The following is a 144,179-nucleotide window of genomic DNA, read 5'->3' on the forward strand; positions in this document are numbered from 1 at the left end:
CCACAGCCGCTCAGTGACATCCTTGACCCTGGCACTAGGGCGGCATCATATCATTCTGGAATCACGTCTGTGGCCGCAGAAACACCTGTCTGCTCCCCTAACTATAGAATCCTCTATTGCTCTCCTGACCTTTCTCCTCCGCCCCCCCTTAGCCGTACAGCTGAGCTACCCATGGTGCTGTGGACTTGGCTCTGGCTGCACTCCCCAGAGGAACCCTCTCCCTCACCATTATTGAATACCGGTTAGAGAGCGAGATGCCCTCAGGGGACTCCTGCACTACCTGCCTGGTCCTCCTTGTCTGTCTGGCGGTCACCCAGGCCCTCTTTGCCGGCACTCTCTTAAGTTGTGGGGGGATCTCCTCCTGAAACGTGCTATCCACGTACCTCTCAGCCTCACGGTGATGCGCTGCAGTGACACCAGCTGCTAATCAAGTTCATTAACCCGGAGCTCAAGCTCCTCCAACCACACTTCCTGCACCTGTGGTTGTCTAGGACACGGGAAGTGTCTTGGAGTTCCCACATGGCTCAAGATGTGCTTTCCACGGCTCTGAGCTGCCCTGCCATGCCTCGATTTATTTTTTTATTAAATAAACTTAATAGAAATAAACTGAAAAAGACATAAAAAATCACTTACCAGCTACTCACCAATCAGCTCCTTCCCTTGTGCTGACGTCGCTTTGGGTTTTTTCTCTCTCCCTGATGCTTGGGTCTCTGACCCCCGCCTTTTTATGGGTCGCTCCCTCTCCTCCGCTCCGCCGCCTCAGCTGCTCTCGGGCCTCCGACCCCCGCCTTTTTATGGGCCGCTCCCTCTCCTCCGCTCCGCAGCCTCAGCTGCTCTCGGGCCTCCGACTCCCGCCTTTTAATGGCCACTCCTTCTCCTCCGCTACGCAGCCTCAGCTGCTCTCGGGCCTCCGACCCACCCTTTTTATGGGCCGCTCCCTCTCCTCCGCTCCGCCGCCTCAGCTGCTCTCGGGCCTCCGACCCCCACCTTTTAATGGCCACTCCTTCTCCTCCGCTACGCAGCCTCAGCTGCTCTCGGGCCTCCGACCCACCCTTTTTATGGGCCGCTCCCTCTCCTCCGCTCCGCAGCCTCAGCTGCTCTCGGGCCTCCGACCCCCACCTTTTTATGGGCCGCTCCCTCTCCTCCGCTCTGCCAACTCAGCTGCTCTCGGGCCTCCGACCCACCCTTTTTATGTGCTGCTCCTTCTCCTTTGCACTGCTGCCTCAGCAGAGGAGAGGGAGCTGTTGTGCACTTTCGTATTCGCTCAATGTAAAATACTCTTTAAATCACAATCATTTGGGTAAGTGGAAAATGGTCTTAGCTGAGTATATTAAAAAAAATCACTGATTATCAAAAATCAATTTCCTTTAATACATAATTCCTGAACTTTTTGTCTAATTTTAACATGGGAAAATGAAATGAGTTAGCTCCTGTCCTGTGGTGGAAGACCCCATCTAGTGGTAATATAAAACAAAATAGTACTGTACTATGACCATGGTTTATGAAGGTGAGTCCTCTATCCAAAAATGTGTTGCTTTAATATTTTCTAGTAGCAAAAACTCACTTTTTCTTTCTTTGTCTTTTTTATTCTTTCATCTCTTTAATTTAAATTTTCCTTTTCCTCATTTTTATGCATTAATTCCTTTCGCTCATTTCCTTTATTTCCCTTACATTTCTACTTACCTTCTCTTCTCCCATTGCTCTTTCTTTTCTACCTTCCCCCCCTTCTTTTCTTCTACTTTATAACTTGTTGCCCTCAAATGTCCACTGGGAGATTTCTGCGACTGAGGGTCACCACATGATATTGTTTGCTTGCTTGAAACTGACCTCTAATTCTTAATTAGTTCACCTTTATTATTTTTGTTTATTCTCTAAACATGAGATAGGAAGAGCCATCTCCTTCCCTTAAAATGTTTGTGAAAACTTTACTTTATATAAGAGGACTCACTTGTTGATTGTCCTGTTGTGATTCTATAAACCCCAATTCCACCAACCATTATGTTTGAAACAGAATGTGCTTCAAACATAACAAATCAAATACTGAGCAGGTTTCTTTATTATTTTAAGAGCACAGGTGCATTTGAAGAATGCAAACTTGACATACAAATGTCATTTAATATTAACCTCCTCAGACTTCCTATGACATTACTCACAGCGGGTTAGAGGATACGCAGATTTATAACAACAGGTGTTATCAACAATGTGTGACGGGAAAAGTGTTCAAGAAGTAAGTGTGACACTTACAGATAGTGTGTGCTATATTTTGAATATATTACTAGCAGTTCTTCCATGGCATTGCTCAGGGTGAGTCGGAGAATATGCTGTTCTCTAACAATAAGGGTGTTTATGCCTTGTAGGAGATAACACCAGGGCCACAGTAAATATTTTGTGTCCAGTTTGGATGCTTTACATTAGGAACAATGCCATGGCTATGGAGAGGGTGCAGAATATATTCACTAGGATGATAGCAGGTGTGTGAGACTTTAGTTATAAGATGGGACTAGAGAAATTCAGACTGTTTTCATTAGAATAGAGAAGGTTAAGAGAAGATCTGATAGAAGGGTTTGAAATTGAATTTGATAAGGTAAACTAGGAAAAACTACTTCCCCGGTCAGTGAGTTGGTAACTGTAGTGCATAAATTTAAGATAATCACCAAAAGAATGAAAGGAAAGGCTAGAAGAATTTTTTTATGCAGAGCGTGATTAGGATATGGAATTCCCTACCAGAAACAGAGGTGGAAGCAGAATTTATAATAGCTTTTAAAAGGAAAGTGGATAAATATTTGAAAAAGAAAAACTTAAAAGGGTGGAGGAATGGGACTAATGGTCTTTTATGAGAGCCAGCATTGACCAAATGGCCTCCTCCTTTACTATAAAATTCTACAATTCTATGAATTACAATCACTGAATCAGTCAGATTCCATTTGTATTAACTGATATTCTAGGATTTTTACTGATACTTTGGGGATCAAATTCCACAACTCTGTCCATTGCTCTGTGATAACTGTGAGTGAGTGGCCTTTATTATATAATTCTGTTACCTATGTATTTAATTTTTACCAATTTTAAAGCTGAAAACATACAAGATGATATGCAAAATGTATCAGCTGGAGTTAAATATCTGGTATTTAGCAGTACTATGTAGGGGAGTGGGGTTTAATTGCACTGAGGGATAGTCTGGGGCTTTGGTAGCACTGAGGGATGCTCCTGGGCTTTTACACAACTGGGGTGGGGGGTGGGGGGTGGGGGGTGGTGGTGGAGGCTGTCCTGGGGTTTGGCAGCATGAAGGTGGATCCTTTGATCTGACATCACTGTGGAGGGGGAATCTACGGTTTGGCAGAACTGGGGGTGGAAAATGGGGTTTAGCTCACTGATGGATTCCTGGGACTGCCAGCAGTAAGATGAGGAGGAGGGTATGTGGTGTCCCAGGTCTGGAAGCACTGTCTCGTAGCTTTCTACGCAATCTCTGCAAAAATTAAATTTGTTGCTGTGTGAGTGATTGCTGTATCTCTATTTCTGTCTCTCTGTCTGCCTTTCTCTTTATCTGTGACTCTCTGTCTCTCACACACATATAACACACACACCCTCTCTGCTCTAAAAATAAACTCAAAATAAATTTTACCTCAATAAAGAGGTGTTACCACTCTGGGCAAGAATCAAGTCCAAGCCCAGGCTTTTGGGAGGGGCTGAGGCCTTTAAGCAAAATCTTCAATGGAGTTATTAAAAGACATAAAAAATTCCATAAGTAAATTTAATCATATTATTCTGAACTATGTCATTTTTATTTTGTTTAAATCATCATTTTGGACATTGGGGCTTTTTTTCCTGTCTTTAGTCATGAAGATTACCATAGGCTGAAAATGCACCCACAGGAAGCAGGGGAATGAAAGAAACGTTCCAAGGAAGTGGGCTCATGCCGAAGTCTGCAAACTGTTGCTGGCTTCTGGAGGTCGTGCCTCATCTGGAAATAGCAGTATTAGTCTGGAATTTGCTGACCTACTGATGAAAGGGCATAATCTGGTCCATGTGAAGAAGCTGGCCTAATATGGTGTTCCCTTTTTCATGCCAGGCTCATGAGTCCACCTGAGGTGAGTCCTCTTGGGAGCTCCTCATTGCATTAGATTGGAGAAAGGGCTGACAGACCAACCCGGTGGGCTCTTCAGGGAGACAGGGTTGCAGTGACACTGGGATATAACTGGGCTCGGTCTCATCTGAGAGCATGGGAATGGTAAGCTGTGCAAGGAGATCGGGAGGGAGGCCATGGTTTCCATTCTGAGCCATAGGTTTTGCTGAGGGCCTAGGGACCAGGCTACAATCACCTGGGTCTGGACTGCTCTGCTGTAGTGTTTAAAATTTGGGAGGCTGAATTTGACACCCCCCCCCCCTCCTTTTGGTTGGGGGCTAGAGGTCTTTGAGGTGTATTCATGGATTCTTGCCTGCCCATTTTGATGAGCACAAAATTTGAAAAGGCTTTGAAATTACACTGTGAGATAATGGGCCATAATTTGCTGTGGCAGGGCATCTATCGGCATCTGCTGTTAGTTAGACTTGCCCTCGCACGTTTAGGTTTTTAACGTTTTTGTATGGCAAGTTGCTGAAAGTACGAACTGAAAACGTTGCACCGAGGGAAATGGGGCATCTGGGACCTGAGTGGACAGGGCAAGCAACTGTGTATCCCCTTAAGTTCTCAATCCTTCAATCTGATTGTTTAACGGTGCAAGGACTGAGAAGGAAGTGTAAATTAGAGTGGGTGAATTCAATGTCAGATTAGATATAGAAAGAGAAATAAAGAGAGGGAAAGAAAGATTGGATTAAAAGAGAGAAAAAAAGAGACAGAAAGGAAAAGTTATTTTTTTTTAAATTTGAGGTTTTACATAATTAAAACCTGAAATAATGGGGGAAAAAATTGGATGGGGCGGTTTTTGGGCATGGGTAGCGTGATGTGCTATTACCCCGCGCCCAATGGGGCAGGACGCAAGTTTCGACCCACCTGAGGACTTACCTGCAATCAGCGTTCCATTCCGGGCCTTGCACGTGGAATCAATGCAATTCACACTTTCCACCTCCAGGGGGAGCTCAGTCTCTTAAAGGGAGGATGTTTCTTAGAAATCTCTTAAAGGTAGCTTAAATTACAGTCTGCTGAAAATAACAGTCTACTGTCTGAACAGAGATCAGACATCACACATGTAAAACACAGATGCAGGTCCCATCCCTATGTTTACACACTGATGAGTTATGTTAAAACATTGAATAAAGGTTGCACCCTACTAAATCCCACATCCTCCAATCTGCACGCCAGACCTCACCAATCTGTCGATCTGAGTTGGTACCAGGCCTGCGAGAGTGCATGCACCAAGGTTCTCTGCTGATGCACTAGAGACCTTGTGCAAGAGGTGGAAAGAGGAGGGACATCCTATATCTGCAGTGTGGTGGGGGTGGTGGGGGTGGTGGTGGCAAGAGGCCCTCCAGACATATATCCAAGAGGCAGCGGGGGACGAAGTCAATGCCAGGCGCACAGCATCATGAACATGGATGCAATGCAGGAAGAAGTTCAATGTTTTGACATGAGTGGGCAAGGTGAATGAGGTCAACTGTCAAGTGGAGTCTCCTACCAACTGCACCACACACTACACCCCCCATAACCCACATACTAACAAATTCTTTCCATCAGTACTCAACTATTCCAACCAGATGCTTCCTCTCACCCTTACACATTACCACTGTTTCAAACCCCCCATCCACAACTCACAGGCCACACACACTAGCTATTCAACCATGACAGGCACATCACCCAGAAACCCTGGCATATATCAGGAGGTAGCAAGTGGCAGTAACATTTAGCCCCTTGGGCCTGTTCTGCCATTCAATGAGATCATGGTGGATCTGTGACCTAACTCCACATACCTACCTTAGCCCTATCTCCCTTGATATCCTTGGTTCACAGAAATCTATCAGTCTCAGATTTAACATTCACAAGTGGGCTAGCATCAACTGCCATCTGCAGAAGAGCGTTCCAAACGTCTCCCACCCTTTGCGTGTAGAAGCATTTCCTAACTTCACTCCTGCACGTCCTGCTTCTAAATGTTAGACTATGCCCCCGTGTCCCAGTATTCAAGTCTAGGAGACCTCCAAAAACAGTTACAAGTGTCTCGGCAGCCAGAAGCAATAATCCAGCCACTAACCTGTAAATCCTGCATGGTCCCTTTAAATAGCGCTGGTGGGGGATCCTCCAGGAACCATAAGACATGTTCAGATGGTTGGGGTTAAGACTGTGCGTTGAGTTGAGCGTTAAGTGCCAAAATGATGTCTATTACTTTAAATCAGCGTACCACACTGAAGCCATTTTCTCTCTATTTTACATGATTCCAGCGTTCGTTATCTGCGCCTGTGCTAACTCCTATACCAAGATGGCAACGGGCGCTACACGGCCCAATTTAGCGCCCAATGAGTCTCCAGACTTGTAATAGTTAATTTTCAGTGGCAGAGAGGTTGACTGGCAGTAATTAACACTTATCACGTCATTAAAAGGGTACTTAGACTGAAATAGACAAGACTTAACTTTCTGTGGTGAGTTTAGTTCGTATCAACTGCGCAAATACAGCAGCTTCACCCCATTCAATGCATTTCAATAGTGAGGCAGAAAGCGCGATGTTGTTTTCACAAAGCTAAGAGTGGAGCAGTGCAACTCGGACAGTAACTTTTGGACATCTGCATTTAACCGCTCATCTGCTCCTCGCCTGAAGTTGCTGTAGCATTTGCGCATAAATAATAGCAAGCGCCGTTAGCCTCATTGACAGCAAGTTCTGGCCCAGTAAGTATGAAAACTTAACGTGCTTGTCTGAAATTTGTCTCGCTTCTATTTTAGCGGCGGCATTAATGCATTTATTTTAAATAGGTTAACCTTCGCTAAAACAACAGAGAGGAATTTCAGACAAATCTATTAAGAGTTCATACCTATAATTCCACAGTGTAATTTCAAGATCCAGTTTCTTTTTAGACAACTAATGGGACGAAATGCCATAATACATTAACCCTTTGAAAAAGCTGTTACTTAGGGGATTAAGTGCTGTGGTGGGTTAAAACCTTGTCCTTTTACCTCTGAGGCTGTGGTTTCAAATCTAGCTCTGACTGATTGCATGAACATCTCCACACTCGCTGCAGTAGGGCTTCTATGTCTCTACCCACTTACTAATCTAAAGAACAAAACTGTATATAACTCATCACTAATATTTTTCAAAATTATGAGTGGTTTTCATAAGATAAATAGGGAAAAACTATTTCCACTGGTTGGTGAGTTGGTAACATGAGGTTATGAATTTAAGAACATCACCAAATGAATGAAGGCAGAGGTTAGGCAAATTTTTTTTATGCAGAGGGTTGTTAGGATATGGAATGCCCCACCAGAAACAGTGGTGAAACAGAATCCATAATAGCCTTTAAACTGGAAGTGGATAAATAATTGATAATCAAAAATTTAAAACGGGATGGGGTAAGGGCAGGAGAATGGGACTAAGTGGATAGTTCTTCCAGAGAGCCGGCATAGGTGCAATTGTCCAAATGGCCGACATCTGTTCAATTCTATGATTCTAACTGCATTGTTGGAGCAGTAGATATAAAATGTTCTCCTTTCTCTAATCTACACTATAACTAATCTGGGAGTAATCAATACTGACAACAGGCACAGAAAGTGGAAATATATTTCCACTACCCAGCACCAACATCATTCTAATAAACACAAAATTCATGCAAAAGAAAAATATGTTGAAGAGAAGTTAGCATCATTAACAGCAATATAAAGGGATATGATATACAATTTGATATAGTCAATGAGACTAGAGCTTCCCTTGCAACCCTGTAGCAAAACAAGGAAAATTCAGCATTTTGTTCAACAATCAAAGATAAGCTATCACTTCAGGTAATATCATGATGATTGAGAGACTCTTTCATGGTGTAGTGATTTACATCTTCAGCAAATGGACCACAAACTTCATTCATCAAAGACACAGATAATTACTTCAAAAAGCCTGAACATAACAGACAACATACCTTGAATTAAGAGACTTTTGAAAGCAACTTTTGGTGTTGACACTGAAGGAAAGATAAATAAGTGTAACAAATAGGAAAGTAAACAAACATCTACAAAGTCACCTAATGGAGTGAGCAAATCTGCAGAAGCTTTTAAATGTCAAGTGGATGGACTACGGATGCAGGAACAAAACTTAAGGGAAAATGATGATTGAAGACATTGTAGATTGAGGAATGGGGACCAGAAGACATTGAAGGTTGAATACTCAAACTTGGGCTGAGTAGTATCTAGTCCTTTGTAAGAGATTTATTCCTTTCATAAAAATTGTAGGTAAGTTTCAAATGCAGCAACTTTATTTTATTTTGCAAACATGCTTAGAGAAAAAAGGGATGTCTCCCTTATATTGCCAAGATGTTCACAGACAAATTAGCACAAGTCTGTACTAACTCACAATAAAAACATTGGTGTGGCACATTGATGAGATTTCTTTTATCTGGGGAAGAGGAAGTATTGAATTTACAGACTTCATCAACAGCATCTTTCCTACTCTCAAATTTATACAATCTAATATCAGATAAGGTTGATTGGTAGCACTCTTGCCTCTGATTCAGAAGCTTGTGGGTTCAGTTCCCACTCCAGAATTGTGAGCACGTAATCAAGGCTGAGGGAGTGCTGCACCGATGCGGAGGTGCTGTCTTTCGGATGAGACGTTAAACTGAGGCCTTGTCTACCCTCCCCAATGGACATAAATAATTCTATTGCACTATTTAAAAAAGAGCACAGGAGTTCTGGTGTCCTGGCCAATATCTATCCCTCAAACAACATCACTGAAAACATATTATCTGGTTATTATCTCATTGATGTTTATGGGACATTGTTGTGTGCAAATTGGTTACTGCATTTCCTACAACAGTGACTACACTTGAAAAATACTTTATTGGCTGTAAGATGCTTTGTGATGTTGTGAAAGACACTAGATATTGCTAGTTCTTTCTTTCTTAATACTCACTGGCCATAATAACAGCTTGGGTACAGCAATCTGACTGTTTGAGACCTCTGTCTGATCTTGCTGTTATCCCAGATCCACACGACAAAAAGATTATTTACAATGTTAAGATTAGACTGATCTGCAGCAATGATAAGACCTGCTATAAAAGACTTCCACAGCTGACAGCAGTTTCAATGCAGAGGCTATCCTTTATAAATTATTCAATGAAAGAATCTAAAATCAATTACATTCCCAGAAATAAAAGTCTCTTTGCTGAAATTAAGTCACTGAAAACACAACCAGAATCCTTTTGATGGTTTTCTCCCAGCTATTCCTAACCATTACAAGGAAATCAATCATTGAAAGCTTTCCTCAGTGGCTAAAATCAGTAGTTTTGAAAACATCGGCCTAGAAATTGGTGCAGGGAACGATCCCTGTGCTGGAACATGAACGCCCGAGGCAAACCTGATATTGGGTCTTGGGCCTCATTTACTTAAGACCGGCAAGCTGCTGACGGGTGTCTCCAGGACCTCAGGCAGGTCCAGGGATTGGTGGGAAGTGATTCGGGAATGAGGGGGCGCGATCGGGAGAGAGGAGAGAAGCATTTGAGAGGGAGGGGATGATCACCGAGAGGGGAAGGTGATTGGGAGAGAGGGAGGGAGGGAGGGGGGCTATTGGGAGGGAAGGGGGCGATTGGGAGGGAGGGATGTGACAGGAGGGAGGGGGAAGCGATGGCGTGGGAGGGGGCAATTGGGAGAGTGGTGCAATCAGGAGAGAGGGCGAAGTGATCGAGATGGAAGGGATGATTGGGAAAGGGCTCCACATTTAGGTAAGTATTTTTAAAAAAACTTACCTTTTTGGTGGTGGCCTACACGTTATCCAGAACACAGTCGGCCTAGCTCTAGCTGTGTTCAGGGCAGCCCAATTTTGCAACAGGGGCTTCAAACAGGCCTTAGGCTCCCTATTTGCAAATGCAAAGGCGTTAATGCCTGTTTCAGGCATGGACCCTGGATGCGTCTTTTTCTACCTTTACCAATATGGCAGACGATGCACCTCCGGCATGTAATGAGCGTGCGCATGCCCTGCCCACTATATTGGATGCTGAATAATGGGAATGGAGCCATCGAATTTCTAGGCCATCATCTTTATAACTGCAACAATTGCCTATTTCCTGCTCCTGCAATCTGTAGATTTTTAAAGTTAGAACAAAATTGAAATCACCAGTTACTGCTTCTGGCAATGATTGTGATTTTACTAAGTGGTAGTCAAAATGTTGCAGCACAGAAATAGACCATTTGGCCCAGCAGGTCTGTGATGGTGTTTTCATCCAATGTGCCACCTAGTCCAATCCCACTCTCCTGCTGGCTCTCCAGATCCTTTAATAAGACTCTTTTTCAAGCAATTGTCTAATTCCCTTTTAAAATACCTATGGGCTGTGCTTCAACAGTGATTTATGGCGGAGAATTCCACGTTCTTAACCACCGTCTGTGAAAAGATTTCTTTTCTAACCTTTCATTTAATGTTTTTCATGATTATCTTAAATTTGTGCCCTTTAATTATCATCTCGCTGCCCAATGGAAACAATTTATCACTATTTACCCTATCATAAGTCTTAATAACCTTGAAGATCACTAGCAGATCACCCGTCAACCTTCTCAGCTCCAGTGAGAAAAGCCATAACATCTCAAATCTGTCTTCATAACTGTAAGTCCTCATCTCTGGGAACATCCAATTGAAGCTACACTGCACCTTTTCCATTTATATTATTTCTGTAATGTACAATATACTTTGACTGTGACCAAATTAATGTCTTGTATGAGAAAAACTCCTTGGTTTTATATTCCATGCCCCTGGATACAAAACCAAGGAACCTGTTTGTGATTTTTAAGGCCATACCTGCTTCTGTTTAAAGAAATTCACTTAATGTTGGGATTCGTCTGATGCTTCCTTGCAGCACCGAAGGTATGTCAAATGAGGTATGTGAGAGAGAACAGTTGAGCATTCACTGCACTCATGCTGAGGGGACAGAGTGTAAGAATTATGTAAGGAATAAACAATAACTTACACTTTTTTCCTTGGCTTTGAAATTTTACTTCACTTCACTTTTCCCTGTTTAGTGAGCAGGCTTGGGCTGGCCACATCAAAGGAATGTAAATGTAATGAGATGTTCTTGATATTAAAGAATATTATTATTCTTATTTAAAAAAAAGGAAATCAGATTGCTTTCCATATAGCAGAAAACAAGTCTAGTGATTCAACCAGTCAGTGAGTAGAAAGTCCAATTGCCAAATGCATTTTTGTTTTGGTGCATTTCTAGGCATTTCTTGCGCAAGTTGGGGCAGGGGAGGAGTGGGGCAAGATCGTCTTCTACGACTGAGATGGTCATAACTGCCACCAGTGGATTGGTAGGGAGGTGAGGAAAGGAAAGAGGCAGGAGCAGAGAAGGATGGAGGGGAAAGGGAAGGGGGAAGAAAAAGGGGAGAACAGAGGAGTGAAGGGAGGAGAGGAGGGGAGGTGAGGGGAGGGAGAAGTGGAGGATACTGGAGGGGAGGGAGAGAGGTAAGAAGGGAGGGAGGAGAGGGGGCGACAGGAGAGTGAATAAGGGCGAGATGGGAAGGGAGGAGGAGAGAGGGGAGGGGAAATGGAGGAGATGAGATGGGATAAGGAAAGAGAGTTGTGGTCTCCGATACGTGCCTCAGCATGGGAAAGAGGGGATGCCGTCTCAATACTTTATCTCAGTAGGGTATGGGGGCAGATATTAGTTTGGGGGAGGGTGCAGATAATGATTTGTGCCTCTGTTGGAGTTTGCTGCCGGCACTAATTCTAATTGCAAGCTGGAGGGGGTGGTTTGTAGAGGATTCCAGCTTGTGTCTCGTGAACTACTAATATAATTATATGATGGTATAACTGTGGCTGAGCTTGTGTGAGATAGGGATTTAACGTCAGGTGTGAAATCGCCTCAATTTAAGAATAAATGAGTTAACAACTTTGTTAAATAGAAGAATTTGACATAAATTTGTTAAGTACACTAAAAATAGCACACAAAAGTGTTTTGATTTGATCCAGGCATTTGAAAATAAATGAGCACAGTTTGAATACTGAATATTCAAACCAGCACAAGCATCATGAAACCTGACTGTGGATACCTTTGTGAGATGTCTTAACACAGCACCATGTCAACCATTCATCTACTTATGTCAGTGGCAACAAATAGTTTTCCGCTCTCTGAGAAAAATCACTGCCTGATTCAAACTGTTCTTTTCTATTCTTCCTATCAAAGTGAATAACCTCCACATTATATCCCATCTGCCACATTCTTGCTCACTCACTTAACCTGTCCATATCCCTTTGCAAACCCTTTGAGTGCTCCTCACAGCTTACTTTCCCATCTAGCTTTGTATCATCAGCAAACTTGGATGCATTACACTCGGTCCCTTCATCTAAGTCATCAATATAAATTGTAAATAGCTGGTGGAACGGGCAGACACATGGCAGATGAAATTTAATGCAGAGAAGTGCGCAGTAATACATTTTGGCAGGAAGAACGAGGGGAGGCAATATAAACTAAATGGCACAATTCTAAAGGAGGTGTGGGAACCGAGAGATCTGGGGTATATGTGCACAAATCTTTGAAGGTGGTAGGACAGGTAGAGAAAGCGGTTTAAAAAGCATACAGGATCCTGGGCTTTATAAATAGAGGTGTAGTGTACAAATGCAAGGAAGTTATGTTGAACCTTTATAAAACATTGGTTCAGCCACAACTGGAGTATTATGTTCTATTCTGGGCACCACACGTTAGGAAGGATGTGAAGGCCTTAGAGAGGGTGCAGAAAAGATTTACTAGAATTGTTCCAGGGATGAGGGACTTCAGTTATGTGGATAGAATGGACAAGCTGGGGTTGTTCTCCTTAGATCAGATAAAGTTGAGAGGAGATTTGATAGAAGTGTTCAAAGTCATGAAGGGTTTAGATAAAGTAAATAAAAAGAAACTGTTCCCATTGGCGGAAGGGTCGAGAACCAGAGGACACAGATTTAAGGGGGTCGATTTTAGGATGGCCGTGCGGGTGCGTTCATGGTGGGGGTTGGGGGGGGCTCCAAAAATTCGGGATTCCCGGAGCGGGTCCGGAGCCTGGCTCCAACCTGCCCACTTCCGGGTTCCCCAATGATGCGCTTAGATGCATGCAGCCCCCGCATGCGGGACCCCCACCGGCAATTAAAGCCGGTGGGATCCCAATTAAACCAATTATTTTGATACTTCAGGTCATTAGCAGACCTAATTGGGACGATATTTTAGGAGGGGTGGGATTTTCATCCAAACTGAGCGTGGTTCCCGTACTGGGGGAAACACTCCCAGTTGAAATAGACGTGTTGCAGCCACCAGCCTGTGGGAACTGCAAAGATCCATTTGACAGATGGTGGGGAGACACTCACTCATTGCAAGAGGCCACTCTGTCACTTTGGACAAAGTTTGGCCTCCACCACCCTCCTCCTAACAATAAAATTCACAAACTTGGAACCTCAACCCCGGTGTGCGGACACATTTACCTACCTTGCTGACCCCCTCAAACTTACATCTTCCGGATGGGGGCTGCCGTAGCTGCAGTCATGACCTCCTCGGAGGACGAACACCATCACCAGCCTCGCCTGCCATGCCATCCACCTCTGACACGTGGAGCTCCACAACACAGTGCTGTGACAAATCCACCTGCACAGCAGGAGGGAGGGCAACCGCAGAGGGAGATGGGTCGCAGAGTGCACTACCCTCGCCACAGGGTCCACAGACCGAGGCTCAGCTTCCTGGACCTCTCTGAGGAGCAGTGCACACGGAGGCTCAGAGTCACTCAACATGTAGTCGTGGACATCTGCAGCCTCTTTCATGCCGAGCTGCTCCTGGCTGGCCCGAAAACCATCTTCTTACCTGTCGCTGTCAAAGTCACCACTGCCCTCAACAACTTCTCCTCCGCATCCTTCCAGGGTGCAACCGGGGACATCGCCGATGTCTCCCAGTCGTCTGCGCAGAAGAGCCTGCAAATACACCTACACCCACTCTGCAGTGACACAATGGGTGGCATCAGTTGTGGCTCGTCATAGTGATCCTCAGGAGCGGGCATTATTGCACAAACCAGACAGGATTCGCGAAGACATGGCAGTAGTGGTGCCAATATCATATGTAATGTGAGTTGTTCAGAAATTCAATATAAGTAACACCCATGACAAACCCTCAAACACCCTTGTGCATCCCCTTCATGCTCACGACACGTTTGCCTTAAGCTTCCTACTGCACATATGTGATGCATACCCTGTGGCTGCAGCACAGGTAGTGGCAGGTTGACTGAGGCTGACCGTGAAAGAGGTGCATGAGAGGGTGAGTATGAGATAGAGCCATGAGATTGTATGAGGATTGGATTGAGTGGTAGTGATGGGATGAGTACTGGCGAGGTGAGTAAGTGCAGGTAAGATCATAGAATCATAGAATCATAGAAGTTACAACATGGAAACAGGCCCTTCGGCCCAACATGTCCATGTCGCCCAGTTTATACCACTAAGCTAGTCCCAATTGCCTGCACTTGGCCCATATCTCTCTATACCCATCTTACCCATGTAACTGTCCAAATGCTTTTTAAAAGACAAAATTGTACCCGCCTCTACTACTGCCTCTGGCAGCTCGTTCCAGACACTCACCACCCTTTGAGTGAAAAAATTGCCCCTCTGGACCCTTTTGTATCTCTCCCCTCTCACCTTAAATCTATGCCCCCTCGTTATAGACTCCCCTACCTTTGGGAAAAGATTTTGACGATCGACCTTATCTATGCCCCTCATTATTTTATAGACTTCTATAAGATCACCCCTTAACCTCCTACTCTCCAGGGAAAAAAGTCCCAGTCTGTCTAACCTCTCCCTGTAAGTCAAACCATCAAGTCCCGGTAGCATCCTAGTAAATCTTTTCTGCACTCTTTCTAGTTTAATAATATCCTTTCTGTAATAGGGTGACCAGAACTGTACACAGTACTCCAAGTGTGGCCTCACCAATGCCCTGTACAACTTCAACAAGACATCCCAACTCCTGCATTCAATGTTCTGACCAATGAAACCAAGCATGCTGAATGCCTTCTTCACCACCCTATCCACCTGTGACTCAACTTTCAAGGAGCTATGAATCTGTACTCCCAGATCTCTTTGTTCTATATCTCTCCCCAACGCCCTACCATTAACGGAGTAGGTCCTGGCCCGATTCGATCTACCAAAATGCATCACCTCACATTTATCTAAATTAAACTCCATCTGCCATTCATCGGCCCACTGGCCCAATTTATCAAGATCCCGTTGCAATCCTAGATAACCTTCTTCACTGTCCACAATGCCACCAATCTTGGTGTCATCTGCAAACTTACTAACCATGCCTCCTAAATTCTCATCCAAATCATTAATATAAATAACAAATAACAGCGTACCCAGCACCGATCCCTGAGGCACACCGCTGGACACAGGCATCCAGTTTGAAAAACAACCCTCTACAACCACCCTCTGTCTTCTGTCGTCAAGCCAATTTTGTATCCAATTGGCTACCTCACCTTGGATCCTATGAGATTTAACCTTATGTAACAACCTACCATGCGGTACCTTGTCAAATGCTTTGCTGAAGTCCATGTAGACCACGTCTACTGCACAGCCCTCATCTATCTTCTTGGTTACCCCTTCAAAAAACTCAATCAAATTCGTGAGACATGATTTTCCTCTCACAAAACCATGCTGACTGTTCCTAATTAGTCCCTGCCTCTCCAAATGCCTGTAGATCCTGTCCCTCAGAATACCCTCTAACAACTTACCCACTACAGATGTCAGGCTCACTGGTCTGTAGTTCCCAGGCTTTTCCCTGCCGCCCTTCTTAAACAAAGGCACAACATTTGCTACCCTCCAATCTTCAGGCACCTCACCTGTAGCGGTGGATGATTCAAATATCTCTGCTAGGGGACCCGCAATTTCCTCCCTAACCTCCCATAACGTCCTGGGATACATTTCATCAGGTCCCGGAGATTTATCTACCTTGATGCGTGTTAAGACTTCCAGCACCTCCCTCTCTGTAATATGTACACTCCTCAAGACATCACTATTTATTTCCCCAAGTTCCCTAACATCCATGCCTTTCTCAACCGTAAATACCGATGTGAAATATTCAATCAGGATCTCACCCATCTCTTGTGGTTCCGCACATAGATGACCTTGTTGATCCTTAAGAGGCCCTACTCTCTCCCTAGTTACCCTTTTGCCCTTTATGTATTTATGTAAGATGAGGATGAGCTTTGAGTGTGTGTGAGGAGTGATGTGATAGAGTAGTGTTGGCAGTGCAGAAGGAGATGTATGATGGGGGCAGTGATGTGGCAGACAGAGTGTATGGGAATGAGTAAGAGTACTCACTTCGGCTGACCTACTGAGGTCATTGAAGCGCCTCCTGCACTATATGCAGGTGCGTGATATGTCGGTGGTGCTGGTGACCTCCTCTGCCATCTCGAGCCAGGCCTTTGTGGTGGCAGAGGCAGTCCACTTCCTCCCGTCCGTCGGGGAGAAGATCTCTGTGCTCCCCCTCCTCCTCCTCCTTCCCCCCCTCCTCCTCACCCCATCCAGTAGAACCTGGAATGAGGCAGCCTTCCCCCTGGGCTGCTCCATGCTGTAATTTTGGTTCCTTTCTGCAGCATCAGTCAGTGGAGGACTGCCCCTTTAAATAGGGCTCCTCCAGTTGATAGCCTATGATGCGGGTGCGCAGGCTGCCCGCTGCGCAGCTTTCCAGTGCAAAAGCCAGAAGTTAAGGTAAGTGGCTTCAATTAGGCTGTGATTGCGTGGGGAACCCACCGATTTTACTGGGCCGGTTACCCATGCGCCCAGTCAACCCCCTGCTGCAACCCGCCTCCCTCCTAATATCGGGCCCAAGGTAATTGGCAAAAGTTGACACGAGGAAAAACTTTTTTACGCAACGTGTGGTTATGATAGAAACATAGAAAATACGAGCAAGAGTAGGCCATTCGGCCCTTCGGGCCTGCTCTGCCATTCAAAATGATCATGGCTGATCGTCTAACTCAGTCGTACCCTGTTCCCGCTTTTTCCCCATATCCCTTGATCCCTTTAGCATTAAGAAATATATCTATCTCCTTCTTGAATACATCTAATGACTTGGCCTCCACTGCCTTCAGTGGTAGAGAATTCCACAGGTTCACCACCCTCTGAGTGAAGAAATTTCTCCTCATCTCGGTTCTAAATGGCATACCCTGTATCCTGAGACTGTGACCCCTGATTCTGGACTCCCCAGCCATCAGAAACATCCTCCCTGCATCTAGTCTGTCTAGTCCTGTTAGAATTTTATATGTTTCGATGAGATCACCTCTCATTCTTCTAAACTCTAGTGAATATAGGCCTGGTTGACCCAATCTCTCCTCATACGTCAGTCCTGCCATCCCAGGTAAACCTTTGTTGCATTCCCTCCATGGCAAGGACATCCTTCCTCAGATAAGGAGACCAAAACTGCACACAATACTCTAGATGTGGTCTCACCAACGCCCTGTATTACTGCAGTAAGACATCCCTGTTCCTGTACTCAAATCCTCTTGCAATGAAGGCCAACATACCATTCGCCTTCCTAACTGCTTGCTGCACATGAATGATCGCTTTCAGCGACTTGTGTACAAGCACACCCAGGTCTCGTTGCACCTCCCTTTTCCCTAATCTATCACCATTCAGATAATAATCTGCCTTTCAGTTTTTTGCAACCAAAGTGGATAACCTCACATTTCTCCACGTTATACTGCATCTGCCATGTTCTTGCCCACTCACCCAACTTGTCTAAATCACATTGGAGCCTTTTTGTATCCTCCTCACAGCTCACATTCCACCCCAGCTTTGTGGTCGTCTGCAAACTTGGAAATGTTACATTTAGTTCCCTCATCCAAATCATTGATATATATTGTGAATAGCTGGGGCCCAAGCACTGATCCCTGCGGTACACCACTAGTCACTGCCTGCCACCCAGACAAAGACCCGTTTATTCCTACTCTCTGTTTCCTGTCTGTCAACTAATTCTCAATCCATGCCAGTATATTCCCCCCAATCCCATGTGCTTTAATTTTGCATACTAACCTCTTGTGTGGGACCTTATCAAAAGCCTTCTGAAAATCCAAGAACACCACATCCACTGGTTCTCCCCTATCTATTCTACGAGTTACAGCCTCAAAAAACTCCAGTAGATTTGTCAAGCATGATTTCCCTTTCATAAACCCTTGCTGATTTTGTCCAATCCCGTTAATGCCTTCCAAGTGTTCTGTTATCACATCTTTTATAATAGACTCTAGCATTTTCCCCACTACTGATGTTAGGCTAACTGGTCTGTAATTCCCTGTTTTTTTTCTCTCCCTCCTTTTTTAAATAGTGGGGTTACATTTGCCACCCTCCAATCTGTAGGAACTGTTCCAGGGTCTATAGAATTTTGGAAGATGATCACCAATGCATCCACTATTTCCAGGGCGACTTCCTTTAGTACTTCCTTCGTAGATTTTCAGGCCCTGGGGATTTGTCAGCCTTTAGCCCCATTAATTTCCCTAGCACTATTTTTTTTTACTAATACTGGTTTCCTTCAGTTCCTCCCTCTCACTAGACCCTTGGTTCCCTAACATTTCTGGGAGGTTATGATCTGGAATGCGCTGCCTTAAAAGGGTGGTGGAAACAGATTCAATTGTGACTTTCAAAAAGGAATTGGATAAATACTTGAAGGGGAAAAATTTGCAAGGCTGCAGGGAAAGAGCAGGGGATTGGGACTAACTGGATTGCTCTTGCAAAGAGCCGACATGGGCTCAATGGGCCGAATGGCCTCCTTCTGTCCTGTAACCATTCTATGATAGTATGATTCTACACCAGGAAATTGAGCTGTATGTCCTTAATTCTCCAGTCTTTTACATTACCAAAAAAAAATTATAGCAGAAGTGCTAAGGTACAAATAGTCTAAAATAAATACCTTTTTTCAGTAGTCTACAGAAAGCTCATGCCATGCAGGCTTCAACTGATGTGCTCATATTTCTGTGTCTGGAATTTTCAGTTTCACACAGATTGACCCTGTGACCTCCGCAGCATGCACTCAGTGCTTAAGAGCTGTTTATTGCCTTGCTCACTCTGAGTTTATGGGGTAAGGCACTGTATTCATAGAAAAAGTTATTGGATTTTTTTTGTTTGATGCACACCTTCTGGACCTTCTTGGTCCCCATAGTGTGTACAAGTGACACACTTCAGTGTAATTTATTTCGTTTCAATCTGTATTCAGAAACAAAAAATGGTTTGCCAAACACTTTCTCATAAAGATAATGCCCCCTAAAAAAGAACATTATTATTAGGTGGTTAGTATTTTTGACTTCCAACGATAAAGGTTTTAAAGCATCTCTCATCTATCAAAAAATATTGCTTTTTTTAATCCACGCTTAGCACCTGCCTGATATGTGGGGCATGATTTTGATATGCAGCCGGGAAGGGAACAGGGGTGGTGGTGGGGTTAAAGATAATCGGACGTGAAACCCGGAAGTAAAGTTGGCGGGTCGCAATCTGCAATCGCTACCTAATTGAGGGCAATAAAACTTCCGGGTTTCGTGCTCGGCAGCCAGGCTGATTGATAGGCTGGCTGGCTGTTGGGCGGGATTCGGAGAGGAGAGAGGGAGAGACTGTGGGTCATGGAGGACATTTGTGGGGGGGGGGGGTGGGGGGTGTGGAGCAGATCGGGGCCGGGAGGCGATCGGGTCAGTAGAAGATCGGAGGTCGGGAGGATTTGGAGGTCGCCAGAAGATTGGAGGTTAGCAGGAGTTGGAGGTCGCCAGAAGATCAGAGGTCACCAGAAGATCGTAGGTCAGGAGGAGTTGGAGGTCGCAAGAAGATCGGAGGTCGCCAGAAGATTGGAGATAGGGAGGGGGCCTTGGCCCTTTATGAAGCCGCCCACCGGCATTAAGTGTGGATGGGACTTCCTGATTTCGGATGTGCGCACATTCAAACGCAACTGGGTTAAACCTGGAAGGGTGGGGGGGGGGTTGGAGCCGGGTTGCGGTCCCGCTTCAAAAAACTGTAATTTTTACCCCCCACTCACCCCTCTCTCATCTGTTCTTTGAGGTTAAAATTACCCCCATAAGGTCTGGTGTGGCTCTTAATTTTGGAATAAAATGGATGCCGATGTCTCTTGTTTCACTGACTGGGCCTGTGGTTGACGTCAAATGGCACAGCTCTGGTTACTATCTCAGATGAAATGTTGTGTTTCCGCAAATGGGGAAAGGGTTGGTCCCATCTTAGGTCAAAATGACAATTTTCAGGAGTGATTTTAAAAAATCTTTGTGAGAATTCTAAAAGGAGGGAGGAAGATACATCAAAAATCTTTAAAAAGAAAAAGAAAGACTTGCATTCATATAGCGCCTTTCACGACCTCAGGACGTCCCAAAGTGCTTTACAACTAATGAAGTACTTTTGAAGTGTAGTCACTGTTAGACGTGTTTTCTTTTTATTTGGAAATAGAAGTTGGCATTAGGACATTATCAAGTCAGCCAAGAAATGCTGAAGAAATCCATGAAATCCATGAAATGATGGAGAATAAAACCAATTAAGTAACTAAGGGGGACTTCATACTCAACAAGCTTAGATCTCATGCTAGAAATGAAACATCTTCCCTACTCTATCTGCACTGAGCACTCTCCTGCTCTGGAGTAAATGTTGTTACTCTGTCCCAGCAATTTGCCTTAATAACCTCCCATTTGCGTTAATTAAGTCCCCATTCCCCCAAAACTCAGCAGAGCACCCATTACTGTGGCAGAATTCCCACACCAGTTACCCTTGTGGCCTTTGTCAGTGAAACTGCCAATTAGAACATAATTAGCAGTAATTTATTTTCTATCAGCCTGTATCATTTTTCTTCGGAACTGTCAGAGAGAGGAAACTTTACATCCATCACTCAGGCTGGATTTGAAACTAGGTCCCACTGGTGTGCTGACCTGCTTAATAAAATAAGTAAAACTGTGTTTGATTCTGTGCACAATATGATTACAGATTTGTATTTGTGCTAATTACATATATTCAAATCAAGATAAAGGGATGTTGTTGGGACTTTCATTTTGAGGTCAAGACAAGGCTGAAATGGAATAGTTAAAGCTAGAACAACAAATAAGTGATTTGCTAAATGTTTTTGACCAATAAATTTGTCACTTTTTTGGAGGGGAGTGTTGAATTTTGTGCTTATTAAGGTAGAGGATGTCAATGCTGCGGTAAAACACTTTTCCCAGTTTTGTTAGCCAGAACCCAGTTATAGAACAGCCAGCTGCACAGTAAAGATCCCTCTATTCCTCCCGAAGAAAGTGCCATCATCCAACTTCAGAAGATCACCGCCTCTGCGCCAGTGTGAATTTTTCCACTTCCCATAGCACTAATTTCTAAATGATTCCGACAATTTAGTGTTAAAGAGGGAGCAATTTTATGCTGTGAGCCCATGCCCACTAGGAACTGTATTAAGACTACCCAATCTTGGTTCATGTAGGACCCTTACAGCCAGAAAGCAAGCAAAAGAGACATTTCATCCCAGCGGTCTGGGATGGATTCAAACCCATGTGTGAGGTGAAAGGTCAGCATCTAATCCATTGTGCTACCCAGTCTCCTCAATACTCTTCGGAGTGACTGCACTTATAGAACTTGCATTACACAGCAGTCCTTGGCGTATAGTTTTGAAGTAGAATCTGCATGCATCAATTCACTTAAGAGAGAAGTTACATTAGTCCTGAAATTGACACAGATCAAAAATGACCTGTAATATTTATTGCGCACACTGTGCTGACATTGGAAATACAGATATAAAAATGTGAATTTGTTTTTGGTACGAATAGTATCAGCGAAGAATTACATTTACTAATTTATGCAATGGTTAAGGCTGATCTTACTAAGTGAATCCATATAAAAAGGTGATTACAACAAGTGTGGATTTTACACATAAAAATAGTCTATGTGGGTCGTGAACAAGGACCTAAATCATGAGATGAGTTGAATATGCTGAAAGGATCAAGAAAAAGGCAATCTTTTACTCATTTTATTGCACTGACCAACTGATGGAAGTAACCAGTGATTGTTCTAAATAATTATTACTTTACCGTAAAAAAAAAGTAGTCGTTTTGAACTATAATTAACAACACATGGATTTGAATGACTCTGAGAAGGTAAATTAACCACGTTTTTTTGAGCAATGATTTTTCAATGGTAATGTAATTCTCACATCTCATTAATGAATGACTCTGGCAGAATAATAGCATATGATCACTGCCCAAATTGCTATAATGGTTGTAGTGATGGACATTGCAGTTCCTTACTGTACCATTATGGAAAACACTTCCCATAAATAAAATACTCTAGTTCAGCCACATTATAATTTTAAACCCTCCCACAACAAAAAAAACTGAGAGCACAACTTAAACTAATATCTGAGTATGACAATTATTCACTTATGATGTTTGACAAGTGGTTATGTTGTGAGGAGGCAGGGAGATATGCAGAGTCTTTTCGGGTTTAAATTGGCTCCAAGATGACACACCTGACAATGGAAGATTGGAAGCAAGTCAGCCTTCTGTGACAGACTCAGTAATCTTTGGGCTCCCAATCTGTGAAACTGTATTGCTTGCTCCTAGCCTTATCAATTGGGAGAGGGAGGGAGGCCACGAATGGAAGAGGGATTGGGGCAATTAGGAATGGGAGCAAGCAGTGGCTGGCAGTGGCCGTGCTTTTAATGTGGACTGCTCCTCCGAGCTCCACATTCAGGTAAGTATTTTTTACAAAACTTACCTTTTTGGTGGCGGCCTGCAACGGTCCCTTTAAAGACATTTGCAAGGGGTCTAATACCTGATTCAAGCATGAGCCCAGGCACCTCTTTTGATGCCAATACTAATATGGCGAGTAGTGTCTTTCTGGCTCAGATTGTGCACATGAACGCTGCCTGCGATATTGGATACGAATGCACCCGTTTTATGCCTGTCATCAAATTTCTAGACCACAGTTTCTTTGGGCTCAATTTTGAAATGGTAGCAGGTTGGCAGCAAGGGGGTGAAGGTGCGCGTGGCAAACCTGAATAAAAAAAACTTACCTTTTCCGACACGATCGAAATGTAATTCCCTGGTTGACAGGCTGGTTGCTGACAGGAGCTGCAACGCCGGGGTGGGGGGGATGAGGAAAGAGAGAGTGATTTATCATCCGGCTCTGGATCGGAAGATCGAGGGGGAGAGGGGAAGATTGGGGAGACATGGGGGGGGCGGTAGAGGGGGAGATCGGAGAGGGAGACATCGGGGGCTGAGAGGGACATCGGAGAGGGAGATATCGGACATCAGAGCAGAGTGGAAAGGTAGGTTGATTTTGTGTTTTAACTTTGTGCAGTGGTTTTTTATTTAATTTATTTAGTTTATTTTTGCCTGATCCGGCCCTTCACACCTGGGTTCACCAGGCGTGAATCGGAAGCCTTGGGAAAGCAGCCCAGGTAAGTTAAAATCATTCTAACTACCTAACATGTCAAAAGTAAAGTGCCATATGTACCTCAATGAGGTACATTTGGTTCTTTAACTATCATCCTGCTGGCTTTAATTGTCCCCCCACCCTCAACGCACCTGCAATTTAATTTTAAAATTGAGCCCTTTGTGTCACTCAGAAATCCAATAGCTACCACTTGTTACCTTGAGTGGCTTCATTCTTTGCCCATCTTCATCTACTGATATTGTTAGCCTCACTATTTCTTCTGACCTCAAATGGAACGCACATATTTCTTCTTCTGCTAAAGCTGATTTCAAAAAGCACAGTTTGCTGATGCCAAACACTATTTTTCCCTTCAACAATTATTTACTTCCTATATGCTTCAGCAGCTAGCCATTAAGCAAGTTTTCATCCTCACTGATATGGCTGCGTTTAGTTTTGCTATAGTATGTGCTAATTAATATAATTTGCTTTTTCCTAAGGGAGTTGTTGCTTTCAAAACTATTGGGGAGTGCGAGTGCCAAAAGGATTAGCAGAAAAAAATGTTGACCTTGTGGGGCAGCTGCTTGCCTTAATGGTTTACAAAAAATGAGTACAAATGAAAAAAGAACAATAGGTAGACCTACACAATTTGTGCATTAGATTATCAATAAATCCAAGTTTAATGGTTGACCTAGTACTAATTCCTGTTTTGTCACTTGGGTTATGACAATGGGCTTCTTCCTTGGACTGTCATTATAATAGAGTTAGATTGTTTGGTACTCATATTGGTCTCAATTGTGTGAAATCCAAATCTGCAATCACTTTAATATCTGGATGTGTCCTTTTATCTAAAGTGAACAATGTCGAAGCCAACCTATCTTGAGAAGCAATTAAAGCAGATAGTTCTGGCTGTCAGAGAGAAAGAAAGAACTGGCATTTATATAGCACCTTTCATGTCTTCGGGATTTCCCAAAGTGCTTCAGAGCCAATTAATTACTTTTGAAGTTCAGTCACTTTTGTTACATAGGCAACCACAGCTGTCAATTTGCACATAGATTAATGACTAATTAATCTGTTTTGGTAGATGTTGGTTGAGGGATAAATGTTGGCCAGGATAATGAGAGAATCTGCCTGCTCTTTGAATAGTGCCATGGAATCTTTCGCATCCACCTTTGCATGGAGACAGGGCATCGGCTTAGTGTTCCATCTGAAAGACAACACCTCTGACAGTAACTGCACTTAAGTGTAAGCTCAAGACATGGAATAAATCTTGAACCCACAACCTTCTAACTCTGAGTTGACACTTAGGGGCAATTTTAACCCCCAAGAATGGGTGGGCTGGGGGCAGGTGGGTAGTAAAAATAGTTGAATTCTTCAGTAGGACCGCATCCCGGCTCCAATGCGCCCACTTTCGGGTTTAACCCAGGTGCATTAGGATGCCCGTGTGCAACAGAAACCTGGAAGTCTCGTCTTCACTTAAAGCCGGCGGTCCAATAGTTAAAGGGGCAATGTAGGTAATTTAAACACTTGAGGTACTTAACTTTTTGTGGATTCTGCAACAGAATCAAATTTAATTTCTCCTGAATGTGTCTCCCATGGCTTCTGAAACAAGCCATTGAAACGGAGGCGAGATGCTGCCAAAGCTTATTTGGCCCTTTAAACCAGTGATTGACACATCTCAATAAAAGGTGAGGTATTGCAGCTGAGTGCTCAGATCTCTCAGGGAAATGTTTGGCTGGGAGTCCTTTTGTTTAGACAGAGTTCTTTGTTGAGACTGAGAGTTATTGTGTTCACACAAATTTACCAACATTTTGAAGCCCCTTAAACTGACAACATCAGGATGGTGGGTGGGGGGGGCGCGCAATGGATCTATTCCATAGTACATCTGAGGGTGAGGCATATCACCATCTGCGGCAGGCATGGTGTGCAGATCTGGGATCTGCAGGTGCACAAGACAGAGGTGCACCACAAGGACCTGGAGAAGAGCAGAGATGGGAACAACGGGAGGGCCGAGGTCGCAGGAGGCACTACCCACGTGAGAGGGTCTACAGGCAGAGGCTGAGCTTCCTGGGCCTCTCTGAGGAGCAGTGCCAACGCAGGCTCAGATTGAGTCGGCAGGTGGTCGCAGACAACTGCAGCCTCCTTCAGGAACAGCTGCTCCTGGTTGGACCTGGTGGCATTACCCATTGCAGTTAAAGTCACAACTGCCCTCAATTTCTTGGCTTCCGGATCCTCCCAGGGCGCCACTGGTTACATCTCCAGGGTCTCTCAGTCGCCTGCACATAAGTGTATAAGGCAGGTGACGGATGGCTTGTTTGCCAGGGCATCCGACTGCCTACTTCCCCTGTGACGACATCAGCCAGACTGAGTGGGCGGTGGGTTTCAACTCTCTGGCTGGCTTCCCACGGGTGTAGGGCGCAGTCGATTGCACACACCTAGCGATCCGAGGACCACCACATGAGCCAGGACTGTTGATAAACCGAAAGAGATATCTCACCATCAATGCACAGCTGGTGTGCGACCACTGGAAGAGATTTCTGCTGTTATGTGCCAGATTCCCTGGCAGCTGTCATGATTCATTCATTTTGCGTGAGTCCAACATTCTGGACCACTTCTGGACAGGGGATAGACTTAAGGCTGGCTCCTTGGAGACAAGGGATATCCCTTGCCGACATGGCTCATGACACCTGTGAGAAACCCCACTAACAAGGCACAGCAGTGGTACAACGACAGTCACATCTAACGGGACCCACCACGTGCCAGTATCTGTGCTGGTGCATTGCTCTGTGTGCTGTGATGGTGCACGCTTAGAAGGAATGAGCTCCTCTGAGGAATCACATCTTCCATTTCCTCTGATTGTTCTTAAAGTTATGAAGGCCCTGGAAGACAATAGAAAGTGATATGAATTATTCATTGGAAAAGTGACAATCTTTCCAGTGACCATACTGAGGTCTGTCACAGTTCACTCATTGATAAAATCAATTCATCATGCGTGTGAAAGATGTTAAAGTTCTGTCACCAGCCATCCAGTGGATTCCCAGGGCCCGATTTTACCAGGGGTGCGGGTTCTCGGCGGGTGGGCGAGCGGGCGCGTTGAAAACGCGCCCAGTGAAATTAGTGGGTTGCCCGCGCGATCGTAGCAGGCAACACACTAATTGGATCCACTTACCTGCTCCTCCGGGTTCCCCGCTGCTGATCTGCGCGTCGGGCGGGCTGCGCATGCGCAGTAAGATCTGTCAGCTGGAGGCGCTCTATTTAAAGGGGCAGCCCTCCACTGACAGATGCTGCCACAAACAGCAAAAATTACAGCATGGAGCAGCCCAGGGGGAAGGCTGCTCCCAGTTTAATGATGCCTCACCCCAGGTATCATTAGATGGGGTGAGGAGGAGGGGGAGGACAGAGATCTTCCACCCGGCGGGCGGGAGGAAGCGGCCTGCCTCTGCCACCAAGAAGGCCTGGCTCGAGGTGGCAGAGGAGGTCACCAGCGCCACCAACATATCGCCCACCTGCATACAGTGCTGGAGGCGCTCCAATGACCTCAGTAGGTCAGCCACAGTGAGAACACGTAGTCTTTCCCCTACACTCCGTCTGCCACAACACTGCCCCCACCCCACATCTCCTTCGGCACTGCCAACACTACTCTGTCACATCACCCCTCATACCCACTCAAACCTCATCCTCATCTTACCTGCACCTACTCACCTCGCGAGTACTCATCCCGCCACTACCACTCATCCCAATCCTCATACAATCTCATGGCTCTATCCCATACTCACCTTCTCATGCATCTCTCTCACGGCCAGCCTCACTCAACCTGCCACCACCTGTGCTGCAGCCACGGGGCATGCATCACATATGTGCAGTAGGCAGCATAAGGCAAACGTGTCGTGAGCATGAAGGGGATGCTCAAGGGTGTTTGAGGGTTTGTCATGGTTCTTACTTCTATTGAATTAAAGAACAACTCACATCACACATTATATTGGCACCACTACTGCCATGTCTTCACGATTCCTGTCCGGTTTGTGCAATAATGCCCGCTCCTCGGTATCCCTATGAGGACCCACCACTGATGCCACCCAGTGTGTCACTGCAGAGTGGGTGTAGGTGTATTTGCAGGGCTCTTCTGCGCAGACGACTGAGAGACATCGGGGATGTCCCCGGTTGCAGCCTGGAAGGCTGTGGAGCAGAAGTTCGGGAGGGCAGTGGTGACTTTGGCAGCGACAGGTAGGAAGATGGTGCACGGGCCAGCCAGGAGCAGCTCGGCATGAAAGAGGCTGCAGATGTCCACGGCTACATGTCGACTGACTCTGAGCCTCCGTGTGCACTGCTGCTCAGAGAGGTCCAGGAGGCTGAGCCTCGGTCTGTGGAACGTGTGGCGAGGGTAGTGCCCTCTGCGACGCATCTCTCTCTGCGGTAGCCCTCCCTCCTGCTGTACAGGTGGATGTGTCACAGCACTCTGTTGTGGAGCTCCACGTGTCAGAGGTGGACGGCGTGGATGGCGAGGCTGGTGAGGCTGGTGATGCTGTTCGCCCTCCGAGGAGGTCATGACTGCAGCTACGGCGGCCCCCATCCGCAAGATGTACATCTGAGGGGGTCCGCAAGGTAGGTACATGTCTCTGGACCCCGGGGTAAGTGTGCAGGTTGGTGACTTCAACCATCAGGAGGAAGGTGGTGGAGGCCAAACTTTGTCCCAAGTGACAGAGCGGCCTCCTGCAATGGCTGAGGGTCTTCCCACCCCCCCCGCCCCCCCACCTGTCAAATGGACCTTTGCAGCTGCCACAGGCTGACTGCTGCAACATGTCCATTTCAACTGGGAGTGTTTCCCCCAGTGTGTGAAACAGTCCCATGTTTATCCAAAATCGCACACAGTCCCTTAATCAGGTCAGTTAATGACCTGAACAAGCAAAGTAAATACTCTCAAGTGGCATCCCGCTGGCTTTAATTGCCTGCGGGATTCCCACCAGCGGGGGCTGTGCGCGCACGCCGGCGCGTCATCAGGGAACCCGGAAGTGGGCGGGATTGAGGCGCGATCCGGTCCCGCACCTGGATTTCGGGATTTTCGGGGCCCCCCCGCCGAGAACGCACCCGGTAGCTGGTGCTAAAATCGGGCCCCCAGTCTCTCTACCTCCAATGGATAGGAATGTAACGGTCTTACTTATTTCCATGGCCTCCTCTTCCACATCTGTCAGCTGGATTATCTGTGGTAATCCACCTCCAGTTCTGGTCTTCTCCCTTGCATTTTGTGCTCTCTTCTCCTACAAGAGGAGAAAGAACAGACCTGTGAGTGACTGAAGGTGACGTTTTCACCATATGAATGCATTGTTTTGAGTGAGGCTGACCGTGAAAGAGATGCATCAGAGGATGACTATCAAATAGATACATCACATTGCATCAGCAATGGTGGGTGAGTAAATGAGGAGTTGAGGAAATCACAGAAAGTGAAGGATGGTTGAAGCTGCAACTTAACTGGGTGTGAGGAGTTAAATGATGGAGTAGGCGTGCCAACACAGAGTGAGAGAGAGGGGTGTTGCACAACACAGGATGTGGGTGAATCATCAAATGTACTCATTTTTCCTGACCTGGCTAGGTCATTAAAACTTCCTGCACTGCAGCCAAGACTTGGGAACCGTGCTCCTGCTGCTGATCTGTTCTGGCACCTCCAGCCACATCTTCTTGGTGTGACTGAAGCAGGTTTCTTCCTCCTATCACCTGGATATAACACGTCCCTCCTGCTTCTCACAGCAGCCAGTAGTATCTCAAGGGAGGTGTGTGACAACCTGGGTGCTGACTTTCCTCTATGTCCTTTGATTTTGCTTTTTCCGCCTTCAAAATCTATTTTTGCACTGGTCCTTTAAATAGTGGGCTTTAAATTGCGTCATGCGGGTGCGCAGTAGGCCGCTGTGCAGCTTGGAGAAGTGAAACCCGGAAGTAAAATTAAGTGCCTTCGATTGAGTTGCGATCGCACAATCCAACGTGCTTAAATTACTTACGAGTTTCCCACGCGATTATTTACCTACCCGCTGACTTCCCGCCTTCATGCTAAAATCAAGCCCTTAAACTCAGGGGTACCTTCTAGCATGTTGTGTCTGGCTTACTGTGCTCAGGCTTTAAAACAATAATTGTGGGGTGTGTGTGTCAGTACATGAAGAGGTACACATTTAAGGTACTGTGGATACATTTATATTCCGCTTTCTTGGGTTTTAAGTTAGATTTAATAGAAATGAATGAACTAAATGGAAAGCATAAAAATGTAAATCCATTTTTAAAAAGAGCTCCCATTTTTACCATCACAGTGAATTTTCCAACTTTAAACCAGATGTTTAAAGTAGGTATTGTAAAGGATTAAGAGTCACTTTGAGTAATGGATGTTCATTCTGCATAGGGACCTCATTACTTTATCATGGAGGAACTAGAGTGTATGGAAAAGACCACATGTTCATGGGAGAGATTCCTGGATAATAGAACCAGATCAAAATCATCCTTGGGTGGGTCAATCTAGCTCCTCTGAGCAATCGACTGTTCTCCAACTATGTTCAGACACATTTGAGTATTCTGTAGAGTTAAAGCAGCAGAGATACACCCCTGTTCAAAAAAACGGGAGAGGGATAAACCCAACAATTACAGGCCAGTCAGCCTAATGTCAGTGGTGGGGAAACTTTTAGAGATAATAATCCGGGACAAAATGAATTGGCACTTGGAAAAGTATGGGCTAATAAATGAAAGCACGGATTTGTTAAAGGAAAATCGTGTTTGACTAACTTGCTTAAGTTCTTAGATTAAGTGTTGGAGAGGGTTGATGAGGGTAGTGTAGTTTATGTTGTGTATATGGACTTTCAAAAAGCATTTGATAAAGTACCACATAATAGACTTGTTAGCAAAATTAAAGCCCGTGGGATTAAAGGGACAGTGGCAGCATAGATACAAAATTAGCTAAGGGAAAGAAAGCAGAGAGTAGTGGTGAACGGTTATTTTTCAGACTGGAGGGAAGTATACAGTGGTGTTCCGCAGGGGTCAGTATTCGGACCACTGCTGTTTTTGATATATATTAATGACCTGAACTTGGGTATAGAGGGTATAATTTCAAAATTTGCAGACGACACAAAACTCGGAAATGTAGTAAATGTGGAGGATAGCGTCAGACTTCAGGAGGACATAGACTGGTGAAATGGGCAGACACATGGCAGATGAAATTTAACGCAGAGAACTGTGAAATGATGCATTTTGGTAGGAAAAATGAGGAGAGGCAACTTAAACTAAATGGCACAATTTTAAAGGGGGTGCAGGAACAGAGAGACCTGGGGCTGTATGTACACAAGTCTTTGAAGGTGGCAGGACAAGGTCAGAAGGCTGTTAAAAAAGCATATGGGATCCTGGGCTTTATTAATAGAGGCATAGAGTACAAAAGCAAGGAAGTTATGCTAAACCATTATAAAACACTGGTTAGGCGTCAGCTGGGGTATTGTGTTCAATTCTGGACACCACACTTTAGGAAGGATGTGAAGGCCTTACAGAGGATGCAGAGGAGATTTACTAGAATGGTACCAGGGATGAGGGACTTCAGTTATGTGGAGAGACTGGAGAAGGTGGGGTTGTTTGCCTTAGAACAGAGAAGGTTAAGGGGAGATTTGATAGAGGTGTTCAAAATCATGAATGGTTTTGACAGAGTAGATAGAGAAAGTGTTTCCAGTGGCAGAAGGGTCGATAACCAGAGGACACAGATTTAAGGTGATTGGCAAAAGAGCCAGAGGCGACATGAGGAAACATTTTTTTTATGCAGCGAGTTGAAATGATCTGGAATGTACTGCCTGAAAGGGTGTTGGAAACAGATTCAATGGTAACTTTCAAAATGGAATTGGATAAATAGTTCAAGGGAAAAAAATAACAGGGCTATGAGGAAAGAGCAGGGGAATGGGACTAAATGGATAGCTCTTTCAAAGAGCGGGTACAGGCACGATGGGCCGAATGGCCCCCTCCAGTGCTGTACCTACTATGATACTATGATGAAAGCAGTTTAATGTCACTTTTCAAAACATTGTCATGCATTTGATGACCTATATTTTCAGAAAATTAGATGAGATGTGCTTTGTTATTAATCTGGACATCTTGTTTTTTGATAAGAGAATTGTGTGTTTTCCGTATCCTTTGCGTACAGTACCAATTTGCATAATTATTCTAGCAATGACCTGTGCATCAAACAATCTTTGGAATCTCAAATGACATTTTGTATTTCTTTGGCATGTGGGTTATGTCATCAAGGTGCAAAATAAATCCTATTGAATTGCAAATAGACTCTAGACTTGCCTATTCCAATGCTGTCCTGGCCAGCCTCCCATCTTCCACCCTCCATACACTTGTGCTCATCCAAAACTCTGCTGCCCATGTCGTAACTCGCACCATGTCCAGTTCACCCATCACCCCTGTGCTTGCTGACCTATACTGGCTCCCAGTCTGGCAATGCCTCGATTTTAAAATTCTAATCCTTGTTTTCAAATCCCTCTATGGCCTCACCCCTCCCAATCTCTGTAACCTCCTCCAGCGCTACAACCCTCAGAGATCTCTGCGCTCCTTCAATTCTTGCTCTTGCGCATCCCTGATTTTAAATCACTCCACCATTGGCAGCCGTGCCTTCAGCTGCCTATGTTCTAAGCTTTGGAATTCCCTCCCCAAACCTCTCCGCCTCTCTACCTCTCTCTCCTCCTTTAAGACATTCCTTAAAACTTACTTATCTGACCAAGCTTTTGGTCATCTTTCCTAATATCTCCTTATGTGGCTTGGTATCAAATTTTGTTTGATAATCGCTCTTGTGAAGCGCCTTGGGACATTTTACTACGTTAAAGGCGCTATATAAATGCAAGTTGTTATTGCAAATAAAAAAGAATTCAAATGTTGTTTATATTTTTAGTGCAATGTTTCCAGCAAGCAACCATTCTTTTGCAGGATCTGGAGTATGCTAATACGCTGTTCATGTGACACTAGCTATCAGCTGTGCCCCAGAGTTTTTTGAAAAAGCTGCACCATCCCTTCTGGTGTTAGAACAAGTTTTCACAGGGAAAACTGGTTCAGTTTCCCAGCCTTGACATCCTTTACCTTGGTGATTACAAAAATTTAATATATATTTTATTTGAAAAAAGAAGGTAACTCTAGAGGTATGTACTTTTCCAACGTTTGTTCCATTTAGTTCCCCCAAACATTTTTAAGAATTCCTATTTACATGGGCTCTTCCGTGTAGCCCCATATTCATTTCCAGCACACCACTCATGCCATTGTTAGAAGATGGATGCAATCCAAAGGGTTCCTCCTGGTTTAGGTCACTCCACTGCATTGGGTGGTACAGATGACTCATGGCTGGAGCGTTGATGCCCCAACGTGGTAGGGCATGGGTGTGTAGTCATAATTCCTTGTGTATTTAGTTTGTGACCTCAGCCAAATCATCAATGGGAAGTCAGGGACTCACCACCAGGAAGAAGAATAATAAGAAGGTATGTTGTGCTAAGATGCTTTCCTGTGTCTTCTGGAGGCTAGTTAGAAAGCAGTGGGAGCCCACCCTGCATACTTAATAACCCGCAACCCAGGAAACTCGCCAACTGATGTTGATACTGACCACATCCAAAATCCGAGGGTCAGCAAAGTAATGTATTTTGAGTGGGTGCCCAGGCCATTTTGATGCAACTGGGGTTCCTGTCTCTGCGGGGCAGAGGGGTTGTGGAAGGTGGGATGAGGGAAGGACTGATGCTGTGGTGCCTTGCTGTATCCCTACTTCTTATCCCAAAGTACCGATCCTGGTTTTTTTCTCTTCCCTTTTCCTCAGTGCTTCATCTGCCCCCTTTCATCTTCTCTTCTGTCCCCCACTCTCCCTTATCCTCCTCCCTCACTTCTGTCCCTCTCTACCCTTCCCTTCCCTCTCCTCTTGTCCTTTCTCCTCTCCACTTTCCTCCTCATCCTTCCTTCTGTAATCCTAAACTGTCCTACTGCAGTTTGTTTTAAGTTGTGTCTGCTGGAAAACTGCTGAAAAGAGTCAGGAAGAAACAAAATGGAAGCATGTCCATATATGGGTTAAATGGGCTACAGTGTCACTGATTGGCTGACGGTAGTCATGTGGATGTCGAAAGGAGTTGGAGGTATATAAACAACTGCCTTAAAGGGGAAGGGTAGAACAGGAGCAAGAACAAAGGAACCGAGTTTCAACACATGATTGCCTATTCTCCAAAGGGATTGGGGTAAAATCCATCTTTTGTACTTACTGCCTCATTACTGCTTGTAGCTAGTTGTACTGTAATCATAGCAATTATTGATGCCACCATATTGGCTGTCTTGTTGAACTGATCTACACTTCATTTTCCCATCCCACTTCCCTCAGTGCAGCATCTTCCCAAATCTTGCTGCTACTTGAAGTAATTCCAGCTGCTGCATAATGTGGGTAGGAATTCCCATTAGCAGATAAATTTTGACCACAGTATGCAGCAGTCAGGATATCTTTAAGTCGCAGCAGGACTTGGGCAAGGAGCAACACTGAAGGGCCTGGTAGGTGCTAATTTTCATCTGTGGACATGTTCCCCCGGAAGACTGACTGCTTGTGTCAAACGCAGACAGTTGGCATGTATGCCTGCTGCACTGGGAGCTGGCACAGCTGGATAGATTGTTTGGCCTGTAAAGTATATGATCCACAGGCCATTTACAATCGACTCTATTGTGGTCTCTACTCTACCCATATATCTCTTCAGAGACTGTTTTGCATAAATTTGTCCTGATTCCCAAAATTAATCAAGCAAAACTGTGGAGCGTTCACCCATTCTCACATCTCCGTTATTCAACCGTGCCCTCTACCGTCCACAGACAACATTCTCCCAGCAGCACAGTTACTATTGTGCCCCAAGGAGTTATTTGATCATCTCTGTCTATAGCTGTAACCTTGAATCCTGTTTATTCAACTTGTTTAAGAAAGAGTTTATTTTCCATTAGAGTTAAGGCTTGGACAACAAACAAAATTAAGCAGTGTGGTGCTATTGTTATCAATCTCAGTCAAAGTTTCTATAATTAATATTTACTTATTAGCTGAAGAGCTGAGATATTTTGTCGCTATTAATGGGGAATAGATTTGTTGCTTTTGCAGCTGCTGGGAGCTGCCAGATGCTTGCCACTGTTTGGAACAATCGCTATTCATCCCAAGCTACTTACAGGAGAGGGTTGAAGCTTCGAGTTTATTAGTTTAGTGAGAAAGTAAATACCTCTAGAACTTAATAGATGCATGGGATTTTTTCAAAAGTTTTTTATTATAAAGTATCTCACTGATGAGATTAAGTTACTGTGAAGGTCAAATTTCTCTCACTAGGAATACCATTGTCTGTGCAATATTTATCACCCAATTAAATGTGAACCAAATATGTCCGTCAAAGAGAGATATGGCTCCAAATTTGCATTTATGCAGGAAATCAGTCTTGTACAAAAAAAGAGCCGAGGATGATAGAGTTTTTTGTGACTTTTCTTTGCACTATCTCTCTTGTTTTCATTCCCTCTCGCTGCGACATCAAACAAATGGCCATTTTCTTTGACAAGAATTTTCAATTTGTAATTGCATCATTTCAGAGTCCCTTCAGCAGGTTAATCATAATGAATGAGAAATTCAGAATTCTCAGTATTGGTGGTTAAAGACCTATGCTGTGAATCATGACTTCTTTACAAATCTTAAACATCTATCTATAGTAATAAAAAAAATGATGCATGCCCTTTTTAAGCAGTAGCAATGAGACCGTTCTAATTGTTAGTGTCATTTTCTAAGAATCTCATTGGCCAATTGTGACTTTTGCAATTTCATTGATCAGTAATCACGTGACTATTCTGTTCATGATGTTTTCTTGCAATGTTGTTGACTGCTGGTGACTGAACGGATTGGCAGGCCAGGTGAGGACGAGGCATGGTCTTTGGCAACTGTTGCAAGTTTAGGGTCTGCCGTAGATATTCTCTTCAGTACAGTGGTGTTCATAACTCGTAAGCGGTCTGAGCATCTTCCATTTAGAGGCGTGCCATACTGCCCAATATCTAACTACACAACAGTGTAACCCGCTTGTGATTGTAATTGGATATCGTGGGGGCAGTTTTAATCGTATGCCCAAAACGGGCGCAAAGTCGGCAGTACGTCTGCTGCGCCCACACGAACCCTTCAGCGAGAGGCTTGAAACACTTGTGGGTTCAGGCCTCATTATAATACAATCGGCGAGCTGCCCGGTGCTCAGTGAGCGCTGGTGGGCAGCTCGCTGAATCAGGATGCTGAAAATCTGATGACTCCATGAGTGAGCCAAGCTGGAAGTCAGCACTAAAAGGGGGAAGGAGGAGAGCTACCCAGAGGCTGGCAGTGGATCTTAGTATTTTTGTGGGCCTAGGAGGAGCTTTCCTCTTTTTCCCCGCTGCACAGAAATTCCCCCCAAAAATGTTCCATTTTTGGAGCAGCCGCCAGCAGTCTCCTTAAGGAACGCTGGTTAGGCCGCTCACTGCCTGGCACAAATGGGCACAGCATGCGTGGCACACACTAGGTGCCATTTATAGACCCACTTGAAAATCCATCAGGTGGGCCTTGGGCATTCAAGGGTTGGCCACTGCTTCCCTGCCATTTTTAATTACCAGACACCTCGGGGCAGGTGGCAATTGAAAATCATCCTCGGTGTCCCTTGCATCTGCACCTCTGCAATGTTTTTGAAGGTGGATTGAGAAACTCTTGGTAAGACAAGGTCAGATATAAATTATTAATCTGCTTTGTTTCAGAGACAGCAAGTGAACATACAGAGGAACAATCAAAGCAAATTCCAATTACTTAGCTCAATTTCACTTGTCTCCCTGAAAATATAGAAAGAAATAATACATCACGCACCATCCCTTTCATGGACTGACTTACTTGCTTTTAGCATTATCTTTTTATCAGACTACTTCTAACTGTAAAAAATGACCTCCTGTATTTTATAGTTTCCAGCTCTAGGCCAAGAGCTATGTCTTGCAGTCCTCTGTTGAAAACCTCACTCCCTATCTTGTCCTTTGTCCCTTTGTGTCCCCAGCCAAGGGAAGAGCGGAGATTCTGACTTCCTCCCTGTGGTGATTCACCAGTAGGCCTGTGAATAAAAAAAAACTATCTCGCCTGCCTCCTTGGTGTGAGAGTCTAAAGAGGAAATCTCTTGCTGTTTTCAAGATGAATGGAGGCATGCCGGCTAATGGGCCTGGGATGAAAAAATTGACTCTCATTGTATCAATTACGAATTCCACAAACTGGCCCATCTGGCTTCAATGTACATATTCAATGCCTGCAGCCTGTGGCTTTTCTTTTTAGGCCTGTGCAAATTTATTGGGAGTGGCAGTAGGCCCCTTTCAAAATGGTGTCAACTGCATCGCTGGTGTTAATGAAATAGTAAGGCCTCCGACCTCAGTTTGAGGCTGTTACCATCCCGTTAACACCAGGTGAAGGCAGTGACAATCGACTCCATTGTGTTGCAAAACACAGCCCTTAAGTATAACTCCATCCCCAAATCCTTTCCATGAAGAAAAAAGATGATCAAAAATCACAAAAGGTGACAGTAAACCATATGACTGTTTCCATGGTGGCAATTGCTCATTGGACTCAAATTATGTGATTAGTTCATGGGAGCAATGTGTCTGTAAAATCTCATGATTTCGTTGATCTGTAGTAACCACGTCATCATGGAATGACAGTGACATCAGAGAGCAATTTAAATTGATTTTTCTACGGAGAAAACATTCCCTTCAAAGTTTGTTACTAGATTCATAAATAGGACATTTCCCCCCATTTATCATAAAATCAAGTGCAGGTAGGTAAGCAATGGACATGCAGGCAATATATACATGTATAGTAAAATACATAGAAGTATGTCCTTTTGTCTTCATTTTTGTCCTTGCAAAATGTCACAGGAGACCAAATAGTTCCTTTATGGAATTAGATAGAGATTTCCATTATTCCTAAGGGAAAAGAATTAACAGTTCCACTTTTTATTACTGTAAAACTCTTTTAAAAATGATTGAAAACTTCAATAACGATTTGGGTTTAATGGAGACTTAGTCATTACTGTAATCAGATGATCCAGACTTGAAGCGCTGTTCTGTAGTTCCAAGAAAGAAATTAATAAGGTTAACTGAGGTAAAAAATTGAGTCACTCATTGTAGGTAGTCATTTCCCTATTGGTCTTATATTATATTTATCTCTATTTTACAGGACTACTAGGAATTGAAAGTTCAATGCTTCTCTACTTTGAGTCCTATAATTTCAGGAATATTTGACAAAAGAGAACAAGCACTTCTTTGCCACTGACAAAAACTCAGCTAGCTATCTTACTGTGCTCTAGGAACTTTACAGGTTATGTATATATAAGAGAGCCAATTATTTCCTATTCTGCACTTCAAAGGGAAAAGCTATGGATGAGCAAGAATTCACCATGAAAAATGAGTGTCCCAAAGAAAGCAAACAATTATTAAAAAGGATAATTTGTTGAAACATCACTCTTTGTTAATTTACAATAATGTTTTGATTAAAAGGTCTCAATTTCCCCTCTTTTGCATTTATCAGAATGTTAACAAACATCAGACCAGCCTCTTATTGGATCAGAAAATAAGACTCAAAAGCCTAAGCACCTGATTCCATCAATTTATTCAGACAGGAAAAATCCAGAAAAACACAGTGAAGATTTATTTTTACTAGCATGCAATGCTTAACATATTCTTCTGAAGTTCCTTTCCACTGTTCTAACAGAGGTGTTAATCCATTTATGTTGCATTATATGTCACAGGATCCTACTGACTTGTAACCTTCTTCATACAACAAATGATAGTCCTTGACCAATTCGAACTTCAAAACACTTTTCTTTTAATTCACTCCACACAAAGTCCCGCTCCACAGTACTTTCGGCAAAACCTAGTACACTTTCCCGTTCCCGGGCTCTTTCAGCAGCTTGTCCGCTTGTCTTGTCCGCAGCTGCCTTTCCCCTCATCCTCTGGTCGGGCTCGAGCTCGGGCTAGGGCCCTGTTCAGGAGTCTTTACTGCATTAGGACTAGGGCCAGAGCCCTGTTCAGGTGTCTTTACTTCTCTCAACCTTACCCTCTTACACTCAGCAGACTAGAGAAGGCCCCCACCCACTCCAGCCTCAATTATTTCTTAAAGGTGAGGTTTCTTAAAAGGACCATACTTGGGTCGGTGCAGTGGGCGGAAAAGAGGCAAATGGAGTTCAACCCGGAGAAGTGTGAGGTAATGCACTTAGGGAGGGCAAACAGTAAAAGGGAATACGCAGTAAACGGGAATATATTGAGAGGGGTAGAGGAAGTGAGAGACCTTGGAGTGCATGTGCACAGGTCCCTGAAGGTGGCAATACAGGTAGATTCGGGAATCAGGGCACTGACCTACCAGCCCTCAAGTTACCCTGCTATTTATGTAATGCAGGACAAGAAAAGGCCATCAGGCCCACATATATTTGTCCCATTTTCTAAACTGGGTAATGCCACTGCTTAAAAAAAATAGAAATTTCAGCTGAACTTGTTAACGTTTGCATACTATTCTATATAGCGTGATTTGTGATTATTGAAGATTTTCCAAATAATACAGAAATACAGAAGCAGTGCAGCTACTTCAAACTTTTAGTTAGTGTTTGGTGTACTTGGACACAAAGGTACTATTCATGGCCTTGATATTACATCTTGGAATACCACCCTCCTTTCAGCCTCTTCCGAGGCAAATACCTCGGTGGTGGGCAAAATATTAGAATCAATACTGAGAGATAGGATAAACTGTCACTTGGAAAGGCATGGTTTAATCAGGGATAGTCAGCATGGATTTGTTCAGGGAAGGTCATGCCTTACAAATCTGATTGAATTCTTTGAAGAAGTGACAAGGAGGATTGATGAGGGTAGTGCAGTGGATGTTGTCTACATGGATTTTAGTAAGGCATTTGACAAGGTCAGACTGGTCAGAAAGGTAAAAGCCCATGGGATACAGGGAAATGTGGCGAATTGGATCCAAAATTGGCTCAGTAACAGGAAATGAAGGGTAAAAGTCGATGGATGTCTTTGCGAATGGAAATCCATTTTCAGTGGTGTGCCACAGGGCTCAGTGTTGGGTCCCTTGCTGTTTGTGGTATATATTAATGATTTGGGCTTGAATGTAGGGGGCACGATTGGCAAATTTGCAGACGGCACAAAAATTGGCCATGTAGTTGATAGTGAAGAGGATAGCTGTAGACTCCAAGAAGACATCAATGGGTTGGTGGAGTGAGCGGAAAAGAGGCAAATGGAGTTCAACCCGGAGAAGTGTGAGGTAATGCACTTAGGGAGGGCAAACAGTAAAAGGGAATACACACTAAACGGGAATATATTGAGTGGGGTGGAGGAAGTGAGAGACCTTGGAGTGTGTGTGCACAGATCCCTGAAGGTGGCAATACAAGTAGATAAGGTTGTGAAGAAGGCATACGGAATGCTCTCCGTTATTAGCCGAGGTATAGAATACAAAAGCAGGGATGTAATGCTGGAACTGTATAAATGCTGGTAAGGCCACAGCTGGTTTATTGTGCACAGTTCTGGTCACCATGTTACAGGAAGGACGTAATTGCTCTGGAGAGAGTTCAGAGAAGATTTTCAAGAATGTTGCCAGGGCTTGAAAATTGCAGCTACGAGGAGAGATTGGATAGGCTGGGGTTGTTTTCCTTGGAGCAGAGGAGGCTGAGGGGTGACTTGATTGAGGTGTACAAAATTATGAGGGGCCCAGATAGAGCAGACAGGAAATACCTGTTTCCCCTAGCGGAGAGTTCAAGAACTAGAGGACATGGATTTAAGCTGATTGGCGGAAGGATTAGAGGGGACAAGAGGAAAAGCTTTTTTACCCAGAGGGTGGTGGGTGTAGGGAATTCGCTGCCCGAATTGGTGGTAGAGGCAGGGACCCTCAACACTTTTAAAAAGTACCTGGACCTGCACCTAGAGTGCTGTAAGCTGCAGGGCTACGGACCGGGTGCTGGAAGGTGGGATTAGAATGGGCACCTGGTTGTTCTTCGAGCCGGCGCGGACACGATGGGCCGAATGGCCCCCCTCTGTGCTTTATCTTTTCTATGGTTCTATCCATTCACTACTGTACTCACTACACAATTGTTTTCCTAATAGATGTTTATGCACATCTAACAAAGCATATATAAAAAAGGCTTGCAACTAGTTTGTCCGTCAAACTTGATAGTGTCATGCTTAAAGGTGTAACATCTTAGAAAAATGAAAAAAGAAAAGAAAGTTTGTCATTTCCTAGTGCTTTCTGCTGACCTTGATAACCTTTTTCTCCCAGAGGAGAAGCCACGGATTCATGAGTAGCTGCCAATTTAGAGATAAATTTCCCTCAGCAACAGCAACTGCTTTTGCACAGGATGTGACTCTTTAGAGCACATGCCCACAGTAATAGAATTTGTGTTCTTAAAAGGAGGAGTCATGCCAAACACAGTTCCACATGAGCAGCAAAGTTTTGCTCATGGCAGGCCCTTCATGCCTACTGGGAAAAGGCTATTAAGACATAAACTCCCCCCTCATTACTGCATAATAATACATTATGTGTTACACGGTCATTATAAAACAGCATATTGTCTGGTTTTACTGTGACCAACTCCATGGAGAATTTGCTAAGTATCTTGTATCACTTTAAAAAGAACAGCTCAGTTTGCTGTATTTTTAATGGTTTGTCAATTTCAAAATGCACCAGGCAAGTGTCTGATAAATTGGACTGCAGTACTATTAGTGCGAACCAGGCATCAACAGCTTTCCAGTTGATTTTCTTTTAGATTTTTTAAATGACTGCAATAAAAATGATGGAGATGGTGATGTTGACAGAATGGAGTTGATGAGCTGGAGGGGATCTACCATTTAATGCATTTTGAGCATATCTGCTCTACATGTTGCTGTTGTAAATGGAGGTTTACTGGACTTCGCAGCAAAACCCTTCAAGTAAGTTTTTTAAAATGAAGTCTTAAAATATCTTGTGCATCACTAAAGTTTCTTTTGGCTATAGACTAATCACACGTAGCTGCCAGTGATCTGTAAAGATGTACATTCTGACATAATGTTTTGCAGTAAAATTTATCTCGTAGGTAGTAACTTGTAATAATGTAACAGGTTAGCAACCAGAAATTAACTACTTCTACTTTAACAAGTGTCACTCATAGTACGCCATCATTAACTACAAAAAAACTATGTGCAAAATCAAAGTAATGTTGAAGCCACTTTTCAGAGATCAGCAATATCATACCACAAGGTCACAAGAAGAAGAACGCCTTTTGCCCATTGTTCCTGGCAACCTATTCCAGCTGTTGATTGCCCTCTGTGCAAATTAGTACTTCCTGAACTTTGTTGCAAACTTGGCCTTCACAACCTTGAACCTATGCCCTCCAGTCTGCTGCCCTGGTGCATCCAAAAGCACAGTCCCATGCTTACCTTTGCTATCCTGTTAACTATCTTATATATCGCTATAAAATGATCTTTGAGACATCCCTTTTTGTGGTTGAAGAGCCCCAGATTATCTCGTTGTTCCTCATAGCTCATCTCTCTAAAGCCAGTGATCAACCTTGCTACTCTCCTCTGCAGCGTCCATAGGATTTGGTTGGCCTCATTGCATGCCAGTGACTAGAACTGTATGCAGTGTTCCAGGTGCAAGCAGACCAGATCACTATGCAGTTTTATCATATTTTCTGGGGATTGGAAGTGATTTGGTAAACATAGCTCCACACCATTTGATTTGGTTCGCATTGTTTGAACCTGGTAACCAAGAAATCATCCAACGGCAGTGTTTTTTCAACCTCCCCTTGAGAAATTAGGCTAAAAATTCATTTTGGCCTCTTTTCGGGTGCAGAATGGTCGACGCTCTGGGAGCACACACCAGAAGTGCTGGTGTGCGCTATGGCCTCATCAGCATATTTTCGGCAAGCTGTGAACATAAGAAATAGGAGCAGGAGTATGCCATATAGCCCCTCGAGCCTGCTCTGCCATTCATTCAGATCATGGCTGATCTTTGACCTCAATTCCACTTTCCTGCCTGATCCCCATATCTGGACGCCAATTGGGCATCCAGAGGCATCTCACTGGTTTGAAGAGGACTTGGGCCACCAAAGTAGCCCTCAGGCAAGTCCTGGGACACCTGAATATCACCCAACACAATAAGGCGTCGGATGTATTTCAGGGGCCCTTGGTGCATGAGAGACAGCACAAGGTAATTGTTGCTTTTTGCCCAAAAACAGGCATAGTGGGGTCCAATTTCTCCCCCATTTTATCCCAACAGAAAAACCGCCAACATTTTTATGCTGTTCCTCTTGCACAGATGACATAGTGGCAGGAGAAGTAATCACTGTGTATGAGAGAAAACAGAAAGGCAGTTAAGGATTTGAGCTAAAAACACAGTTGAACAAAAGGTTTTTAAGAAGGCTTGTGCAAGCAGGGAGGGAGGTAGTTGGGCAGCAGGATTTAAGGAGGGGTCCCAGAGGGCAGGGGCATAATAGCTGAAAGGGTGGAGCAGAAGGAGTGGAGAACAATTAGTAGACTGATGTCAGAAAAGTGGAGGGTGTCCGTGGGGACAATTGGTAAGAGAAGATCACTGAGGGTGGAGCGATGCCATGGAAGGAATTGAAAACTAGGACACAAATCTTAAAAACAATGTGGGAGGATGGAGCTTTGTGCAAGTGAGACACCTTGGGGTGCATGTGCGCAGGTCCCTGAAGGTGGCAGTACAGGTAGATAAGGTTGTGAAGAAGGCATACGGAATGCTCTCCATTATTAGCCGAGGTATAGAATACAAAAGCAGGGCTATAATGATGGAACTGTATAAAATGCTGGTCAGGCCACAGCTGGTTTATTGTGCGCAGTTCTGGTCACCACATTACAGGAAGGACGTAATTGCTCTGGAGAGAGTTTGGAGAAGATTTACAAGAATGTTGCCATGGCTTGAAAATTGCAGCTACGAGAAGAGATTGGATAGGCTGGGGTTGTTTTCCTTGGAGGAGAGGAGGCTGAGGGGTGACTTGATTGAGGTGTACAAAATTATGAGGGGCTTAGATAGAGTAGACAGGAACTACCTGTTTCCCCTAGTGGAGAGTTCAAGAACTAGAGGACATAGATTTAAGCTGATTGGCGGAAGGATTAGAGGGGACATGAGGAAAAGCTTTTTTTACCCAGAGGGTGGTGGGTGTATGGAATTCGCTGCCCGAATTGGTGGTAGAGGCAGGGACTCTCAACTCTTTTAAAAAGTACCTGGACTTGCACCTAACGTGCTGTAAGCTGCAGGGCTACGGATCGGGTGCTGGAAGGTGGGATTAGAATGGGCACCCGGTTGTTCTTCGAGCCGTTGCGGACACAATGGGCCGAATGGCCCCCTTCTGTGCTGTATCTTTTCTATGGTTCTACATCCCATAAATTAATTGCAAAATTCAGAAAGAAAATGTATTTTGTGTTATCAAGTTTTAGACCTATGGCTTTAGTCTTGTAGTTTATAATGTCACCAAACCCCTCGAGTAAGCTACTTGCTTTATTTCTCTTCCCAACCACCCATAATTCCACATGCAATTCAATTGAGGGGTTGAGATGACATGATAAACCATGTGAGTGGTTTATGGACATCATCTGAACTTAAAGGTGATATCACAAATTGAAACTCTCTACAATTAATCATTTATTTTGACATATATTTGAAGGATTCACGAAATGAAAATGAAGCTGGTAACAGTTATTGATTAAAGATTGAGAGAGGCTATTGTCATTGGGACCCTTCAGTACTAAATTTCAAACATTGTCAATTTCAGAGCCTAGAATTTTATTTTGCTGAAACCCAGTGACGCACTTAAAAGAACTCTGATTAGTTACATGATCTGAAGTACATATTTACAAAGAAGCTTTACTATGCCTTATTGAATAAAATGCGACTATTGTGTTCAGAAACGTTTGCTTTCTCATAGAACATGGTTTCTGAATAGTAATTCCTCTACTTTAACATTGCTATCAACAGAAGTAAAAATGCCTAGTCTGGCACTAGTTTGTAATAACATACACATTGGGGGTAATTTTGACTTTGAGCGATAGCATAAAACGGGTGATATCGGATCAGGTGCCCATTATATATCTCTTCCGATTTTCATTTCCATTGTGGATTTTCAAATGTATAACAAGGGCTGATCTGATATTGCTTGTTTTACACTACTGTCCAAAGTCAAAATTACCCGGGTTGAATTTAAAGACAATGATATTCACTGTGTGATATCTCTGTCTTGCTGAGTATTTGTTAATGCCTGACTAGGTTGCTGTAGTTTTCTTTAAAGCACAGGATTTATCCTGTATACGCAGGTGAGAGATGTAATGTTTCTATTTATAAGGTGCAGCATCGTGTTCGGCACAACACATTACATTTTCTACACTGATAAACTAACAAGTGTTGCTGATAGAGAACAGAGCACACAATCTTATCATTTTGTTGTCATGTCCATCATGATACAGTACCTGAAACAATATTTTTTTTGTACTACTAAAGCAACAATTATGTCATAAAGCAATTTTAATGATTTTGATTGCATATCTCAATTTTGTTTTTTTAAATCACAATTTCAGTAAGTAGGGTGAAATGGCGATGCCTGAAATTGGGAGACCTTGGCCATCACTGCAGAATCATATTATCACTTGATTAACAGAGGGGATTTTTCTTTTGTTGTTGAAGCATTTTGTTTTGAAATTTCTGTGCAATAGAAGTGGAAACCTTTCAAGAATGCACAAGGCAGCACAATAAGAGGCACGTCAAAGAGAGAGAGAGAGAGAGAGAGAGAGATGAGGCTCTTGGTTTGATTATTTCAGTCAAAATATGTGACTGATCAGCTATATAAGAAAAGTCAAGTTAACTGTCTCCACCAGTGGCTCAGCAAGTTTATAAAGTGAAGCTGAGCCATACAGACTAGGAAGGTTCCAGGATTGATCCCTGTTCTGTACTGAGTTAGCTGATTTCCGCTGGGACGGCAGAGGAGCGTCTCTGCTCCTCTGGCATAGGGAAGCGATTCTTATCCTGATTTTGATCCTGTGGTCCCCGCTGGACATTCACATGAGAGGACAGGATCAGGCTCAGCTGTGATGCCGCTGTGGTCAAATAGCCTCACATATAAATAATGACTCTGTGGATAGGGTCATTGGAGGATGGATGAAGCCAATGGAGCTATACTTCAGCAAGAATCATGTCTGAAGAAGAGAAGAGTAGGCAAAGAAAATAGGGGAGGAAAAAAAATGGAAGTCATCTACCAGAGAAGAGAGCATAAGTTTATTTTCATTGTGAACCAGTTACGCAGTAGAATGAAAACGGAGACGGTGCTACTACAGAAGATAGTTCAGTGTGAAACAAATCATGTATTTTATTGAAACTGAATCTAGAGAAATTTCTAGTCACTATTCCTGGTAGCAGCAGCCACCCACAGCATTAACACTTTACATAGAAATACAAGTACTAAACCAGAAAGACATGAGGCAAGCAGCCAATCAAGGAAATCAACAAGGGGCTAACCAAACCTTACAGTAATGTTCTCCTTTGCAAACATAGCATATGCTGGCACAAATGACTCGAGTTGGCTATAGCCACCCATTATTGTGCACTGCCTATCAAACTTTTCTCATACATATATGATGCATTGAGGGGATAACACAACGGGGGCTGAGTTGGGCTGCGTAGCACCCGTTTTGTAGGCATTATGCAGATACCTAAGCCTCGAAAATGGTATTCGAGATGCATGTGCACTGTTCCAGCGTGATGTGTGCAGGACGCCATATTAGTAAAGGTGGTTGCACCTAACGAATGCCGGAAGCATGTGGAGTAGGGAGATTATGATGTAAATCAGTGTGCAGTGCTGATTTGAAGCAGCTGGTGGCACTTCCGAACTCCCCGCTCCAGCCTACGCACTGTCCTAACGTCACACAGCTGAACAGGAGCTAAAGGGCATGAAGGAACCTCCACCAGCGCTATTTAAAGGGAGCATGGAGGAGTTACAGGTTAGTTGCTGGATTAGTTATTCTGGCTGCTGGTACGTTGTGGGTGTTTTTGGAAATTTCCTATACTTGCAGAAAGTTGCAGTATTATATAGAGAGTGGTGTGGCTGGTCTTGCAGTACTGTTAGTGGCATTTAAAATAGTTTGCTGAACAAGGTTGCTTCCAGACATGGGTGGCCTGCTAGGGCTTCCTCTGGGAATTGAACATGACTGGGAGCATGCAGAGAGGCCATGCAGAGCAGGACAAGCTGCTAGAAGAGGGAGGAGGAGGCGAAGGGCACTCAGCAGGAGGCCATATCCAATGAGGGCCTTCAGGGACCAATTCTCTTACCTCAACTTCAGCGACGACCAGTGCATCCCATGGCTATGGTTCACTAAAGAGGTCGTGACTGAGATTTGTCAACTGCTGCAGCCACAACTGCAGCCTCAGATCAGGGCAAGGACAGCATTGCCTGTGGCTGTCAAGGTAACCGTGGCACTTAATTTTTATGGCTCTGGCTTCTTTCAGGCTGCTGTTGGGGATATAAGCAACACCTCACAGTTTGCAGTGCACTGGGAGGCCACTGAGGCTCTGTACGAATTCAGAAACAGATTCATCACTCCTTACCTTTCCTTCTTGACAGAGACAAGCAGCATGACCGAGCACGAGGGTTTGCGCACATTGCAGGCTTCCCCATGGTGCAGGGTGCCATTGTCTGCACGCATATTGCCATGCAGGCTCCTCATCTAAATTCAACCATATTCATGAACAGAAAGGAATTCTACTCCCTGAATGTGCAGTTGGTGTGCGACCATGTGGAGTGCGTCATGCAGGTCAATGCCCGCTATCCTGCCAGCAGTTATGACTCCTTCATTCTGTGGCAATCCAACGTGCCACCTATATTTCAACCAGCACAGCAAGTCAAAGGCTGACTACTGGGCGACAAGGGTTATCCCCTCACGAGATGGCTCATGACGCCGGTCTGGAACCCACGCACATGTGCACAACAGGCCTACAATGAGAGCCATGCTGCCACACGGAACATCATAGATTACACCATAGGTGTCCTCAAGCAATGCTTCTGCTGCCTGGACTGCTCTGGAGGAGCCTGGCAGTACACAGCTGAGCAGGTATCAAGAGTTGTCGTTGTGTGCTGCACAACTTCTCCATTATGAGGGACAGCCCTTGCCACTGCCTAGTTGGCGAGAACCTGAACCAGAGGAAGAGATGGAGGAGGAAGAGATGGAGGAGGAAGAGATGGAGGAGGAAGAGGCAGAGAGGGAAGTGGAGGAGGAGGAAGTGTGGCAGGGAGAGGAAGAAGATGCAGGGAGGCAACAAGGTAGACAGGCCCTGTCTGCCAGGGCTCTGCGTGATCAGCTGATTAATGAGCGATATCCGTAACCTCAAGGACACCTCCTCATTCACCAACAGTCCCACGGTCATTACCTTTCCGCTCTCACATGACCATCAAATCGTCCTCCTTGTGATTGCACATTGCTTCCTGCCCCAACTCATTGCAGAAATCACCACCAAATGCAAATCCAAATCCAAATTTATCAATTAACGTATGCAATAAAGCAAACAAAAGGAGACTGTTCACCCTTGTGCGTTCCTTTAGTGCCTATCGTGTGCCTTTACCTATCCTAGTGCTCCTACGAGGTACATCCCTAGTGGTTGGAGCATGGATGATGGAAGGCTGCTGAACTTCAATTGAGGAGTTAGCAGATGGCCTTAGAGGACGACCTCGAGCAGCTCTGGGCCGGGAGGGCCCTGCTTCAGACTGCACCATCTTGGCCTGGGCTGTAGCAGTCTCAGCTGACTGACAGGCAATGGCAATGGCAAGGGCACTGGTGGAGTGGCAGGGGTGGGAGCTTCATCCTGAGAGAGGACAGCAGGTTCGCCTTCCATGGCGCCACTGCCACTCTCCCGGGGCAGCACCTCAGCATTCCTGATGATCTGCTGGAGAACAGATTGCTGGAATGCTGTGATGCCTTGGAAGCCCTCTTCCACAGTGGTTCCCAGAGGCACAATAGCAGCAGTCTGAGCCTGTATCGCAAAAGTCTGTTCTTCCAAAGCAGCAGTCTGAGCTCCAAATGAAGCATGCAGACCTTGGATGGCAGCTGCTTGTGCTGTAATGGAAGCTGTGACATCAGTCATCAGATGCTGCATCATGGTGGGTTACACAGGTGTGCTGATGGAGGTGACCACCCGTTCCATGTGGGAATGGATAGGCTCCACGCCCTGCGCAAAGCCCTGTGCCAAGTTGGAGCTGGAATCCTCCATGCCCCTTGACATTGTGCACAGGCTTTCTGGCAGGCTTTCCAGTGCACCAAGCATTTGGTGATGTACGCCCATCAGCCTTCCTCTGTAGGCTGGCCCATCGAAGGCATCATGTGACTCCTCTGCAGCAGAACTAGTGAACGACCTTGCCCTCCGACGAGTTGGCAGCTGCGGTATCCGTTCCCCCCCGCCCTGGCTCCTGTGCACTTGTGCACGGTGTCATACCACATGCAGATCCCTCCTCCAACCTAGCCTCTAAAGGACGCACAGTGTCAGTCTCTGAGCTGGTGGCTGCGAGTGTCAGATCAAGTGATGGTGTGTCTGCATCACCACTGCCGTCTTCCTCGGCCTCCTCTGACTGGGCCGGTTCCAGTTCTTGGGTATCTGAAATGACAAAGGGACACTGGTTGAGTTGTGGTGAGGGGAGAGGAGAAAGTAAGAAGAGAGAGCTGACACCATCTGCAGCACGTGAGTCAGAAAAGATTGTGGGCTGAGGGAGAAGTGGGAAGAGAGAAGGAGGATTCGGTATGAAGAGAGCCTTATCGTTGATACCTCCAGTGCAGCCAGTGGCCATGGCCGCAGCAACGCCAGCCCAATGATCGTCAGCACTGTCTCCTCCATGGGGGTGAGGACGTGTAGACGTGCCTGTCCTCCCCCAGGTCTTTCCTGCTGCCTGTTATGTGCCACCTTCTCCTGCAAGAAAGAGGGAAGTGTATCAATGAGTGTCCTGCAAGATGTTTGGGTGATGTGGCTGTCATGGTTGAATAGCTGCCAGTGTGTGTGACCTGTGAGTTGTGGGTGTGCGGTTTGCAAGAGTGGTAATGTGTGAGGGTGAGGTGCAGCATCTGATTCATAGGGTTACATACTGATTGAAAGATTTTGTTGGTAGGTGGATGATGGAGGATGACGTGCGTGGAGCAGTGGATGAGGCTAGTGGTGCAGTTCGTAGGAGATGCCACTTGACAGTTGAACTCACTCACCTTGACCACTCATGTCAAATCATTGAACTTCTTCCTGCACTGCATCCATGGGTATGGTGTGATGCTCCTGGCATTGACCTCGTGCGCCACAGCCTCTGCGGATATAGAATTCCTCTGCTTCTGTACAACTGCTCCACCAAGGCCTCTAGTGCACCATCTGAGAATCATGGTTCCGCTCTCTCGCAGGCACAGCCATTCCTCACTATCCTGCAGCACAGAGTTAGTTGCCAAACGAATTCCAGCTCTTCCTACAGCCACAGCACACCTCCCCTTTAAGAAGTGCAGACTACCTTTAAGTAGAGCTACTCACTCCCGATATCGGGGCCCCTGCTGATGCGTGCAGCCAACCAACAGTGCGTATAGCGCTGGCTGCACACAGCAATCATCAAAACGACCAGGCAGCACGAATGTTACGTGCTGCCTGCATCGCAACCAACGGGCACGGGTTTAATCGCGCACTGCGATCCCAGAGCCCATTTTCGGGGGTTAACCAAATTAACCCCCAACATGTTTGTACAATAAAGCAAGATACACTGTGGAGATAAATCACCTGGAAAGCAGAAAATGCCGTGCCTTTTTTGAAAGTAAAAGTTGTTTGGCAAATTTCTTTCCTTGGGGAGGGAGAAGAACTGTAACGTGGATCATTTATTTCACTGTGGTGCGGTGCTCTTAATTGTTGCCTGTGCTGGTTAATCTTCAACAGTTCTGTAAAAGCCATGCGTGGGAAAGGTAGCTGAAAAAGAAAATCTATAATTACTTACAAATTAGACTGGGAAACCTCTGGGTAGAGTCAAATTCAGATCTAATTGTCACTTTTTGCTGAGGGGGGAGGAATGGGGGTGTTCTAGGATAAAAGGCAGCTAATCGATCTGCTGTGTGGTTCCAGACTTTTCTGTTTCATTTGAGATTTCCATCATCTGTGATTCTCTTTCTATCTCCACTATTTGTATCATCTCAGGTTTCATATATTTCTTTAGGTAATTTTTCCTCTGTTGCCCACTTGCAGGGTGCTCCCTGCATCCACATTATCCTTGTTGGGATGGTCAAACCACCAACGATCTCTGTGGATTCTTTTAATGCCGCTCTGTGCTAGATACATCAGAAAATGTATCTAGCACAGAGGAAGGAATTTGCACCTCACGGCTCCTCCAACCAGACACAGGTAATAACTGGTCATCAGGCACCGTGAAAGTACATTGACAGAAAACGGGGGCCAAAAGGGCCAATTTTGAGGCGCAACGTCCTGCACCCGATCTGCGTTAGAGGAGCCGCCATATCGGTAAAGGCAGCTTTCCAGGTGTCTCTGCCGCCTCCCTGAATCAGGCATTAAGCCTCGTGCACATGCAAATTAGGGGCCTAACGACTGTTTAAGGACCCCTGCTGGAAATTCGTCTGCCCCGAACGGAGCAGGCACAACATATCCAAAGGAAAAGAATAACGTGAGAAGTTTAATGAACCGGTCCCACTGTGAAGAAGTTTAATTAACTTTACTACAGTGAAACCTGTAAAAACGGACACCCCCAAAAAACGGAGACAGGCAAGAAACAGACACTTATTGACAGTCCCAAATAACTTACATTGTAACAGATACAAACTGCACCTTGAAACCACAGACACTCACTAATTATGAACTATGGACAGCCTTCAATCGCCAAGTCCATTTACAACTTAAAACACGGGACACGCAGGTCAGCTGGCGAAAGAAACCGCTTTTGTGGAATGGGGAGCTCTTTACCCAGCATCTACAGCGGCAGAGAAACTACTCTATCTCTGGGATTGAATGCTTGTACGGATCTATCCCAGTGATAGTGCGGCTTCTCTGCTGCTATGGATGCTGGGTAAAGAACTCCAAAAAAGCCGGGAACTGCACGGGGCAACATCACATCTCACTCCACCAGTATGTCAGGTACTGATGAGCTGCTAACAGCCCCCGACCAACCCCCGAACACTTCAAACATTAGCAACTGCAGCACACGGAGGGAGGGTGTCCCAGACAGGGGTCTGCAGGACATTAATTCCCCCCCCCCCCAATTTGGCTGGGATCTCACAGGCACTCTGCCCTACAGTAGCCACCTCGCCCTGTGCAGGCTGCCAAAGTAGCAGATCCCAGGATCAGGCTACCAAAGTAGCAGATCCCCTCAATGGAAAAGGACCCCAGGATGGCAATGAACTGGGAAACCCAACAAACAGAAAATGAACTGAAATCACATCCTGCTGGCAGGGCTCCAGAATTAGGCACAATCCCAGGTGAGGGCAAGAAAAAGAAGGAACGTTGCAGAAGATACAGCCAATCCTGGGATATTTGGATCATCTGGTTTACTGTAAAACAATTACTATTTTGAAAATAAAGACACCTGCAAATAAAGGACACTTGATGTAAGTCCCTTAGGTGTTCGTAATTTCAAGTTACACTGTAGTTTAAAGTTTCCCATGATTACATTGGGGAATATAGCAGTGTGAGAAAGTTTAATTATTAGTGCTTGTTTAAAGTATTCCGAGATTATACCTGGAATGAATATAGCAGTTTGAGAAAGTTCAATTAACTGCACCCATTTAAAGTGTTCAATGATTATATTCAGGACGGATATAACAGGATAAGAAAATATAATTAAATGCAAGAAAGAAACAATTTGCATTTATATAGCGCCTTTCATGATCTCAGGATGTCCCAAAGCACTTTACAGACAATGAAGTACTTTTGAAATGTAGTCACGGAAGCCAGCTTTAACAGCAAGGTCCCACAAACAGCAATGTGATAATGACCAGGTCATCTGTTGGTTGAGGGATGAATATTGGCCAGGACACTGGGGAACTTCACTGCTCTTCTTCACTAAGTACCAGGGGATCTTTTACCTCCACTTGGAAGGGCAGACATTGCCTCGGTTTAACCACTCTGCTTCCTTGCCACTGACTCCATCCCCCTCTACGGACATTCTTGGGCTGAACTAGACTGTTCATTATTTTGGCATAATATTCCATCCTGAATTAAGCTTTAAGCTTCACGCCTTATCCATCACCAAAATTGCTTATTTCCATCTTTTAACATTGCCCCCATCTGCCCCTACCTCAGCCCTCTGCTGCTGAAATCCCTATTCCAGATCTTTGCCACCGCTAGACTTGACTACTCCAATGCCCTCCTCGCTGGCCTCTGGACCTCCTCCCATCATAAGGTTTGACTTGCTCAAAGCTCCACTGCTTGTGTCCTATCTCACACTATTGGGGCAATTTTAACCTAACCCGCCTGGCGGAAAATTGACTGCATTGGATTGGCCGCCGTTTTACACCCTGGCTAATTTTACTTTGATTTTAAATCAATGGAATGTAAAACACTGGTGAAAAACAGGCGACTGATCCGATCCCGTCAGTTTCTGCCGGGCGGGTTCGGTTAAAATTTCCCCTAACTCCATTGGGAGTTTTACAGTTTAGTAAATATTCTGTTCTTTTTCCTAAAATGTATTACTCCACATTAATCTACATTGAGCTGATTTGCCACAATGCCGCCGACTCCCTTAACTTGTCAATGCCCTGCAGTCTCTTGCATTAATCATCACAGTTTTTCATGCCTCCTAATTTGGTGATTGATAACAGTCTCTCTATGCCCATGCTCAAATCATTTATGTATATAAAAATAAGATAGAAAATAATATCCTAACACAGAACCTTGGGGCACTAGTAGCAACATCCAGCTAATCTGAGAAACACCTATTTAATCCCACTGTCTGCTTTCTACCCTTCGGTCATTCCTCTATTCCTGCCATCACTTTATCCTTAACACCATGGGTCTTAATCGATGTTTTATGTGGCACTCTATCAAATGCTATCTGTCAAGCAATTCTACAGGTCAAGGAATAAAGAATGGAGACTATCAAGAATGTCTTCTCTGATTATAATGGCCTTTTTGACACCAGAATGGCAGCAATGCAATGCACTAAATATAAATAATTTAACCATCTTAATGGCTGATGTTAAACCAGCAATGATCAAATGGTCAGTCCTGACCGCTGATTCTAGACAAGGATTGTAATCATTTATCAGGGAGGGTTTGTCAGAGAGAAGGATTTCATCATGACTGGGTTTCGCCAGTTGACCATCTGCAATTGCAAACCATGTTGTTGGAAACCTTGAGACATCTAATGTTAGGCAGTGGTGCGAATGTATCGATCTGCCTTTGGCCATGTCTCACTCAAATGTTATATCAACAGAAACATACTCAGTCGACATTTTTTTTTCATGTATACTGGGCGGATCAAACAATCCTTTGCTCTGATGCAGACATCAGCCAGTGCTGCTGCTGCATCTGTAATCCACACTTGACAAATTGAATATCTGCCCAATGATGCAACTCCTTTTGTCAATTGATACTAATGATACCAGGTTGTTTATCAGGAACATAAGTCTCTACAAGTGTGCATCTATTGAGTTAATAGTAAGGGTTACTAGCAGTAAAGCATGAAAGTACAAACCGTACGCAGACATCCTGTGTACATTTTTAATAAAAAATTAACTACCTTTTTAGTGCTTGTGGAAGTGATTCAGCGAAGGGCTAAAAACTACAAATGATATATAGACTGGGTACAGTAGTGTACTGGTTATGTGATTGGACTAGTAATCCAGAGGACTGGACGAATAATCCAGAGAACGTAAATTCAAATGTAACCATAACAGTTTGAGAATTTTAATTTAATTTTAAAAAAAATCTGGAAATAAAAAAACTGGTAGCAGTATAAGTGACCATGAAGCTGTCAGATTGTTGTAAAAACCTAACTGATTCACTTTAGGGAAGGTAACCTGCTGTCCTTGCCCAGTCTGGCGTATTTGTGACTCCAGTCCCACACCAATGTGGTTGACTCTTAACTGCCCTCTGAAATAGTCTAGCAAGCCACTCATTTTCAAGAAGAAGGCCCATCAGCACCTTCTCAGGGCAGCCAGGATTGGGCAATAAATGCTGGACTTGCCAGCGATGCCCATATCATGAGAATGAATAAAAATAAAAGAACAAATCTTCAAAAATATTCTTTTCTATCGTACAGGTTATGTGGACATTGTGTTAACATTTCTTTGAAGCTGAAACTATGGTGGTTATTTCGTACAAGTCAACACAAATGTGTTATAAAATATAGAAAAATATCATGGCAGTAATGTGACACAGGAACAGTAATTGTTTTCTGCATATCAACTGAAAATTCTTCAAGTGAAATGATTTCAGCGAGTTTAATTTTGACATTTCTGGGCAATTCCAGGACATGACCTGATGTGGTGCCACTTGTAGCTCCAACTCTTCAGGCTGCATTGCAGACAATCATCCTGTGTGGGAAATGTCTATGTCTTGAGTCACTCCAGCTCAGAGTCGTTGAGCTGGAGCGTGCGTTAGAGGCACGCCAACACATAGGGAGGTGAAGGACTATCTGGATGGCTTATTCCAGAACACAGCCTCATCACATGAAGGGATACAAGCACACTTCAAGAGGACTGTGTGACTGAATGTCAGCAGGCTAGGGAAAACATAGCTGAGGCAGAGAAGGAGGCAGTGTAAAAAAAAATTCTCCTCATGTCGCCTCTGGTTCTTTTGCCAATTACCTTAATTCTGTGTCCTCTGGTTACTGACCCTCCTGTCAGTGGAAATAATTGCTCCTTATTTACTCTATCAAAACCCTTCATGATTTTGAACACCTCCTAGTAAATCTCCTCTGCTCTAAGGAGAACAATCCCAACCCCTCACTTTTAAGCGATGACTTCCGACTAGGCTCCGTGGAGCAGCCTCTGGATTACCTGTTCCCCGACTTTCCTCCCCCACCGCCCCCCCCGCCTTTCGATTTGGCGAACTGCCTGTCAACACTCGTTGAGTGCTGGCAGTTCGCTGATCATATTCAAATGGAGCGCAACCATGAAAATGATTCGGGCCTCTCGCTAGTGCCATCGGGCAAAGTGGTGATTGCTCTGCCCACCGCCTGCCTGACGTGCGCTATATCTGAAAAACAGCTCCAAAACCTCTGGAAAGGGCTGGATACTCTTTCATGCAAAAGCAACACTGTTCAAAGTCTTGTAAATCACTTTCTAAAAAGACAAAGCTCTGGAAATATAAATAAGATAAATTACATTTTAATAGAGCTGTCTGTTTAAGAAACTGGACTGATTGGTCTGTAATGGCTTGATGAATTATGTTGAGAAGGCAAAGTGTATGTAAAATATTCTATCATATCCACAGCAGCAGGTGCTGAAGTGACCCTGGCAACATATCAATAAAGCCAAAGGCAGTCCCAGTGTTCTATTGTTGTTTGAAATATTTAGATGAATAGAGAGAGACCTGCTCGAATGTAATGGAAAAGAATGAGTGGAGCTTTTCTGTTCAAGTATTGGGTGTCCTATGAATTTCACCGTGATAACCCACAGAGATTTCCAACATAAATCCTTTTCAAACCAGCCAGCTTTTTCTATTTTAAATGATTCAGGGACTGGAGGTATACCTCTAGAAAAAAGGAAGTTTTTCAGTTATCTTCTTAATTCAGAGAGCTCTGAGAATCAATAAATAGTCTTTAGTTTTATGTTGAAAATGAAAATAAAATGTCTCTGGTTTTGTATTCTCGTGCATAATATTTGTACAATGAGATTTTTTTGTTTGTAGTTGTTATGCAATGAGATAACATGCAGATTTTATAAGTAACAAAGAGACTTGGTATTTAAGAGGTAATTCCATGATCCTACAATCCCAACAAGGAGTTTTGGTTGGAGAATCAGGGGTACAATGTTATGCATTCTGGGGCTCCTACAGCTTCAATGCATTGTTTTAGGAAAACTGATTTTTAAAATACGAGAACCTGGAAATGCTTGAGATTTCCCCTTCTTCCTCTACCATTTTCTCCCCTCCTGTAGGTATTGATTTCTTGCTGGGTTGCTATTCCAGAGGCACCTGCCTTCCTGAAGGAAGCCAATGCAGGGTCAGTGAGGACAGGGGTGATGGCGAGCCGGTATGATGTGGGTAGCAGAGTTTTGGATGAGCTGAAGTTTACGAAAGGTGGAGGTTGGGACGCCGTCCAGGAGTGTATTGGAATAGTCAAGCATGGAAGGACAAAGACCTGGATGAGGCTTTCAGCGGCTGATGGACTGAGGTGAAGGGTGAAAACAGGTGATGTTATGGAGGTGGAAGCAGGTGGTCTTTGTGATAGAGAGAATATGGGATCAGGCTCAAAGCGGTTCAAGAAGGCGGCTCACCACCACCTTCTCAAGGGCAATTAGGGATGGGCAATAAATGCTGACCTTGCCAGCGACGCCCACATCCCATGAACGAATTTAAAAAAAGAGGTCCCTCTAAGCTAAGTTTTTAATTTTTTTTTACAGGGGGCCAGCAGGAGTTCTTCTCTGGGCAGCACAATGAACCCTTAAGCCTTCCCTGACCCTGGGCTTCCCTCCTTCCCCGACTGGATTCCACTCCCAGTCACTCACTGTTCCCCTGGGACCCCGGCAGCGGCCTCCTGCCACCTGATTTTAATGGCCGGGCAGGTGCTTCCCACCGACTTCCCAGGCATTTTGGTCAGGAAGTTGGCAAATGGCATGTTAATGAGGTCCAGCCTTTAAAATGGGCTGAGCCTCCCTGCTACCATTCCCGGATGGGTTGTATAAGAATATGGTTTAAAACGAGCATAGAAAATGGGACTGCAAAGGTCCGCATCTGTGAGGAAAATAACTTACAGAAACCCAAGAGGTCATTGAAAGAGTGCTGAGGCATTAGAATAGTGGAAAACTGTAAGATTCACGAGACCGGGTGTCCTAAGTGTCATATGAGGAGAGATTGTGTCGACTCGGCCTGTATTCACTCGAGTTTAGAAGAATGAGAGATCGCATTGAAACATATAAAATTCTGACAGGGCTAGACAGACTGGATGCAGGGAGAATGTTTCCCCTGGCTGGGGGGTGGGGGAGGGCGTCCAGAACGAGGGGTCACAGTCTCAGGATATGGGGTAGGACATTTAGGACTGAGATGAGGAAAAATTTCTTCACTCAGAGGGTGGTGAACCTGTGGAATTCTCTACCACAGAAGGCTGTGGAGGCCAAGTCACTAAATATATTTAAGAAGGAGCTAGATAGATTTCTAGACACAAAAGGCATCAAGGGGTATGGGGAGAGAGCGGGAATATGGTATTGAGATAGAGGATCAGCCATGATCATATTGAATGGTGGAGCAGGCTCAAAGGGCCGAATGGCCTACTCCTGCTCCTGTTTTCTATGTTTCGATAAACATACTAAGACCTGATAATGGTAAAAAGCTATGTAAGCACTAAGACATTAAACAATAAATCAAAAGCAAAATACTGCGGATGCTGGAAATCTGAAATAAAAACAGAAAATGCTGGAGAAGCTCAGCAAGTCAGGCAGCATCTGTGGAGAAAGAAACAGAGTTAACATTTCAGGTCGAAGACCTTTCATCAGAACTGGAAGATGTTAAAAGAGTTAAAGTTTTTCAGCAAGTACAGAGCCAGGTGAAGGGGTGGAGGGAGGGGAGGGGAGAAAAGAACAAAAGGGAAGGTCTGTGATAGGGTAGAGGGCATGAGTGATTAAATGACAAAAGGGACGATGGTGCAAGGCAAGGAGGGTTGTAATGGGACAGGTTACGAAACAAAAGGTTGATCAGGAGTAGCTGTAAATGGCAGCAGCAGAACCATTACCAGCACTAACTGACCGAAAAAATGGGAGCAGTGGTTATGATCTGAAGTTATTGAAATCAATGTTGAGTCTGGAAGGTTGTAAAGTGACATTAAACAATCTTTGGTGGTTTTTGGAGAGTCAGCACAGTGGGTGGTTTACAAACAGGAGATAAAAACAGCAGTGCTTACGTACAGAACAATGCAGTCGAATAGTATAAAGATAGAGCATGCTCCCTCCCAAAAGTTAAGAGTTTTCAAGAAGGGACGGTTGGAAGTCCATGGCCACAGGTAGTCTGCAGAGGTCAGTTCAGATCTACCTGGATACGCGGACAGATCAGGTTGTATTGATTGCTTATCATTAATGTCATCTGTAGACAGTTGTATTAACTGTTGAATGTAATGTTGAAGAGAGCTGTAGTGCAGCTTTGTTGTATGTCAGTCTATTAAATTTGCTATTTTATAACCACTCAGGATAGAATCAACCAGAGGTTGTTGATGATGGATTTATAACCCATAGTTGTGACAGTAACGGGAGAAAATTCGTTACCGTAATGGTGCCCTTGGGTGGGCCTGAGTTTTAAATTTGCTTTCATCCTACGGGAACAACAGTATACCTGGACCTGTTTACCACAGGGATTTCACAACTCCCCCGCCATCGGTAGAACAGATGTTCACCACATGTGAGAAACGTCTTTCAACTGTCTGCTGGGCCATTAACAAATTTTCCTTTATCACTAATGACCACCCACACCCCACCAAGTTGTTACCGTCAGGTGCATTAAAAGATTTAACACAGCAAGCTGAATTAGCCACTGTGGCCTATGTCCTCCAGATGGAAGTAGGGTAACGAGCCCTGACCATTTTCTCTGACAGTCATTTTACTTGTTTGTCACTGATTGATTATTTACCTATCTGGGAAAAACGAGGGTTCACCTCAACGGATGGAAAGTCATTACCCACCTCTGGCCTCTTTAAAAAAAAACTTTGGAACTGTCCCAAAATTGAACAGATTTGGTAGCTATTGTAAAAGTAAAGGTACGTTATCAGAACCAAATGATCATCCCCACAGAACTCAGAAAAGAGATTGTCCAATGAACGTATACATCCAGCGGACATCAGATGGGAGTGAGCTTGGTCCAACAACTGCTTGAATAAGTATTATTTTAAATAAATGTTGGAATTGCTTTAACAACAATTGGAATTTGATCTGCAATGTTTGTAGATAAAAAGGTTTGAAAATATTTTGCAAAAAGTAATTTTGTATGGACTAAGTTAAAATTAATCTTCTGTCTCTATGACAACAATCTGGAGATGTTAGGCCAAATAAAAACTAAGATGAATGAACTGAAATGTTATCTCCCAACACGAAAGGTTTTTTAAAAACATTACGTAAAAGCGATGTTGAGGTACGCTGAGAACGCTGCGTACGTCTGATGATATTGTTGTTTTGTTTCTGCAAAGAAGTTAACCCCTTCCAAGGACACTGACATCTGTTTTCATTCACCATGCCACAACCGAAAACTCATGGTCACCTGTTTAAAAGAAACACAGAAAATCCACTGTGGCTCTTCTTAATTTGTCAATTCATGATTTTATGACTTCATTCTGTCATCGTGGGGAAATATCCAATTAAATTATGCCAACTATTTTAAATAATTTGCAACCTTTTTATCTACAAACATTGCAGATCAAATTCCAATTGTTGTTAAAGCAATTCCAACATTTATTTAAAATAATAATATTTACAGTTTGGTCCAATATCTTAAGATATTGGACCAAACTGTAAATATTATATTGGACAGTAAAGTTCTTCCAGGGCTGATGAATGAGATGAAATGGTAATGTAATGGGATGTGTAAAATTGGATGAGAGGAAGTGATTGAGAATTAAAGTATAGAAACAGGGAAATTCTCTAAAGTCATCGGCCTGGGTGATAATGGGTAAATAAATCACCGGGGCATGATTTACCAAAAGATATCAGTCTGGTATAAATGTACAATCTAGTGAAGTCAGGAAAGTGTAGTTGAGAATAGTAAGTTGATAGCTTTCTCTTGGAGATGTTTGTGTCCTCGCCTATACCGAACAATGAGAAAACTGCATTTGATAGCCTGGCCATTACCTGAGACCTCAGGACCAAGCAGAGGGAGATAAGAAAAGACCTCCAGATACCCCCAATCTTTTAATAAGATAACCTGAAAGCCCAAGAATGGCTACAGCGGACATGAAAGAGACAAATGTATGTTGCCATCAATTGGAAATGGAAACCAGGATGAAGGACATGATTACAAAGGCCTACGGCCTGGTGAGCTATTGGAACCACTCTTCAAACAGAGCAGTTGCTCTTACAGGATTGAATTTTACTGGGCATATGATGTGTGCCATGGAAAGCACATTTGGAAATACCATGAGGAAAAAGAAACTGGCCAGGAGAAAGTTAATAGCCTATGATATGTTGCATGTGAGGCAACTAGAATGTGGAAATGCGTGATGAAGAATGCACTGAAGAACGAGTCTCAGACATGCTTAGTTACTTGACAACAGCACGACATGAAATGGTTAATGTGGTTCAGGAGAGTGAGAAAACCTTTTCAACAAGGCACTGACACATACTCCATAGAGAAATTGTTTCATTAATTAGACAATCAGGAAACACTGGTACCTATCAAAGGGACTGAAATTAAAGTAAAGAGGGGCATAGTAATTTGGATTTCCACAATTCAGGGTTAGGTTCCTTTCAGTTCACAATGAAACTGGGCTAGGGAGAATCAGTACTTATCAAAAATATCCACAAGATGGATCTTAGTAAAAGGAGAGCCAGAGAATCTTTTAAGTCCATAATTTCTTGATATTAAGATACATTGTAGGTTTCAGTATTAACCGAATGAAACTTAGAAGCAATATGTATATGTTATGTAAAGTCAAGATAGTCTTAAGCAAAACCAAAGAGATAGTTGAGGCATAAAGTGAAAATTGAACCTGGATGGAACCAGGAACCAAACATGGTCAATATCCCATCTTGCATAGCTTGCATAAAGCTCCCTAACATTTAGCAAGAGGGCAGTGTTAATAGGAGGTGAAGTCATGGCCTCCATTTTAGCACCCGCTATCGGGTGCGTTCCTGGCGGGGGGGCTCCGAAAATCAGGGAATCCCGGAACGGGTTGGGAGCCCGGCTCCAACCCGCCCACTTCCGGGTTCCCCACAGACGCGCCGACGTGCGTGCGCAGCCCCCGCAGGTGGGACTCCCGCAGGCAATTAAAGCCAGCGGGGTGCCACTTGAGACTATTTACCTAGGTATTTCAGGTCATTAACAGACCTGATTAAGGGAATATGTCAGGAAGGGTTGGGATTTTAGAAACAACTGGGACTGTTTCCCATACTGGGGGAAACACTCCCAGTTGAAATGGACGTGTTACAGCCATCAGCCTGTGGCAGCTGCAAAGGTCCATTTGACAGGTGTGGGGGGGGGGGGGTGGGGGGGTGGGGGGGTGGGGGAGACCCTCACTCATTGCAGGAGGCCACTCTGTCACTTGGGACAAAGTTTGGCCTCCACCACCCTCCTCCTGACAAGAAAATTCACCAACTTGCACACTTCCCCCGGGGTCCAGAGACATGTACCTACCTTGCGGACCCCCTCAGATGTACATCTTCCGGATGGGGGCCGCCGTAGCTGCAGTCATGACCTCCTCGGAGGGCGAACAGCATCACCAGCCTCGCCGGCCACGCCGTCCACCTCTAACACGTGGAGCTCCACAACACAGTGCTGTGACACATCCACCTGCACAGCAGGAGGGAGGGCAACCGCAGAGAGAGATGCGTCGCAGGGGGCACTACCCTTGCCACAGGGTCCACAGACCGAGGCTCTGCTTCCTGGACCTCTCTGAGCAGCAGTGCACACGGAGGCTCAGAGTCACTCGACATGTAGTCGTGGACATCTGCAGCCTCCTTCATGCCGAGCTGCTCCCGGTTGGCCCGAGCACCATCTTCTTACCTGTCGCTGTCAACGTCACCACTGCCCTCAACAACTTCTCCTCCGCATCCTTCCAGGGTGCCACCGGGGACATCGCCGACGTCTCTCAGTCGTCTGCACAAAAGAGCCCTGCAAATACACCTACACCCACTCTGCAGTGACACAATGGGTGGCATCAGGTGTGGATCTTCAATGTGATCCTCAGGAAAGGGCATTATTGCACAAACCAGACAAGATTTGCAAAGACGTGGCAGTAGTGGTGCCAATATAATATGTAATGTGAGTTGGTCAGAAATTAAATATAAGTAAAAACCATGACAAACCCTCAAACACCCTTGTGCATCCCCTTCATGCTCACAACACGTTTGCCTTAAGCTTCCTACTGCACATATGTGATGCATGCCCTGTGGCTGCAGCACGGGTAGTGGCAGGTTGAGTGAGGCTGACCATGAAAGAGATGCATGAGAGGGTGAGTATGAGATAGAACCATGAGATTGTATGAGGATTGGGTTGAGTGGTAGTGGTGGGATGAGTACTGGCGAGGTGAGTAAGTGCAGGTAAGATGAGGATGAGCTTTGAGTGGGTGTGAGGGGTGATGTGACAGAGTAGTGTTGGCAGTGCAGAAGGAGATGTGGGGTGGGGGTAGTGATATGGGAGACGGAGTGTAGGGGAATGAGTAAGTGTACTCACTTTGGCTGACCTACTTAGGACATTGCAGCGCCTCCTGCACTGTATGCAGGTGGGCGATTTGTTGGTGATGCAGGTGACCTCCTCTTCCACCTTGAGCCAGGCCTTCTTGGTGGCAGAGGCAGGCCACTTCCTCCCGCCCGCCGGGGGGAAGATCTCTGTCCTCCCCCTCCTCCTCACTCCATCTAATGATACCTGGAGTGAGGCATCATTAAACTGGGAGCAGCCTTCCCCCTGGGCTGCTCCATGCTGTAATTTTTCCTATTTCTTGCAGCATCTGTCCGTGGAGGACTGCCCCTTTAAATAGAGCGCCTCCAACTGACAGACCTTACTGCGCATGCGCAGTCCACCCGACGCGCAGATCAGCAGTGGGGAACCCGGAAGACCAGGTAAGTGGATCCAATTAGGCTGCGATCGCGAGCGGGGCAGACTGATTTCACCGGGCGCGTTACCCACGCACCCAATAGCCCCCACTCACTGCCGCGAACCCGCAGCCCTGGTAACATCGAGCCCCATGTCTTAGTTTGTCAGAGACAGAGCATGCTGACACTTCAGAACTATAACCACCCGAAGGTCAAGAGATGGTCTGTTTCTAGACGGTATAATTGAACCATAGTGGTTCCACTCCGGTTCAAGAGGAGGGAGATGTAAGAATATGGTTTAAAACAGGCATAGAAAATAGGCCGGCAAAAGTCCACGTTTCTGAGGAAAATAACTTTCAGAAACCTAAGAGGTCATTGAAACAGTGCTGAGGCATTAGAATAGTGAAAAACAGTAAGATTCACAAGCCCAGATGTCCTAAGCTGGTCTAAACATACTAAGACCTGTAAAAGGTAAAAGGCTACATAAACACTAAGACATTAAACAATCCTTGGTGGTTTTTGGAGAGTCAGCACAGTAGGATGGTTTACAAACAGGACATAAGACCAGCAGTGCTTACATACAGAACAACGCAGCCGAATAATATAAAGATAAGGCATGCTCCCTCCCAAAAGTTGGAGCTCTCAAGATGGGACAGTTGGAAGTTCATGGCCACAGGCAGTCCGCGGAGGTCAGTTCAGATCTATCTGGATATGTGGACAGATCAGGTTGTATTGATTGCTTATCATTAATGTCATCTGTAGACAGTTGTATTATAACTATAATAACTGTTGAATGTAATGTTGAAGACAGCTGTAGTGCCACTCTGTGTATGTCAGTCTATTAAGCTTGCTATTTTATAACCGCTTGGACTAGAATCAAGCAAAGGTTATTGTTGATGGATTAACAACCTGTAGTTGCGACAGTAACCGGAGAAAATCTGCTCACAGGTTGGCTGCTCGCTTTGCCGCGTCCAGAGGATTGAGTTATCAGATAAGGTTCGAAAAGCTCATTCTTCAACCTTGAGGACTGACATTAGGAAGCACTTCATGAAAAGACTGATTAATACTGGAATAGTCTTCTAGGGTAGTGGAAGCAAAAACTCTGGAATCATTCAAAAGGCAGTTAGATACTGTGATGGGGGTAGCTTTCTTCAGGAGGGTGAGTACATGTGCTGAATGGCCTCTTTCATCTGTACTCATTTTTGCAAACTGTGTTCTGATTCATGGGCTTGATGCTGTCTCTTTACAAGGGCAAAATTACAAACGTGAGTACAGTAGCAAAACAACAAAAGCAATAAGTGGACAGAATGCTTGAATTTATTCATGGCCGATGGGAGATGTGAACTCATCTGCTCTGATTAGAACAATGCTACTGGTATTTGACAAGCAGCTTTTGTATTCTATCCTTTACAGTGTGTCAGCTACTGCATGTTAAGATGTGGAGGTGCCGGTGATGGACTGGGGTTGACAAATGTAAAGAATCTTACAACACCAGGTTATAGTCCAACAATTTTATTTGAAAATCACAAGCTTTCGGAGGCTTTCTCCTTCGTCAGGTGAACTGCATGTTAAGTAGTTGTCCTGGAGTGTGGGTGGGGGATGCAGTCCTCCAGGTTTTCATGACTTTGTCAAAAGGAGTGAGATTCGAAATAACTTGCTGCCTGGCTGCATAGTCCTGAATCACAGCAGAACACTTATGATCAGTGGCCCTGGGCAATTTGATGGACAATTAATTAAAATTTGTTTAGGATAAACAGAGAACATCTTTCAAAGTTTGTCTTTAATAGAAAATTCCAACAGCATTTAAAATGTTGAACTTGCCAACATGTTTTGTAAGTACTTTATAAGTATACAATTGCAGGTATCGCAGAGTACCTGAGGGCCCTGATCCCCGAGTAAGGGTGTGACCCTTTTAAGAAACCTCCCCTTTAAGAGAAGGGGTATGGCCCTTCAAAGAGACCTCACCTTTAAGAAGTACAAATGTAAGGAATCTTGCAACACCAGGTTATAGTCCAACAGTTTTATTTATAAAACTGTTGGACTATAACTTGGTGTTGTAAGATTCCTTACATTTGTACACCCCAGTCCATCACCGGCATCTCCACATCATGGCTTTAAGAAGTAGTTAAGGCTGAGTGGGTGGAGACCTTCCCCAGTCAGGTGAGAGTTAAAAGGGTGAGGCGCAAGAGAAACAGGGCTGCTGCTGAGACAAAGCCCCCCTGAGTACAACCTAAGGAGGAAGCTGGAAAGCAGCTGGGGCTGGCATAGGTGCTGAGACCTGTAAAGAAGCTGATGAGCTGAAAGGCAGTTGAGAGCAGTTGAAAGGCAGCTGAAAGAGTCTAGGACTGGGAATGTGTACTAGGTGTTGCCAAAGTTTCAGTAGTGTAACTGTGTGAAGTGAATTAAAAGAAATGTGGTATGAATTGGCCAAGGACTATTGTTTGTTGTATGAAGAAGGTTATGAGATGGTAGGACTCTGTAACATGGGGTTATGAGGAAAGAGCAGGGGAGTGGGACTAATTGGATAGCTCAAAGAGCTGGTATAGGCACAATGGGCTGAATTGCCTCCTTCTGTGCTGTGATTCTATGATACAACCATTCCATATTGTCTATCTGGCGTTAAGGAGCACCATGTAAAAGGTTGGTGTTGTAGAGGAAATCATATTTAAACCATAAATAGGCCCTGTGCCATTATATGTTTATTCTAAACTTTATAAGAAGTTGGAACTATAGAACAATTAAATAAATGGGGGAGCCAAACTGGTCCTCATGGTGTGCAGACAATTCTGAGGCTGTAGGTTTTTATTTCCTAGATTTACACATCATATTTCCATACTTAACTTTGTTAAAGTTGTTATAGGATGATTTATGCTGAGGAATTGAAAGTGTTTTGCCCTCTCTTTCTGCACCCCCAAGGTTTTTGTACACTAGCACAAATTGTTTATCACCAGTTGAAATGATAATTGTGTAATGACTGCTATTGTGAAGGTGGCAAAGAGGAATGATAGAAGGTGTAGATTAAGAAGATGGCAGTGGGGAGGAAGTTCAGTTAAAAGGAAATCTCTGAAGCTTGCTTACACTATATTCCTTGTATATGACAGGAAACTTTCACTTGTAACTACATGATCTCAGTTCATTTTCATTATTGTCATTGAGGTGTTGACTGAGTCATAGCTTGTGGCATTCTTGACACATCATGTGGTGCTGCCTAGCTTACCAATTAACCTGTGCTCTAAAGATATAGCTAACATTGAAGATGTAAGTTATGGTCCACTACAAAGCTTTTAAGCTATTTAGCTAAGATTGAGAATCTTCCTCCATATTCTTTCCCCCCCCTCTTTCCTGAAGGCAATGATTTGTTCCTGGGTCCAGTTCCATAGGTGCCAGCCACCCACTGATGCATCACCTAATTGGCAATGTTTTATATTGAGCCTAGGTACTGGCTATGTAATTTTAGGGGGGGGGGGCATCGCAATCATTTCTGATTCTGTCCTTACCTGATGTGTACCCACTTTCGAACAGGGATCCCTGGATACCAGTTATGAGCAGAAGGCCTAGCTAATATTTTCCCCTTTTCTAGTTGTGTGGGAAATTCTAGCCCCTCAATTGCCACCTCAGCTGAGGTCAAATAACCTAGCAAAAAGTAGGGATTGAACATGTAGAGCTAATCTCCTTACTGGGCAGAACACTTACCAACTGAGCCATTGGGACAGCATTTATTGGAATTGACTGTGGCCTTCAGAGTAGTTCCAACACCCACATTTGGTCCTATTTTTAACCATCATGAGTTTAACCACCGGTTGCCCATGATTCACACTGTTCACTCTCCTCTTCCCATTCTTTTATTCTATTGGTCAAAGACTCCATCACATGTATCCATCTCTCAGACACATGTACAAAAACACTTACTTCCACAGCAGATGGTACTGCTGCACCAAGCATAGGTCTCCTGAGACAGTCACTTATATTAATGGTGTTTAACCACTGATGTTAGGCATAACATACCAATAAAACAAGATGGTTGTACAAATTCAGCTTACAATCATGTACACAAGATTTAAAATAGTAGATGTTTATTTTCAGTTTAGCCAATGAAAGAACAAAACACACGAGTTTATTTTTGTCTAAAGTTTCAGATTTCAACTGTGACTCTGGACAGTGATCTATATTATAATTCATGCTGTCTGTCAAATGCTGCACACAAGAGTCTGGAAATCCTAAATAGGCTTATTTCTTGATGTACTGTCCCTACAGAGCGTAAGAGAATCTGATTAAAAGTGAGTATCTGTGTGTGGGATGGAATACACTGCTTGTTGGTAATTTGTACTGAAATTTGCCATTGTGTGGAAAAAGAAGTTTAAGCATAAAGGCCTCCTTGGGTAATAGCAGCAAGAAGTCTTTTATGCTGGTGGACTAAGACACTAACTGGGGAAGGGGGAGAGAAAATACAATTAATTTAAATGATTCTGCAAATTCCAAATCATTACATGGCTGCTCAATTTTCAGGGTATTTTTCCTTAAAATGCTTGTCACTCTGCTAAGTTGGGTGGCTCAATGGTTTGCCATGATGTGTTTTATACAGAAGCTAGCAGATATCAATGGCAAAAATAAAACAGGAAAGGTGGCTCAACCGTGGCTTACAAAAGAAATTAGGGATAGTATTAGATCCAAAGAGGAGACATATAAAATTGCCAGAAAAAGCGGCAAGCCTGAGGATTGGGAGCAGTTAAGAATTCAGCAAAGGAGAACGAAGTGATTATTTTTCCCCTCTTAATCAGAGTATGAGAGTAAACTAGCAAGGAACGTAAAAACTGACTGTAAAAGCTTCTATAAATATGTCAAGAGAAAAAGATTAGTGATGACAAATGTAGGTCCCTTAGTCAGAAATGGGGGCAATTATAATGGGGAACAAAGAAATGGCAGAACAATTAAACACATACTTTGGTTCCCTTCACAAAGGAGGACATAAATAACCTGCCAGAAATGTTAGGGAACCAAGGGTCTAGTGAGAGGGAGGAACTGAAGGAAACCAGTATTAGTAAAAAAAATAGTGCTAGGGAAATTAAGGGGTTAAAGGCTGACAAATCCCCAGGGCCTGATAATCTACGAAAGGAAGTACTAAAGGAAGTGGCCCTGGAAATAGTGGATGCATTGGTGATCATCTTCCAAAATTCTATAGACCCTGGAACAGTTCCTACAGATTGGAGGGTGGCAAATATAACCCCACTGTTTAAAAAAGGAGGGAGAGAAAAAAACAGGGAATTACAGACCAGTTAACCTAACATCAGTAGTGAGGAAAATGCTAGAGTCTATTATAAAAGATGTGATAACAGAACACTTGGAGGGCATTAACGGGATTGGACAAAATCAGCAAGGGTTTATGAAAGGGAAATCATGCTTGACAAATCTACTGGAGTTTTTTGAGGATGAAACTCGTAGAATAGATAGGGGAGAACCAGTGGATGTGGTGATTTTCAGAAGGCTTTTGATAAGGTCCCACACAAGAGGTTAGTGTGCAAAATTTAAAGTGCATGGGATTGGGGGGAATAAACTGGTAATAGATTGAGAATTGGTTGATAGACAGGAAACAGAGTAGTGGCAGGCAGTGACTAGTGGGGTACCACAGGGATCAGTGCTTGGGCCCCAGCTATTCACAATATATATCAATGATTTGGATAAGGGAACTAAATGTATCATTACCAAGTTTGCAGACGACACAAAGCTGGGGTGGAATGTGGGCTGTGAGGAGGATGCAAAGAGGCTCTAATGTGATTTAGACAAGTTGGGTGAGTGGGCAAGAACATGGAAGATGCAGTCTAACATGGCAAAATGTGGGATTATCTAAATGGTGATAGATTGGGAAAAGGGGAGATGCAACGAGACCTGGGTGTCCTTGTACAACAGTCGCTGAAAGCGAGCATTCAGGTGCAGCAAACAGTTAGGAAGGCGCAGTGTTCAGTTGCATTCATAACTCCTCAGATAAAGAAGCAATTCGTGCTCAAAGGATCAAGGGATGTGGGGAAAAAGCGGGAACAGGGTACTGAGTTGGACGATTAGCCATGATCATTTTGAATGGCGGAGCAGGCCCAAAGGCCGAATGACCTACTCTTGCTCCTATTTTCTATGTTTCTATGTTAATGCATATCATTGGGTCCTTTCGATTTTGCAGAGCTTGAGGGACTTTCTAGAAAACTGCACTGGGAAATATCCTTAGCAATGAGTTGCACCCTCATCAGTGAGCACTGCTACATGGATCCAATGAAACCTCTTTGAATTGCATTATATTAGCGTATGGGTCCAAATTGACACATTGAGGGAACAATTTCTCTGCTACAATTGGCACAAGTCAAGCCACCCAATCAGGTTAACTTCTTCCTGTATTCAAGTGTATGTCTGTGGAACCAGATTTGCCAAGATCTCTACACCTTCAGTCACATGGCTATTCTAAATCTCTGATGAAGTCTTTCATTTCATCGAATGATGAAACATTTGATAAATTGTCATGACTTCATGGCATCCATTTTTACCTTGGAATATCTGAATATTCATTTTGATGCCCTGTGATCTATAATGATGAATCATAGAATCATAGAATGGTTACAGCACGGAAGGAGGCCGTTGGGCCCATCGAGTTCGTGCCGGCACTATGCAAGACCAATCCAGCTAGTCCCACTCCCCCGCCCTTTCCCCATAGCCCTGCAAATGTTTTCCTTTCAAGTACTTAGCCTTCAAAAGGGAACTGAATATGATTGAATCTGCCTCCACCACCCCCTCGGGCAGTGCATTCCAGATCCCAACCACTTACTGTGTTTTTTTAAAAAAAGTTTTTCCTCTTGTCATCTTTGTTTGTTTTACCAATTCTTTTACCAACCTTTTGAGAATGCACTACTTTTGGGGAATCATTCTCAAAAGCCATGCAATGTTCTGAAGGAGTGAGTGACCTACCTGCATAAGATCTCCCATAAGGTGGTACAGGACATTGTCTAGTCTTTTGTGAGTGGTAGAATCTACATAACAAAAGAAATACTGCAGTTTGAATGAGAGGTATCACATAGAATTGAGTCTCTTCATTGTAGTGAAAGCTCTTTTTCAGTCTGGGGAACATTTCAACATGACATTCATTGTTTCCGATCGTTTGGTAATTACTTAATAGAAATAGGAAACTTTCAAAACAATGTATTGAATAAAATTCATCTTTAATACAGGATCCTAAATATAGATCCTGTCTCAAGTCAGAGTTAGAGCCAAACCTTTACCATATTGTACAGAAAGATATTCCAACACTCTGAGAGGCTAAATTGTTTTTAAAAAGATAAATACATTTTTAAACTAGTTATTGGCTTAAAAATGTATTGCCCCTCTTTAAAACAAAAATTAAGTGACCAGGGAACTTAAACTAACTAGAAATCACTTAATTAGCCAATATATCTGATTTTAGGAAAATTGATGAAAATGAGAAAAAATGTTAATTTTTGCAGTCAACTATGGCTCTTAAAATTCACTCTGTGATGCTAATATATGAATACTTAATGTGCTTGTCTAAAATTCCCCTCCATCTTTTTAGCAGAGAAGCTAACCACTTTAAAATAAATGGGTCAATGGCTCCAATAAAATAGCAGAGATAAATTTCAGATGAACACATTTGTACACCAATATCTCACAGCTTAATTTCAGTACGTATGTTATTCCCACTGAGTCTGCAGCAGTGCTCCCTTGGCAATAAATCAATCAGAAATTAGATTGGATCACTGGTCAAGATGTTTTTAGGGGAGGGAGGGAGTTCAAGGAAGCAAACAAACCTAGACATAGAATGAAATCGTCATGGTGAAATAAAACAACTGACGTGCTCAATTTGCATGATTTTTTGGCACAATTCATAACATTTCAAATTCTTGGCAACATCCATCGAACTAAAACTACTCCAAGTTGGCTGAAAACTGAAGCTAAAACCCATTCCTATTATGTGCTCAAAGGCATGGATAAGGGTTTCAGTGGCAGATGGACTGAAGTAAGGATGGAGGCGGGTGATATTAGAGATGCTGACACCTCGTCCATGCTTTTGTCACCTCCAGGCACAACTATTCCAATGCTTTCCTGGCCGGCTTCCCATTGCCACCCTCCATAAACGTCAACTCATCCAAAACTCTGCTCCCTTTATCCTACCCCATACTAACTTTCACTCACCCGTCATCTCTGCCCTTGCTGACTTACACTGGCTCCCAGCCGTTCAACATCAATTCACATCCATGTGCTAAAATCTCTTCATTGCCTTACCCTCCCTATCTCTGTAACCTCCTGCAACCCTACAACACCCGCCCTCTGGAACTCTGTTCCTTTGACTCAGGCCTCTTATGTATCTCATCTCCCCTTCGCTCTACTTTTGGCAGCCATGCCTTCAGCTGCCTAGGAACAATGCTCTGAAATTCCTTCCTTAAACCCCTCTTCCTTTCTACCTTCCTCTCCTCCTTTAAAACCTCCTTAAAATCCACCTCCGACCAAGCTTTTGGTCATCCCTCCTAATATCTTCAGGAACTGTCCCTCTAGATTGGAAAATTGCACATGTCACTCCACTTTTTAAGAAAGGAGAGAGGGGGAAACCAGGGAATTATAGACCAGTTAGCCTAACATCTGTGGTGGGGAAAATGCTGGAGTCCATAATTAAGGATAGGGTGACGGAACACCTCGAGAATTTTCAGTTAATCAGATAGAACCAGTATGGATTTATGAAAGGGAGGTCGTGCCTGACAAACCTGATTGAATTTTTTGAAGAGGTGACTAAAATAGTGGACAGGGGAATGTCAATGGATGTTATTTATATGGACTTCCAGAAGGCATTTGATAAGGTCCCACATAAGAGACTGTTAGCTAAGATAGAAGCCCATGGAATCGAGGGAAAAGTACGGACTAGGTTAGGAAGTTGGCTGAGCGAAAGGCGACAGAGAGTAGGGATAATGGGTAGGTACTCACATTGGCAGGATGTGACTAGTGGAGTCCCGCAGGGATCTGTCTTGGGGCCTCAATTGTTCACAATATTTATTAACGACTGAGATGAAGGCATAGAAAGTTTCATATCTAAGTTTGCCGATGACACAAAGATTGGTGGCATTGTAAGCAGTGTAGATGAAAACATAAAATTACAAAGCGATATTGATAGATTAGATGAATGGGCAAAACTGTGGCAAATGGAATTCAATGTAGACAAATGTGAGGTCATCCACTTTGGATCAAAAAAGGATAGAACAGGGTACTTTCTAAATGGTAAAAAGTTAAAAACAGTGGATGTCCAAAGGGACTTAGGGGTTCAGGTACATAGATCATTGAAGTGTCATGAACAGGTGCAGAAAATAATCAATAAGGCTAATGGAATGCTTGCCTTTATATCTAGAGGACTGGAGTACAAGGGGGCAGAAGTTATGCTGCAGCTATACAAAACCCTGGTTAGACCGCACCTGGAGTACTGTGAGCAGTTCTTGGCACCGCACCTTCGGAAGGACATATTGGCCTTGGAGGGAGTGCAGCGTAGGTTTACTAGAATGATACCTGGACTTCAAGGATTAAGTTACGAGGAGAGATTACACAAATTGGGGTTGTATTCTCTAGAGTTTCGAAGGTTAAGGTGATCTGATCGAAGTTTATAAGATATTAAGGGGAACGGATAGGGTGGATAGAGAGAAACTATTTCCGCTGGTTGGGGATTCTAGGAGTAGGGGGCACAGTCTAAAAATTAGAGCCAGACCTTTCAGGAGTGAGATTAGAAAACATTTCTACACACAAAGGGTGGTGGAAGTTTGGAACTCACTTCTGCAAACGGCAATTGATACTAGCTCAATTGCTAAATTTAAATCTGAGATCGATAGCTTTTTCGCAACCAAAGGTATTATGGGATATGGGCCAAAGGCAGGTATATGGAGTTAGATCACAGATCAGCCATGATCTTATCAAATGGCGGAGCAGGCACGAGGGGCTGAATGGCCTACTCCTGTTTCTATGTTCCTATCTCCTTCATTAGTTCAATGTCCATTTCTTCCTTGTGCCTCTGTATGAATTGCTTTGGGGTGTTTTTTTCTATATTAAAGTCCCTATTTAAATGCAAGATGTTGTTGAAGATGAGGGTCTAAAAACATGCCAAGGTTGAAGGAAAGGGTTAACTTTGACCCTTTGGACTTTACATTTGAACATTATGGACTCTTAATTGGGCCTCGTAGCGCCCGTTGTGTAGGCGCTGCGTGGATTCCTAAGGAACCAAAATGGCGTCCGGAATGCGCGCGCACACTTCTAGTGTGCCGGATGCCATATTGGTAAAGGCGTTCATGGACGTGCAGATAACGAGTGCCGGCACCATGTAAAGTAGGGAGAATATGCAGTAGATTAGTGTGCAATGCTGATTAAAGGGACAGATGCGATTTTGGAATTCAATGCTCCAGCCCACACAATGTCTTAACCTCGCACAGCTGAGCAGGTCTTAAACAGCGTGGAAGACCCCTACCCCCACCAGTGCTATTTAAAGGGATCATGCAGGAGTTACAGGTCAGTTGCTGGATTATTACTTTTGGCTGCTGATTCATTTGTACATGTTTTTGGAGGTCTCCTATACTTGAATACGAGGACTACGGGGACATAGCTTAAAAAGTAGAGTCAGAAGTGAAGTTAGGAATCGCTTCCACACGCAAAGGGTGGTAGAAGTTTGGAACTCTCTTCCACAAACGACAGTTGATGCTACCTCAGTTGTTAATTTTAAATCTGTGAGTGATAGATTTTGTGAACCAAGGGTATTAAGGGATATGGGGCTAAGGCAGATATATGGAGTTAGGTCACAGATCAACCAAGATCTCATTGAATGGCGGAACAGGCTCGAGGGGCTAAATGACCTACTTCTGTTCCTATCTTCCTATATCCCTATAATAAAGATTCAATACACTACAGGGAGTGGGCTGGTTAGTTGACAGGTAGTGGTAGTGGTAGAACAGGAATACTGTCATCCTGAGAGGGGACAGCAGGTTCATGTTCCACGGAGCCACTGCCACTTGCTGCCTCCTGTTATGCGCCACCTTCTCCTGCAAGAAAGTGGAACTGTGTCGGTGAGTGTCCTGTAAGATGTTTGGGTGATGTGCCTGTCATGGTTGAATAGCTGCCCGTGTGTGTGACCTGAGTAGTGAGTGTGCAGCTTGCAACAGTGGTAATATGTGAGGGTGATTGTTTGATGGTATGTGGGGGATGGGGGTGTAGTGTGTGGTGTCGTTGGTAGGAGACGCCACTTGACAGTTGACCTCACTCATCTTGACCACTCGTGTCAAAGCACTGAACTTCTTCCTGCACTGCATCCATGTTCATGATGCTGTGCGCCTGACATTGACTTCGTCCCCCGCTGCCTCCCACTGCCTTTTGGGTATACGCCCTCCCCCACCCCCCCACCGCTGATAAAGGATGTCTGTCCTTCTGTCCATCTCTTGCACCAAGGCCTCTAGTGCATCAGCAGAGAACCTTGGTGTAAGCTCTCTCGCAGGCCTGGTACAAACTTGGATCGGCAGATTGGTGGGGTCTGGTGTGCAGATTGGAGGATGTGGGATTTAGTAGTGCGCAACCTTTATTCAATGTTTTAAAATAACTCAACAGTTTGTAAACACAGGGACAGGACCGGCACCTGTTTTTCAAGTGTGTGATGCCTGATCTCCGTTCAGACTCCGTGCGGGACCCGTATCTTATATTTAGCAAATACCAGAGTCCCGCAAATGTTGAGCGGCCCAGTTGTTGCTCATTAAAAATTGCAGAGGTCCCATCATCACCATGCTGCACTATATTGCAGCACAGATTCACTTCCCTATTGACTTCCAACACTCCCTGCAACTACAATGCACTTTCCCTTTAAGAGGTGCAGGTTGTCTTTAAGTGGCGCTAACCTCTTTCTATATCTGGGCTCCCTGCTGGTGCACCTGGAATTGACTTCGTCCCCCGCTGCCTCCCACTGCCTTTTGAGTATATGTCTGGAGGGCCTGTTGCCCCTTCCCCCCACCCCTGTGGATATAGGATGTCCCTCACTCTGTCCACCTCTTGCATCAAGGCCTCTAATGCATCAGCTGAGAACCTTGGTGCACGCACTCTTGCAGGCCTGGTACAAACTCAGATCGGCAGACTAGTGAGGTGTGGCATGCAGATTGGAGGATGTGGGATTTAGTAGTGTGTAACCTTTATTTGATGTTTTAACATAACTCATCACTTTGTAAACATAGGGACGGGATCTGCATCTGTGTTTTACGTGTGTGATGTCTGATCTCCGTGCAGACAGTAGACTGTTATTTTCAGCAAATAACAATAGGTTCCAGCTACCTTTTTTAAGAGATTTTTAAGAGACAGCTGCCTTTAAGAGATTGGGACTCCCCCTGCTGGTGGAAAGTGTGAATTGCATTGAATCCTCATGTCAACGCTGATTTGGAACATGGCTTGCAGCTAAGTCCTCAGGCCTGACTAAAGTCTCGTCCTGCCTACACAGGCCATTGGGTGCGGGGTAGTAGCGGATCGCGCTACCCCAGCCCAATAATAGGCCCTATCCAATTTTTTCCCCCACTGTTTTTAAAGATGTAAACAATTTTACAACACCAAGTTATAGTCCAACGATTTTATTATGCACCCAATGGCCCGTGTAGGCAGGACGAGACTTTAGTCAGGCCTGAGGACTTAGCTGCAAGCCATGTTCCAAATCAGCGTTGACACGAGGATTCAATGCAATTCACACTTTCCACCAGCAGGGGGAGTCCCAATCTCTTAAAGGCAGCTGTCTCTTAAAAATAAAATCGTTGGACTATAACTTGGTGTTGTAAAATTGTTTACAATTGTTAACCCCAGTCCATCACCGGCATCTCCACATCATCGTTTTTAAAGATGGTATGTATTGCTTGATTTGCTTGCTGCTTGTGCGAACTGTTTAAATCATTAAGTAATCACTTTGATTAATGAACCTACCATGTACATGTGACTTTCTTTGACTATTGTTCAGGTTCATGAATCACTGGAAAATCTGTTTCCCTACAAGTTTAAGTAGAATTCTCCTACTCCTTAGTCTGTACGGTATTCACAAATGAAGTCTATACTCTGTGATTCTACAATGAAGAAGCATCTCCGTCATCTCATCCACATTTGACCTTTTTTAAATAGAGGAGTTCCAGATGAATTATCACAAAGTGTGTGAAATACATACATTCGTCATTAATAGTTATACCTGTCAAGTTGAAAATATTATTCGAATAAGAATAAAAGATTTTAACATTGATACGACATTGATAGATAGTCTACTATTTATGGAAATGTGAGGCTTCCGTCTGTAAATTCTTACTTGAATCTTATGCAGTTAAAATTATTGGATCATTATTATCTGGCACCTTCATAAACTACATAGAATTGGATTAATAATCAGTTTCATTTTCCTAATTCTGTGGGAGGAATGCTCAATGCTTGTGGAAGTATAGAAAGAAGAATGAACTTGTGTTCATTGTAATAAAATTCCTTATCACATCCTCAGAACACCCCAAAACATTTCAGATCTAATAATTTATTTTTAAAGTGTAATCACTGTTATTATGTAAGTAAGCATGGCAGCCAATTTATACACAGCAAGATCCCACAAACAGCAAATGAGATGAATGACCACATAATCTAATTTTGCTGGTGTTGATTTGAGGGAGGAATGGTTATTTTCAAAGTGTACTAAGGACCTTTACATCCATCTGAATAGGCTCATAGGGCCGCAGTTTAAGATAGCACCTCTAATAATGCAGCACTCCCTTAGTACCGAAATGTTAATCTAGATTATGTGTTCAAATCTTGGAGTGGGATGGGGGCTTGAACTCAGCACTTTTGCTTCTGAATCAGAAGGTTATGAACCAAGCCAAGCTCACACTCTTTATGCAACAACTTTGGATGTTTCAGATCGCACCCCCAATTTGGCCACTAAATCTTGTGTCATCAAAAGCATTGGAAGTTGTAGCACAAAGATATGTAATTGGATAGTCTTTTCAATGGGCTGAAAAAATGCAATCATTAATATCAATAAACGGTGGCATCTGGTGCTAGAAATATCAACATATTAAACACATGATTGTTGCATTGGATACCTGTACTCTGTTAAGAAATTTAAAGCAGATTCTGTGGCCTGGATTTTCCTGGTGAAATCCACTCCATTTTGGTCAGTATAAAGACATCCTGGCAAGGGAAGTGGGGTGGGAAGCCTTCTGCCAATCCTCTGCCCCAAAAAATGACCGCTCTGATTGTCCTCCGCTGACCCTGTCATAACCTGGGACTGGCTGCCCTGAGTCTACCCCACCACATGCAGATGAAGGCAGGGGAGCATAGCTTAGTAAACCCTGCTATTTTTCTGTGTTTGTGCCGCGCTCCCCAGAAAGCACCACCTGTATAAAATGGACACTATTGGGTCCAGTACAGTGTCTGAGGTATGAAAGGATGGTGAAGGTTAGAGGTCAGTGAAAGCAGTGTTCCTGGAGGACTGTGAAGACTGGGAGTGACTTTCATTACACCACCATACTGAGTTAGCAGGATATAAAGGTCGTCACAGCTATTTGCAAAGAACTTAAAGTCCGAATAACTTAGTAAATAAATAATGGGTTTCCTTCTTGAAATTCCATTGTTTCTATGCTTTGAGGTAAAGGATAATGTGGACAGTGAGGAGGAGGGGGGGAAGCTCTGAGAATCTGGCGTCCTATACGTAGGCACCATCTGAATCATAGATGTCCATGCCAGAGGGTGTACAGACCAAGGAAATCACCTATGGATTTCTTCCAATGGTACCGTGTGAGAAGCCTTTAGTTTGCTTCAGAAGCAGGCAGTGAGTTATGGAAGAGTTGACACCAGGCCTGAACCTCTTTCTATCAGGGGCATAGGGTTTTCAGTGGCTATAAAGGTAACAACAGTTCTCAATTTTTATGGCACTGGATATTTATAGGCAGCCTTGGGTGACATAAGTCACATGCCAATCAACGGTGCACCATTGCATTAAACAGGTGATGGATGCTCTGTTCAGGCAGGCCACAGATTTCATATCCTTCCCCCTGGATCCATCAAAGCAGAGACAGCGAGCAATTGAATTTTATCATGCCAGGATTTCCACAAGTTCCCCAAGTCATTGATGATATCCCATGTGACATTAAAAGCCCTGATTGTGGACGCCTTAAATTTCATCACCAGGAAGGGTTTTCATTCTTTGACTGTGCAGCTTATAAATGATGCTGGCCATATCAAACTATGTGTGAATCCATTACCTACCTTGGAAACTGCCATGTTTTTATTCATTGCCTGACAATCAAAGATACCTACATTGTTGAGGCAGAGCAATGTGACAGGATGGTTACTTGGAGACCAGGGTTGTCCATTTCAACCATGTTCTTGACACAAATGTGTCATCTGAGGACCGAAAGCAACAACAGGCTCAACAAGACCTTGAGTGATACCTGGATCAATATTGAACAGACTGTTGGCATTCTGAAGTCCTGCTTATAATGCCTGAGTACAGCTCAGCAAGAGTATCAAGAATTATAGTGGCATGTTGCATAATTTTGCAGTTAGGAAGAGATTAGACCTTCTATCCACAGAGAATGAAGAGAAAGAAGGGAGAAGCAATCAATCCCCTCATCATGATGAGGGTGCCATGGAGAGAGAGCAAATGGCATAGGACAACTTATTGTTAGCAGCATGTGCGATTTGGTAGGAAATTATCAACAACTTTTTCCAATTGAAAAGATGTACCCCCTCCAGAGCCCATAAAGCAGTTGAGGAGCCTTTGTAATGCTCACAAATAAACAGAACTCAAATCTGCTATACATTACAGGTAGGACACTTTCAAACCTTTGTAAACAAGTAAAAGGAGCACCAAAGACCTTTTATTTAAAAAAAATCTGCAAACTCACCAATCTATCAAAGTTTTCCACATTTACTGATTGCCTCGTCATTATATCCTATTTCTTTTTCTTATGCCCGTGCCTAGAACTCTTTTCATGCATATACTTAACCTCATACTCCTACGTGGTGCTACCTCAGCGTCAGGAAATTGCAATTTTGGTGGCTGTGACTGTACTGATGGAGCCCGAGATGGCACTTGTCTCAGTGATGCTTATGTCCCTGCAGGATCCACTTCCAGTGTCATGTCATCTATTGCATTCAGTGCCTATCTGGCCCAGGGCCAGAAGCTTCACTTTGTCACTATCATGAGAAATGATGATAACTGTGCCCACTCATTGGAGCCCACTAGTGCTGGGCACTGGCTCAATTGGGCTAATGGTCAGCATGAGAACAGAACAAATAGCCCCAAATAAGTCATGAAAGCCTTGAGGGTGTTCAAGGGAATCTACAGAAGCTGCCACTCTGGAAGCAATGATTGCCCTTAGAACCTTCTGCTGACGTCTTGTTGCCACAGAAGTCTCTGGAATGCCACATTTACCAGGGTGCTCTCTATACCCTGACATATCTCCTTCATTGTGTTGCAGACATGGACTCCTGCAATTCATCCACTATCTGCAACATATGATAGAAGACTGACTCCACTGCCTGAACATGAGATCTATGCTCCTGATTGGACTCCTGAGATCTGGGGCTCTGGAAGCCTCAGCTGAGGCCAGTCATTTCTGCTCCCTCCTGGGAAGAGTGGCCTGATTCCTCATCGTCCCATCTCAGGTCCTCTTGCTCACTGGTGCAGTGTGTTTCACTCAGTGATATAACCTCTGTCTCACTAATTACATCCTCCTGAGGGGGTATATATGAGCTGGTGCTTAAATAAATGAAGTGCCATGGTGGAATTGGTGAATCAGGTGTGGGAATGAGTGATCTGGATCTGCCAGACTGCTTGTCAGATCCTTTTATCTGTAAAGAAAGTACCCGTGAGAGACACTGCTACAGCTAAACTGGACTTTCCTCCCTCTCAATGCTGGAGAAGCACTCAGCAGCAGGATTCTCACCTTCAACCTGCACTGCATGTGAAATTAGAACCCTCACCCCCTGGAAAATACAGTCTGATATGGGTGGATTAACCATCCTTGTTTCTGATGGGCCTAGGCAAATCAGAGACAGTATTTCCTTCAGGTGAAGGTCATGGGAACCAGAAAGATTCAATAATATCCCATTTCAGCATACCTGAGGTGAATAAATATGAGGTAAAATGTATTGTGTTATTGCTGGTGTCTCTTGTCAGTATTATGCTACACTACCTGTAATCTAGCAAAGAGTTCAGTACATGAGTCTGAGTAATATTGTAATATTTAAGAACATTTAGGCTGTGGGATGATACTAACAGATTATTTTTTTCTTATCAATTGTCGTCCTTTCTGTAGGTATTGATTCTCTGTTCTCAGGCACCAGTACCTTAGCGAAATGGCCATTATTCATGTGAGTGTCGAGTGACTGTTTGATCATAGCTGAGCACGACCCTGTCTTTACCTGACATCCACACACACGTACTTCCGGCAGGACCCATTGGATAGCGATCAGCGGCAGGAGCCCCGACCAAAAATTGAATGATGAATTGTAGTTCCAATTTCTAACCCTAGCTAAGATTGACCTATTCAGCTCAGATGTGGGATTGAAACTGGGATATTCCTAGTTTGTTTGGTGCAGCTACACATTGGTTAAACTCCCCACACCATGGGGGAGAATGAGCAGATTTTCAAATATTTTTCAAAAAAAGGAACCAGCTACTATTCTCTGCCATCTCATCCAGAAAGATGATTCTAAATTGTCCTCTGGTAGAAAAAAATGCTTCTAGTGGAAAAGTAAGATTTCCTCTCATAATCCATCTTTAATAATTCAAGATACCCACCTTAATAACTTGGAGGCAAAGAATGAGAAACAGTGGAGTGTAGAAATATGTAGAAACTTGGGTGTGTTTTGATTTTGCTTAACAAGATCCTTTGTTATAATCTTGAGGATGCCACTGGACAGCCTAATAGCGTTCTTGTGTCTTGATTAGCAGTGACCTCAGGTTGAGGCTTGACTGATGAGCTGTCTTGGCATTCTCTTTAATGATGGCTAGCTCCACAGTACGAAGCTACAGCTCTGAGCTTTATAGTTACCTTACTGTCAGACCCACTCTTGGAATTGAGAAGTGATGATATTGCTATATCTTGAGAACAAGAATAATGTATTTCTTAAAGTGAACTACCTCTTATACTGTGTCACATCTTCTTTATAAATAGATTAATTGATTTTTTATATTTATGAGTTCACATGATCTCCTCTAAGTAGTCCTGTGGCAGACAATAATCAACCTCATACCTCAGTCCACAGTTGAACAATATTTTCAGCTGCGTCCCACCATCACTTTGAAGAGCTGTGAAGATCTTTATGTCTGTAAATAACTGAGAAATATATATATCCTTATCAAAGTGGATTGGACCTTACTTATCATTAGATCATCCAAAACATAGGGAGAAAAGGTACCAAAACTTATACTTGCTGAGTCCTTAAATGATGTTGTTATTTAGTTGAAGATAACAATATGTCCTCGACTGACGTGACTGTGCCCTTTCTGTATTTTTCAAGGGCAACACACATTTTTCTAACTCAGCATAGTTCTCTGCATTCAAATTTCACATTGTAGAAGTCTCCTGCCAGCAGTTCTTTCAGCTGCCCTTAATAACTCAACAGTTCTTAGTTTGGCATTCTCGACAATTCTTACAGTCTATATCTGCTTAAAGAGTTCATCTGTTTTTGGCACTTCACGATGATTCACATAAGTGATCTTTAGCTTCAGCCACTTCACCAAATCACTTATTTCCTACTCAGCCTGAAATATTTTTGCTTGAAATGGTTGATGTAATACTTAACCCCTGCGAGTTTGTGCTGTAATCTTAGGCTAATACAAAGTTAATTTCTCTGGTGATTCCTGGTTTTAAGTCAGTTTCTTCCATCTTATTATACATTAGTTTAATTCTGCTGACTTATTAGATGGTGGAATACATCAATAGAGCCCCTTACAGCTCACAGAATAAAGAGCTGGTGCAACTGACATTTGAAGTCCAGTCACAATTATTATACTTGCATCCCAAGCCAATTGTGTGAGATATACTCAACACAAGAGGAAACTGTTTTAAATGCAAATGGAAAGTTTGCATTTACAACAGCAGTTCCCAAGTTTACCTTTATACAGACTGCGCCTCTGTGCCTATGTGTAAATTCTGCTTGTTCAGATCTCACTTTTACAGTCCTTGTATGGAAGTACTAATTTTATAGTGGCAGGCAAGGAAAAGAACACATTTACATAAATGAAGGTATCAATTTATTGGACATTTTGGGTGGGAACTTACCTCTTTGTTTTTCAGATGCTGATAGACCTGCAGTGAATTTCCAGAATTTTCTTCTTTTTAGATCGGATTTCCACGGTTTGGATTAAAAAAAATATTAATTTGTTTATTCCAAATTAAAACTGCATAGTCAGGGTAGGATGGAGTGTATGTCTCAACTTTCAAACTTGAAAATCAGGGACAAATGGTTAAATGTGTAGGGTCATGAATATTCAAGTAACCTAATATTTTCATTTTCTGCACTATATATGTGTTATTAATGTACTAATACATTCAATGTCATGTTATGAGTTCCACAAATCCAAATTCCCCAATATGTAAGAAAAAAAGCACCAAAATTGGCATGTGAATATATAACATTAAAAGGGCAATTAAAGCAAAAACAAACTCAAAGTTTAGACCATAAGACCATAAGAGAAAGGAGCAGGAGTAGGCCATTTGGTCCTTCGAGACTGCTCCGCCATTTAATGAGATCATGGTTGATCTGATTTTTACCTCAACTCCACTTTCCCACCTTTTCCCCATATCCTTTGACTCCCTTGCTGATCAAACATTTGTCTAACTCAGCCTTGAATGTATTCAATGACTCAGCCTCCACAGTTTTTTGGGGTAAAAAATTCCAAAGATTCACGACTCTCTGGGAGAAGAAATTCCTCCTAATTTCTGTCTTAAATGGGCGACCCCTTATTCTGAGACTATGCCCCCTAGTTTTAGGTTTCCCCATGAGGGGTAACATCCTCTCAGCATCTACCCTATTAAGTCCCCTCAGAATCGTGTATGTTTCAATAAGATCTTCTCTCATTCTTCTAAACTCCAATGAGTATAGACCCGACCTGTTCAATCTTTCCTCATAAGACAACCCTTCCATACCCGGAATCAACCTAGTGAACCTTTTCTGAACTGCCTCCAAAGCAGGTATATCCTTCCTTAAATAAGGACACCAGAACTGTGGCCTCACCAGCATCCTTTCCAGTTGTAGCATGACTTCCCTGCTTTTATACTCCATCCCCCTAGAAATAAAGGCCAATATTCCGTTTGCCTTCCGGATTAACTGCTGCACCTGTATGTTGTCTTTTTGTGTTTCATGTACGAGGACATCCAGATCCCTCTGTACCGCAGCATTTTGTAGTATTTCTCCATTCAAATAATATTTTGCTTTTTTATTTTCCTCCCAAAATGGATGACTTCACATTTTCCCACATTATATTCCATCTGCCAAATTTTTGCCCATTCGCTTAACCTGTTAATTTCCGTTTGCAGACACTTTGTGTCCTCATTGCAACTTGCTTTTCCACCTATCTTTGTATCATCAGCAAATTTGGCCACAGGACACTCTGTTCCTTCATCCAAGTCATTGATATATATTGTAAATAGTTGAGACCCCAGCACTGATCCCTGCGGCACCCCACTAGTTACAGATTGCCATTTTGAAAATGACCCTTTTATCCCGACTCTTTGTTTTCTGTTAGTTAGCCAATCCTCTATCCATGCCAGTATGTTACCCCCAACACCATGAGCTCTTATCTTGTGCAGTAACCTTTTATGTGGCACCTTATCAAATGCCTTTTAGAAATCCAAATATACTGCAACCATTGGTTCCCCTTTATCCACCCTGCCCATTACTTCCTCAAAGAACTGTAATAAATTTGTCAGACATGATTTTCCCTTCATAAAACCATGTTAACTCTCCTTGATTATGTTATGAGTCTCCAAATGTCCTGCCACTACTTCATTAATAATAGATTCTAGCATTTTCCCAATGACAGATGTTAGGCTAACTGGTCTATAGTTACCTGCTTTCTGTCTCACTCCCTTCTTGAATAGGGGTGTTACGTTTGCTGTTTTCTAATCTGCTGGGACCTTTCCAGAATCTAGTGAATTCTGGAAGATTACAACCAATGCATCCACTATCTCTGTAGCCACTTCCTTTAAGACCCTCGGATGCAAGCCATCAGGTCCAGGGGACTTGTCAGCCTTTAGACCCATTAGTTTACCGAGTACTTTTTCTCTCGTGATAGTGATTGTTTTTAAATCCTCCCTCCCCTTTGCCCTTTGATTATCTACTATTATTGGTATGTTATTAGTGTCTTCTATTGTGAAGACAGATACAAAATATCTGTTCAATTCCTCTGCCATTTCCTTATTTTCCATTATTATTTCCCCAGTCTCATCCTCTAAGGGACCAATGTTTACTTTAGCTACCCTCTTCCTTTTTATATACTTGTAGAAGCTCTTACTGTCAGTTTTTATATTTCTTGCTAGTTTACTCTCATAATTTATTTTCTCCCTTTTTTATTATTGTTTTAGTCATCCTTTGCTGGTTTTTAAAGTTTTCCCAATCTTCGGGCTTACCAGTAATCTTTGCCACGTTGTATGCCTTTTCTTTTTTGGTCTAAAAAACAGTCCTGAATACACTCTATAAACTCCTCCTCAGGGCTTCTTTTGCCAATTTGATTTGTCCAATCTATGTGAAAGTTAAAATCGCCCATGATTATTGCATTACCTTTTTTACAAGCCCCCCTTATTTCCTGATTTATATTTTGCCCTACAGTGTAGCTACTGTTAGGGGGCCTATATACTACTCCCACCAGTGATTTCTTTCCCTTGCTATTTCCTATCTCCACCCAAATTGATTTGACATCTTGATCTTCTGAGCCAAGATCATTTCTCACTATTATACTAATTTCATCCTTTATTAACAGAGGAAAAAGCCCAAAAATAGAAATGTCTTGATCCCCTTTAAGTGTTCCACTTCAGCTTGGGCCTCGACTGTGCTTACTTTGTTTTTAAATACTTCGCAATCAGATGGAGTAACACCTCAATGTATTTTATGATATATAGTTTAAGGCTTACATTAAATACATTTAATGTCCCTCTGACTGAGAACCGTGTGAAGAAAAATAAGCACAGTTTAAATTTCTTTTATTCCCCACCTCCTTCAATTCCAAAACAAGCCTTTGGACCACCACTCTTAGGTTTGGAGGAAATTTTAAAATTTAGAAATTACACTCTGAATTTGGGATGGCAGGACAAAATTCAAAATGACCTGCAAAATTAGGATTAGAAACATAGAAACATAGAAAATAGGAGCAGGAGTAGGCCGTTCGGCCCTTCGAGCCTCCTCTGCCATTCAATATGGTTATGGCTGATCCTCTATCTCAATACCATATTCCTGCTCTCTCCCCATACCCCTTGATGCCTTTTGTTTCTAGAAATCTATCTAGCTCCTTCTTAAATATATTCAGTGACTTGTCCTCCACAGCCTTCTGTGGTAGAGAATTCCACAGGTTCACCACCTCTGAGTGAAGAAATTTCTCCTCATCTCAATCCTAAATGTCCTAGTCCGTATCCTGAGACTGTGACCCCTTGTTCTGGACCCCCCCAGCCAGGGGAAACATCCTCCCTGCATCCAGTCTGTCTAGCCCTGTCAGAATTTTATATGTTTCAATGAGATCCCCTCTCATTCTTCTAAACTCGAGTGAATACAGGCCATGTCGACCCAATCTCTCCTCATACGACAGTCCTGCCATCCCAGGAATCAGTCTGGTGAACCTTTGCTGCACTCCCTCTATGGCAAGTATATCCTTTCTTAGGTAAGGAGACCAAAACTACACACAATACTCCAGGTGTGCTCTCACCAAGGCCCTATATAACTGCAGTAAGACATCCTTGCTACTATACTCAAATCCTCTTGCAGTGAAGGCCAACATACCATTTGCCTTCCTAACTGCTTGCTGCACCTGCATGTTTGCTTTCAGTGACTGGTGTATAAGGACACCCAGGTCCCTTTGTACATCAACATTTCCCAATCTATCACCATTTAAATAATACTCCGCCTTTCTGTTTTTCCTTCCGAAGTGGATAACTTCACATTTATCCACATTCTACTGCATCTGCCATGTATTTGCCCACTCACTCAACTTGTCTAAATCGCCTTGAAGCCTCTTTGCATCCTCCTCACAACTCACAATCCCACCTAGTTTTGTGTCATTAGCAAACTTGGAAATATTACATTTGGTTCCCTCATCCAAATCATTGATATATATTGTGAATAGCTGGGGCCCAAGCACTGATCCCTGCGGTACCCCACTAGTCACTGCCTGCCACCCCGAAAAAGACCCATTTATTCCTACTCTCTGTTTCCTGTCTGTTAACCAATTTTCAATCCACGCCAATATATTACTCCCAATCCCATGTGCTTTAATTTTGCACACTAACCTCTTATGTGGGACTTTATCAAAGGCCTTCTGAAAATCCAAATAAACCACATCTACTGGCTCTCCCTTATCTATTTTACTAGTTACATCCTCAAAAAACTCCAGTACGTTTGTCAAACATGATTTCCCTTTCATAAATCCTTGTTGACTTTGTCTAATCCCGTTGAAATTTTCTAAGTGTCCTGTTATCACATCCTTTATAATAGACTCTAGCATTTTCCCTACTACTGAAGTTAGGCTAACTGGTCTGTATTTCCCTGTTTTCTCTCTCCCTCCTTTTTTAAATGGCGGGGTTACATTTGCCACCCTCCAACCTGTAGGAACTGTTCCATAATCTATAGAATTTTGGAAGATGACAACTAATGCATCCATTATTTCCATGGCTACTTCTTTTAGTACTCTGGGATGCAGATTATCAGGCCCTGGGGATTTATCCGCTTTCGGTCCCATTAATTTCTCTAGCACTTTTTTTTAACCAATACTAATTTCCTTTAATTCCTCCTTCTCACTAGTCCCTTGGTTCCCTGGCATTTCTGGGAAGTTATTTGTGTCCTCTTCCGTGAAGACAGAACCAAAGTATTTGTTTAATTGTTCTGCCATTTCCTTGTTCCCCATTATAAATTCTCCCCTTTCTGACTGTAAGGGACCTACATTTATCTTCACTAATCCTTTTCTTTTTACACACTTGTGGAAGCTTTTACAGTCCACTTTTATGTTCCTTGCAAGTTTATTCTCATACTCTATTTTCCCCCTCTTAATCAATCTCTTGATCCTTTTTTGCTGAATTCTAAACTGCTCCCAATCCTCAGGCTTGCTACTTTTTCTGGTAACTTTATATGACTCCTCTTTGGATCTAATACTATCCTTAATTTCTTTTGTTAGCCACTTTTCCTTTTGTGTTGAGAGCTATGTGAAAAAGGAATTTGTGAGAGTCTACGTTGTTAATGATTACTTTTTAACTTTTATTTACTTGCACGTGGCACTAGATATACCATCAAATAAAGGCATCACAATAAGATATCTTGCATTGCTTTTCATCATCAAGATTGAAAGGCACATAGAATTATATTTGCCATTCTTTCCTGTAGAGTTACATAGGTTAGGCAGGCCTTCTTAAAGATGATATAATGTCAGTTGAATATAAAGTGATATCTTCACCGTTGGGACATGATTACAGCTCTTACTGGCACTATTGTCACCTGTGAAGTCTGGAAAGCATATTTTTAGAACACAGGCATCTTCACTTAAAATTGCATATTAAACTCATGTATTTTACAAAAATAGGTCTGTTACATTTCACATTGGGGGGAAAATTGCTTTTGATATTTTAGGTTGGATTTTCTTGGAAGCCACTGTTAGTCCGAGCTGCTGTTTTCTGCATGAAATAAGGACACGTTTCTGGAATCATTGCTTCAGTTGAGGGATGTTATGATGGTGACTGAAGCTAACTTAAGACAGACTCTGTGTGGATTTCTCTATATAACACACATAAAAAACATATGTTGGTGGGAGTTTTATCACGAGAGACAGCAAGACCCTGCAATTGAATCATGTGAATTGGAAGTAGTGCTACTGTTTTATCACGCGATGATATCACAAGTGGAGATACAGGATTTCTTTTTACAAACAGATGTTACTGCTTCTATTCATTCTAAAACAGTGCTATGCAAACACACTATAAAAGGTACTTTGCATCGTTTGAGCCCGAAGGGACTTAAAAGGGTCATTTTACCAGGCTGTGCTGCTGGTGGGGACTGTTGGTACACATGAGCATGAGTTGGAAATAATGCCAATTCTGTAACTTGTACTTCAAGCTAGTGAGGCTTAGCACCAGCTCCTTGCAATGTTACCCCCTAAATGACTTGGTTACTAATCGGTTACTACAAAAAAATTGTGAACCCCCACCCCCGCAACTAATTTCTAGATTTACCAGTATTCTATCTGCATCTATAGAAAAATGGTTAGAGGGTCTGGTATAACAGCAACAACAACTTGCATTATTATAGCACTCTTCACATGCAGGAAGACATCTCAAAGTGCTCATTAAAGAGGAGAACTGGTGGAAGCTAATCAGGAAGTAAGCAGAAAGCACGGGGCTGGGGGTGAAAAGAAAATTATCCACTTGTGATATAATCGCGTGATAAAACAGTAGCACTACTTCGAATTCACACGATTCGATTGCAGGGTCTTGCTGTCTCTCGTGATAAAACTCCCACCAACTCAAGGCATGAGACGGCGGCAAGGCACTGAAGCTAGGGACACAGTTTCAGAGGGCAGTATGTAGTGGCTGAATGAGCGGCCATCAATGTTGGAACAGATGGAGCAAGGGACAAGGAGTAACCCAGTTTCAGAGGGTGCTGGTGGTCATGTAAGGTAGAGATTAGTAAAATAGGGTGGGGCAAGGACTTGGAGGGATTTGAGTGAGGATTGGGATTTTGAAGTCGACTTGCTGGGGTAGTGGGTCTTGGAGAAGACATGGGAGATGGGAGTGCAAACTTTGTGTGCATAAAGGACATGGTCTGTGTGTTTTGGACGAGTTGCAGCGGTGATGGAGTTAGACGAGTTGGGGCGGCAATGGAGGAGAGATGAGCAGTGACAGGTAATGTTAAGGAGGGGGGTTTAACGGGGTAAAACATATTTTTTGTAAGTATTCCAACATACAGTGCTCATGTCATATTGCTTGTTGTAGTATCGGCACACTTATCCATAGAATTCAGCCAATAAAAATGGGTAGAATGGGCCGGTTTTGCAACCGGTTAGCAGCAGATCGAGCTCTAGAGGGCGCTGGTGTAGCATCTAGGAGCAAATCTTGTTCTCTGAAGAAATAATGCTGTGATTTAGTAAATGCTGAAATAGCGCTGAGTGGTGTCTCTTGCTGTCAACTCTGTGCGCTCGTTCAGTCCGCTGGAGTCTCCCAGTCCCAACCACAGCCACTGCGTTGAGTATGGAGTGTATCTTCCAACACTGGATCTGCAGACCTAACCATACACATCGCCACTGCTAAAGTGGAGTGGGAAGAATAAAGAAAAGAAGCAATTCGTTATTTACTGGAATCCAGCGGTTTTACCGATTATCTCCAGAGCAGGTAATAAATAATTGATCTTTTTCAATTGCTTCTTTTATGATTCATAATTGTCAGACTTGCATTTGTAACTTTGCAAGGTAAAATACAGTTGTTACGAATTCCAATCACTACTTTCTTGCCGTTACCTTCTATAATCTGCTAAAAGCGTGATTTTTTTTTACTTTATCATTAACAATCAATTGTTTAAATCGACTGAAAAATGTTTTTGTAGAATTCTCACTAAGTTTAGTGCATGATAGCCAGGCTGCAGTTGGTCTCACTTAAATATCAAATTCCCTTTGGTCATTCAATTCTTACCCCTGTAAAGGTAATTAAGGGCTAGTTTCCCCCTTTCTCCAATAGGGAGCAACATAGCGCGGTGATTGTAGGCAAGATCAATAAGAGAGTAAATCCATACCATCGCAAGACTTTCTGAAAGATTATATGTGTGTTTAAAAGCTAGCTTACATAATATTTAAAACCATCGATGGGCATATTTGCAGAACATGTACTGTCACATTCTTTCGTTTTATGAATTGCAAACGTGTTTAGACACATTGAAGGGTCTTAGTGACACATCATAAATACTTAAACTGTACATATCAAGAAGTTGAATTGTTCAGAGGGTGTTTGAAGAAGCTGAAATATCTGTGAGGAAGATTTTTTAAAATCAAACTGTGGTCAGGCTTTCTTTCTAGAGAGTAGCCAAGTTTTAGGAGTTAATTTGACAATTTTGGACAAAAAAGCATTGCCAAACTTTGACTTCAGCCCGCTCATTTCTTACCCTTACCAAGTTTGCTTTGAGATATAGGGCAGTAACAATGCTGCTTGGTGCTTTTACTGGGGTGATTGTCGAAGTGAAATTGCTGAATTTGACGCGATTTAGAATATAAATTACAAAATTAGAACACCAGGTGAATGTCTGATCACAAAAACCGAGCACAATCTGTGGATTTAAAGAAAACATATACCTTGGTAGAGCAGTTCTGAAGCTATGGGATTTGCTATTTACGTATCGAAGTTTTAGAAATGTTGACAGCAATGGATTGTGATGCTATGTGAACAGTGATTAAAGCACAATCATTTAATCGCGCACACATTCCTCACAAGATAGTTCTGCTAGGTTTGTACATTTGACTTGAATAATTTATGTGTCAGGTACAGTCATAACAATAATGTTCTATCCATCTGATTAATATTTGCTAACTTTTGTACAATGTTTAAAATCAGTTTCATTACAGAATATCCTGACAAATCAACAGTTACAGAAGCATCACCGGAAATGTTGCAAAAGAACAAGACATACACGGGATTTAATTTAAATGCAATATTTGTAAACTGTTGATTGGTGGTTGTGTTCTTTATCCGTTGTATAGATGTAGAATGACTATCCTTAGATAGATGTTTGGTATTCCTATTTGTCTATGGGCAGAGCAGCCAAATGAGTAGAAAGGAAAGATGCCTATCGATACATAGAGTAGAGATGGAAAGCCAGAGACAATATACTGATGGGTAGTTGTAGAAGTAAGTAACATCCCAGAAAAACATCTTAATTGCTCAAATCTGCTTTGATTCAGCTTTAACAATCTGAATATACAATCCTGAAAATAGATTAGTATTATATTAAAATTGAAACTTTTAAAAAAAATTACAAAGTTGCAAATTTGCCCCAGAATTATTTATTTTTAAAAATCTCATTCTCAAATAAATAGCTTTACCAAGGTGTTGAGACTAACTTCTTTATTCCTGAATAAAAGATAGCAGAATAAGAGCTCAAGTTCAATTTCTTCAAGAAAAATGTTTTTCATTAAATAGATATAGTGCAAGAAGGTGATTTAAACAACAAAATGTGGGCTTTAGTCCATGTTAGTTGTAAAATAATTTAGAACTGGGCAGTTTGTGTACAAAGAACACTTTTTAATCTGATGATTTTTCAGGAATTCTTTTTGCTGAACTTGTTTAAAAATTAATTGGATGCCCATAACTTTGTAGTGGCTGATGATTCAAAATAATGTTAGAAAAATTGTGCTTCAGGCTAACAAAACATATTGTCAATAGAATCTGCTCAGAAAGGGGAAAAAGTCTGCAAGGTTTTAAAATGCGTGCTGCAAAAATGTATCAATCTGCAAGAAACCCACGGAAACCTATCGGATGTTTTTAAATCAAATACCCTATAGAATTTTGCGAAGAATTTGTATAATGCAGAAGGTAAGAAAGGATTATGATAAAGTGATCCTTACCAAAAATTTGCAAGATTTGCACTATAACATAAGATTATGTTATAATATAATATTATATCACCATAAGCAGTCGATTTTTATGTATTGGCAGTGAAATGGTACAATTCACCAAACATTATTTTCATGCACTGAAGGAAAAATATGATCTGAAACTTTGATATGCCTGCATTTGAATAGTTTGTGTGTGTGTGATTGTGTTAATCTTGCGATACTGAAACAAATGGGAAAACAGACAGAAAACAAAATATGCTTTCACAATTTAATCTTTTCCCATTCAGTCTGGCTGAAGCGGCTGTAGCAGAAACTCTGGTAGTCGCGTCATTTGTATTTTTGTAAGTTTGACATCACAAAGCAGAGTTTTGCGCTTTTTTCTTAAAATGGGGATTGGGTCACCTGGCTGCTACAGCGCTGCTCTTAGCTCACTGAATATTCCAATCACCAGAGAAAAATAACCAGTTGCGTTAATGTTGAAATGAGAAAAGAAAGATTTACATTTATGTAGTGCCTTTCACAACTTCAGGATATCCTAAAGCATTTAAAAATAAGGGGGAACATCATATTGGTGTGAACCTTAAAGGGCATGTACTGTTAACAGGGCTGGATTCAATGTTTTGGTTTAAATGACATTTGCTTTTGGCTGATTTAGGCTTGGCATATACCTTTAAGTGTCACTTATAGTTAGCAGGTCTGGATTCAGCATTCTCCTTTGACAAGCATTTGTTGCCATGTCCAAATTTTGCTTGCACCTTTCAAGCAGCATTTCCTCTTGGTAGAGCATCTTCATTCATGTTTTCCTTCAGTTCTTCCCCACGTATACTACTTGCTTCAACCCAGTCTACTCAGTCAGGAGAGTAGGGAAGTCCTGTCTGGACTTCCCCTGTAACCACTGGCAATCCCATCCCATAATTCTCCACGCATGGCTAATATACCTTCAGGAATGTTGGGTTAACATCCTGATACTTTAACGGTATAGTGTAACCATTCAAATTGTATTTCAAGTTCAATCTGCTAGAGGGATATACCTTCAGGTTGGAATTTGGGTTATTTGGATTCTTGGCATAAAACCATTACTATATTTAAAAAATAATCAGACAGGAGGAGAAGGACAGAAAGATACAGAAGCAACGAGTCTGGGAGCAAAATGGGGGAGGGGAAATGATTTTTTAAAAATCAGAAGCATGAGAAAGATTTAGAGATATTGGGTAGGAAGCAGAAAGGAATTAATACAGCAAAGGTAATTGGGACAGCTGGATCTCTGTACCCTCAGACCATGCAAATAGTAATGGAGAGCTAAAGAGACTGTGGTGAAACTGTAAACTGTAGTCTTTACTCACATACTTTCAAAATCTCCGTCATCTTCATGGCAGGTTATAATGGGCTGTATTCTATAGGTGAAAGGGACCTATTCATGCCCTGGACCTATTAATGCCCTGTTGTGCTAAAGCAGCTGAAGGAATATAGCATTATGTGATGTTGTGTACCTTTAGTTCCTATGTCACTGACAGGATTCTAAATATTTAAGCTGTTGCACCTCTATTGCAATCTGTGCATCTTGCCACATATGCATCAATTAAATTATGAAAAAAAATAAACATATTGGCCCAGAATTTGCTTTGAGTGGTGATCAAATGGTGCCCGTTACTCATTAGATTTAAACTTGCCCACAAATGATCCAGGGGCTTTAGTGCAGGAACTTCCTCTAATGATGAGCTGCAAAAAGTGCAGCGTCCTCTCCCGGGGCATCTGTGAGCAGGGAAAGGAGCGCTCTGTCCCCTCAATCAATCAGATTGAAGCATTGTTAACAAGCCACGCAGAGTCAGAACCAGGAAGTGAAAGCTACAACAGTAAATTCAATGGGGGTGATTTTAAACCCCAAGAACGGGTGGGCTAGGAGCGGTGGGAGTTGAAAATAGTTGTTTTTTTGGGTTGCAACTGCAAATTTTCAGACTTTGCATTCCCAGTGGGAAGCCTGTACTTTTACACACCGACGTTAAACCCAGAAATAAAGCCGGGTTGCGGTCGCGTCCCAAAAAACAACTATTTTCAACTCCCAACTCACCCGTTCTTGGGGTTTAAAATCACCTCTAATGTATAATCAGTTAGAGAAAGCAAAATAAAGAGAGGGTAAGAAATATTGAATTAAAAGACAGAGATAAAAGAGACAAATAACATTTAAAAATATCTCCAACAACAGTTAAAATTGGAAGGAATGAGACTCCACATTTTTTAAAAGTTAATTTTCAGTGCCAGAGAGGATATTTGGCAGTCATTAAAACTTACCATGCTGTTAAAAGTTAATTTAGAGCTCAAAAAAAACTCAGCATCCCGTTTTCTGTGTAGATTAGTTCGTTTCCAGCTGGGCAGTACAGCAACTTTGTGCTGGTCCATTCATTTCACTGGCGAGATGTCCTTCCCGCAAAACTTTCAAAGGATCAGGGAATCTCATAGAGCAACTCCCGGATTTGCACGTTTGACTGCGCATTCGCCGGAAGTCGCTCTTCCATTTGCTCTTAAATAACGGTGAGCCTTGTTCAGCTCTCTATTATTTTTGGAGCAAATTCGGGGCCTATATTTCCTTAAGTTGACTGAATATTATAAGAAAATGTCTAGGAGTGTGAATAAGCGTATAATTTAATTGAACTGATCTGCTCACTATCATCAGAACTGCTTGACTGAATTACTACATTATAACTCACTGCCAGCCGTTTACTATCCTATCTACAGTTACTACAATGGTGATTTGATTGCTTTTTGTTACCTTTGCTGGGAGGCGCATGCAGGGTTCTTACATCTGCTCAGCTTGGACTAGAAGGATTCTGATTTTTGATATTCCTTTGCATCTGTTTTTAAAAATAAAACTTTAATCCTAGCAGCATTTGGTGTTTGTGAAAGTGGTGAGAGTTCCTGTTTAGGGTAATTGATAATGTCTTTTATACAATCAATTGATAATCAACAGTGATCAGTGAGATAAACCCATACTCTGGTGTGATACTAATGTAGGCAAAAGTATGATAAGATTGCTAACAGAATTCATTCTTGTTGTCTGAATCTACAATATTCTAGAGATTCACATTGGGTGGCACCACATTTGTATACTGAATAGGTCAGAGGCAACAATAGCAGTAGAATTTCTTGGTGTGCTGTGCCCAAAATCAATTATATTCTAACATAATATTCTAATCTTAAAAAAATGTTTGCATGATGTCCAGAAACTAAATTTTCACACTGGCTTCATGGCTCACTGTGGTAAGTATTAATATGAAGCGTTCTGATGGCTCAATTAGTTTTTCCAATAAGGAGCTGAGCATCACAGACCAGGCAGGTGCTGAGTTAGTTGATTGTAGCTAGGAAGAAAGTAGAAATGTTACAATTAGTCTCAATACCAGCCAAGGTTTTCATTCCTGATCACTAAGGAGTGACCACTATTGGAAGTGTAGGTTGAGGACAGAATCGGGCTTGGCTATGATGCCTCCCATGGTCAAATAAGCTCCGATCTTGTTGTCTAGGCTTATACATAAATAATAAAACACTTGAGGATGCCTGATGCCCATTGACTAATACCCAAGCAAAGAATCAGTCTTTGGGGGAGGGAGAAATTGGCACAGAAAGGAGGAAAAAAAGTAGCAATATTTGAGGCTTAACACTTCCTGCCTATCCAGAGGATTTTCAAAATAATGGGTGGTTGCTATAATGGGTAGTGCTATGGAAAAGGAGCTTTAATAATGAAAAGAAAAACAGAAGAATTGTTTAGGATTGAATTTTTGTTGAGGTACTATTTGATTAGTGGGTAAAATTTAAAAACCTAGATCAGCCACACCAATCATTTACATTAGGGAAGGCTGTCGTCCCTCGTTACAGAACTAAGTACATTTGAATTGAATTTATTGAGTCAGATTAAAAACTGAATGTTGTTTTTTTTAAACAGTGTCTAGCCATTTCAGAAAGTCTTGAGATTTTTTTCTCATACATGACCGTAATATCTTACAAAGTTTTCCTGAACCTGAATTGTTTATTACTATTTTCCTAAATGATGATTAAAGATTTTGACAGCTTCAACGTTCATAATGTGGCCCAGAATTATTCATTGGTATGGAACCTGGAGTATCCATTGATGGGCAATCCAACCTTGAAGCTCGGAGTTTCTGTTGTGAGGAGGTTTGATTGATTAACGGTAATCAAAGTCGGGAGCAGCCACCATGAGCGCCTTGAGTATCTGACCTCCTGACATGTCCATCTACTGAGTTCAGAATATCTATCAAGAGAAGCCTAGAATATCATAAAATCAGAAACCAGAGGACTGATCCTTGCACCACAGATGAAAAGTAAACTACCGATCTATAAAGAATTATGTTGGGAGGGTGGGATACAGATGGAGATTTTTAACTAGCTCAGTAGATGGATCATGATGCATAATATTGGATTGTGATTAACCATCTGATCATCACATAAGATTATGATCCGAGATTATTAAAATTAACCAACTTGAATTATGATGAGTGCCATTTTGAACAGCACAAAATAATAAGTATGGAGAACATGATTAATTATCACATCTCCCATTATTTTGATGATCAAATCAAATACAGTTGTGATATGATTTGAAATGCAATTTTTGATGATTGTCCTTTGATTTGTTCATAAATCATGACAGAATTTGACATTTTGTCATGAGTGTTCATAGTCTTAGGGTATGAGAGTTCATGATTAATCATGATTACTTATTAATTTATATTGAGTTGGGCCAGATAGCAATGTGCAATGCCTTTAGGGTTAGGAGTAGTGACATAGAAGTGATGGTAGATGGCAGGTTATTAATCCTGATTCTGACATTTGTTCAATGGAACAAGTTAGATCTAAACCTGGTTCAGTTTGTTCCAAACTGAGGAACTGATCATCAATCACTTTGTTTACACCTGCTGTCTGTTACCATTAATGAAATACATTTAATTGTACTACTTGTGGCTCTGAATACCTGCCGTATATGAAAAACATCACACTAAGGATTAAGCTGTTATGTTCTTTAGCATCTGGATCAGATGAGAAATGCGTATTGACTTTAATTGCACTATAGGTGCTGCAGAAGGAAACAAATGAACATCACCTCCTCTGATTTGTGTGAGTGTCCCTCTTTTTTTTTAAAATTCTGAGAACATTTTTATTTTTTGTGCACTTTCCTATCTTGGCAACCATTCTATCATCCTGTAAATATTTTCCTAGGTTTTGTTTCTATCCCTTTCAGACTATTGTTTTGATTTTTTTAATGGTTTTGTTTCATGTCGCCTTGTGTTTTTCTACATCCTTCTTTCTTTCATTTTTCCTCTTCCTTAATGTAACCTTTTATTTTTCTGTCATTTCTACTTCCAGTCTCTTTGCTTTTGTTTCTGTTATATTTTGGAGAACCGGCACAAAAGATAGAGGAAATTTGGGTGTCGCTTAAGAACAGGCATAGGTCACTTACTCCCATCCTTAAGCTACACCCAAATTTCCTTTGATCTTTTGCACTGGAAATCAGCATTGTGCCTGAATTACACTTTTTTTTGGTGCAAATTGACAGGAAATTCTGGGCCCTGTACTTCATTTATGATGGAAGTTTTCAACTTGAGCTCAATAGGATGAGAAGACATCAAGAGTTCTGAGAGAGGGAGAACCAAGACTGAAGGCTGCGTGGATATATCCAGGCAAACAATCCATGTCGGCAGCTTACCTAGGGTCAGATTCATAGTATCATAGTAAGTACAGCACAGGAGGAGGCCATTCGGCCCATCATGCCTGTGCTGGCTCTTTGAAAGAGCTATCCAATTAGTTTAATTCACCTGCTCTTTCCCCATAGCCCTGTAAATTTTTCCTCTTCAAGTATTTATCCAATTTCTTTTTGAAAATTACCAATGAATCTGCAGGCAGTGCATTCCAGATCATTACAACTCGCTGTGTGTAAAAAAAAAACATTTCCTCATGTCGCCTCTGGCTCTTTTGCCAATTACCTTAAATCTGTGTCTTCTGATTACCGACCCTTCTGCCATTGGAAACAGTTTCTCCTTATTTACTATATCAAAACCGTTCATGATTTTGAACATCTCTATCAAATCTCCTCTTAACCTTCTCTGTTCTAAGGAGAACAACCCCAGCTTCTCCAGTCTCTCCACCTAACTGAAGTCCCTCATCCCTGGTACCAGTCCAGTGAATCTCTTCTGCACCCTCTCTGAGGCCTTCACATCCTTCTTAGAGTGTGTGGCCCAGAACTGAACAAAATACTCACGTTGCGGCCGAACCAGTGTTTTATAAAGATTTAGCAAAACTTCCTTGCTTTTGTACTCCATGCCTCTGTTAATAAATTGTAAACAATTTTACAGCACCAAGTTATAGTCCAGCAATTTTATTTTAAATTCACAAGCTTTCGGAGGCTTCCTCCTTCATCAGGTAAATGTCTGTTAATAAAGCCCAGGATCCCATATGCTTTTTTAACAGCCTTCTCAACTTGTCCTGCCACCTTCAAAGATTTGTGTACATATGCCCCCAGGTCTCTCAGTTCTTTTTTTTTATTTGTTCATGGAATGTGGGCGTCGCTGTCGAGGCTGGCATTTATTGCCCATCCCTAATTGCCCTTGAGAAGGTGGTGGTGAGCCGCCGCCTTGAACCGCTGCAGTCTGTGTGGTGAAGGTTCTCCCACAGTGCTGTTAGGAAGGGAGTTCCAGAATTTTGACCCAACGACGATGAAGGAACGGCGATATATTTCCAAGTCAGGATGATGTGTGACTTGGAGGGGTACATGCAGGTGGTGTTGTTCCCATGTACCTGCTGCTCTTGTCCTTCTAGATGGTAGAAGTCGTGGGTTTGGGAGGTGCTGTTGAAGAAGCCTTGGCGAGTTGCTGCAGTGCATCCTGTGGATGGTACACACTGCAGCCACTGTGCGCCGGTGGCGAAGGGAGTGAATGTTTAGGGTGGTGGATGGGGTGCCAATCAAGCGGGCTGCTTTGACCTGGATGATGTCGAGCTTCTTGAGTGTTGTTGGAGCTGCACTCATCCAAGCAAGTGGATGTTGATGGTGGGGGATTCTGCGATGGTAATGCCATTGAATGTCAAGGGGAGGTGGTCATTGCCTGGCACTTTTCTGGCACGAATGTTACTTGCCACTTATCAGCCCAAGCCTGGATGTTGTCCAGGTCTTGCTGCATGCGGGCTCGGACTGCTTCATTATCTGAGGGGTTGCGAATGGAACTGAACACTGTGCAATCATCAGCGAACATCCCCATTTCTGCCCTTATGATGGAGGGAAGGTCATTGATGAAGCAGCTGAAGATGGTTGGGCCTTTTGCACTCCCTTTAAAATTGTACCATTTAGTTTATATTGCCTCTCCTCATTCTTCCTACCAAAATGTATCACTTCACACTTCTCTGCGTTAAATTTCATCTGCCATGTGTCTGCCCATTTCACCAGTCTGTCTATGTCCTCCTGAAGTATGTTACTATCCTTCATGTTATTTACTATATTTCCAAGTTTTGTGTCATCTGCAAACTTTGAAATTATACCCTCTATACCCGAGCCCAGGTCATTAATATATATCAAAAAGAGCAGTGGTCCTAATACTGACCCCTGGGGAACACCACTGTACACTTCCCTCTGGTCTGAAAAACAACCATTCACCACTACTTTCTGTCCCTTAGCCAATTTTGTATCCATGCTGCCACTGTCCCTTTAATCCCATGGGCTTTAATTTTGTTAATGTGGTACTTTATCAAATGCCTTTTGAAAGTCCATATACACAACATCAACCGCACTACCCTCATCAATCCTCTCCATTACATCATCAAAGAACTCAATCAAGTTAGTCAAACATGATTTTCCTAACACATCTATGCCTTGTTTCATTTATTAGCCCATACTTTTCTAAGTGCCAATTAATTTTGTCCTGGATTATTGCCTCTAAAACTTTCCCCACCACCGAAGTTAGGCTGACTGGCTTGTAATTGCCGGGTTTACCCCCCTCCCCTTTTTTGAACAAGGGTTTAACATTTGCAATCCTCCAGTCCTCTGGCACCACCCCCGTATCTAAGGAAGATTGGAAGAATGTGGCCAGATCCTCGGCAATTTCTGCCCTTACTTCCCTCAATAACCTAGGATGCATCCCATCTGGACCAGATGTACTGTCAACCTTTTAAGTGCCTCCTCTTTATCTATTTTTATCCTATCCAATATCGCTACTACTTCCTCCTTTACTGCTACAATGGCAGCACCCTCTTCTCCAGTGAAGACTGATGCGAAGTATTCATTTAGTACCTCAGCCATACCCTCTACCTCCACAAGAAGGTCTCTTTTTTTTTGGTCCCTAATCGGCCCCACCCTTCCTTTGATTATCCTTTTACTATTTATATATATCTAGAAAAGACTTTTGTGTACCCTTTTTTGTTATCCGCTAATCTATTCTCGTACTGTTTCTTTGCCCTTATTCCCTTTTTTTTAGATCTCCTCGTTACTTTCTGTATTCAGCCTGGTTCTCTACTGTATTATGAACCTTACATTTGACATAAGCTTCCTTTTCTGTTTCATTTTAATCTCTACGGACTCAATTTTCAAACAGAGCCGGGAAGGGGGCGGGGGGTCAATTTGAGGTCGGGAAACCCATTAGTAGGGGTTTTCTGGGCGTCCTTACGATTTTGATGTAAGGACGTTTTTTTTTGTGGGTTTCCCGTCCCGTCTGACTGAGACCAGGAGACCCTGGCTGGTCTCCCGGTCTCAGTCAGACAGGAGACCAGCCAGGGAGAGGATGTCATCAGGTAAGTCTTTGTTCGCATGGATTGGGGGGGGGAAACAGGGGGGCACTGGTGGGCAAGGGGCACAGATGGGCATAGGTGGCCATGGGGGCCACGAGTCACGGGGTGGGGCGGGATCGGGAGTCCACGATTGTTGAGGGGGAAGATTGGGGTCGGAGGGGGAGGATCAGGGTCGGGGGTCCTCGGTCGGGGTGGGAGGGGGGCTCCGCGATCGAGGGGGCGGTTGTAGTCGGTGCAGGTAGGTTTGTTGGGCCTGGCAAAGCACTCCTGCTTCTCCGGGCCCACAAGCTGCACCTTTCTAGGCACTTACCTGCAGACGCGGGCCTTCTCGCCTCCTTTCACGAAGCGTAAAATAGAAGGCCTGGGAATCCCGGCCCCCTGGGGTTGAAATGGGGAATTAGTTAAAAATGGATGCCTGAAGCTTCCTTGAAAGGTTTAAAGACCCAACCCGCCTCCTGGGAGCGGGTTGGCTGCCCGCCTCCATGAAAACCAGAAATGGGCGGGTCTGAAATGGTGGCGATTTTCAATGCCCCCCTGCCCCCAACCCACCCGTTTTTTTACTTTTAAATTCGAGCCCTATATCTTTATTCATCTAAGGAGCTCGAGCTTTGGATGCCCTTTCTTTTCCCCTTGTGGGAATGTGTCTACTCTGTACCCGAACCAACTCCTCCTTGAAGGCCTCCCATTGTTCAATTACTGTTTTGTCTACCAGTTTTTGATTCCAAACCAACTGGGCAAGGTCCTTTTTTAACTCTCAGAAATTAGCCCTCTTCCAGTTAAGTATATTCACATTTGATTGTTCCTTGTCCTTTTCCATAACTATTCTAAACCTAATGATATTATAATCACTGTTCCCCAAACACTCCCCCACTGAAACATACTCCACTTGCCCCACTTCATTCCCCAGAACTAGATCTAGCACTGCTTCCTTCTTCGATGGGATGGCAACACGCTGTTCAAGAAAGTTCTCTTGAACACATTTCAGGAATTCCTCCCCCTCTTTGCCCTTTACACTGTTACTGTTCCAGTCAATATTGGGATGATTGAAGTCCCCCATTATCACTACTTTATAGTTCTTGCATCTTTCTGTAGTTTGCCTGCAAATTTGCTCCTCTATCTCCTTCCCACTATTTGGTGGCCTATAATATACACCCAGTAGTGTAATAGCTCCTCTTTTGTTCCCTAATTCTAATCAAGTAGATTCTGTCTTTGATCCCTCAACTACATCATCCCTTTCCAGTGCTATAATAGTTTCTTGGCTGATTGTAACCAAGATCGACCAGGTTCCAAATGCTGTATACTTGTGCTGTTCTATGCTTTCTCAATTGATGGTTCCATAAATAAAACTACTTTCAGGGGTTGGTTTCATACTGGTGTTGACTTTAATGTCTACCTGAGAACAGATTTTAAAATTCACCCCATTTTGACCACAAGTGACTCGGTTGTAACCATTCCATACTTCCTAATTGTGCATTACATACCGTAAACCCTACCATTCTGCTTGCTAAGACTGCTGTTAATTTAATTTAAATGTAAAATTATTTTTCAATTGTTTCCTTATGTGGATATGAGCAGCAAATAGACGATAAATAAAATTGCCCCACTGATGAGTGGTATAGCCAGGGCAGTGCCACTGATGGTGAGCGGTATAGCCAGGGCAGTGCCACTGATGGTGAGCGGTATAGCCAGGGCAGTGCCACTGATGGTGAGCGGTATAACCAGGGCAGTGCCACTGATGGTGAGCGGTATAGCCAGGGCAGTGCCACTGATGGTGAGCGGTATAGCCAGGGCAGTGCCACTGATGGTGAGCGGTATAGCCAGGGCAGTGCCACTGATGGTGAGCGGTATAACCAGGGCAGTGCCACTGATGGTGAGCGGTATAGCCAGGGCAGTGCCACTGATGGTGAGTGGTATTTTTTTATTCGTTCATGGGATGTGGGTGGTGCTGGCAAGGCTGGCATTTATTGCCCATCCATAATTGCCCTTGAGAAGGTGGTGGTGAGCCGCCGCCTTGAACCGCTGCAGTCCATGTGGTGAAGGTTCTCCCACAGTGCTGTTAGAAAAGGAGTTCCAGGATTTTGACCCAGCGACGATGAAGGAACGGCGATATATTTCCAAGTCGGGATGATGTGTGACTTGGAAGGGAACATGCAGGTGGTGTTGTTCCCATGTGCCTGCTGCCCTTGTCCTTCTAGGTGGTAGAGGTCGCCGATTTGGGAGGTGCTGTTGAAGAAGCCTTGGCGAGTTGCTGCAGTGCATCCTGTGGATGGTACACACTGCAGCCACAGTGCGCCGGTGGTGAATTTAATTTAAATGTAAAATTTATTTTCAGTTGTTTCCTTATGTGGATATAAGCAGCAAATAGACAATAAATAAAATTGCCTCACTGATGGTGAGCGGCATAGCCAGGGCAGTGCCACTGATGGTGAGCGGTATAGCCAGGGCAGTGCCACTGATGGTGAGCGGTATAGCCAGGGCAGTGCCACTGATGGTGAGCGGTATAGCCAGAGCAGTGCCACAGATGGTGAGTGGTATAGCCAGAGCAGTGCCACTGATGGTGAGTGGTATAGCCAGAGCAGTGCCACTGATGGTGAGCGGTATAGCCAGAGCAGTGCCACTGATGGTGAGCGGTATAGCCAGGGCAGTGCCACTGATGGTGAGTGGTATAGCCAGAGCAGTGCCACTGATGGTGAGCGGTATAGCCAGGGCAGTGCCACTGATGGTGAGCGGTATAGCCAGGGCAGTGCCACTGATGGTGAGTGGTATAGCCAGAGCAGTGCCACTGATGGTGAGTGGTATAGCCAGGGTACTCAATGTGTCTGTACAGATTAAGTTCAAAACACTGAACCCACATCATGCCACCATGACAGAGAAATAGAGGGCAAAGGGCTGATTAAAATAAAAATTAGACAGAAGACAATTATCTATTTTGCTCTTAAAATAACCAGGAATCATAAGGTGCATCAGCATAAAGAAGAATAAATTAACATGTGAAAAGGATAAATTAAATTAGGAAAGCAATTTATAGCAAAATATGGTGAGTGTTTAATGCTGTCATGCACTAATTGATGAGTCACAGCAATTTAATACCACTAATATCTGACTGAAATCGTGTAATCTGAACTGTAAGATTAAAGGCATCAGTCATTAGAGCGCAGTGATGGAAGAGCAGATGAATGCACTATTTTAGGTCAGCATTTCTTAATCATTTTTTAAAAAAAATGAGACTTCAGTTTATTATTGTAGTGTTAACCTCCCACTAGGAGGTTATAGTCAGTGATTTGTCATTTTTTGCGCATTTAAAATGTTCCTGCTGTCTGCTTAATAGTTTTGATTGCAACAATCATCATATCTTTGTATCAACTGGAACTCTTTATATTTTTTGCCATATCTTCATTGTGAGAGGGAAACCAGATAAGCTTTAGGTCCAGTCCCAAGGGAAAAAAGAAACCTGGAGTTTATCTGTTTTATTTTCATCATTGCCTTGAAATTGATTAATTCCTTTAATCCGCTGTATAAATGTGGGTGTCTGCGTTAAATCTATCGATAACCCTTATGTTTTGGGGCCTGTGTCATGTCTGTTGATCTAAAGGTCCATATGCCCCAAATCTGATCCCTGTGCTCTGATCAGTAAGTCATCTCTGGTGCTTTTCTGCATTGATAGTGTGCATTTCCTTTGTGCTTTCAGGAGACTCTCCTTTTTCTTAGTGCAAGGGGTGTGCAGCATCACAGCAAATCATCCTCCTGGTTCACAGTCATTTTACGTGACCCTGAAGTCCGACTTGATCTGTGTGCATTCCGTATGATTGGACAATATTTTATAACTAGATACTGGATTAACAATTTTTAGTCCCTATACTGTACAATCTGACCTACAATGAAATCATACCACACTTTAGGATTTTTTAGGGTGTGTATGTATATACCATCGCATAACTTGGCAAGAGATGTTATTAGCAAGCATCAGTATCCTGTTACTTACATAAGGATTTGGAAGTGCAGTTTTGTGCAAGTATTGGAATGGGGACCTAATGCTTGGTAATTAACAAAAAAATTGTTGTATAAAAACTACAGGAAGAAAGCTATCTGTCATAAATTGGGATTTATGGAAATGTTCAAGCTGATTCTACATCGAGGGATTTATTTTAGGTCACCATAGAAATTAGAAGATCATCTATTTGAACATTTGCCCTACGGATCCTTCCTCAGACACTTCTTCCCACACATTCTTCCCTTAAAGACAGGTGAAAAGGTTGTTTTGCTGTTTTTTTCCCTGATTTGTTTCTCTGGTAGACTTTTCCTCATTACTGTAATGCACTTGTTTGTGTGACACACGCACGGACACACTTATTATTGGATAAAAATACATTCCTCCCACTTGACAACCAAGGATCAGACATAATCGCATCTCCAGACAATTACGTAATATAGATTCATCCTTCCCTCCATCCCCACTAGAATGATTCTGTTTTAAAGCACCACATGTCGGATGTGCCCCTGTTGAGCTTCCAGGGTATAATTAAAATAACAATTCTTATGTGGCTGTACTCAGGATTTTGGTAAAGTGTTATAGTTTGTGCTGCCCACTGTGCATGTCACCAGTGACTCCACTGGACCATTGCGACCTTTTTCAAAAATGGGGTAAGTTTACAATGAAACTGTTTTCCCTTCGTCCTTTTCTGAAAACACATCTGAATCTCTCTTTTGTTTTGTTCTTAAAGCCAAAAAAAAGCATCCTCTCCTTCAGTAGTAAACAATAAAATTGTAGCTTTTATGGATTCATTTGTAAAAGGGAGCATTTGCCTAACTTTTGCCTTTCAGTCAACACAGAAGCGAGTTGCAAATAAAGACTAATCAAGGTGCCTACTATTTTCACAGTAGTCCCATACACCTTAAATGCTTGGTGATGACACCAATCCTATGTGCTATAAAAACAGACAATGCTGGAATTTCACAGCACGTCAATCAGCATCTGTAAAGAGAAAAGTCTGTTTATGATTTATCGGGTGTGTACCCTTCATCAGAACTGAAGATCAAAAGGTAATTTTAGTAAGATTGGGAAAATTAGAGAGAAGTGGGAGAAAATCAACAGATATGAAAATCATAGATGGGGAATTAATGGGTTGAACAACCTGAAAACAGCTTAATTAAAAATGAACTGTTAAATGATATGAAAGATCATCATTGAGATGATGGAAAGATATTAAAAGGACAAAAGAATGTACTGTTGTGTTCTTATGTTGCCATTTACTGACCAGATAGGACAAAGCTAGAAGTCCAGGCAGCAGAAATGTTCTGGGGCAAATTATCTTGCCTGACTTTATGTCAGCACCGAGAAAAAAACTTGCAACAGCCAGATTTCTTTAAGTCCTACCTACACAGTGGAGAAAAATATAACTTTGAAAACTGAGTTTTTAAGATTACTTGGATAGTTTTTGTCTACTGCAGTCATAAATATGCATTGAATCTTTAAGGACTGACAACATTTACAGTCTGTGCCATCAACATATTCCTTAGCATGGTTTGTTGCTACCTTAGTGTGATGGTGCTGATCACAGCTGGTTTAAATAAAGCGATTTGCAGGATTTATGAATACAGTTTGGATGTAAATATACTGCTAGGCAGCAATGGAGAGATGGTTATTTCACAGGCAATCCGAGCAGGATGGAATCACAGTCTAAATTTAGCATAGGCAGCATAAGTAATAATGCATCTCAAATGTGCTGCTTTGTGCAGATGTATATACCCTGTGACAAGTTGGAAAACATTTGATTTACTACTGTGGAATAAATCTTTGTCTCTAACCTGCAGTGTATGAGATATGGCATATATTGATATGGAGTTTGTACACCTAATTGTCTTTGGGACCTCTGCGACCGTGACATTGTGGTTCTATAGTTTCAGGCACAAATAAATTTTGAAATTGCATATATCTACAAAGCATAGTCCCTACTGCTCAACTTCCTTATAAACACAGGATTGCTAGTTGTCTAGGGTGGGTCAGCTGATTGTTAAAATGTTACTCTACATGTGTGAAGGGATAGAGTATTGGAACAATTTGAATTGTTCAAATCATTTATACACTAATTGCATTTACTCTATGTGCTATCTGCACTAAATTGAATTTATAATTTGCCTTCAATATAGAAACACATCCCAAAGTTCTTCACAGAGTTGTAATTAAAAGAAATGGACATTGAGCCAAAGAAGGAGATATTAGAAGGTGTGACCAAATGGTTGGTCAAAGAGGTCGGTTTTGAGGAAAATCTTAAAGGAGGAGAATCATAGAATGATACAACACAGAGGAAGCTATTCGGCCCATTGTGCCTGTGCCGTCTCTTTGGAAGAGCTATCCAATTAGTCCCACAACCCTGCTTTTTCTCCATAGCCATGCAGATTTTTCCATTGCAAGAATTTATCCAATTCCCTTTTGAAAGTTACCGTTGAATCTGCTTCCACCACCCTTTCAGGCAGTGCATTCCAGATCATAATAACTCGCTGCGTAAATTTTTTTTTCCTCATGTCGGCGGTAGTTCTTTTGCCAATTACCTTAAATCTGTGTCCTCTGGTTACTGACCCTTCTGCCACTGGTAAGTTTCTCCTTATTTACTCTATCAAAACCGTTCATGATTTTCAACACCTCTATCAAATCCCCTCTCAACCTTCTCTGTTCTAAGGAGCACATCCTCTTCTTCTCCAGTCTCTACACATAACTGAAGTCCCTGGTACCATTCTATTACATCTCTTCTGCACCCTCTCTAAGGCCTTGACATCCTTCCTAAAGTGTGGTGCCCAGAATTGGATACAATAATCCAGCCGGGGCTTAACCAGTATTTTATAAAGGTTTAGCATAACTTCCTTGCTTTTGTACTCTCTGCCTCTTTTTATAAAGCCATGGATCCCATATGTGTTTTTAACAGCCTTCTCAATTTGTCCTGCCACCTTCAAAGATTTGTGTATGTGCACCCCCTGGTCTCTGTTCCTGCACCCCCTTTAAAATTGTACCATTTAGTTTATATTGTCTCTCCTCATTCTTCCTACCAAAGTGTATCACTTCACACTTCTCTGCGTTAAATTTCATCTGCCATGTGTCTGCCCATTTCACCTCCTGAAGTCTATTGCTATCCTTTTCATTACATTTCTGAGTTTCATGTCATCTGCAAATTTTGAAATTGTGCCCTGTATACCCAAGTCCATGTCATTAATATATATCAAAAAGTGCAGTGGTCCTAATACCAACCCCTGGGGATCATCACTGTATACCTCCCTCCAGTCTGAAAAACAACTGTTCACCACGACTCTCTGCTTTCTGTCCCTTAGCTAATTTTGTATCCATGCTGCCACTGTCCCTTTAATCCCATGGGCTTCAATTTTGCTAACAAGTCTATTGTGTGGTACTTTATCAAACGCCTTTTGAAAGTCCATATACACAACATCAGGCACACTACCCTTATCAACCCTCTCTGCTACTTCATCAAAGAACTCAATCAAGTTAGTCAAACACAATTTGCCTTTAACAAATCCGTGTTGGCTTTCATTTATTAACCCAGACTTTTCCAAGTGCCAATTAATTTTGTCCCAGGTTATTGTCTCTAAAAGCTTCCCCACCATCGACGTTAGAATTACTGGCCTGTAGTTGCCGGGATAATAGGGATGTAACATTTGCAGTCCTCTGGCACCACTCCCATATCTAGTGAGGATTGAAAGATTCCACCCTTACGTCTCTCAGTAACCTAGGATGCATCCCATCCAGACCAGGTGACTTTCTACTTTGAGCACCGCCAACCTTTTAAGTACATCCTCTTTATCTATTTTTATCCTATCCAATATCTCTACTACTTCCTCCTTTACTATGACATTGGCAACATCTTCTTTCATGAAGACAGATAAAAAGTACTCATTTAGTAACTCAGTACTTGCTTAATACCTCAGTCATGCCTTCTGCCTCTGCAAGATCTCCTTTTTTGTCCCTAATCGGTCCCACCCTTCCTCTGACTATCCTTTTACTATTTATATGTTTATAAAAGACTTTTGGGTTCCCTTTTATGTTACCTGCTAATCTGTGCTCATACTCACTCTTTGACCTTCTTATTTCCCTTTTCAGTTCTCCTCTGTGTTTTCTGCATTCGGCTTGGATCTCTACTGTATTATGAACCTGACATTTGTCATAAGCCTCCTTTTTCTGTTTCATTTTGATCGCTTATATCTTTATCCAGGGAGCTCTAGCTTTGAATGCCCTTCCTTCCCCCCTTGTGGAAATGTGTCTAGTCTGTACCCAAACTATTTCCTCCTTGAAAGCCTCCCAATGTTCATTTACTGTTTTACCTGCCAATCCTCGATTCCAGTCCGCCTGGGCTAGATGCCTTTTCAACTCACTGAAATTAGCCCTCCTCCAGTTAAGTATTTTCATACCTGAATGTTCTTTGTTGTTTTCCATAACCACTCCAAACCTGATGATGATATGATCATTGTTCCCCAAATGCTCCCCCAGTGAAACATGCTCCAGGCCCACTTCATTCCCCAGAACTAGATCCAGCACTGCTTTCTTCCTTGTTGGGCTGGAAACACACTGATCAAGAAAGTTCTCCTGTACACATTTCAGGAATTCCTCCTCCTCTTTGCCCTTTACACTGTTACTATCCCAGTCTATATTTGGATAATTGAAGTCCCCCATTGTAACTACTCTACAGTTCTTGAAACTTGCCTGCAAATTTACTCTTCTATCTCCTTCCCACTATTTGATGACCTATAGTATACACCCAGTAGTGTAGTAGCTTCTCTATTGTTCCTTAATTCTAATGAAATAGATTCTGCCTTTGACCCCTCAACTACATCATCCCTTTCCAGTGCTGTAATAGTCTCTTTGATCAATACTACCACCCTGACTCCTTTTCCTGCCCTATCTTTCCTGAATACATTGTAGCAAGGAATATTAGAGTTCCTAATCCTCCCCTTCTTTGAGCCAGTTCTCTGTTATTGCCACTATATCTTGTTCCATGTGGCTACTTGTGCCCGCATCTCACCAACCTTATTTATCACACTCTGTGCATTATTTATTTATGTATACCAGATTCTTATTTACTACAATTTGGATCCTTTTCATACTCGTAGCCCCTACTTCGTTTATATTATCCCCTTGGATCTAATTGATTACTCTTATTTATTTATATAGTTACTGTTAATAAATGGATTTAATGTGATTTGAAGTTTGTAATTAATTAATTTTATCCGATTATTTTCAACTATTTCTTAACCAACATATTCTTTTATTCCGGGACACTCTCAGAGCTCTTCCTTCGTGTTCACTGTGACGTCACTTTCTCAAATTCTCTCGGTGTTTGTTTTATACCCCTGCCGATTCTTCTGCCGCTGCTCTTTTTAAATCTCCTCGGGTCTCTCCCGTGGTGCTTTGTGCTCTCAGAAGGAGGTGGAGAGGCAGAGGGGTTTAGGTTGGGAATTCCAGAACATGAAGCCTAGTTGGCTGAAGACATGGCTGCCAATGGTGAGGTGAAGTAACTTTATTGTACTTGACTGTCTCAATGTACAAGTGTCAATAGATCCTCAATTATTCAAATGCCTTTTAAAGAAAGCAGTGAAAGATTCATACTTTAGCAGCTCCTGTCTTATCCTTCTGTGTGTGCACGTGCAAACTGATTTTTATGGTACTTAACATAAAATGTGGATTGAGACAGAGCCATTTAGCCTATCAAGCCCAATCCTTCCCAGACATGGTACAATCGGCCCATTTATGGTCTGTAGTCCATCTATTTAATCGCCTGAGAAAAAGTTCCATCAAAAGCAAAAATAAGCAAGCACAACTGCAGAATATTTATCCATCTCCAGTTTTCCATTATTCAAAGTTGACCTGCTGGCCTCCAAAGACAACACTGTCCTTAAACTCTGAAGCATGGACCCATTGTATCTCATGGAGTATTTGTATATGAATTGGACTTAAGTTGTATATTTTCATTCTGGATTACTGTTACATACAAAAGAGTTGCAAAAATGAGGATTGGCGTTGAAATGGGTTAGTTATGCTTAGTACCATGTGTCGGGAATAGGGAGGGGACGTGTGTGACGTCTTATTGGAAATGTTATTGTCTTGTTGGGTCCTGGATTAGCAGCTGGATGTGACCAACAAAGTAGATGTTTGCTTTTATTTTGTAGTGATGTGTTTATCCATCTGATTCAATTGATCTTTATCATGTTGTTGAGGTTATGCTTCTTGGGTGTCTTTTCCTGTAATCTTCAAATAAGTCTAAAGCTTCCCTGATGATGTAGGAAGGGTTTGTATATTTCGAATGAATCAGAAGTAGGTTTTGCTGGTGATTTAGAGAAGTGCTCTCTGCTGACTCCTCATATACTATTAATATGTAGTATTGTATCTGGAAGGTGGAAGGACTAGGGAATTTAAATCTGAACACCAAATGAATTGAAATAGTTTCTGGGGAAAAAAAGTCAAAACATAGAGCTGATTCAAGCTGATTGAGGCTCACAGCTAGTCCTGAGCATATTGATTAGAGCATCTTGTTAGCAAGTATATGGTCAGTTCTGAGGTTGCACTTTACCATTCTTGTCAACTCATTGGGCCAGAAATTGCTCTGAGCGGCATGGCTTGCTGCAGTTCCTGCAAATTAAATGAACAAATGTACTTACTGCGGGCCCTGTGCCGTCGACTTGCTTGATTGCGCACAATTTTTTAAAAATTCAAAATCAACCCAGCCTCTGAGCAGGGTAAGTCGGTGCGCGTGGAACAGTCTGAGAAGAAGACACAAAATCTGTCAGGAAGAAAAGTCACGCCCACAAGCTGGCAAGTAAACTTCATTCATTTAAAGTTAGTATTCTGAAAGTCATTGTAAATTTAAAAAAATTAAAGTTTTTTTAATAAAAAGCCAAAGAAATAATTGAAATTGAAGAGACAGAAGAGAAAAGTGAAAAAATGTTTGTTTTTAATTTTAATTTTTTTTTAATGACTTAAAAACTATTAAAATAAGGAGTAATATGAGACTCCACATTTTTAAAATTTAATTTTTAGTTGTTAGGCAGTCATTTAAGACCATCTGCGCTTTTAAAACTTAGTTTATACCTGGTATCTTTAAGCCTACCTGTTTGGTGGCGTAATTAGTTACTTTCCAGCTGGACGAATGAGCAAGTTTGTGATTTTTTCAATGATTTCTCTGATTGCAGCGTGTGATGGCCCTTTAATTCACAGCTGTCAAATCAGCGGTGAACCAGTAGGAGCAAGTTCACGATTTTTACATTTTTGTGCGAATGCACAAAAGCAGGAACTTGCTCCTCAATTGGCCATAAAAAAAGGAGAGCGCTATTGAGCTCCTCCGTTATTTCGGGAGCAAGTCCTGCCCCATTGCGTTAGATTTGTGTCAAGTGGACTGCATTCCTTATCTGAATGGAGATGGCCAATCTTTGATCAAGGAAATGGAGGTAACTACAGAAAGGGAAGGGTCATCTGTTCGACCTGTAAATGTTTTACTGAACTTTTAATCAGGGAGTGTTATTAACTTCCAATCTTTGAGCCATTGTGCAGCACCAACTCCCCTGACCATAGGAGACTAAAGCCCCTCTCACCAAAAAAAGTGAGGAAAAAGAAGTGGATCATTTTTTTGCCTGTAATTTTACAGTTTTCTAAATTTAAAATTCTTTCAAAATCGGAAGTGTGGCAAATCGAAGCATTGTTTGTACCTAAAGCACAACCTGACTAGGAAGAGCATCTAAACAAACATTTATAAAACCTGCTTATATTAAATCATTATTAATTCAAAGTCTATATCAAAATGAATTTGCACAAATTCTTGATTTCTGATCCCGACAGTAACTACCTTGGTGACCACAAATTCCTAAACTATCCCTCAGGAGTTGATTTTGGGTGTTCACTTACCTGCTTTTTGACAGTTTATCTACATTAAGACTAAAAGAAACTTGGTGAAGGGAATTGAAGAGTAATACCTTAATCATGCTATTAATAATAGCATGGCCTATAATTAATGCATTCCTAGATCTTAATGCTGAGCAATATCGTGTTGGTGAGAGTTGGTGCCCATTGTGACAATCCTAATTATAAGGTTGTCTTTGCGGAACATATGACTGCAAATTGTTTTTCACATAAAAAACATAAGATAAGGAGATGTTTTATAATCTCTTTTGGAACCAACCAAAAAGATAACTTTCATATAACAGAGCACTTGCTTGTATACCTACAACATCTCTGTGCTTTATCAGTTTATGTGTAGACAGATATATATAGGCTGTTGAAAAGAATGCATAGATACTTTGAGTTTAAAAACCCCTCCTCAAGTTTGCTGTAACCGAGTTGTCTAAAGCAGTCTTTAAAGTAGCACTGAGCTTCATGTTTTGAACTCTGGAAAGATTTACATGAGGTGAGCATTTGAACTCTAGAGTGCAGCGATTTAGTTTTCAGGCAAAATGAATGGATTGACTATTGAGCACTCTTTACAATGTCATATATGGTCAGAGACTGACTTCTTTCATTATCCTAGAGTTCTAATGTGTCGCTACATGGACAGAAGATCCTCAAAACTGAGGTTGGCTGAGGATAATGGGGAACTTCGCATGTTATAGATCAGCTCTTCTATAAAATTTAAAAAAAAATAATTCTCCATTCTCCAGGGTCAGTGATGCTGTCATGGCGAACTGAAGTTTGCATTCAGCGTTAGTTCACAGACATGAGCTTAGGCTTTCTGCCCACACCTCTTGATTGGGGCACATCTCCTTCAGGGCAGGACTTCTGGTTGCCCTGGAGATTCTCCTCTGATCATAGCCAATATTATCAGACCCTGGCTTCCTGGAGCAGGGTGAAGAGGTAATCGGAAAATCAGTGGGGGAGGAGGAAAACCAATTTTGAAAATGTTTCTTTTAATTAAAAAAAACATATGAATTCAATTACATTTTGAAAAATATTAGTGAAAATATATTGTCCAAAAGGTTCTTGTATATAATTTGTTGTTACTCTCGTAGTGTAGTGTTTACATTTCACTACATCTGTTTTATGGTGAAAACTGGGTTAATTGTTATTTACTTCAGTTATAGAATATTCTAGTTAACAATAGCCCTGATTTTTTAATTATTCCATGTGGACTTCTCAATCATGACTGTTTATAGAAAGGAGTATTTTCACTTGTAATTTGCCAACTGATTGTGGATACAATCATTTATAGGATGAATGTATTACTTACTTGAATGTAACTATATACTGGAAAGTCCGTGTACCACACCCTATGAAGTCTTGTGTTGTCAGCTTAAGTGAGAGCGACTGTATGTTTTCAGGCTTTAATTAATGTGGCTCCAAAACTAGTAGCACACTGTTCCTAAAGGGGCACTGTCTTCATGCAAAAGTATTTGGGAAGCATTTTTTCAATTGTTTTTATTTAAACAAATGATGCAGTAATTAAATCCCATCAAAATACATAAGTCGGGTATGGTAGCATAGTGATTATGTTACTGGACTGGACTAATAATCCGGAGTCATGAGTTCAAATCCCGCCATGGCAGCTGGGGAATTTAATTTCAATTAATTGGATAAAATCTGGAATAAAAAGCACTAGTATCTGTAATGGTGGCCATGAAACTACCGGATTGTGGTAAAAACCCATCTGGTTCACTAATGTCCTTAAGTGAAGGAAACCTGCCGTCCTTACCCGGTCTGGCCTACATGTGACTCCAGACCCACAGCAATGTGGTTGATTCTTAACTGTCCTCTGAAATGGCCTAGCAAGACACTCAGTTATACAATCTCGCGACAGAAAGTCACAATAAGAATAAAACTGGATGCACCACTAGGCACTGGACATGACAAAAGCAAACCAAGCCCAGTTGACCCTGCAAAGTCCTCCTCACTAACGTCTGGGGACTTGTGCCAAAATTAGGAGAGCTGTCCCACAGACTAGTCAAGCAACAGCCTGACATACCTTTCAGCCAACATCCCAGACTCTTCCTTCACCATCTCTGGGTATGTCCTGTCCTACTGGCAGGACAGACCCACCAGAGGTGGCGGTACAGTGATATACAGTCAGGAGGGAGTGGCCCTGGGAGTCCTCAACATTGACTCTGAACCCCATGAAATCTCATGGGATCAGGTCAAACATGGGCATGGAAACCTCCTGCTGATTACCACCTACCGCCCTCCCTCAGCTGATGAATCAGTCCTCCTCCATGTTGAACACCACTTGGAGGAAGCACTGAGGGTAGCAAGGGCACAGAATGTACTGTGAGTGGGGAATGGCTTGATAGCATCTTGTCCTCACCAATCTACCTGTGGCAAATGCATCTGTCCATGACAGTATTGGTAGGAGTGACCACCGCACAGTCCTTGTGGAGACTAAGTCCCATCTTCACACTGAGGACACCATCCAACGTGTTGTGTGGCATTACCACTGTGCTAAATGGGATAGATTCAGAACAAATCTAGCAGCCCAAAACCAACAAGCCAGGGGATCAACCCTGGTTCAACGAAGAGTGTAAATTTGGCACAAGTCCCCAGACGTTAGTGAGGAGGACTTTGCAGGGTCAACTGGGCTTGGTTTGCTTTTGTCATGCCAGGAGCAGCATCAGGCGTACCTAAAAATGAGATGCCAATCTGGTGAAGTTACAACTTAGGACTACATGCATGCTGAGCATCGGAAGCAACATTCTATAGACAGAGCTAATCGATTCCACAACCAACAGATCAGATCAAAGCTCTGCAGACTTGCCACACTCAGTCGTGAATGGTGTTCGACAATTAAACAACTAAGGGAGGAGGAGGCTCGTGAACATCCCCATCCTCAATGATAGCGGAGTCCAGCACATGAGTGCAAAAGACAAGGCTGAAGCGTTTGCAACCATCTTCAGCCAGAAGTGTCGAGTGGATGATCCATCTCGGCCTCCTCCCGATATGCCCACCATCACAGAAGCCAGTCTTCAGCCATTTCGATTCGCTCCATGTGATATCAAGAAACGGCTGAGTGCACTGGATACAGCAAAGACTATGGGCCCCGACAGCATCCCGGCTGTAGTGCTGAAGACTTGTGCTCCAGAACTAGCCGCGCCTCTAGCCAAACTGTTCCAGTACAGCTACGACACTGGCATCTACCCGACAATGTGGAAAATTGCCCAGGTATGTCCTGTCCACAAAAAGCAGGACAAATCCAATCCGGCCAATTACTGCCCCATCAGACTACTCTCAATCATCAGCAAAGTGATGGAAGGTGTTGTTGACAGTGCTATCAAGCGGCATTTACTCACCAATAAAATGCTCACCAATGCTCAGTTTGGGTTCCGCCAGGACCACTTGGCTCCAGACCTCATTACAGCCTTGATCCAAACATGGACAAAAGAGCTGAATTCCAGAGGAGAGGTGAGAGTGACTGCCCTGGAAACCAAGGCAGCATTTGACCCAGTGTGGCACCAAGGAGCCCTAGTAAAATTGAAGTCAATGGGAATCAGGGGGAAAACTCTCCATTGACTGGAGTCACACCTAGCACAAAGGAAGATGGTAGTGGTTGTTGAAGGCCAATCATCTCAGCCCCAGGACATTGCTGCAGGAGTTCCTCAGGTCAATGTTCTAGGCCCAACCATCTTCAGGTGCTTCATCAACGACCTTCCTTCCATCATAAGGTCAGAAATGGGGATGTTCGCTGATGATTGCACAGTTTTCAGTTCCCAAAGCCTTTCCACCATCTACAAGGCACAAGTCAGGAGTGTGATGGAATACCCTCCACTTGCCTGGATGAGTGCAGCTCCAACAACACTCAAGAAGTTCAACACCATCCAGGACAAAGCAGCCCGCTTGATTGGCACCCCATCCACACCCTAATCATTCACTCCCTTCACCACTGGCGTACCACGGCTACAGTGTGTACCATCTACAGGATGCACTGCAGCAACTCGCCAAGGCTTCTTCGACAGCACCTCCCAAACCCGCAACCTCTACCACCTAGAAGGACAAGGGCAGCAGGCACATGGGAACAACACCACCTGCACATTCCCCTCCAAGTCACATACCATCCCGACTTGGAAATATATCACCGTTCCTTCATCGTCGCTGGGTCAAAATCCTGGAACTCCCTACCTAACAGCACTATGGGAGAACCTTCACCACACGGATTGCAACGGTTCAAGAAGGTGGCTCACCACCACCTTCTCGAGGGCAATTAGGGATGGGCAATAAATGTTGGCCACATCCCATGAACGAATAAAATAAAACTTACATCTGATGTTGTAGTGATGCAAATTTGTTTATCCATCTCTTTTAAAACTCTCCCCACTGTTTTAGACATGTTAACATCTTCATTAAGGTAGGGAAAAAATACATTTGTATGTTTAAGCATTTTTACAATAAAATTATTAGCAATAATTTCTGTCCTTTTATATCTTGAGTTCTGCATATAAAAATATGCAGTCACATTTGGGGTCTTTTTATGAATACTTGGTTTAGAGGAGCAGTGCCTGTATGTTTAGCAATATCTTTCTGGCCTGATTTGTGATTGGAGGGACTCAGGAGCAGGTACAGCATTATACACATCAGAAATTCTGTTGTCAGACACTGTACCTAATATAATTGGGGAGACCAGATTGAGCTTCATGATCAGGCCTTTGCCTCTCCTCATGCCCGACCCTCCCCCCACCCCCCCCCCCCCCCTCCCATAATAACAAAGGCTGATAAAAGAGAAACATTTGCCAGGCAATGAGGAAAGGGTAGGGGAGTGGGACTCTTTGGATATCTCTTTCAAAGAGCTGGCATGGGCATGATGGGCTGCAGGGCCTCCTGCTGTGCTGTATCATTCTGATTTTTTTTATTTCTAAAGATAATTGTTGTTAGAAATATTTAATTTATTGTTTTATTTTGTTGCTATTGGTAGAATTGCTACAGTGTACTAAATAATAACTACTTCAATCGCTTAGTGCTAGAAGGGCTGACAATACCCAGCTCTACTTCTCCATCTCCTCTCTCAACCCACACATTTGCCTCTGTTGTTGGCCTGCTTGTCCAACATCCAGTCCTGGATGAGCCACAATTTCCTGCAGCTACTTTCCTCTGCTTCGGCCCCCACCACAAACTCTGCACCCTCGCCTCTGATTACATCTCCCTCCTTGGCCACTGTCTGAGGCTGAAGCCGACTGTTTGCAACCTCAGCATCCTACTTAACTCGAGGTGAGCTTCCGAGCCCAAATCCTCTCCATCACGAAGACCGCCTATCTCTACCTTTGTAAAATCGCCGCCCCCTGCCTCAGACCATCTGTTGCTGAAGCCCTCATCGATGTCTTTGTTACCCCCAGACTCGACTATTCCAAAACTCTCTTGGCCGGCCTCCCATCTTCCACCCTCCATAAACTTCAGCTCATCTAAAACTCTGCTGCTTGCACCAAGTCCCATTCGTCTATCACCCCTGCTGACCTACATGGGCTCCTAATCCACCAACGCCTCCAATTTAAAATTCTCACCCTCGTGCTTAAATCCCTCATAGCCTCACCCCTCCCTATCTCCAGCCCTACAACCCTCCCCAGAACTCTGTGTTCTTCCAACTCTAGACTCTTATGCAGCCCCTACTTCCTTTGACCAACTATTGGTGGCTGTGGCTTCAGCTGTCTAGGCCCTCTCTGGAATTCCCTCCCTAAGCCTCTCCATCTCTCTCCTCTTTTAAGACCCTCCTTAAAACCTACAGTCATTCCTCCTAATGTCTCCTTTAGCTTAGTGTAAATTTTTTGTCTGATTACACTTCTATGAAGTGCCTTGGGATGTGTTCCTATTTTAAAGGCATTATATAAATGCAGATTGTTGTTGCTGGATTGCATAAGGGGAAGGGTAGAAAATTGCATTAAAAACTGGATACAAGGGAAAAACGAAGAGTAGGGCTTAAGAACAGTTTCTCGGAGTGGTTGGAAGTAGGTAGAGGTGTCTCACAGGCTTTTGTTCTGGGACCGCTCCTGTTCACTGTGTGCATTAATAATTAAGTTATAAGACTGGATGGCTTGGTGTCCAAATTTGCAGATGATAATGAAATAAGAAGCGCTATCGATAATTCTGAGGACCAAAGGAAGCTGCAAGGGGATATTAAAAGATGGTGGAATGGGGGAAAAAGTGGCAGATGGAATTCAGTGTCAGTAACTGAAGTTGTACAACTTAGTTAAAAAAAAAATTATACTTTGAGTAAGGGAAGGTTGTGTGATGTGGACGAGCAGAGGGATTTGGTGGTTCAGATTCACAAGATCTTAAAAGCAGCACTTAGGTGGTTAAGATCATAAAAAAGCTAATGGAATATTTGGTTTTCTGGTAAGAGCTACAGAATATAAAAGTCAAAATGTAATGATGAATCTATATAAAACCTTAGTAAGACCACAGTTGGAGTACTGGGAGCAGTTTTGGGATCAACACTAGAATGGATGTTGAGTCAGTAAAGAGGGTATAGTGCAGACTCTGTGCTGCCTCGTATGCGGTATTACAAATATGAACAAAGACTTGAAAAATTGGGGCTGTTTTCATTAGAACAGAGGAGATTATGGCGTGATTTGACAGAGGTGTTTAAAATTCTGAGGGGTTGGGACAGCGTCGATAGAAACAGACTGTTTCCCGTGGTTCGGGGTTCTACAATAAGGGGATATAGATATAAGACTAAATGTAGGAGATTTAGGACAGTGAGCAAGAGCAACATATTTACACAGAGGGTTGTGAAGCTGTGGAATGCACTCCCTGAGTTAGTGACCATGTTAACGTTTAAGAATAGGTTAAATAGGTGGTTGGAGGAAAGGGGGATAAAGGGATATAGGAACAGGGTGGACACATGGGATTTGGACTATTGTTCATGTGGAGGAGGGACAAATACACAGACTGATTGGGGCAAACTTGTTTCCGTGCTGTAGTTTCTATGTAATCTTTAAGGTAAACTCAAAAGAATCTTTCTAGTCTGGCTGATTTATGAAGAATAGGTTTTTTTTTGTTTTAGGGTCAAACACCTCTGACGTTGATGAAAGTAATTGAGCTGGTTCTGCTAGTGCACAAATTATAAATAGCTGGACAGGGCCAGCATATACAATTTCATTACTGTATGAATAGTAGCTTAAACACTCAGAACAGTGTGTAAGCAAGGACCTTGAAAGCTGCTATGAGGACTGAATAGAATTGGCAAATGCAGTAGATGAGAGAGGGCATAAACTAAATGCAGGGCAATTCAGCTGCGGAAAGCAGAAAGGGATGAGAGAAGAGGAAAGAAGGAATTTTTGTAATTAAAGGTGAGTCTTGTGCCACAGGTAAGGAAATGAAACACTGATTTTCAAATCAGCATCAACCACTCTATCATTAGTGCACAGCAGCAGTACGCTGTTGTATAAACACCTAACAGATACATTGAAACTATGCATTTTTTTTTTAAAAAGGGGATTTAAAAAAAGAAAAACAAGGACTATAAAGGTTTATTCAGATGACTGCTTTTCAGTCCATACCTTATAACACAAGAGGCCTGAGGTGAACTCTTTTCAGATGATTATCTTGTAGCAGGAACTAACGATGATAATGTCAAATGACCTTGGGTAGTGTCAGATTGTGCCTGTCACCATTTTTCTATTGCTTTTTAAAAAATTAGATTCTAACCTACATTATTATATCACATAAATTTCTCACTTGGAAGGGTAGTGGGAGACCGGAAAATAATTTAACATGTGACATTTGGAAACCCCTAATTCATGAACAAAGGAGTATTTGGGATGCCTCTTGCCCTGGGGGTTATTTTCTGCATCCCATCATTCTGTCTCCCTGCATTTACCTTACAGAATTACTGCCAACAATGCTAGAACCAGCTTAGGAGGCAAAATGGTGAGGTAAATGAAGTAATACTGGAGGTGCTGAACCTCAACTAAAGAGCTGGATTTTGTTGATGCCTTCAGGGATATTGCCACCCGGGGCAGCAATGTTAAACATAGTCAAAGGGAGAGACTAGCCAAGTGATGCAGTTTTTGCTCATTGGCAATAATCTTTACCCGTTCATTGTGGGAAGGTTAGTGCCCAAAAGTTGCCAATCCTAATTTTAATACAACTGAGTGTGTGCAATATATACAGGCTGCGTTCTACAGCACTGGTAGCCTCAAGAATGTTGCAGAACCACTTCAAGAATACGGCATTAGATAACAATGGCTGTATTCAGGAGACCTTGTGGGGAAAAATTGGTCTTCATTGTCCCCGATTTCCGGGGGTTGTGGGCTGTGGCTTGTTACGGGAGTGAGAGCTGGAAGTGGGAGCAAAAGAACAGGAAAAAGGCTATCTGTCCTCCAACATAATTGCATTTAAAATCCTGATTCTCATCTTCAAATTGATCCACAGCTTTGCATGATCCGATGTCTGGAACTTCCTTTTAAACTTACGTCCTCATCTGCACTTTTTGGTCCTCAACCCCGCCTTCACGACCCTGAAATTTTGTGGTGATTTCACCACCCTCTCACCAGAGTTACTCACAAACTCTCTCAAGATTGCATTATTTGTAAGGTTTGAATGCATTTAAAACTAAACCACCTGTGTTCATTTTATATCCATTTTGTCTGTAACAATTTCAAGGAGCTTGTGCATAATCTCCATGCTTCACCCCAGCATTGGTGGCAGAGCCTTGAAGCTCCCTCTCTAACTCCCTTCGTCTTTCTAAACATTCTTAAAAACTATCTTCGAGTAAACGTTGCCACCCATCCCAAGGTTGTATCATTTGTAAGGCTTGAATGCATTCAAAACTAAGCCACCTGTGTTCATTTTATATCCACTTTGTAACAATTTCAAGGAGCTTGTATTGACTTGAAAGGTATACCTTTCAACCTTTAAAAGATCACATCAGGGAACTGATGATTTCAGGGAGATTTGCCAGGACCTTTATCCATTTCCTTCTCTCCTACTTTCCTGAAATATAGCTTTATTTAAAAAGGAATTCCTTGGTACCAAATCTTCCGTTGTTATATTGCCCTATGTTCATATATTTATATGTATGTATAAATTTTGCCCAGCCTGTGAAGCAGTATACTGCAAAAACACAGGAGACAGTTCTGTTATTTAAAACATTATCATTCTGGTCTCAGAGGTATATAAACTAGGGCATCATGGCTTATTAATGGAGCCAGCAGTGATTGGGAAAATTCACCAGCTGTATTGTTGCTTCGTGCCTTCGTTGTAGGACTGTCACTTTTTTGTTCAGGCCAAATAGATATGTGATGATGTAAATTTAAAGGATGGGATATTTTTTAAGTGGCTATAAGCATGTGCAGAATCCATTCAATTAGGCATCATAAATATGAAACCAGCCTTCTTGAGCAGGCACAATCAAAAACTGGACTCCTCCTGTCTAATGTCCATTCTGAAAATTGCCATGCCGCCACCCTTGAAACCTGGCTGTCAGATCCAAATCAGACGGGCGGTGACCCTACAATCTTCACTTTCACGAGTTTCGGTTGAACCATGTTTTCTTCTGTTGATCTATTTCATTGAGAAGTGTGAAAATAAACAATGGTGGCTTAATTTATGTCACGCTTCTCGGCGAGAGGGACTAACACCTTATTAAAGATTGATATGTTGGGTTCCGCAAAAGTAGTTGTCAAATAATTCTGAATTGACTCAAAAGAAATACTGGCCTGGAAACTCTGCAGGGGTTCTCTTAATCTCCCACCATAATGTTGGCAGAGGTTGGCGTACTCTGCGTAAAGGGCCGTTTTCAGCTATTTATGGTGTTTCTTTGCAGATTCCACCGATCTCGCTATGATAATTTCCTACTGGCAACTGACTTCAGCTGCACGAGTTCTACATGGTAGAAGTGGTCCAGCTTTGGCAGAATTGCTAACTTTGGTTAGACAGGACAAACCCTTTTCAATGAAGGATGAAAAGTACTGGCCAAACAATAAACCAGAATGTCTTTCAATATTTCATTAAAAGAGAACTGATATTGTTATTTAAAAATGGAAATAGAATGGAGATTTTAAAACAAAAGCAAAAAAATGAATTGGAAGGAGAAGTGTTAAAATTTCAGGTATTTCAAAACATTTTACAAGCATATTATGGCCCGATTGGTCCGCAATCCAATTTGTAGGCCGCTTAAGGTTGCCAACTGTAGTTGGAATATTCCTGGAGGTTTCATCTCATGGCCTCCTGCCCTCAACCGCCCCGCCCAGTCAAACAGCCTTTTTTCACCATCTCCAACTAATAAACAAAAGTGTTCAAAGAAAATGAAGGACACGCACTTTTTTTCTATGCCCATGTGATCTTTCTCCTGGATTGCTTGCAGCAATGTCCAGGAGATTAATCTTTAATTCCTGGACACTCCAGGACAATCCTGGAGGGTTGGCAACCCTAAGGCCACTACTTCTTTCAATTGTTTCACATCATTTCCCATGAGCAGACTTCATCCTCTACCATCTGACGGTGAGTATTGAGTAGCGCGTCCTTGTGGCCCTGAGGAGTGAGAATTGACAATTACCCATATTTGCAGCAAGCTGTGAACGGGATTTAATGTAAATTACTGCTACACTAATGTTTTGATATTGGCGGACCATTAAATAGGCTAAATTAACTGAACTATTTAAGCATCAGAATTAGGCAACACTTCTGCAGTCCAATAATCAATCCTAATTTGCCGTAGGAAAGTCCACAAGGAATTACTTGTTCTTTTCAAATTGCTGATTAAAGTAAAGGCCCCAAAAATCCATAGGCCACAGTCCCAGTGTAACTGCCAAGATCGTGCCTGCCGATGTCCTTCAGCACTGACTCCACTGGGGTTTGTGGGATCAGTGGGAGCTTGTGCAACCACAGGTGCATCTCTGTGATCTGTCTGTCCCATATGGCTGGAAAATTCAGCATCTAACCACCAATGGGGGAGGAGGCGGGTGCCCAGGTTCCTAACTCTTCTCCCCCCCCCCCCCCCACCCCCACACCTTCCCCCACCCACCCCAGGCAGCATGGAAATCGCCACACTTGACCCCAGTATAAGGAAGCCCACTTGCGCTCTTCTGGAGGCTGACACACCTCATCTCTCAGTGTACTGGCCTCCTGTATTATGTTAGGTCCCATCTTACCTGGGGAAGTGGGAACCCCTGGTGTAGGAAGTCTCCATCCCCTTGATGTCATTGGCCTTGCAATGGTTGGACAGAGGTTCTGCCACTTACGACGCTGACCAAGAACTCCCAAAGTGGGTGAGGACCCAGCTGGAGTGACAGCGGAATTTCAGGGGAATCCTTGAGGAAATTAGGGGGCCAAACGATTTTTGCTGCACAATTTCTTGATTAGTTTCTGCAGACTAAAGGGCTGGTTCACTGATCGAGAGCTCCCAGTGGGGAATTCGGCTCGACAAGGCTGCTGGTGCAGGAATTAATGGATGGAAAATCAAAGCTTGTGGGCCTGTGGTTTCCTGTCACGGCTTCTCTGTGAGCACTGATCCTCACTGAGAGCACTCAATTCGGGAGTCACCCCTCCAGTTTCCTGTTTATCCTGTATTGTTCTGGAGAAATCTTTTTCAGTGATCAACTCTCTCTGAAAGTTCAGCGATGACGATTGAACTGAACATTTTCTCAGATTTTAAGCTGTATGTTTGCTTGATTTTAAAATTTGCATCCGAACTAAATGAAGATGCAATGAACAATTTGGCATAGAACAATGATGTATGACCCTACTGCAATGTATTGAAATGTAAACCTGGCTTGGAGTTATTGCTATCTAGTGGCTGGAAAGTAATAGCAGTTGTAATCTGGGGAGAAAGCAGTAGTTTAACCTGGAAATCTCAGGATTAGTTGCTCTTTTATTGGTAGAATTGCTTCTGCAATTATAAAAAAAACATTGCTCAGAACAGCTGAGTTGTACACCTGATTGTAGTAATCCATGTATTGTCACTGAATATTCCAGTGGTGACAAGGATGGGATTTTAAAAAAAGGATTTGCTGTTTTTAGGTGATTGGGTCACAAGTAAAATGTCATACTTTGGGAAGATTGCTGAGTATGTTGTGAGCAAAGAAGATTTTGTATTATATTTTGGAATGGCGAGAGTACTGGATGGTTGTAATTGATGTGAACGAGGGAAAAAGATAAGTGTTTTCTTATTCATTATGGCCTAATCCGACGACCTGAGAAGCTAAAGCAAAAGTCTTTTGAGCAGCTGACAGATTTTGGTAAACACATTACAAGCTTGAAACCCTGTGTGATTGTGGAACGATTGAGATTTTGTAAATGTAACCAAAATGAAGGGAATGCTATTTGACTAAAACAAAGTTGTTAACAATGTGGCAAAAAGTATCTCCTTAATTTCATGCATGTAAAACGCCACACATGCTCAAAAATTGGATATATAGCACTAAATAGATCCCATTTACAAGTCAATGTGTAGTGGATGGCACACATTTTGTTCCCCCAGCAGATAAAGATTTTCCTGGAATCTGTACTGTGTATAAGCCTGGTAGTGGGAAGGGCATTAACACGGAATTAACATCTAGATGGAACACTGACAGATAGCAGTTCGACATTAGGGCAATTGTATCCATTCTGCCAAAATGCATTTATAGATATTACTTATCGCATGTGGCTTTAGAAGTAACTGTCAAGAAATAAAAATATACTCGGGGTAGGAAATTATTTTACTGGTCCAAATAAAGTTAACTATTAAATAAGAGGTTCCTAATATAGGCCTTGGTTATAGCTCATAGATTATAAAGCACAGAAGGAGGCCAGTGGAAACATTGAGGGTAATTTTCACCTTCACTGCTTGGGTGGTAAACTGGTGGAGTGGATTGCCCGCCCGTTGGAGAACCCGCCTTCCATCCCAGGGTATTCCTTAGCTATATGGGTCAGGCATTGATTTCCTATTGGGTCTGCCTTCAGAAGGGAATACATCAATGACCAAAAAGCCTTCACATTATCTTTTCTGATGAACATCCTACAGAAGTGTCTGATAATGTGCAGCAAAACACCTCTGACCCCATTGCAGCAATGTGTCAAGGACTTTCACAGCATTCTGGATTTTGACAACTGCAGTGTACTTTAGAGCATGTGGCAATTTCACAGCCATCTGCAGGGAAGCCCCTAAGGACAGTGGAATAATTACATTATATGATCTAGGATTTAGCAGCGAGGCAGATGCCGAAAGAAAATACAGAGGAGGAGGAAGAAATGGAAGAGGAGATAGAAGTAGCCTGACTGATGCGCAGCCAGGCAGTCTGGTGTGTCAAACACTGATTGACTAGACTTTTAGTTTAAGAACAGTTTTGTGCCCTCTCTGTACCCTCACTCATCTCATACCACCCTGTGGTCAAATTTCCCCTTGCTTTCATTACCATCCCAACAGGTTTACCCCAACATCAATTGTCATATGTTGCTTCGAGCACGCCAATCATCAAACATTGCAGGAAAGGTGCAATCAGATTACTTTGGTATTCCACAGGTGTATCCCTGCAACAATGTTTGCTCGCCTTTGGTGAAACTATAGCGTGTGTGCTTATTTCCTAATCTCCTGCTCCTTCACATGGTGTGTGTATTAATGATATTCTAATCTCCTGCTCCTTCTAAGTGCCACCTGAGTGGGAGAAGCAAGTATGGTGATTATTGCTGCTCACTGGGGACCCTGTGTCTTGCCTATAGTGAATGTCCTGTTTTTGTTGGGTCATGAGATGGGCTTGCAACCACTGGTCAGTCGTTGCTATCCCTAACGTACCTCTTCTGTGGCCCTCTGAGGGGCCTGGTTGGAAGGGGTGGATGGGTCCTTGCCCTGAAAGGTGAAGTTCTGCTCCATCTCTCCTCCTGCCATGCCGCAGTTGCTGTCTGCTTTTACAGATAACCAGGAATCTGTGGGGGACAGGTCCTTGGCTGCCGTTAAGAAAAGTAAAACCTGTCATCAGGGTCCTCTCAAATTGATTACCCTAGCCTCTATAAACTAGTAGTAAGAGTGGTCCTGAATGCTGGAGCCCAAGGTCTCAATAGCAGCAGCACGTTGATGGGTAAAACTGCATTAGCATTTGATACCTTTCTCCTTGGAGTCTCTCTGAAGGATGCCCTGGAGTTGTCACTAATTCCATGGTGCTCTTCTGGTTCCCAAAACAATCTTGCATGCCTCCACAGTTGTCAGAACAGCACTGCTGTACATTTTCTGATGTTTCATGCAAGGAGCTCTGAAGATTCTCAAAAGGATGTGTGAAGAGGTTCCGCATATTTAATCAGTGCAACTTAGTCGGCAGTCCCTATAAGGTGAAGGATTTTTTGATGAGGACTTTTTGGGGCCTGCTCTGTTGGTCCTGCATCAGCTGCCTGTGAGGCCTTAATTCTCCCTCCCTCCTGTTGCTGCTCATTTGCTGCCTCCCCCCTGGCTCCTCCTCACTGATGCTTGGTGCTTCTTGTGCTCCTTCATGACTCCCCCTAAACTAATTCTCTGAAGTGGATGCATCTGGGCTAGTGTTTACGGGTGCATGTGATGGGCTCCCTCCTGATGCCAGCTCCATATCTGGGAAGGCCCATAGACAAAGAAAAAGAGAACATGTGCTAGCATAGGGTGCACTGTGACTAATTGGCTCTTTTCTTTCCTGCGACTGAAGATGGCTTTAAAATGATGGAATGAAAGAAGCCAACATCTTTGACAAAACGCTTTATTTTTGTCACAGAGTTGTCCCTATTCTAGGTAATGTCTGCAGGTCACCCTGCAGCAGCTGGCATATCTCTATGACAGCATCTGTTGTGAAGTGGAGGTGGTGAAGACTGTGCTCCTCTGGACATGTCCAGGTAAGGAGGGTGGAGACTGTGAATGTTGCACTTGCATTCGTTGTCCGCTCTTGTCTTCCTCATTGAGACTGTGAAACGCTATTAGAACCTCCAACGGAATTCCCATCCTCACCACTCTTTTCTCACCAGTTGAATTGCAACAGCAACCAATATTGTTTGGAAAATATTGGGGAAAATAAAGCACGCTCCACAGCAACAAAACTAATGCAGGAAGCAAAATGAAATCAAATATCAACACTATCTGGGGGAAAAAAACAAAAGTTAGCGATCAAATCTTGTTTCACTTTGAGAATCCAGGCCATAATGAAGAAATTGCATCCTAGAATAATACAGCACAGAAGGAGGCCATTCGGCCCATTGTGCTTGTGCCGGTTCTTTTGAAAGAGCTCTCCAATTAGTCTCGCTCTCCTACTCTTTCCCCATAGTCCTGCGAATTTTTCTTTTTCAAGTACACGTCCAATTCCCTTTTTGAAAGTTATTATTGAATCTGCTTCCACCACCCTTTCAGGCAGTGCAGCGGTTCAAGAAGGCGGCTCACCACCACCTTCTCAAGGGCAATTAGGGATGGGCAATAAATGCTGGCCTTGCCAGCGATGCCCACATCCCGTGAACGACTGAAAAAAAAGATTTCTGCACCAGGGCACAGCTGGTTTAAAAACACGTGAAATCCTGAGATGGACTCATTAACATAACTCTTGAACCTCTCGTGGCTTTTTCTCATCGGCAATGTGGCCTGAAGGAAGCTTGTTGAATTATTTGCTGCAGAAGACTGTGCGTTGGCTGCACGGTCCTGATTCTGCAACCTTTCCACCGCAGCAGAGCCTCACAAATTTGGCTCTTCATTGTACGGGAAGTGTTTTGAGAGGTTTGAAGGACATGATATGGCAATAGAAAAATGCAAATGTTTGTTTTGCTTTTGAGCACTGTATTATTCCCTCTTTCAGAATGATACTTAGCGAGTTGTTGTGATCTGGAATGCACTGTCTGAAAGGGTGGTGGAAGCAGATTAAATAGTGACTTTCAAAAGGGAATTGGATACATACTTGAAAAGGAAAAAGTTGCAGGGCTATGGGGAAAGGCAGGGGGAATTGGACTAATTAGAGAGCTCTTACAAGAGGCACGGTGGGCCAAATGGCCTCCTTCTGCATTGCATAATTCTATGATTCTACTTTACCTACTATAGATGACTGGCTCAAAGACTGTAGTGCCCAGGCTAGTTGTACTTAAAGTAGATAAGTCACCTAGTCTGGATAGGATGCATCCTAGGTTGCTGAGCGAAGTAAGGGTGGAAATTATGGAGGTACTGGCCATAATCTTCCAAACATCCGTAGATACAGGGGTGATGTCGGAGGACTGGAGAATTGCAAATGTTACACCCTTGTTCAAAAAAGGGTGCAAGGATAAATCCAGCAACTACAGGCCAGTCAGTTTAACCTCAGTGGTGGGGAAACTTTTAGAAATGATAATCCGGGACAGAATTAACAGTCACTTGGACGAGGGTGGATTGATTAGGGAAAGCCAGCATGGATTTGTTTAAGATAAATCGTGTTTAACCAACTTGATAGAGTTTTTTGATGAGGTAACAGAGAGGGTAGATGAGGGCAATGTCGTTGATGATGTGGTGTATAAGGACTTTCAAAAGGCGTTTGATAAAGTGCCGCACGGTAGGCTTATCATCAAGATTGTAGCCCATGGAATAAAGGGGGCAGTAGCAACATGAATACAGAATTGGCTGATTGACAGGAAACAGAATAGTGGTGAACGGTTGTTTTTCGGACTGGAAGGAGATGTACAGTGGTGTTCCCCAGGGTCGGTGCTGGGACCACTGCTTTTCTTGATATATCAATGATTGGACTTGGGTGTACAGGGCACAATTTCAAAATTTGCAGATGACACAAAACTTGGATGGGTAATAAACAGTGAGGAGGATAGTGATAGACGTCAAGAGGATACAGACTGGCTGGTGGCATGGGCAGACATATGGCAGATGAAATTTAAGGCAGAAAAATGTGAAGTGATACATTTCAGTCGGAAGAACGAGGAGAGGCAAAATAAACTAGAGGGCACAACTCTAAAAGGGGTAGAGGAACAGAGAGATCTGGGGGTATATGTGCACAAATCGTTGAAGGTGGCAGGGCAGGTTGAGAAAGCGGTTAAAAAAGCATATGGAATCCTGGGCTTTACAAATAGAGGCATAGAGTACAAATGTATGAATATCTTAGCTAGCCTTGATATCTAGGTAAACTTCAAAAATATGCCTAAGATAATGAACAGGGCAACCTTACTGTAAATTATTTTATCTACTGGAATTATCTTGGTTCTGAAATTCCTTCAGTCACGATCCTGGTGTAACCATTGGTGTCGATGCCTGCCAGTGCTCTCCAGCTCTGACCCCGTCAGAGTTTAGCATGGGGCAGGTGGGTACATGCGCCACTACGATTCCATCTCTGTCATGATGGTTAGAAACTCCAGCTGCTGCCTGCCCTGGGAAGCGGTGATTTGCTAAGGGACCCCACCCATCCCTGGACTCTGGCCATGTTCCCGTTAGCCCTCTTCAGGAAGGTATCATGATTTTTTTAAAAAATTCTTGCTGTTTGGTGTCCAAGCTGTTTCACTTGTGTGGATTCTACCGGTGAGACTCATATTGGCCCATGTGGAGGCCTCACCTTACTGGGCGTGCCACCCTCCACGGATATACTTGGTCCTGATTGAGCCACAGGAGTGGAGTACTCCCTGCGTATGGAGTCCCTGCTCCTGGCTCTACCCCCTTACTGTCATTTGTCTTGTGAGGGGTAGCTAGAGGTTCTGCTCCTTAATAGGCAGACAGGAAACAGAGGAGACCTGGCACAACCGGATCTGTGCTGCTTTCCGAGAGGTTTTCCCACCATAACTGACAAAACATCCAAGGAATTTCTACCCCCTTATGCCTCCATAGGATCTCTCTTCCGTCTTTGACAAGCGGTAGAGCATCAAAAGATGAGCAAGCAAATAAATTATGACAATATAATGTGCACATATATCTAGAAATCCTTCCATTTAACCCCTCAAAAGAAAAACAATAAAAGGTTGTAACCTAAAAACTAAGTTCTTTAATTGTAAAGAACTATTATGTACACAGTGTTATTAATAGCAATATGTTATTAACAGGAGCGCCCCAGTGGCAGAAATGTCCACAGCATTTCATGCATGACGTGGTTGTAAGTTACTAAAGTCGTATTGAAGGAATATATTTCTCAACTACAGCAGTCAGGCAGGAGGCAGTCACTTCTTTGAAAAATAACAAGGCTGGATGATTCATTGTACAGGAACAGAAACATCGCAATATACAATATTTAGCTGATTTATTTTTCTCTGTACATGTGGAATGGCATTGATGATTGTTGTCATTAATTTGTGGTAAAGTTCACTCATTTATAGAATCATAGAATCATAGAAGTTTACAACATGGAAACAGGCCCTTCGGCCCAACATGTCCATGTCGCCCAGTTTATACCACTAAGCTAGTCCCAATTGCCTGCACTTGGCCCATATCCCTCTATACCCATCTTACCCATGTAACTGTCCAAATGCTTTTTAAAAGACAAAATTGTACCCGCCTCTACTACTGCCTCTGGCAGCTCGTTCCAGACACTCACCACCCTTTGAGTGAAAAAATTGCCCCTCTGGACCCTTTTGTATCTCTCCCCTCTCACCTTAAATCTATGTCCCCTCGTTATAGACTCCCCTACCTTTGGGAAAAGATTTTGACTATCTACCCTATCTATGCCCCTCATTATTTTATAGACTTCTATAAGATCACCCCTTAACCTCCTACTCTCCAGGGAAAAAAGTCCCAGTCTATCCAACCTCTCCCTATAAGTCAAACCATCAAGTCCCGGTAGCATCCTAGTAAATCTTTTCTGCACTCTTTCTAGTTTAATAATATCCTTTCTAAAGTAGGGTGACCAGAACTGTACACAGTATTCCAAGTGTGGCCTTACTAATGTCTTGTACAACTTCAACAAGACATCCCAACTCCTGTATTCAATGTTCTGACCAATGAAACCAAGCATGCTGAATGCCTTCTTCACCACCCTATCCACCTGTGACTCCACTTTCAAGGAGCTATGAACCTGTACTCCTAGATCTCTTTGTTCTATAACTCTCCCCAATGCCCTACCATTAATGGAGTAGGTCCTGGTCTGATTCGATCTCCCAAAATGCATCACCTCACATTTATCTAAATTAAACTCCATCTGCCATTCATCGGCCCACTGGCCCAATTTATCAAGATCCCGTTGCAATCCTAGATAACCTTCTTCACTGTCCACAATGCTACCAATCTAGGTGTCATCTGCAAACTTACTAACCATTCCTCCTAAATTCTCATCCAAATCATTAATATAAATAACAAATAACAGCGGACCCAGCACCGATCCCTGAGGTACACCGCTGGTCACAGGCCTCCAGTCTGAAAAACAACCCTCTACAACCACCCTCTGTCTTCTGTCGTCAAGCCAATTTTGTATCCAATTGGCTACCTCACCTTGGATCCCGTGAGATTTAACCTTACGTAACAACCTACCATGCGGTACCTTGTCAAAGGCTTTGCTAAAGTCCATGTAGACCACGTCTACTGCACAGCCCTCATCTATCTTCTTGGTTACCCCTTCAAAAAACTCAATCAAATTCGTGAGACATGATTTTCCTCTCACAAAACCATGCTGACTCTCAGAATACCCTCTAACAACTTACCCACTACAGATGTCAGGCTCACCGTGTAGTTCCCAGGCTTTCCCTGCCGCCCTTCTTAAACAAAGGCACAACATTTGCTACCCTCCAATCTTCAGGCACCTCACCTGTAGCTGTCGATGATTCAAATATCTCTGCTAGGGGACCCGCAATTTCCTCCCTAACCTCCCATAACGTCCTGGGATACATTTCATCAGGTCCCGGAGATTTATCTACCTTGATGCGCGTTAAGACTTCCAGCACCTCCCTCTCTGTAATATGTACACTCCTCAAGACATCACTATTTATTTCCCCAAGTTCCCTAACATCCATGCCTTTCTCAACCGTAAATACCGATGCGAAATATTCATTTAGGATCTCACCCATCTCTTGTGGTTCCGCACATAGATGACCTTGTTGATCCTTCAGAGGCCCTACTTTCTCCCTAGTTACTCTTTTGCCCTTTATGTATTTGTAGAAGCTCTTTGGATTCACCTTTGCCTTATCTGCCAAAGCAATCTCATGTCCCCTTTTTGCCCTCCTGATTTCTCTCTTAACTCTACTCCGGCAATCTCTATACTCTTCAAGGGATCCACTTGATCCCAGCTGCCTATGCATGTCATATGCCTCCTTCTTCTTTTTGACTAGGGCCTCAATCTCCCGAGTCATCCAAGGTTCCCTACTTCCACCAGCCTTGCCCTTCACTTTATAAGGAATGTGCTTACCCTGAACCCTGGTTAACACACTTTTGAAAGCCTCCCACTTACCAGTCGTCCCTTTGCCTGCCAACAGACTCTCCCAGTCAACTTTTGAAAGTTCCTGTCTAATACCATCAAAATTGGCCTTTCCCCAATTTAGAATTTTAACTTTTGGGCCAGACCTATCATTCTCCATAGCTATCTTAAAACTAATGGAATTATGATCACTGGTCCCAAAGTGATCCCTCACTAACACTTCTGTCACCTGCCCTTTCTTATTTCCCAAGAGGAGGTCAAGTTTTGCCCCCCCTCTAGTCGGGCCATCCACATACTGAATGAGAAATTCCTCCTGAATACACTCAACAAATTTCTCTCCATCCAAGCCCCTAATGCTATGGCTGTCCCAGTCAATGTTGGGAAAGTTAAAGTCCCCTACTATTACCACCCTATTTTTCTTGCAGCTGTCTGTAATCTCCTTACATATTTGCTCCTCAATTTCCCGTTGACTATTTGGGGGTCTGTAGTACAATCTTATCAAAGTGATCTCTCCCTTCTTATTTTTCAGTTCTACCCATATAGACTCAGTGGGCGAACCCTCGGATATATCCCCTCTCACTACTGCCGTGATGTTCTCCCTAATCAAGAACGCAACTCCCCCTCCTCTCTTACCTCCTGCTCTATCTTTCCTATAGCATCTGTACCCTGGAACATTGAGCTGCCAGTCCTGCCCCTCCCTTAGCCATGTTTCAGTAATAGCTATAACATCCCAGTCCCTTGTACCCATCCATGCCCTGAGTTCATCTGCCTTGCCCATCAGACTTCTTGCATTGAAATAAATGCAGTTTAATCTAGACTTCCCTTGGTCTTTGCCCTGCTTTCTCAGACCATCTGTCCGGTCATGTTTACTGCCTTTTGTTTCTGTCACCACTTTACTTCCCACTGACTTCCTGCATCGGTTCCCATCCCCCTGCCACATTAGTTTAAACCCTCCCCAACAGCACTAGCAAACACTCCCCCTAGGACATTGATTCCAGTCCTGCCCAGATGCAGACCGTCCAATTTGTACTGGTCCCACCTCCCCCAGAACTGGTTCCAATGGCCCAGGAATTTGAATCCCTCCCTCTTGCACCATCTCTCAAGCCACGTATTCATCCTAGCTATCCTGTCATTCCTACTCTGACTAGCCCGTGGCACTGGTAGCAATCCTGAGATTACTACCTTTGAGGTCCTACTTTTTAGTTTAACTCCTAACTCCCTAAATTCAGCTTGTAGGACCTCATCCCGTTTTTTACCTATATCGTTGGTACCTATATGCACCACGACAACTGGCTGTTCACCCTCCCCCTCCAGAATGTCCTGCAGCCGCTCCGAGACATCCCTGACCCTTGCACCAGGGAGGCAATATACCATCCTGGAGTCTCGGTTGCGTCCGCAGAAACGCCTGTCTATTCCCCTTACAATCAGTCCCCTATCACTATAGCTCTGCCACTCTTTTTCCTGCCCTCCTGTGCAGCAGAGCCAGCCACGGTGCCATGAACCTGGCAAAGTCCTCAACAGTTGGAAGCTGCAGTCTTCCCTCCAAAGATACACGTTTCTATTTCCACATAATTTTTTTTTCCCCCTACCTTTTCCGCCAGTTTTCTCTTGTTCCCTTCCTCGGTCCTGAAAGCGTTGCCTCCTTGCTGGGATGTGGTTCCATGGGTGATCGTTGCCCTTTGATGCATTGACCAAGTAGACATTTCATGTCTGAACCTGAATGCCAGCAGACTTTTAAATCCTTCAGCAGGGATCGCTGTATAGTAATCAGGAGATGGTTGATTTTTCTCTGTAGTGCTGAGGCCAAGTGTAGCCCTGCTACTGCCACCCCAGCTGAGCTCAGCTAAATCAACACAGATTCGGAACCTTTCTGGCGTGTGTGGCTCAGTTATTCAGCTATGCCCCGCCTCTCCAAGCTGTGTTACCAGGGCAGCCTCTCTTTCCACATTTTTAATGGTTGCTTGTGGTACTTTATTGAAGATTTGTCTATTTTTCAATGATTCACTGCTATGTATTTTTTTAATCTGTCATGGTTGATGTACGTGTGACTTCCTTCCAGTCCAGTAGCTATGTGTTTCAGTCCATGGCAAATTGATTTAGTGGCTATCCAATTTTCAAGGCTAGAGTATGTTACAGTAGGGGTTATGTTACTGGACTAGTAATCCAGAGGCCTGGACTAATCCAATGAGTTCAAATCAGATTTTCAAAAATCTGTACATTAATTTAATTTTAAAAAACGCTGGTGTCTTTAAAAAAAAAAGGTGATCATGAAGCTGTCCGATTGTCGTAAAAACCCTACTGGTTTACTAATGTCCTTTAGGGAAGGAAACCTGCTGCCCTTACGTGGCCTGGCCTATGCCAACATGGTTGGCTCTTAACTGCCCTCTGAAGTGGCCTAGCAAATCATAAGAAAATAAGAAATAGGAGCAGGAGTAGGCCATACAGCCCCTCGAGCCTGCTCTGCCATTCAATAAGATCATGGCTGATCTTCGACCTCAACTCCACTTTCCCACCCTATCCCCATATCCATTGATTCCCTTAGTGTCCAAATATCTATCGATCTCAGTCTTGAATATACTCAACGACTGAGTATCCACAGCCCTCTGGGGTAGAGAATTCTAAAGATTCACCACCCTCTGAGTGAAGAAATTCCTCCTCATCTCAGTCTTAAATGGCTGACTCCTCATCCTGAGGCTATGTCCCCTAGTTCTAGACTCTCCAGCCAGGGAAACAACCTCTCAGCATCTATCACTCAGTTGTATCAAAGAATACCACATGGACTGCAGCAGTTCAAGAAGACGACTCACCACCACCACCTTAGGGCAATTAGGGATGGGCAATAAATGCCGGCCTCGTCAGCGACACCTACATCTTGAGAATGAATGAATAGCACTGTGGTAACTTCCTACTTGTACACACCAGTGTTTCTTATTTTAATTTAAAAGGTGAGATTATGATTCTTCCTGTTGAATTGGGGTCCAAAGATTGATATCCAAGTTAATCCCAGTCTTCCTCCCCTATCAGAATAGGAAAGGTGGTGTCTGGGGAAGCTCAGGGCCCATTGCAAGCTTCTGAATGTCCAATGTATACAGAAAAAGTCTGTCTGCTCCTTTTTTTAAGTTGGTTTAAAACTTTTGTGAAAAACTGTCAGTAATTTAATCATTGACTTCTTCCATACAGCATTCCATATTTCATATTTGACTTAATTCCTCACACAGCTTTAAGCAACTGTTTTCTGCCTTCTAAGTTGAAGGTCAATCATCCATTTCAAAGGCACTGTTGTGAAATCATGCATAAGCATGCATAACACAGTTAACCAACTTTCAACACTGCTTCATTCTCCAGTTGTGTCTGTGCAAAAGCATATTGCACTATATTTATGGTGCTAGATAAATTTCATTTTTATTTATTAAATATATATATATATATATCTTGTGCATAACTTTGCTTACCACTCTTAAAATTCTGATTGTGACCCAACAACTGGTTATGTCATGGATAGCTTCCACTTGCTTACATCAGAACACATTTCACTAGGGGTTTGAATTTACCCTCCCCCACCTGAAGATTAAATGGTGCTGGGTGGGAACGATGTAGCCTTGGGCCGGTAAGTGGAAGCGGAGGACTTTAGTCTCTCTCACACACCGTTCCCATCCGGCGGCGTTTATCTTTGCCAATTTTGAAGTCGGCCGAGACTCCCGTTGCAGGTGGGCGGTGGCCTCATTTAAATCTAAAAGTCGTGGCCTGGTGCTGTCATCAATACCATGATGTGATTTTATCTAAGATTTGGTGGGAGGGGCTGTAGCTCGTGTGGTGTCAAACCCGCCAGAGAAACTTGGCAGGATGCAGGAGAATGGCCAAAAGGGATAAGTAAACATTTTATCCTTCAGGAGAATTCTATGGGGGCTACGAGGAGTCGGAGTGGTTCTCTGGGCCCCGGAAGGAATCCTTGGGCCTCCCCTGCCTCAACGTGCTCTGCACCAGCATCTTTTTGAAACCTCCCCCCGCCCCAAGCACTTGCCTAATGCTGGGGACCCTTTCCTTGGGTCCCAGGCGGGGGCCTAGGTTTCCTCAGTTTGATTAAATGTTTTCTGATCTCAGTACCAGTAGAAAACTCCACATTTTTATGTGATTACGTTTGTAGACAGCGCTCCTTGTAATTACTAGAGAACATTTTGCTTAAAGTGAGGTTTCCTTCTCCCTCAATAAAAAGCTTGTTGTTCACTTCCCTGAAATGGTGAAGTCTTTATGCTGAAAATGTATACATATGAAATAGCTGGTGCAGTAGATCGGACATCGTCCTTTCATCTCTAGGATCTGAGTTTCGCTTCAGCTCAGCTCAGACTGATGAGATGAAACTCTGTTGCTAATGGGAAATGAGTTTGGACAGTTTCAATTAAGTTCTTAAAGCAAAAAATAGCTCACAGTTCAGCACAAGTTTGCACTAAATTGATCACCTCTATCGTAGGGGCCATTAGGACAGTAGGAAATGGTACATATTGCAATATGGCTGTCCTAACGATATTCCATGCTGACATAATGTGGAAAAGGCAGAAAAGTGCTACATTCCTCGACACTAACATCTCTTGCCTCAGTGAGCGGACAAAATACACACATTTTTAAATATCAGCAAATTTTGTAGTAGACATGCTGATCTCTGGTGGTGTCGCTCATGGTTAGGAACTGTTGGGGGGGAAGGGTGCACCTCTCCTGTGAAAGAATTTGCAAGTTTGTAGGAGATCTGTGCCAAGGCTGTGGAGTAAGAAATTTTTTAATTGGTTCCTGGAAAATCATGTTTTCCTTGCCCACTGCAGGTACATAAATAAGTACAACTGTTTAAAAAAAGCTCTGCGTGTAATTTGGGGAGGGCAGCTCCTGAGGGTCTATCTGTTTAGTGTGTCCAAAGGCCAACAAATAAATCAAAGTTTAAGAATTAAAAATCAATATAATCCTCTGTACAATGTGCTGATGTATCATTGAATGCAGTAAGACAAACTGGTATGATTGCAGTTACATTTTCTGACAACATAACTGAGCAACAATGGGATGTGAAAGTTCATTTATCTAGAATGGTATTAAAGTAAACAGAGGCTGAGGTGAAGTAGAGTTTAATTTTTTGGTCAGGGAATTTTTCAGATTGGAAAGTGCATTTCAGTTTTAGTTTCATAAAACCATCACAGTTTATATATGGGACAGAAGGAGGCTATTTAGCCCATGGTGTTTGGGTTGGCTCCCTCAGGTGAAGGTTGGAAAGAGCCAGCATTAAGTCAGTGGTTTTTCTCTTTCATTTTTAAAGATGGTTTTCCATCTGTAACAAAGCATGATGTCTGGCTGTGGTTGATGTACCAGTTTTTGTGTATTACTAGTGGATTTCATGTGATGTTGCATATAGTAAGTCACAGGATACTTTTCCCTTCTGCCTTTCTCCTGAACTCTCTCGTTCCTGTCTCTGTCCCTTTTGCTTCTCTTCATCTCTGTTTCTTCTGTCCATTCAGATAGGAGCTGTTGTGGAAGGGAGCTGTTGGGGGTTCTGCAGGCCACTTTTCCCAACGGCATGTGTGGGAAAAATGCAGCTTGCAGCCCTCTTGCCATGTACTCCCCCATCATCCCTCTTGCATCCTCACTCTCTCTTACTTCCATCATCTGCCCTACTATGTGGCTTCTCACTACCTCCTTCCCTTCCTACCAACCTGTCTCTATTCTTGCTTCTCACATGCTGTTGAACTCTGCGTTGAACTCGTGTATTTTCTTCTCTCCTTCGTTGCATTTTGCCTGCTTTATTCCTTCATCCACCCCTCACCCCATTGCTTCCCTTATCTGCTATCCTCTTCGAGCATGGTAGCCAGAGGTTCTCCCTCCCCACCTCCCCATCCCTCCCCCCATCCCAACACTTCCTCTCACCTCCAACCAGTAACTACTGCCGTTACATCTATAATAACTCACCTCACCCCATTCTATCCTATGATCTATGCTCCGAATCTGCTCTATCCACTCCCTGTGCACTTCAATTGCCCCTACATGCCCATTCCCTCATACCAGGATGAATGCCTCAGGCCTATTGCTGCCCATACACCCGGGTCCCATATCCCTTTGCCCTCCCTTCCTCACTAGCCCAGTACTGACCCTATTTGCCTTCTTCCCTCTTTGTTCCTTGTAAAAGCATCAATGTGTTTTTAAAGTGCTATAGCACAGTAATCTATTCCAATCATGCCTAGCTTTGCCCTTCCTCACTCACCCACCAGCCCTGTTGTTATCTGCCTACTGCCTTCATGGGCACTGGTCACCCAGTATCCCAGCTATAGAAGCACTCAGAAAGAGAGATTGGCATCCTGACAGTTAGGTGTGACTGAGGGGGTTCCATGGCCACTCTAGACATAGGTGAGAGGGTACCTTAGCCACTCATGAATTGTCTGCTGAAAATCTGCAGCAATGGTGATTTGCACCCAATATCTTTGTTTGAGACTCCCAGACTTAATACAATAACCAGCTTCTTAGAAAACTCATTTGGAAGCTGACAATTCATTAGAAAGGCTTGAATTAAATGTCATGGCCTTCAGTTTTATGTAATGTGCCAAGCACCTTTTAGTACTTGATGGATTCAGTCTTGGCAGGATTACAATGATGGAAAAGGTCCACTGGGTTCTCCAGCGTTTAAATGAATAGCCTTTATTCAAACATGTAAAAATGCCAGTTAATGAGGAAAAAACAATGTTTCCTGCGGGCTTGCCACACCCAGCTGGGGAATTTAAATTCAATTAACTAAATAAAATCTGGAATAAAAGAAACTAGTATCAGTAATGGTGGCCATGAAACTACCAGATTGTCGTAAAAACCCATCTGGTTCACTAATGTCCTTTAGAGAAGGAAACCTGCTGTCCTTACCCGGTCTGGCCTATATGTGACTCCAGACCCACAGCAATGTGGTTGATTCTTAATCTCCCTCTGAAATGGCCTAGCAAACCACTCATTGTGACTTTCTCTGGCGAGATTGTACGACTAAGAATAAAACCGGACGGACCACCCGGCACCGGACATGACAAAGGCAAACCAAGCCCAGTCGACCCTGCAAAGTCCTCCTCACTAACATCTGGGGACTTGTGCCAAAATTGGGAGAGCTGTCCCACAGACCAGTCAAGCAACAGCCTGACATAGCCATACTCACAGAATCATACCTTTCAGCCAACGTCCCAGACTCTTCCATCACCATCCCTGGGTATGTCCTGTCCCACCGACAGGACAGACCCACCAGAGGTGGCGGTACAGTGATATACAGTCAGGAGGGAGTGGCCCTGGGAGTCCTCAACATTGACTCCAGACCCCATGAAATCTCATGGCATCAGGTCAAACATGGGCAAGGAAACCTCCTGCTGATTACCACCTACCGCCCTCCCTCAGCTGATGAATCAGTCGTCCTCCATGTTGAGCACCAGTTGGAGGAAGCACTGAGGATAGCAAGGGCACAGAATGTACTCTGGGTGGGGGACTTCAATGTCCATCACCAAGAGTGGCTCGGGAGCACTATGCTGACCGAGCTGGCTGAGTCCTGAAGGACATAGCTGCCAGACTGGGCCTGCGGCAGGTGGTGAGTGAACCAACAGGAGGAAAAAAACCTACTTGACCTCATCCTCACCAATCTACCTGTCGCAGATGCATCTGTCCATGACAGTATTGGTAGGAGTGACCACCGCACAGTCCTCCTGGAGACGAAGTCCTGTCTTTGCACTGAGGACACCATCCAACGTGTTGTGTGGCATTATCACCATGCTAAATGGGATAGATTCAGAACAGATCTAGCAGCTCAAAACTGGGCATCCATGAGGCGCTGTGGGCCATCAGCAGCAGCAGCAGAACTGTATTCCAGCACAATGTGTAACCTCATGGCCCGGCATATTCCTCACTCTACCATTACCAACAAGCCAGGGGATCAACCCTGGTTCAATGAGGAGTGTAGAAGAGCATGCCAGGAGCAGCACCAGGCGTACCTAAAAATGAGGTGCCAACCTGATGAAGCTACAACACAGGACTACATGCATGCTAAACAGCGGAAGCAACATGCTATAGGCAGAGCTAAGCAATTCCACAAACAACAGATCAGATCAAAGCTCTGCAGTCCTGCCACATTCAGTCGTGAATGGTGGTGGACAATTAAACAACAAACGGGAGGAGGAGGATCTGTAAATATCCCCATCCTCAATGATGGCGGAGTCCAGCACGTGAGTGCAAAAGACAAGGCTGAAGCATTTGCAACCATCTTCAGCCAGAAGTACGAAGTGGATGATCCATCTCTGCCTCCTCCTGATATCCCAACCATCACAGAAGCCAGTCTTCAGCCAATTCGATTCACTCCACGTGATATCAAGAAACGGCTGAGTGCACTGGATGCAGCAAAGGCTATGGGCCCTGACAACATCACGGCTGTAGTGCTGAAGACTTGTGCTCCAGAACTAGCCGCGCCTCTTGCCAAGCTGTTCCAGTACAGCTACAACACTGGCATCTACCCGACAATGTGGAAAATTGCCCAGGTATGTCCTGTCAACAAATAGCAGGACAAATCCAATCTGGCCAATTACTGCCCCATCAGTCTACTATTAATCATCAGCAAATTGATGGAAGGTGTCATCGACAGAGCTATCAAGTGGCACTTACTCACCAACAACCTGCTCCCCGATGCTCAGTTTGGGTTCCGCCAGGACCACTCGGCTCAAGACCTCATTACAGCCTTGGTCCAAACATGGACAAAAGAGCTGAATTCCAGAGGTGAGGTGAGAGTGACTGCCCTTGACATCAAGGCAGCATTTGACCAAGTGTGGCACCAAGGAGCCCTAGTAAAATTGAAGTCAATGGGAATCAGGAGGAAATCTCTCCAGTGGCTGGAGTCACACCTAGCACAAAGGAAGATGGTAGTGGTTGTTGGAGGCCAATCATCTCAGCCCCAGGTCTTTGCTGCAGGAGTTCCTCAAAGCAGTGTCCTAGGCCCAATCATTTTCAGCTGCTTCATCAATGATCTTCCCTCCATCATAAGGTCAGAAATGAGGATGTTCGCTGATGATTGCACAGTGTTCAGTTCCATTTGCAACACGTCAGATAATGAAGCAGTCTGTGCCTGCTTGCAGCAAGACCTGGACAACATCCAGGCTTGGGCTGATAAGTGGCAAGTAACATTTGCGCCAGACAAGTGCCAGGCAATCTCCAACAAGAGAGAGTCTAACCACCTCTCCTTGACATTCAGTGGCATTACAATCGCTGAATCTCCCACCATCAACATCCTGGGGGTCACCATTGACCAGAAACTTAACTGGACCAGCCACATAAATACTGTGGCTACAAGAGCAGGTCAGAGGCTGGGTATTCTGCGGCGAGTGACTCACCTCCTGACTCCCCAAAGCCTTTCCACCATCTACAAGGCACAGGTCAGGAGTGTGATGGAATACTCTCCACTTGCCTGGATGAGTGCAGCTCCAACAACACTCAAGAAGCTCGACACCATCCAGGATAAAGCAGCCCACTTGATTGGCACCCCATCCACCACCCTAAACATTCATTCCCTTTACCACCAGCGCACTGTGGCTGCAGTGTGTACCATCCACAGGATGCACTGCAGCAACTCGCCAAGGATTCTTCGACAGCACCTCCCAAACCCGCAACCTCTACCACCTAGAAGGACAAGAGCAGCAGGCACATGGGAACAACACCAGCTGCATGTTCCCCTCCAAGTCACACATTATCCCAACTTGGAAATATATCGCCGTTCCTTCATCGTTGCTGGGTCAAAATCCTGGAACTCCCTACCTAACAGCACTGTGGGAGAGCCTTCACCACACGGACTGCAGCTGTTCAAGAAGGCGGCTCACCACCACCTTCTCGAGGGCAATTAGGGATGGGCAATAAATGCTGGCCTTTCCCGGGACGCCCACATCCCATGAACGAATATGAAAAAAAAAATCCAGCCAAGGCAATTCAACCTGGTCTAGACAAAGCAGCAGCTTCTAGAAGAAAGCCAGATGTTAACAATATTTGGTTTCAGTCCGGCACAGACCTTGGATTGTTACATGCTAAAGTGCAGTTAGGGAAATATTACGGATATCACGAAATTTGGGGGACTGTTGGGAATTCTGTGTCTCTGAACCATCGAATGACCCTGAAGAGATATTTCGAATAATAATAAGTAATTGTGTAAGAAATGGTAGCAGTAAATAATTTTGTGAAGAGGAAAAATGGGGAAGAGGCTGGGGAATGGCTCTTTCAAAGAGCCGGCACAGGCACGATGGGTCGAATGGCCTCCTTCCGTGCGATATGATTCTATGATTTCACCCCCACAGCACCATCCAGTAGGTACCCCGCAGGAAATTCCTCTCCTGAACTTGACTTCCTAAATAAATTACTGCTCTCACAGGCATTTGCCTCCCTGAACTGGGTTCATTAAATAAGTTATTGAGTGATAGTATAAATAAATACATTCTGACAGCATCTACCTTATTGACAGACAATTATTAAGTAAATAGTTTATTGTAAGAAATTATCATTAAATAAATAATGAGTGGATTGTATAAGTGGATAGCTCCCTGCCTGAGCAAGCCTTCGATATATAAATGACTCTGCAATAAATAATTAATTTGCTGAGTGAATGCAATAATTTTCAGTTGGCTTTGATAAATAATTTACTGACTAAATGAAATGAAAAGAATAAACTATTGATCGACTTTTTTTGTAAATCAGTAACTCTCTAACTGAAATAAATGACTGATACTTCTAAATCACTGACTGGAAATAAATAAATTATAGCTTGATGTTAAATAAATAATTAGGGATACAATTAATTGCTGAACAGGGGATTTCCTGAATGAACAGCGAAGCACTCAATTATTTAAAAATGATCTAATTTTTGTATAAATTCTAGTCACTTAGGACATGATTTTAAATGGAAAAAACGGGCAGGGGGGCTGTAAAAATTTTTAAAATCTAAAACCCGCCTCCTTCCAGTTTTCACGGAGGTGGGATGAGGGGTGGGTGACCAATTCGATCTT

This window comes from Heptranchias perlo, chromosome 2, assembly GCF_035084215.1.
Source record: "Heptranchias perlo isolate sHepPer1 chromosome 2, sHepPer1.hap1, whole genome shotgun sequence".
In the NCBI taxonomy this organism is placed as follows: Eukaryota; Metazoa; Chordata; class Chondrichthyes; order Hexanchiformes; family Hexanchidae; genus Heptranchias; species Heptranchias perlo.